This window comes from Taurulus bubalis (assembly GCF_910589615.1).
Source record: "Taurulus bubalis genome assembly, chromosome: 11".
Classification (NCBI taxonomy): Eukaryota; Metazoa; Chordata; class Actinopteri; order Perciformes; family Cottidae; genus Taurulus; species Taurulus bubalis.
This window is the reverse complement of record NC_136599.1, coordinates 7,595,967-7,740,145: the sequence shown is the minus strand read 5'-3', so window position 1 is coordinate 7,740,145 and position 144,179 is coordinate 7,595,967. Positions and strand designations below refer to the sequence as shown.

Sequence of the window (144,179 nt, the reverse complement as noted above, 5' to 3'; positions counted from 1 at the left end):
TTGACTACTGTAACTCCCTCCTGGCAGGTCTACCTGCTAATGCCATTCGACCTTTACAGCTCATCCAGAATGCAGCAGGGTCCAAATGAACAAAACGTACACGGACCCAGCAGCTCAACTGGTCTTTAACCTCCCGAAATTCACCCACGCTACTCCGCTCCTCCGTGACCTTCACTGGTTACCGGTGGTCGCCCGCATCCGCTTCAAAACATTGGTTCTTCTACATCCAGGACATGGTAAAACTGTAGACCCCAGCTCGTTCACTCCGCTTGGCTTCTGTCAATTGGCTTGTAGCTCTGTCACTGCGAGCTCAACACTCAACAAAGTCACAACTATTTGCTATCCTGGCTCCTCAATGGTGGAATGAGCTCCCCATTGAAATCAGGACAGCCTACATCTTCAGTCGCAAACTAAAAACACATCTTTTTCGACTACACCTTGAATAAGGAAAGTAGTAGCACTTTAGTAGCACTTAAATGGCACTTAATGACTTTGTAGTTTAACTTTATTGAAGAAATTGTACTTTCTTGATTCTCGTTGTTCTAAGTTTGTACTCATGATTGAATGCACATAGTGGGTCCATCCCAAGGCCCTAAATTGAATACCCGTTTCCCTCACTTGCGTCCCTTCCTTGCATCTTAATCCCTCCCATCAGGGATGAATAGAGAGACGCAAGGAAACCAAGCGAGGAGAGAAGACGCAAGGAAATATTTTTTAATAGACATGAGACGTCCTTTCCTCTGAAGCGTCACGTGAAGCAACGTTGATTTCTAATGATTGCGGCTGACTGACAGCTGATCACATCTGATCAGCTGTCAGTCGCTTTAACAGCTGATGGAGTTTTGTCCGGAGAGTTTTTAGCGAACATTCCAATAAAAATGCACTTAAAATATTGATATAAGTGATCGTATGTTTTCAGTTGATTTAATGGTGTTAAACTACTATTTATATTAATTAAGACAAAGTTGTCATGAGTGTCAGAGTGGAGATGTTTTCTCTGTCGTCTGTTACCGTTTAATGAACTGCATTGAGTATTTATATACTGTGTTCTGTGTCCTGCTTATACTCGCAGGATCCATTTCTACCGGCAGAATGCATCTTATTTATTTATTATTTACGTCGGTATGTTTTGAAATTCTGATTGTGACATCATTATAAAATAACCCACAATATAAATATGTTTTCTCTTCATTACGTGATGTAAAAAGTGTTTCCTCTTTACAGCTCTCTGATTTGAATTACATACATAATACAAGTTATTGAGGGAAACAACAGATCAAATCTTTGTGAACAGTTGTTTGTGGTCCTTTTGTTGTTCAGACCTACAATGAACATATTTTAACCAGATGGTGAATAAGTAAAGATATAATATATAACTTGAGTTTAACCTGTGATCGTATCTGGTGTGAAATTCCAGCGATCAGTCCGCTCAGCTGCAGCGTCCAATCACATAACAGATCTCGCTCTCGGGGCTCCTCGATCATGACTCCTCCGATTTCCGTCCTCGCTCCTCCGAGCAGAATAAGAGCTTTGGGACGGCCGTCAAGATGGCGGTGCAGAACCACTTCTGATAACTGGGAAATGCAGCCTTTGTAGCCAAGTTGTCTATTTGTACAGGGTGCAGTGTAGTATGTGATGCAGCCTGGATTCTGGGTCACTGCGATGCCTGTTTTGAATACTTTGTTTATTTTGGGGTTTTGGGCCTGTCGTCCTGGCCACAGGCACTGGCCCATACATGTTTCTGTCGGTTCTGACAATCCTGATCTGTGTTGTTTCTTCTGACAATATATCATTTTCAAATATTGTTTTTGGTGTGGGATATAACCCATTTCTTCCATAAGTAGTTTATAAGCCACATGTTTTTGGAGTCGGTACTTGTTAGACTAGATCAGGTGTCGGCAACCTGCGGCCCTGGAGCCGCATGCGGCTCTTTAGCCCGTCTGTTGTAGCTCCCTGAGGCCTTGACAAAAAGAAAGACAACTTTTTTTTTGCCCAGTGGAAAAACTTTTAAAGGGAAGTCCTCTTATCTTGGAGTTATAGGTGATATTGTGTCACTGAAAATAAAAATAAATGTTTAAATATTTCTTTCACTAAAATGTGCGTCACGTCGCTGTCAAGCCTCCGCCCCTGCAACTGGCTCATCGTGAGTCAGAGCCCCGCCCTCGCGCGCAGATGAGTGCAGAAGAGCTATTCCTCAACTGCTGCAGCAAACTGAGTAAAGTAGATATATTGTGACTATTCCAAAATTTCAGGAATTTCACGTCTCCAAACTCCACTACTGCTGCTGGTTCTGTGTCAGCTCATGAAACAGTGAGACGTCCGTTAGTAAAAACGGATCCGTTTGCGGAGCTCTAGTGAGGAGGACGCTCAGTGTAAATGAAGCAAAAGATATGCGTTTAAATTGTAAAACTCACTGAAGAGGACAGGTATTGAACCTGCTACCTCACAGTTACAGGGCAAACACTCTACCACATGAGCCACAAATATAGATAGACCTGAAGGTCTATATAGTTGTGTTGTTAATTAACCTTAATGTAGCCGACACATGACTATTTTTTTTTGATAGTTATAAACAGGTAAAATAGCAATACAATGTAAAAAATAAAGAGTCTTTATTCGTGTTCTATAATTTCATAAATACAACAAACTATAGTTTTTTGTATATATAATATGACTATATATAAAACTTCAGAAGCTGTGATATCAAATATTTTTTGCGGCTCCAGACAATTTTTTTTTGGTGGAAAAAGGTCAAAATGGCTCTTTGGATACGAAAGGTTGCTGATCCCTGGACTAGATGCACAGATAATATAAACTACTTTTCCTGCATATTTTTTTTTGTAATGTCAGAGTCCATTCCAGACAACCAAAATCTGCCATTTCACCTTTGAAAGGCTGGAAGATGATTTGGTTGAGGGGTTGATAAGCAGTTGGTTAGACTAAGCAGGCAGGCAGACATAGGGGTTTTGGACCAGAGGCACAAAGTACAAATGTGGAGCTTTTACTTGGATAAATGCAGTGGCAGCTGGCCAACCTTTAGCCACCAAAAAAAATGATTACAAATTGTCAATATGTGTGTTTTTGAGCTATGGAATTTACCCAGTAATATTTGTAAAATACCCTGCTTGTCCTCTCTGCTAGTGCACCTCTCAGCTGCCCTCGTGCACATCTCTGCTGCGCCGTGCACGTCGTGGGGCCAGACCAATTTGGCCCAAGGAAGACGGGTCTAATACGCAGATTAGCCAATCACTGATTAAAGATAATAATGAGTGACATACAATTTATCCAATCAGCGCCCTAAAAAAGACTTTCGGAGGGGCTATTCTCATCTCACCCCAGGCTGCGCGTTCCCATCTCTCCTTCTCGTTAGGGCAGACGAGGCGCGCGCCACCCATTATAACAACATGACAGCGGCGAGTCCAAGCAGGATTTCGGTGCTTCCTTTCAGTGCCTGAGCCGATTTAAATACATTTTTTACACTACTCTGTAATGTTGCACAGTACTAAAAAGGTACAGTACTAAAAAGGGCTCATATCTGAAATTTAAAAAAGTGCAAGATAAATAAGTGGAATAGGATGGATATGTGTGATGTTCGTTATGAGTTGTGTTTATTGTAATGGGTGTGTCGTTGTTTAGCTGTCTGTTGGCTTCTAAAATGTGGTTATGTCTGTCTCGCAAAACTAATTGTCGCCCTTTGTCAGCTGGTTCAATGACCATGTGTTTGCTGTTACCTAGTGTATTAATAATGTGTTTGTGTTCCTGGTTAATAATGGGTTATTTGTGCGCCAGGGGGCACCATTGTGTAAGTGTTTTCCCAACCGAGGACCCCCGTGCAAAGCATTTTTGATTGAAACAAATATGTAATACACAGCGCTGTGCCATCAGTGTCTGATTTAATATGGAATAAATACAATTCAGTTTATGAACTTACACTCATATTTTGTTTAATAACTATTAAATAATAATATTTAAAGGATTTTTTAATGGATGCTCATTTTAAATATATATATTTAAAAAATCTCAGGTACGTGAAGGAGTACGGCCTTCACAGGTGGTCCCGTCGAGCCCCTGCTGGGGTTTGAGGTGGACATCGAGGTGAACAAATCTGATGTTAGTTTAGTTAGCTTGTTGCTTTTCATTTCTCCCTTCATCATCATGGTTGTATTATCCCTCTCATCGGGCTCAACGGCACACAGCTCTGGCTCCCTCTGTTGTTGGTGTGGGGTATCTGCAGATGGAGAGGACGAAATGGTGTTTCTACATAGGAGAGCATCATTGCTGAGTGAGTGTGACTTTGGGTTAAGTGTTTGATTTTCAGTATGGGTGTAGTATCTGGAAACATGGAGGGGATATATTATTATTGCCCCTAAAATATTTAGCTATTTGAAGGTACAAATGTGGTAATTTTACTGTAGTCACAGATGTCCCCAACAAATTTTTCAGGAGACTTCCCTCACAATTAAGTGGTATTTTCCCTTAAATTGATTAGTGACAGAGTTGAGAACACACACACACACACACACACACACACACACACACACACACACACACACACACACACACACACACACACACACACACAGGTGTGGCCTGGTATGGGTGTGTTCTTGATGAGCAATAGGCTGCTCTGGCATTACGGAGGACCTTCTTATACGTTTTAAGACTATCTCGCCAAACTAACCAAGATTCTTCCAAATTTGTGGAACGCCATAACCTTTCAAGCTTTCACGATCTTTGCTTTAATTTGCGGGTCTGAGGGTTATACCATGGAGCAACCTTCCTTTGTTTTTATCATCTTCTTATTTAGAGGGTAGTGTCATTCTCAGTGAGCCTGTAGCTTGTATCGAAAAGATGATCATTCCGGGACGGACTAAAGTTAGCACAGGAGTCCTCAGTAATATTGAGAAATGGTATTGAATTAAATGCAGATGGAATCGCTTCTTTAAATTTAGCTGCAGCACTGTCAGTGTTGTTTGTGATCAGTGTAAAATGGAAGATGAATTAGCAGACTGACCAAGTAGCCAGCTGTCCACTGGTTGGCTTTACTGGTTCCACCATGCTTTGGTGCTGGTTGCAGAGGATGAGCCCAATAGCGGGTCATCGCTTCATCTCTCTAATACTATAGCCTACTGGCAACATTTATCTCCATCTCTATTAGTTTAGACTTAGTGAGTGGTGCAGCAGCCTTGGCAGCTGAGGGGGTTAGAAGAGGGCTAAACTATTAGCAACACATTATCTCCATCTCTGAAATGCTGTGCTGATACTGTTGCTCGCTAGAGCCAAGAGTCACAGTATATCATCTAAAATGTATGCAATATCAATTTGGTCACTCAAAAACACAGCAAGATGACATATTTGAATGGGTTAGCCCACTACTCTGAGGTGATCTGTGTTTGCCTCCATTTAATATGTTTTACCTCCAGCTAACACCGTGACATAATCATGGCATTGTTTTTCATTTTTACAAACAGCAGAAAGGCAAAGAGCAACCAATAGAGAAAAAACATAGGTAAAAAAAAAAAAAAGGAAAACAAGCCATTACAAGTCTGGTATATTTGTGCTATTTCATCGATTTATTGTTTCATTATTTTTCCCGTAATAATATTTTTGTATTATTTACATTCAGACACATACATATATATGGCAACATCTGTGTCATAATGTAAAACAAATCCATTCACCAAAGGTTAAACATAAACCAAAGAGAACACACCCATATGATTAAATACACCAACAATTACATATACTTATATCTTATACAACAATCATGAAGTTATGTAAAATGTCAGATTAAATGAATATTTAACCACTATCAAACTGTTCCCCTTCGAACAAAAATGAAGAATCATAGGAAATTGTACATTTAATAGAATTTGACAATGTCCCAATATGTTGCTGTGCTTTTTGGAGTTGTAAAAGCTGTAGTGGAGGCGGTTGTTTTTGTGGTAGTGGGAGCTCCGTCTGTGGTATTGAGAGCGGTTAAGGGATAGTCACAGCAATTGCAGTATTGTCTAAAGACAAAATGTTGGTCATCAGAGTTGCGGTATTGCCTATCTCCTCTTCCTTCTTGACTTTTTGGTTTGAGTTGCTGTGGGAGTTTTGGTAGTTATAGTGGGAGCTATTTTGGGATAGTCACAAGACTTGCATGCTTGTCTGTAGACAAAATTTGTGGGGCAGTTTTCGATGTGGGTTCTTCCACCAACACATCTATAAAAAAAAAAGGTTGAGGTATTGCCCATTGCTTCTTCAATTACAGGCGTTTTCAGGATGTGTCATTGTGGTTTGAGCTACTGTGGTTATGAGAGTTGAAATGGGGTTCGTGTGATATTTTCTGGGGTTTCGACAGCAATTTCAGAATCGTTTATACACCAAATGTGATGGGCATTGTTGGATGTAGGTTATTCCATCTACACAGCTGTAAAAAGACTGTCAGTCTTAAGGCTTTTTAGGACAGAGGTTTCCCGTAGGTGGAGCTTGACCAGGATAGTCACAGGCTCTTTTGGATCGTCTAAACACCAAACCTGGTGGGCATGATTCTATTTTGGTTTTTCCATCGACACAGCTGTAATAAGAACGTTTGTCATAGTCGCAAGGGTATTGTCCATTTCTTCTTCTGTGACAGAATCCTTTAGGTTTCCAGGGAGCTTGAGGTTTTCCGGGATTTAAACAGCGATTCTTGGATTGTTTATACACCAAACCTGCTGGGCATGGCATGATGTAGGTTAATGAAGCTACACAGCTGATAAAAGAACGTTTGTCGTTAGGGTTGCGGTAGTTCCCATCCGTTTTTCTTTTACAGAATGGATTAGTTTGAGCAGGACGGACACATACCCTTATCTTTCGGCTATACACCAAACCTGGTGGGCATGGTCGGATGTAGGTTAATTCAGCGACACAGCTGATATAAGTATATTTATCTTTAGGGTTAGGGTAGTCACCATTTTTTCTTCCCCAACAGAAGTTTCCTTTAGGTCGAGTATATTGAACAGGACGTTCACAGGCTTTTTTGTATCGTCTATACACCATACCTGGTGGGCATGATTGCATTTTGGTTTTTTCATCGACACAGCTGTAATACGAATATTGGTCGTAATCGCAAGGGTAGTAACCATTTTTTTTTCCTTTACAGAAGTTTCCAGGAGGTGAACCAAGGGCAGGTAAACCTAAAAGAAGAGTCAGATACGTGTTAATAGCTCTTTAACCGTGAAAGAACACATATTTTCACTCTAAATAACACCAATGTATACATGTAATACAAGGGGATTGCATTAAAGATGATAGCATTGAATCATATAAACACTGAAAACCACTACTACTTCCTGGTTTTCCAACAATTGTTGGACATCATTTATTGAAGACTAAGACTGTTGATTGTGAATTATACATTGCATAAACTTACCCAAGCTGGCGATGATCACACAGATACCTTGAAAGTGACAGACTGGTTAGTATCGGATTTAGGCTGGTTTAACAGGGACCTGTACCCCAAAGCGAGTTCAACATACTCATGGTATATTTTGGTTATCTGGTTTAAACTGAGGTTAACAGGGACCTGTACCCCGAAGCGAGTTCAACATACCCATGGTATATTTTGGTTATCTGATTTAACTAACCCAAACAACCGCGATCCCATGAAGCTGGTTATCAACTCATTAAATCAACCCATGGTTTCTTAATCTGGTTATGAGTGTCCACATAAAAAGGGGCAGTTTTTGCAGCACTGGACCAATCTGCTGTCTGCAGAGTGAAGAGAAAACTATAATATCGGACAAATACGTAGAAGTTAAACAGACAAATGGAAGGACAGCTAACAAGAAATCGCCTACTGTGTTGATGCATAAATTAACAGATTGATAATATCACTGCTTCATATAGGGCATGATAGCTCTGGCTATAATTACATGTGTGTATTCTTTTCAATGAATGTGTTGCTTAGATCAAAAAGTATCATATGATAAGAGAATATATACAGATTATTTTTCGTTGGATGTCAAGTCTGTTTCACACCGCCGGGGTTACAGCTGAAAGAATAAGGCTAAAATATTGTCACACATGCCAGAAAAATATATCTGCAACATAATAATTTACCAGAATACACACATTAATTGATATACAGAGCTATCTTGCTCTTCAGATGAAGCAGTGATATTCTGCGTTTTCTTGCCAGCTGTCACTTTTAGTCAGAATCAAAGCTTTAACTTCTTCCGAATTGTGTTAAATACATTTCCGATATCTTTACCGAGCTTTGATTGGTCAGGGGGCGATGCTTTTATACAAGTTGATTTCTTATCTCCGAACATAACCTGCTGCGGAGCAGGTTAACTGTTCCTCATAATTAACCATGGTGATCTATCCAGGTAAGAAGTGAACCTCCCGTGGAACTGAAAACCCAGACTTAACACTGAAGTTACCTTGCTAACTCTAAATACTGCTTCGTGGTCCAGGCCCCAGGTCAGTGCACCAACAATTTAAAATTTAAACACAGGTATTGTATCCTTCGTCTATTAGTCTGTATCTGTATTTGTCCAGGTTAATGAGATAATACTCTCTAAGATTTCTTACAGATGGTTACATTGGAGTTGAATGGAATTTAGTTTTACCTTCTTAAAATAAAACAGTTGTATGTTTTCTTGATAATCAACACCATGTGTGTTGTGTATATTATGAAAAGTAGTACATTTCATTCAATTTAACAATTAGCTGAGAGGTAAAAGCCTAGGTAAACAAAAAATAAATTAAAAATAATTTCAATACAAATTCATTCATCCACTAAGAATTGTGATTGTGTGAGTGCAAGCGAAGGAGCTGTTTAAGATCATGTTGGGGTGATGATTCAACTGCTTGAGAAGATATCATTGATTTGGTTGACCTGAGCCTTTAAAAAAACATGTACATGATCAGTGTGCCTTACCTGCAGTTAGAGTGAGCTTGCCCATTTTGCCACTATGTGGATAAGCAGAAACAGAAGCATTTGATTAATATGCAGCAGAAGAAATATGAACAGAATTATGAATTAGACAAATCCTCACCCTGAGCTATTATTAATAACGTGGTCCCACAAAAAAAATTCAAGTCAGCCAACCGTACAGCTTAATACACAAACTTGCTGCATTGTCTTTAGAAAGTGGGTCAGTTTCATATTCTGTGGTTGTTCCAGCAGTGCCATGAAGCAAAGGTTTAATTAAAGTATTGGAACAATCATTTTTTACACATTTCACACAGGTGGTGTGTTTTTGAAGATATGATGTAGCCCAGTGTTTTTCAACCTTTTTTGAGCCGCGGCACATTTTCTACAATAAAAAAATCCTGCGGCACATCAACAACCCAAAAAGTTACCAAATGTCACATTGTAGCATAATAACAAGGTACCTGTTCTATATTACTCTACCAGCCACTATATTGCAGCTCAGACGCTCAACAATGGAAAATCATTTGCGGCAACTAAATAGTATTTTTTTGGACCAATTAAGTGAAATTGGACATTTTCCTACGGCACACCTGACGATCTCTCACGGCACACTGGTTGACAATCACTGATGTAGCCAACAGCCACTGATGTTGTCAGCTCCCACCAACATATTAAGGGATATTCTCCAGTCTCAACAAGATAAACAAATTCATCAAATTCAAATTGTCAAATTTAGTGACCAGAATTGAGAGAAAAAAATGTACAATATAGCTATCAAATGATAAAAGTATGGAAGGACATGGTGGTGCTCAGCATCTACCCACACATACAGTATTCCATGTATGTGATAGCAATAAATGTAGCAATAAAATTGAAATCAGTTGTTGTAAGATCAAAGTAAAAGGTATACTTACAAATGGTGAAAGAAGCACACTGTCTCTCTGCTGTGACTGATGACTGACAGATGTATTGCTACGATGCTTTAAATAGGTAGGGAGCTGACAAGGTGTGACGATTATGTAGGGCACAATGTTCCTAATCTGTAATTATGCTGATTGGAACTGGGACAGAAGAAAAGTGGCTGTCGGAATGTTTTGGAAAAAGATCAAACATCCAGCCCTCCCATAGTTGATGGCAGACGCCAGAGGATAATGACCAGACTGGTAACTCACATAACCACTTGTTACAACAAAGATATTTAGAAGAGCTTCCAGAACCCACACCATGTTAAACATTGAAGCAGATGGGTTAAAGAAGCATAAAACCACTCCGGGCGCCACTAATAACACGGAACTGAGGCTACAATTGGAACGGCACTCCAAAATTGGACAATAGAAGATTGGAAAAACATGACCTGCTCTTTGCAGAGCATGTGCTATAAAGCACTTATTATATGACTGTTACATTGCATTTGATTCTACATTTCTGTTTATCTGGCCAGTGAGTTCATTGACATTATTTTGCAGTCCACATTTCCATCAACAAGTCCATCTTGTGTCTCTATCGTGAATACACCTTCACCTCCACAGCACTTCCGCCAATTAAGAATAGCACCATCAGTAGTTGATAAGACAAATTAATTCCTGTGAACATATTATCGTGATATATCATGAAAGTGAACTGGAAATCTCTTTAGAGCAGGTGTCTTCAATGTTTTTCAGGCCAAAGACCTCCAAACTGATAGAGAGTTAGAGCAGGTACCCCCTCCTATGTATATTGTATACAATTGAGTTTTATATTAAATTAGGCTTAGTGAAATGTATAAACATACCTTGTTTGTGGCTTCAATACGAATATTCAAATAATACACAGGTTCATATATTCATGTTTTTTTTAAACATGTGCAAGGTACAGTGAATAGGGTGGCTGTGCCACTGCCATTTATAAACGTACCTTGTCAACTGATACCAATGCCAATATAAACATTCTCTGTCAATTGCATTATAATCATGGATTCAAGCTATTCACATTTTTATTTTAAACATTAATATGGAAACGGAAATGAGTAATGGCCTATTATTCCCACTGCCGTTACCTGTTATCTTGCATACAATACTGAACTTTTAAAACAATGGACAGATTCATGTTTTTTTTTAAACATACATGTTTAAAGGCACACACGCATGGGCCTATGCCGACAAGAGTGAGACGTCTGACACTGATGAGTAGCACACAACTTATCTATCCTTGGATGGATGGAGGTTGCCAGGAAGAGGGTCATATCAACCCCAGGCTCGCGCTGTGAGTGAACTGACACTTAGCTTGATAGAGCTCCTGTGTGTCACTGAATGTGTGTATTTCTGACTGAAAGATAACATATTCTGCTACAATATGTTGGATTAAAAAAAAAGGAAGAAATTGTCTAATCAACCAAAGATTCCACGGACTACCTGTTGAAGAGAGCACTGCATCCAAATACATCTTCACATGAAACAATGCAGAGCCTAATGCTGAGTCAGTGTGACATTAACTGGAGCAAATCCTAGGAACCGTAAAGTTAGAGGTTAGATGATCAAGTCTTGAAGTAAGTTCAGTTTCATAACATTCAATTTAATTCCAATCTTAAGTATTCAGCTCTGGCTACAGCAAATAATAAACATAACCAATAGGTTTACATAAACTGAGAGTTACAGCCATTAATCCAGCCAAGTCTACATCAATGTTTGCTGCATTCAACTAAATGGGGGAAAATCACTCCATTTAATCACACAATCAATAGCGACAGAGTTATCTTTCTGGTATGATCAGTTCAAAGTGTAGTTTTCACCTGTAATTCCTGGCCAGTTGCTAATAGATGCCCTGAGATCAACACATATATTTAGAGTGACATCATGACATGATGATGTACAGTATGTCAAATACAGAAACTATTGAGAAGGAACAATACATGCCCAAAACCAGTCTAGCTTCCTTTCTGAAATGAGGAAATGCATGTAAGGTACATCTAATTACAAAGTGATTATAAAGTCTGAAACAAGAACACACCCAATTTCCTGAGCAGCTGTGGGTGTTGTCTATCTTATTGGCAAAGTTGTATAACATTCTCAGGTCAGCAGTGTTGGCAAAGTGCCAGTCGATCTTTACAAATACAAGTTTTCAGGTTGTTTTGGGGTTGGTTGTGGTAGATGTTGTGGGATAGTCAATGCAATTTCAGTATTTGCAGACCAAATTTGTTGGCAGCGTTGGATGAATGCTCTTTTATCACCACAACTGTAAAATAATGTGTGTCAACAGGGTTGGGGCATCGCCCATTGAGCCGTCCATTACAGAAGTTACCAGCATGTGTCCTGGTAGTTTTAGTAGTCATGGTTGTTGTGGTGGTGGTAGGGGTAAATCTTTTTTGGAAGAATCATAACAATTGCAGTCTTGTCTGAAGAACAAATGTCATGGCAGCGTTCCAATCTGTGTCCTGGTATTGAGTTGTTGTGTTTCTGGTGGTGGTAGTGGAAAGAGTTGTAGGATAGGCACAACAATTGCAGTATTGGCTTCAGATTAATGTTGTTTTACAGTGTTGGATGTAGGCTATTCAAGGTCAATCTCTCTCCTCTTCTATTGAGGCTTCAGCTGCGCTGCTTTAGAGTCATGTCAAGGTGTGTTAGCCGGAGAACAACAGAGCTCCATCTTGACTGCTCACATGTGTCACCTGGTGGTTGTTGATGTGCACTGCAGCTAGAGCAGTACAAGATGTCTGAAAATATAAGTGCCCCCATTCCTCCCTCACACATCGGAGCACCTTCACGGCCACAGCAATTGCGCCAAATATGTGTAGAACCATCAGTAGTTGACATAAATTGATTTTATGAACATTTTATCGTGACTTATGTGAGTTAACTTGAAATCTCTGTAGAGCACTGCATCCAAATACATATTCACATATAACAATGAAAAGCACAATTATCAGTCAGTGTGACATTTACTGTTGTAAGTCAAAGGAACCTTAAGGTTCGAGATTAGAAAAGTAAAGTAAATCTAGCCTCAGAACCCTCAGTATGATTATAATCTTAATTTACAGCACTGGCCATAGAAATTAATAAACATAACCAATAGGTTTACATAAACTGAGAGTTACAGCTATTAATCCAGCGAAGTCCACATCTGTGTTTCCTGCATTCAACTAAATGGGGGGAAATCAAAAACACTCAAACACACAATCAACAACAACAGTTATCTTTCTGGCATGATCAGTTCAAAGTGTGGTTTTCACATATGATCAACACATATATGTAAAATAACATCATGACATGACATACGGTATGTCAAATACACAAATTATTGAGAACTAAAAATACATGCTCAGAACAAGGCTAGTTTCCTTTTTGAAATGAGGAACATCATATCACGCACATCTAATTACACAGTGATTATAAGTTCTGTAACAACAACACACCCAGCTCACCCCCCATTTCCTGATTGGCAAAGATGAAAGTCATCTTTGGGTCAGCAGGGTTGACTAAGTGCTTGTCGTTCTTTCCAATACTGGAGTTCACAGGTTTTTCAGATTAGTGCTGGTTGTTTTAGGGTTGGTTGTGGTAGGTTGGATAGTCGATGCAATTTCAGTATTTGTTGACCAAATGTGTTGGCAGCCTTGGATGTAGGCTCTTTCATCAGCACAACTGTAAAAATATAAAATATGTCATCAGGGTTGGGGCATTGCCCATTGCTCCGTCCATTACAGAAGTTACCAGTGTGTGTCCTGGTAGTTTTAGTAGTCATGGTTGTTGTGGTGATGGTAGTGAAACATATTTTGGGGTAATCACAACAATTGTAGTCTTATCTGAAGACCAAATTGCATAGCCCGTTGGACGTAGCCTATTCCATTGGCACAGCTGTAAAAAGGATGTGGGTCATCAGGGTTGGAGTATTGTCTATCGTTTTGTCCATGACAGCAATTTCCAGTCTGCGTCCTGGTATTGAGTTGTTGTGGTTCTGGTGGTGATAGGCACAACAATTGCAGTATTGGCTTCAGATTAATTTTGTCTTGCAGTGTTGGATGTAGGCTATTCAAGGTCAATCTCTCTCCTCTTCTATTGAGGCTTCATGTCAAGGTGTGTCAACCGGAGAACAACAGAGCTCCATCTTGACTGCTCACATGTGTCACCTGGTGGTTGTTGGTGTGCACTGCAGCTAGAGCAGTACAAGATGTCTGAAAATATAAGTCCCCCCATTCCTCCCTCACACATCGAAGCACCTTCACGGCCACAGCAATTGCGCCAAATATGTGTAAAACCATCAGTAGTTGACAACAGAAATTGATTTTATGAAAAGCCCAATTATCAGTCAGGAGTTAAAATATATACACGAGACAACGTATAAAAAGGTTAAATTATGAATTCATAAACATTGCTCAGATATAGATTTTTAACAAGTGCTTTTCAAAGATAACTACATGGAATAGGATAAAAGGCTATGTGTGATGTTTGTTATGAGTTGTGTTTATTGTAATGGGTGTGTCGTTGTTAAGCTGTCTGTTGGCTTCTAAAATGTGGTTATGTCTATCTTGCAAAACTAATTGTCCCCCTTTATCAGCTGGTTCATTGACCATGTGTTTGCTGTTAGTGTATTAATAATGTGTTTGTGTTCCTGGCTAATGTTGGGTTGTGTATGCGCCAGGGGGCGCCATTGTGTAAGTGTTTGTACGTTTTTATGGATTAATTGTGTGTTATTGTGAGTTCTGGTGAAATAGTGTCTAAATGCAGTTCCCCACCGGACGGACCAGTGAAGGGCACAGGCTTCCACCTCTGTTCTCCATTAATTTAAGCCTCCTGTGAAAGTGTGGAGATCCCCTCTGAGCTCTGGCCGGGTGGGTTGTTTGGTGTGGGGATGAAGGTAAGTCATTTTTCTACTATCTCCAGCTGTGCTCGGGAGAGGGTAGAGCAGAGGTTGGTTATGTTAATGAAAGGGATGGGGAAATAGTTTTGGGTTAATGTTCTGAAAGGTATTTGTTGAGTCCTATTGAAAGAATAATGTGGTTCTTGACAGGGGGGGAGTTTTGAGGATGGCGTTGATGTGATGGACGGTGATACGGGGTAACTTTTTATCTGTATGTGTGGGCTTCTAAATGTTGGGATGTGGGAGAGGTTCGAGTCCCAAATGATTAGGGTTGTCTTCCGTACTTCCAAAGACCAGTCCTGCGTGTCTGAGGTGGAAATTGAGGTGGACAAATCAGATGTTAGGGGTTTAGTCAGCTTGTCGCTTTTCATTTCTCCCTTCATTATCATGGTTTTATTATCCACCTCATCGGGCTCAACGGCACACAGCTCTGGCTCCCTCTGTTGTTGGTGTGGAGTATCTGCAGATGGAGATGATAAAATGGTGTCTTTTTTTTCATTGGTAGTAGGCATCAATCAGTCCCTACTACTACCACTAAACATCTTGTCCCATTCATGAAATTGTTTTTGGTTAATCTCTGTTGGTAGAGTTTAAAATAGATAAAGTAGTTTGGGCAGTATATTAATTTTGCAAGTTTTTTAAGATCTTTTGTAATATTGATGCACAGATATTTGAAGGATGTTTATTGCCATGCAAGGGGATATTTATTTTCAATTTCCCTTAGCGGGCTATAGTTATATGAGAGTAACTGGGTTTTACCCACGTTAATCTGATTCCCCTCTATATTCCCCTTTACCAAAATATATCGGCCCTCCTTGTCTCCCATTTGAAATACTTTTTCAAAATGTAGTTTGTTTGAGATAAGAATAGCAACTCCTTTCCTGTGTCCTGACTTATATGATGAAAAAAAACACATTAGTGAAGCTCATTCTGTTTTTTTTCCCGTGCTGTGTCAGTTCCTTGTAAATATGCCTTACATGTGCTTGTTCTTTCTTAATTTTATATAATATTTAACTGCGCATAGTTGGATTCAAAAGCCCATCTACATTAAAAGAAATACGTTTTACTAACCATATATGTGTGTGTGTTTGTGTCTGCCATTGTATCAACACATGTATCATAACGGAACTTAACTTGTAACAATTCCGCCCTGTGCCTTAAATTGAGGGGGGAAAGCACAACGCTAAATTAAAAAGGTCATGGGCGGATCTGTTGTCAATACTGGTAAATCGGACTACCTAACCCATGAAAACAAAAACACCCAGAAACAAACAGGTGGTTGAGCGTCTCAGTGTTATTAACAAACAAAATTCAATGCCACAAGGCAAGACATATGACAAACAATTAACCCCTCCCCCAAAACACAACTTCCCCCAGCTCCCAACAGTCCCAAAGTCTCCCGGAGGAAGCGTCCAGCGGCGAATGAACCCCCCCCCCCCCCAAAGTCGGTATGCACCGCTCTGCGTCGGGCGGAGACGTGACGAGCGCGCCTCGCTGCGTCCACCTGCCCCGCGCTACCTTATGCCGCGCGTCCGGCAGCTGGGCTTTGTGCTTTGGCTGTCGGCGCAGTCCTCTGCTGTTACCTCCACGCCCGCTGGGTCTGGAAAATCGCGCAGGGCTGCCGCCGTAATCCCATCCAATAGCACCCGAGTGCCGTGTGCGCCGAAATCCACTCGGGAAGACCAAAAAAAACCCTCGCGTCACTTCCCCCCAGTCCCCTTAAATACCCATGTCACAATAAAAGTAGTAATAACAACAACAAATAATAAACGGTCCCGTTTAACCCCGTGTCCTTATTCAGGCCGCCGATAATAACATCGGTACAGCAATAACGTGTAGAAGAAAAAGAACGACCAAGGTGCTTCTTTTAGTAATGCCGTATCCCAGGCGGACCTATGCGATCTTTACAAACTGACCTACTCCCTGAACAAGAAAGAACAAATAAACATACATGAAAGAAAAGGAACCAAAAATAAGATTCCAAGGTTGGGATCTCTAACAGATGCCCCTGGGTTGAGCTAGAAAGAACCTCTAGCTGTGGGGGTAAGCCACTCCTGCCTATGGGCTGAGGGCCCCCACTGCAGCATACAGTGTCCATTGCACGTATACAAAAAAGAAGAAATCCCTTGGTATTCCTCCCATGTATATATTCACATTCAAATGGTAAAAATGACTGTATGTTAATAAAGAACAAATAACGTAATGGAACATGTTCAATATGCATCCCTTAGATTAAGTAGCACCGTCTGTTTTAGATTCTATTCATTTTACCAACATTTTTTAGGTTAGACAGAATGTATGGCCCTTCTGGAGGGGGTGATGGCTGTCTTCTGAAGCCCCTCAGTCTCTCCTGAATACTCTTGCCTCGCTCTTCTCTTGTCCCCTGCTGTGTCGGTCCTCTCACTGCTTACCAGGCCTGGACTGGGACAAAAATTCAGCCCTGGACTTTTTGGTCCAGACTGACCCACCACAATCCACGCGCAGATACTGTGCCAACTCGGTCCGTTGATGTACTGTACAACACAAGCCCTTAATAACACTACTATACTGGAATGGGTCGTTGTCTCCTTGTCTCTTATTTGATGTAATTTAATCTGAAAATTTCCATAAATAAGTGTTAAAAAAAAAGAAAAGCAAGGATAATAAAACATAAACACTGATAGAAACACTTAAAACACTTTAACTCTGGTGACCTGATTTGTAATTATAATTAATCAGGATAGTATATTATTTTCCAACACTTTAGAACTAGATTTACACCACACGCATCTATTATGTCAAGTAAAGTTCATAGACAACGTTTCTGAACATTTAGTGAATGAGTGTTTATCCACAACATGTTAGCTAGCACACTCACCTGCAATCACCACCACTAATCTCCTCCTCCCCCTCCTGTATGTTGTAACTTGTTTTATTACATTATTTACTCTTATTGTGAAGAGCATGGAAACAGGAAGTGCTTTTACTATGAAGGCAGAAAGTACAATGATACGTGCTTGTTGACGCTAACTAATGTTGAATGTTATGGAAAATATGTGGAAAATATATACATGTCGGGTGCAAGAGCGCGTTCTCAATGCTTTAACAGTTGTAATACTGCAGTTCACCAGTAGAGTGAGTCCGTTCATACCAGACTTGTCTTGGTCCTCATTAGAAGCTCCACTTCATAACACTGTGCCACCATGGCAGCGGGAGCCTCACTTTCACTGTCCAACACCTCCTGAGAGGGACCCGCCCGCCCGGTGCAGCCAAAGCCCCAGAGCCGGAGGCTACGCCACCACCGCCGGCCACGGCAGCAGCAAACATGTTTATTATATTTCTGCTCTTAGCAGCATCAGTTGCGAGAGCTTTCTTTCTTCTTTTCCCTCAGTTTTTCTGCACCGCCTTTTCGTTTCTTCTCCATTTTTGCTTTCTCTTCTCTCTCACAGATTGCTAATGTGTCATTAGCCCATCATTAAAGGTGATTGGACGAGGGGGGGTCTGGAAAATGCATGGGCGGGACTACTTGGCCTATCATAGGGCCACTGGGCCTCTTATGCGTCTTTACATACAAAAAAAAAAAAAGATCAACCACTGCCGGCCCATTACTGACCGGCCCACCGGGAAAACTCCCGGTACTCCCTATGGCCAATCCACCACTGCTGCTTACCAAGCAGAGCGGTACAGCTGCTCATTCAGGCTCTCCCTCGGTGTGATCACGCTGACAGGCAATGGGTCTTTCATATCTGTAGTCGCCTCTTCCGCCGACTGGTACAGACGCGTCCCGTCTTCGTAAAACACTCGCAAATTTAGCAGGGTACAAGGTCTGGAAGCGGATCTGCTTCGACACTCGCTTTGCTTCGGAGTATTTCTTACAATTCTGCAGGACCGTTGGGGGATAATCTTGGTCGAAAGATATTTGTCTCTCGTTCAAAATGTAGCAGAAGGGCACTTTTGCTATTTGCTGGGTCGCGGCTCATCCCTTTAATCACGAGCGCCTCGCTGGCCAATCACGGTGGGTGGGCGTCACATAAAGGCTACGGGGATTCCATTGGTTCCCTCCCTGACGTCAAACGCGTGTCCGTCTTCCGCCTTGTTGGACTTCCGCCACGGTCACAGCCAATCCCTGGGGCTCCCCTCTTCCTGCACCGGAGACGCAATGCGGATCTGTGTCGATGAGTTCCGTTTAGCTCCATATTTATAGTCCTATGGCAGGGCCGGAGTGGGGCCACTTTTCAGCCCGGGAATTTCAGGCTCAAGACCGGCCCACTTTTCCCATGGTAGTGGAAATTGGATAAATGAAGCAACAGTTCAGCTCTTACTATCCTGTAGTTTTTTTTTTTATCAATACCATGGTCCAACAAATAATGTAAAGGTTAAATACAACAACAATAATCCACTTAAGATGAAAACTTAACAAAAAATATTCCACTATTCCACAGGGATAGATTGATAAATTAACAAAAGCAGAAATAAATAAATAAAACATTTGAAACGTATCCCACTCTTCAACAAAGAGGCATATTGAACTAATGTTTACAGTTCAACTCACAGTACAGTATACACTTACATTGTGAATAGCAGTGCACTGGTTTCAGCCGCTGTATCTATACCTGTGTCGTTGCTTATAGACATGAGGATTTCCTTCTCTGTGCACATTAACATGAATTAGGCAGTAGGCCAGATTTGTTGGAGTGATACCTCATGGGGGCCGTCATTGTCATGGTCATTATCATTTTTCTGCATGACTATTATATAGTGGTGATTTACTCCTTTACTACACCCACTTCTGAGCAAACAATGCATATTGGTTCATCAAGTACTGTCATATGCTGCTCTTTCTTACAATATAACTTTAATTCATATTGTTTCCTCTGTTCCTCTCTACCTGTCCCTGTAGTCATGGCCTCCTCATTGCAAATGTCGGACTCATCATTTTCAGCAGGAGACTGTCTTATCTGCTGCTCCGAAGCTACAAAGAAAAATTAAGAGTCATATTACTGCATACTTCAATATCAATATTATATATCAATATTTGCATAATATTTGCAAAGTCTATGGATCGCCATATTTTGGGTGATATAAAAAGGCTAATATTTTAATTCAATTTAATATTTTGCTTGGGAATAGGTTGACAACGCTACAACGATATTAATCAAGGCTACAACGTTAGCCGAATAGTTACGTTGCTAATCATTAGGCCTTTGTCTCTCTTTACCAGTTGCCACTTGTGTTTGTCCTCTTGAAAATAAATCGGTAAGCTTGGCACATTTGGCAGCATCCTCCTCCAATGCCTTTCTTTTTTTCAACCTGGCTTTTTCAGCCCCTCCTGCCCTCTTCCTCCCGTCCATCCTCCCTGACGCGTATCGTTGCGGTCGGGCCGGCCCAGCTATAGGTAGCCTGAGAAAACTATTTGGAAAAGACGGGCTACGGACCGAACCAACTCTATTTGGGAGGGGTGAACTTCCTTGCATTGTACAACCCATGAAGAGGCTGCGGTTTCAGAATGCAGAATGTGTGTAGCCCACTTTAAGAGAAGATGGACTAACGTGACAAATGTCAACAAATAAAATTCTCCACCGGCCCAGAAGTGAAGCGGCCCACCGGGAACTCTCCCGATTACCCACCCCGGGCCTGTCCTATGGTGTCATGATAGTAACGTCCTGCTCATATAGCCGCTGGTGGCAGCATGACACGGCCTCCTCCCCCTTCTGGAGCAGACGACTATTGCCTGATCAGTAGGTGGTACACCTTCGTTAGTTTATATAATTTAGTTGATTATTATTCTATTAATTTGCTGTCATCCCTTGCACAGGGGACTTTTGGCTGGCTTCGAGCGGATCGCCGCCACAAAAATGGCAACCGCTAACTGCTCACAGTAAAAGAGCGCTGCTGTTTTGCCTACCGGCTCTGTTTTGCCTACCGGCTCTGCTCTACCAACGGTGTTTTGCCTACATTAGGGGCCGTTCACACCAGACGCGACTTTTAAAAGCGCAGCCGCTTCAAAAACGCCATGGCAAAAACGCGCCGGCCAAAAAACAAAAAACAGCCCGGTGCGGTAGCTCCGCCATCTTGTACCTTTGCCTGAGAGCTGTTGTTTGAGTTTTCTTCATTTACGGGCTTTCCAATCATGTTTTTTTTTTTTTGGGGTCATTTTTTTCCCATTGTTGCCCCGCTTACCCGTCGGCTTGTTCTCGAAAAATTTTATATTTTAATATTTATCAGGGCGTAGCAGTTATTTTCACGGAGGAGCTGTCGCTTTAGGCTGCCATTCAGGGGGGTGACGTTACGGGAACCCCAAAATGGTTAAAAGTTCGGATTAAGTGTTTGATTTTCAGTATGGGTGTAGTCAGAGGGTAGTCATTGTAAGGAAACATGGAGGAATGTATTATTATTGCCCTTAAAATATTTAAGAATTAGCTATTTTAACCCCTTATTGACTGAATTTATTTGCAATTATATAAAAAAAAATATTATTTGTGTTTTTTGCTTTCATGCAGATGCTAAATTAAGTGGAGATTATACATTTTAATATAGCACATAGAATAGATGAAAATGTAGGTATGATGCAAATTAGCGACATTAGGCATATTTGGGCATAATAGTAAATTAACACATTTTCCAATCTCAGGTATGTAGATTATTTATCAAAAGCAGTTTCAAACATTTCATTTTGAACATTGTACTTTTTAATACATTTTGAACATGTGAATACAGTAAATACAATGAGAAGTAACAAGAGAGACTCGACACAGAGGAGACGATGGCTCTGGACGAGCTCCAAAACAAAGACAACAGAAATTTAACAACAGCTTATTCATCAACAGGACTGTACATTGGAGAAGTGCTAACATGTGACTTCAAAGAGAACCCTTAGAGTGGAGAGGATGGATGTGTAGTGCTGCGATCAGTGGCAACTGCTGTTCAAAGATAGCATTTTGATCGGACTCTTTGATAAAGTCCGTCTTTTATGATAAATAATTAAATATAACTGGAAGTATCAGTGGCTCTATGATGACATGAACCGAACGTCAGATTTACAATCGTATAAGTAGAGCTTATACAATTGTAAATCTGATGTTCGGTTCATTGCGTGCAACTCAATACTGGAAAATCACTGACCAGTGCCAAGAACTGGTGTCTCACATGTGGAAATCCTGAAAGCAGTTGTTATGCTTATTGAGACACAGGTGGACATTGCATTTGGAGCATTTGAACACGGTCTGGCCCGTGCAGTTTGGCAGTTTACAGCGTTGCCGCACACTCAACCACTGGCCAGTGAGCCACCACATCTGAGCGGACTTCCAGTGTTGGAATTGCCTTAGCTGGACCTCTGTGTTTCTTCTTTTGGTATTCCCTTTCAACTTCAGCTGAAGGACGCCCCCTCTTCTTCCTTGCCATGTCCTTGCTTTGCATGCAGAGTGCCTGCGCTATAGCTGTTCTAAAAGCAAGCAAATCCTTCTGCTTGTTTCTAGGGACATCCAGGGAGTCACAATCACGTCGATAAAACAGCCAGCTGTTTACAATGGCCATATCGACGAAATGATAAAAGAACCGGTGATAGTACTTTTTTGACCTGATTGTGATCCGATAATAGGCAATAAGTGCATCCAGTGCATCAACGCCGCCCATGAACTTGTTGTACAAGTTGATGACGCGTGGGCATTCCACAGAAACCTCCTGTTTCAATTTTCTGTCCCATCTTTGGACGCTTGAAACAGACTGGGCACTGGCAAACGAGCTGGCAACAATCACCCCTCTATTGTCAAACCATTTGACTGCTCTTAGTTCAACAGAGTTGACAACACTCTGTTTCTCCTCAAATGTCCCTCTTCCCTTCTTTTTCATGTCGGTGTCTGTGCTGAAAGTGCACCCTCGTAGGCGACTTTGCTGCACAGTCCCAAAGGCTGGTATCCCCTTGTTCGCAAGAGCAGCAAACAAATCTAAGGAGGAAAACCAGTTGTCAAAATACAACAGGTGATTGACAGCACCATTAATGACGTGGGCAAGTTTTATGACAATGTTTCCACTCGCGCCAATGTCAGGTGCTCCAGGGACAGGATCAATTTTCCCTCTATATATCTCGAATGAATGGACCAGGCCTTTTGTGTCACAAAGCACACATATTTTGTATCCCCATTTGTGTGGTTTATTGGGGATGTATTGTTTGAGACCAGAACTACCTTTGAACGGGACCATTTGTTCGTCAATGGACAACATTTGGTCTTGAGGGAGAGCCTGAAATTTTTTGAGAAGGGAATCAATAATTGGCCTCACTTTGAAGAGTTTATCACCATTGTTCGCTGCCATGTTGTTGTTGTCGTTGAAATGAAGGAATTTTTTAATTTCTTCCCATCTGTCTCGTGACATCAAATCAGCCACCTGCGCTACTCGACATTCACTGGACCAATACATTCTGGATCTTGGTAAGTGTACAACACTCATGTATACTAAAGTGCCAATAAACTGCTCCAATTCGTTTTTATCTAATTTGAGAGCACTATTTGCATCTTTTTGTGTGTAATACAGATTGCTTTGTAGTACAATTGTTTCCAAAAGATCAGGATCAAAAAAGTCTCGGAAGTAAGTCAATGGGCTCTCTGATTACATCGGCATCGGGAAGAGCACCTTGCCAAATTGGAACCTCTTTTGCAGAGTTTTGTAGTTGCACTGTCTCCCACACTACCTTTTGCCGGCGTCTTCTTACATTAGCAGCTGCTTGCCTTCTTATACCAGTGGCACTGGTGCTGGCAGGTTCATCATGACTGCTGTCAGAGTCTTCATCGCGGTGCCTACTTCGTGCAGTAGCAGCTGCTTGCCTTCTTGCACGGGTGATACTGGTAGGTTCATCAAGACTGCTGTCGGAGTCTTCATCATGATGCCTATTTCTTGCAGCTGCTTGCCTTCTTGCACCAGTGGCCCTGGCATGTGCATAATGATTGCTGTCACTGCTGCTTCCATCACCTAGTATAGGTCTATAGTCTTCATCACTGTCGTCACTGTCATTGAGACAGCTGTCCTCACTTTCGTCTGGTGGAACCCTGGTTTTAAGTCCACCAGCTCGCTTACCGTAGAATGAGTTTGTGTCCATTTAGTTTTGCCAAAAAATAAAGGGCAGACATTGCATTTATATCCCAGCATTACATTTGTAGTTGTACAGTTGTACATACATACTGTTGTACATACATAGTTGTACATAAATACTGTACAAGGTTGTTGTACATACAGTGTACATATGTATGTGTATTCTGTATATACATAGTGTACATACATACTGTACACACATACATTACACATACTGTACACACATACATACAGTACATACATACATTATTGTACATACATATAGTACAGTTGTACATAGTCTATATATTTATTTCTGCAGTTATATTTACTTTTATTTATTTGTTTGTTTGACAGGGATAATTTAGAGCTCCTTAGCAGTACCAGAGTACTATTACCCTATAAGCTAACTTTCATCTGTTAGCTATGTAATATATAGCAATATACACTCACCTCAAGGATTATTAGGAACACCTGTTCAATTTCTCATTAATGCAATTATCTAATCAACCAATCACATGGCAGTTGCTTCAATGCATTTCGAGGCGTGGTCCTGGTCAAGACAATCTCCTGAACTCCAAACTGAATGTCAGAATGGGAAAGAAAGGTGATTTAAGCAATTTGGAGCGTGGCATGGTTGTTGGTGCCAGACGGGCCGGTCTGAGTATTTCACAATCTGCTCAGTTACTGGGATTTTCACGCACAACCATTTCTAGGGTTTACAAAGAATGGTGTGAAAAGGGAAAAACATCCAGTATGCGGCAGTCCTGTGGGCGAAAATGCCTTGTTGATGCTTGAGGCCAGAGGAGAATGGGCCGACTGATTCGAGTTGATAGAAGAGCAACTTTGACTGAAATAACCACTCGTTACAACCGAGGTATGCAGCAAAGCATTTGTGAAGCCACAACACGCACAACCTTGAGGCGGATGGGCTACAACAGCAGAAGACCCCACCGGGTACCACTCATCTCCACTACAAATAGGAACAAGAGGCTACAATTTGCAAGAGCGCACCAAAATTGGACAGTTGAAGACTGGAAAAATGTTGCCTGGTCTGATGAGTCTCGATTTCTGTTGAGACATTCAGATGGTAGAGTCAGAATTTGGCGTAAACAGAATGAGAACATGGATCCATCATGCCTTGTTACCACTGTGCAGGCTGGTGGTGGAGTAATGGTGTGGGGGATGTTTTCTTGGCACACTTTAGGCCCCTTAGTGCCAATTGGGCATCGTTTAAATGCCACGGCCTACCTGAGCATGGTTTCTGACCATGTCCATCCCTTTATGGCCACCATGTACCCATCCTCTGATGGCTACTTCCAGCAGGATAATGCACCATGTCACAAAGCTTGAATCATTTCTAATTGGTTTCTTGAACATGACAATGAGTTCACTGTACTAAAATGGCCCCCACAGTCACCAGATCTCAACCCAATAGAGCATCTTTGAGATGTGGTGGAATGGGAGCTTCGTGCCCTGGATGTGCATCCCACAAATCTCCATCAACTGCAAGAAGCTATCCTATCAATGGGCCAACATTTCTAAAGAATGCTTTCAGCACCTTGTTGAATCAATGCCACGTAGAATTAAGGCAGTTCGGAAGGCGAAAGGGGGTCAAACACAGTATTAGTATGGTGTTCCTAATAATCCTTTAGGTGAGTGTATGTAGCTTAACTTGTCATCTGTAGTCCCCTGAGTATTATATAATACATACTCAATGAACCAAACGTCAATATATGCACAGGGATTCAATTTTCTACAATATTGCACCTACATACAATATTATTCATTTTCAGCCATTTGTGCCTGATGTCGCTAAAACGCTACAAACCGAAATCTGCAAATTACGTCATCAATGTTCGTCACATCTAGTCTATTCAGATATGTTTAGTAGTAGAAGCAACTCATAAACTGGTATGTATTTTTAATCTTTGAAAAACGTACCTTTTATACTGGAGTTGACACCGGATTTAGTCGCGGAAATCCATACAATCTGCGGAGATCGACTTCCGGTTTCGTCCGCCGGGTGTAGTTTCCGGTCCGACCACTAAATGGCGGCAAAATGCATCCAATCCGATCCTTGGTATGTGTAAACAATGCAGCAACAGGCGATAGAGGGATATGCACGTCGCCTCGGCTGCATTAAGACAGGTTTGATGCAAATTCGCAACAACCGTCAACAAGGGGTTAAGGTACAAATGTGGGAATTTGTACAATCTATTAATGTATTTCGGAAAAATACTTGATTTTGTGTCTGTATGTAGTCACAGATGTCCCCAACTCATTTTTCAGGACACTTCCCTCACAATTAAATGGTATTTTCGCTTTAATTGATTGGGGACAGAGGTAACACATTTTATACTTCTGGAGAATATAATCCAATTTTAAGCCTAATTCTTTTCCCAGATATACATTTTTATATACCTGTTGTTAACAGTGGCGGCTGGTGATTTTTTTTTTGGGGGGGGGGCAGTTGGGCGGCGCGGTTTAAATAGCACTCCACAATGAGAAGAAAAGAGGTTTTGAGTAGAATATTCTAAAAAACAAAGCTTTATTTCAAGAAAACAGTGCTCAACACTGTACAAAAACAACTATCAACAAACTGTAACTTTGGGCATGAGAGGTTCAGAGCAGAATGGTTTAAGAAACATTGAGTTGGGTTTCAGAGGTTTACAGAATAAAAGAGGTGCCCACACCCTCACATGAAAGAGGTATAGAGCAGAATAGATTCAGAAAGAGATACATCACATTTTACATTGGGTGTTTGACAGAGTAGGCCCCACTACTTGTAAAGAAATTTAAACTGGGGGCCCTGCAGTAAGGTGGCACTGGTGAGGTGGTCTTTGAAGGCAAAGCGTTCCCTGGTGTGTCCAAGTATGGTGTCACAAACCTACAGATAAATATATAGAGAGAGACAGACAGACAAGTTGTGGGGAAATATCTACTACAAACAGGCTTCATACTACAGAAAAAAACCAACAATCAGAGTTGACAATGTTTTGTGTGTCTTGATGGCTCATCAACATAGACAAAAGGCCAGGAGCCACCTTGATGCTCTAGTCTGACACACACACACACACACACACACACACACACACACACACACACACACACACACACACACACACACACACACAGGGTTGAATTGGTATTTTAGATCAAGTTATAGTCTGATATGATATCCACCCAAATCTAACAATGTCCAACATGTGTTCTGCTGTGGGAAAGATAACACATTCAACTCTAACACAGGCATGTCTGTATGTAGTCACAGATGTCCCCAACTCATTTTTCAGAACACTTCCCTCATATTAAGTGGTATTTTCCCTTTAATTGATTAGGGACAGAGGTAACACATTTTATACTTCTGGAGAATATAATCCAATTTTAAGCCAATTTTTTTTCCCAGATATACATTTGTATATACCCGTTGTTAACCTTATTTTGTAAACCGAACATATAGTGACATGTATATCCTTCCGCTAACTTTGTCGTCACACGCTCCAAAACTTTGCTGCATTTACCATGAATGTTAATATATGGGTACACAACATTTTGAGCTGATTTGAACACAGAGATGAGTGTAATGACCAGCCAACTCAGTAGCAGATCTAGTGGGTTGCTAAGTTAGACACATGAGCAGGTATAGCAATATACAAAGTGACTAAGATTTGAGTGCAGATGTGATCTAATGAAATTAGAATAAAACAGATACTTACAAATATTATGATAAAAGAAGTAAGTAAAGGTCTCTCAACTCTGACTGATGGATGAGTAAACAGGTGAATGTCTGTGCTTATTTGTATTTTTAATAGCAGATGGGGGATGGGGGGGAGGCTTTTCCAATTTTGCAATATTTTAAAAAGTCATCAGTATTCATGTGCACCATAGATTAACTCAGATCACTAAAAAGCTGTTGATTTTGACAGAGTAACATAAGTACAGTATGTAGTTACAATATTAAGAACAACCAAAGGACAAACTGTGTTTTTTATCAGAATATAATTTCAGGCAGACTGGGAAACTAGGAAGATGATCCAAACTGTTTGCACAGGCAGAACAGGGTAAATGCAAAGGGAAAGTACTTGGATAAACTCACAGGAATCAAATCCTAGAAGAAGTTGAATACCACTGAGGTTTAGCAACGATCTAGCGAAGAGTGAAAGAAGAGCAGGGGTAGATATACTGTTGAGTTGACTGGGCAGGTGAGTTGAGTTAAGTTGAGACACACACACACACACACACACAAAATTGGTGGAACGCCATATCCTTTCAAGATTTCACAATCTTTGCTTTAATTTGCGGGTCTGAGGGTTATACCATGGAGCAACCTTCCTTTGTTTTATCATCTTCTTATTTAGAGGGTAGTGTCATAGTGAGCCTGTAGCCTGTATCGACAAGATGATCATTCCGGGACGGACTAAAGTTAGCACAGGAGTCCTCAGTTATATTGAGAAATGGTATTGAATTAAATGCAGATGGGATCGCTTCTTTAAATTTAGCTGCAGCACTGTCAGTGTTGTTTGTGATCAGTGTAAAATGGAAGATGAATTAGCAGACTGACCAAGTAGCCAGCTGTCCACTGGTTGGCTTTACTGGTTCCACCATGCTTTGGTGCTGGTTGCAGAGGATGAGCCCAACAGCGGGTCATCGCTTCATCTCTCTAATACTATAGCCTACTGGCAACATTTATCTCCATCTCTCTTAGTTTAGACTGTGCGAGTGGTGAAGCAGCCTTGGCAGCTGAGGGGGTTTGAAGAGGGCTAAACTATTAGCAACACATTATCTCCATCTCTGAAATGCTGTGCTGATACTGTTGCTCGCTAGAGCCAAGAGTCACAGTATATCATCTAAAATGTATGCAATATCAATTTGGTCACTCAAAAACACAGCAAGATGACATATTTGAATGGGTTAGCCCACTACTCTGAGGTGATCTGTGTTTGCCTCCATTTAATTTGTTTTACCTCCAGCTAACACCGTGACATAATCATGGCATTGTTTTTCATTTTTACAAACAGCAGAAAGGCAAAGAGCAACCAATAGAGAAAAAACATAGGTAAAAAAGGAAAACAAGCCATTACAAGTCTGGTATATTTGTGCTATTTCATTGATTTATTGTTTCATTATTTTTCCCGTAATAATATTTTTGTATTATTTACATTCAGACACATACATATATATGGCAACATCTGTGTCATAATGTAAAACAAATCCATTCACCAAAGGTTAAACATAAACCAAAGAGAACACACCCATATGATTAAATACACCAACAATTACATATACTTATATCTTATACAACAATCATGAAGTTAAGTAAAATGTCAGATTAAATGAACATTTAACCACTATCAAACTGTTCCCCTTCGAACAAAAATGAAGAATCATAGGAAATTGTACATTTAATAGAATTTGACAATGTCCCAATATGTTGCTGTGCTTTTTGGAGTTGTAAAAGCTGTAGTGGAGGCGGTTGTTTTTGTGGTAGTGGGAGCTCCGTCTGTGGTATTGAAAGCGGTTAAGGGATAGTCACAGCAATTGCAGTATTGTCTAAAGACAAAATGTTGGTCATCAGAGTTGGGGTATTGCCTATCTCCTCTTCCTTCTTGTCTTTTTAGTTTGAGTTTCTGTGGGAGCTTTGGTAGTTATAGTGGGAGCTGTTTTGGGATAGTCACAAGACTTCCATGCTTGTCTGTAGACAAACTTTGTGGGGCAGTTTTCGATGTGGGTTCTTCCACCAACACAACTATAAAAAAAAGGTTGAGGTATTGCCCATTGCTTCTTCAATTACAGGCGTTTTCAGGATGTGTCATTGTGGTTTGAGCTGCTGTGGTTATGAGAGTTGAAATGGGGTTGGTGTGATATTTTCTGGGGTTTCGACAGCAATTTCAGAATCGTTTATACACCAAATTTGATGGGCATTGTTGGATGTAGGTTATTCCATCTACACAGCTGTAAAAAGACTGTCAGTCTTAAGGCTTTTTAGGACAGAGGTTTCCCGTAGGTGGAGCTTGACCAGGATAGTCACAGGCTCTTTTGGATCGTCTAAACACCAAACCTGGTGGGCATGATTGGATTTTGGTTTTTCCATCGGCACAGCTGTAATAAGAACGTTCGTCATAATGGCAAGGGTAGTCACCATCTTTTCTTCCCCAACAGAAGTTTCCCTTAGGTGGAATTTGATCATGACGTACACAGTCTTTTTTGGATCGTCTATACACCAAACCTGGTGGGCATGTTTGTATTTTGGTTTTTCCATCGACACAGCTGTAATAAGAATGTTTGTCATAGTCGCAAGGGTATCGTCCATTTCTTCTTCCGTGACAGAATCCTTTAGGTTTCCAGGGAGCTTGAGGTTTTCCGGGATTTAAACAGCGATTCTTGGATTGTTTATACACCAAACCTGCTGGGCATGGCATGATGTAGGTTAATGAAGCTACACAGCTGATAAAAGAATGTTTGTCGTTAGGGTTGCGGTAGTTCCCATCCGTTTTTCTTTTACAGAATGGATTAGTTTGAGCAGGACGGACACATACCCTTATCTTTCGGCTATACACCAAACCTGGTGGGCATGGTCGGACGTAGGTTAATCCAGCGACACAGCTGATATAAGTATATTTATCTTTAGGGTTAGGGAAGTCACCATTTTTTCTTCCCCAACAGAAGTTTCCTTTAGGTGGAATTTGACCATGACGTACACAGTCTTTTTTGGATCGTCTATACACCATACCTGGTGGGCATGTTTGTACTTTGGTTTTTCCATCGACACAGCTGTAATAAGAATGTTTGTCGTAGTCGCAAGGGTATCGTCCATTTCTTCTTCCGTGACAGAATCCTTTAGGTTTCCAGGGAGCTTGAGGTTTTCCGGGATTTAAACAGCGATTCTTGGATTGTTTATACACCAAACCTGCTGGGCATGGCATGATGTAGGTTAATGAAGCTACACAGCTGATAAAAGAATGTTTGTCGTTAGGGTTGCGGTAGTTCCCATCCGTTTTTCTTTTACAGAATGGATTAGTTTGAGCAGGACGGACACATACCCTTATCTTTCGGCTATACACCAAACCTGGTGGGCATGGTCGGACGTAGGTTAATCCAGCGACACAGCTGATATAAGTATATTTATCTTTAGGGTTAGGGTAGTCACCATTTTTTCTTCCCCAACAGAAGTTTCCTTTAGGTGGATTTTGACCATGACGTACACAGGCTTTTTTGGATTGTCTATACACCATACCTGGTGGGCATGATTGCTTTTTGGTTTTTCCATCGACACAGCTGTAATAAGAATGTTTGTCGTAGTCGCAAGGGTATCGTCCATTTCTTCTTCCGTGACAGAATCCTTTAGGTTTCCAGGGAGCTTGAGGTTTTCTGGGATTTAAACAACGATTCTTGGATTGTTTATACACCAAACCTGCTGGGCATTGCATGATGTATGTTAATCTAGCTACACAGCTGATGAAAGAATGTTTGTCGTTAGGGTTGCGGTAGTTCCCATCGCCTTTTCTTTTACAGAATGGATTAGTTTGAGCAGGACGGACACATACCCTTATGTATCGGCTATACACCAAACCTGATGGGCATGGTCGGATGTAGGTTAATCCAGCTACACAGCTGATATAAGTATATTTATCTTTAGGGTTAGGGTAGTCACCATTGTTTCTTCTCTTACAGAAGTTTCCTTTAGGTCGAGTATATTGACCAGGACGTTCACAGGCCTTTTTGTATCGTCTATACACCATACCTGGTGGGCATGATTGCATTTTGGTTTTTTCATCGACACAGCTGTAATACGAATATTGGTCGTAGTCGCAAGGGTAGTAACCATTTTTTTTTCCTTTACAGAAGTTTCCAGGAGGTGAACCAAGGGCAGGTAAACCTAAAAGAAGAGTCAGATACGTGTTAATAGCTCTTTAACCGTGAAAGAACACATATTTTCACTCTAAATAACACCAATGTATACATGTAATACAAGGGGATTGCATTAAAGATGATAGCATTGAATCATATAAACACTGAAAACCACTACTACTTCCTGGTTTTCCAACAATTGTTGGATATCATTTATTGAAGACTAAGACTGTTGATTGTGAATTATACATTGTATAAACTTACCCAAGCTGGCGATGATCACACAGATACCTTGAAAGTGACAGACTGGTTAGTATCGGATTTAGGCTGAGTTTAACAGGGACCTGTACCCCAAAGCGAGTTCAACATACTCATGGTATATTTTGGTTATCTGGTTTAAACTGAGGTTAACAGGGACCTGTACCCCGAAGCGAGTTCAACATACCCATGGTATATTTTGGTTATCTGATTTAACTAACCCAAACAACCGCGATCCCATGAAGCTGGTTATCAACTCATTAAATCAACCCATGGTTTCTTAATCTGGTTATGAGTGTCCACATAAAAAGGGGCAGTTTTTGCAGCACTGGACCAATCTGCTGTCTGCAGAGTGAAGAGAAAACTATAATATCGGACAAATACGTAGAAGTTAAACAGACAAATAAAGGAAGGACAGCTAACAAGAAATCGCCTACTGTGTTGATGCATAAATTAACAGATTGATAATATCACTGCTTCATATAGGGCATGATAGCTCTGGCTATAATTACATGTGTGTATTCTTTTCAATGAATGTGTTGCTTAGATGTATTATTCTAGCGTGTATGACAATACTTTAGCCAAATTCCTTCATCTGCAACTCCGGTGGTGTTAAACGGACTGGGAGCAAATACAAAATAATAATAACAATAATAATTTATCCTTTTAAACCGCTTGGAGAAATTCTTCTCTGCATTTGACCCATCCTTGATTAAGGAGCAGTGGGCTGCCCTGTGAGTAATTAGGGGTTCAGTGTCTTGCTCAAGTACGCTTCAACATGTGAACTATGGGGAGACCAGGGATCAAACCGCCGGCTCCCTTGCGGTTACGGGACGACCACCTGAGCTACAGCCGCCCCTAAAAAGATGTTTCTTTGCAGGAAGAAGTTTTCTTTCCGTGTGTTATAATCACCCAAAGCGTACATAAAAGTCACCGGAGACAGGCAACACATGGTCAAAAGTATCATATGATAAGAGAATATATACAGATTATTTTTCGTTGGATGTCAAGTCTGTTTCACACCGCCGGGGTTACAGCTGAAAGAATAAGGCTAAAATATTGTCACACATGCCAGAAAAATATATCTGCAACATAATAATTTACCAGAATACACACATTAATTGATATACAGAGCTATCTTGCTCTTCAGATGAAGCAGTGATATTCTGCGTTTTCTTGCCAGCTGTCACTTTTAGTCAGAATCAAAGCTTTAACTTCTTCCGAATTGTGTTAAATACATTTCCGATATCTTTACCGAGCTTTGATTGGTCAGGGGGCGATGCTTTTATACAAGTTGATTTCTTATCTCCGAACATAACCTGCTGCGGAGCAGGTTAACTGTTCCTCATAATTAACCATGGTGATCTATCCAGGTAAGAAGTGAACCTCCCGTGGAACTGAAAACCCAGACTTAACACTGAAGTTACCTTGCTAACTCTAAATACTGCTTCGTGGTCCAGGCCCCAGGTCAGTGCACCAACAATTTAAAATTTAAACACAGGTATTGTATCCTTCGTCTATTAGTCTGTATCTGTATTTGTCCAGGTTAATGAGATAATACTCTCTAAGATTTCTTACAGATGGTTACATTGGAGTTGAATGGAATTTAGTTTTACCTTCTTAAAATAAAACAGTTGTATGTTTTCTTGATAATCAACACCATGTGTGTTGTGTATATTATGAAAAGTAGTACATTTCATTCAATTAAACAATTAGCTGAGAGGTAAAAGCCTAGCTAAACAAAAAATAAATTAAAAATAATTTCAATACAAATTCATTCATCCACTAAGAATTGTGATTGTGTGAGTGCAAGCGAAGGAGCTGTTTAAGATCATGTTGGGGTGATGATTCAACTGCTTGAGAAGATATCATTGATTTGGTTGACCTGAGCCTTTAAAAAAACATGTACATGATCAGTGTGCCTTACCTGCAGTTAGAGTGAGCTTGCCCATTTTGCCACTATGTGGATAAGCAGAAACAGAAGCATTTGATTAATATGCAGCAGAAGAAATATGAACAGAATTATGAATTAGACAAATCCTCACCCTGAGCTATTATTAATAACGTGGTCCCACAAAAAAAATTCAAGTCAGCCAACCGTACAGCTTAATACACAAACTTGCTGCATTGTCTTTAGAAAGTGGGTCAGTTTCATATTCTGTGGTTGTTCCAGCAGTGCCATGAAGCAAAGGTTTAATTAAAGTATTGGAACAATCATTTTTTACACATTTCACACAGGTGGTGTGTTTTTGAAGATATGATGTAGCCAACAGCCACTGATGTTGTCAGCCACCACCAACATATTAAGGGATATTCTCCAGTCTCAACAAGATAAACAAATTCATCAAATTCAAATTGTCAAATTTAGTGACCAGAATTGAGAGAAAAGATGTACAATATAGCTATCAAATGATAAAAGTATGGAAGGACATGGTGGTGCTCAGCATCTACCCACACATACAGTATTCCATGTATGTGATAACAATAAATGTAGCAATAAAAATGATATCAGTTGTTGTAAGATCAAAGTAAAAGGTATACTTACAAATGGTGAAAGAAGCACACTGTCTCTCTGCTGTGACTGATGACTGACAGATGTATTGCTACGATGCTTTAAATAGGTAGGGAGCTGACAAGGTGTGACAATTATGTAGGGCACAATGTTCCAATTCTGTAATTATGCTGATTGGAACTGGCACAGAAGAAAAGTGGCTATCGGAATGTTTTTGAAAAAGATCAAACATCCAGCCCTCCCATAGTTGATGGCAGACGTCAGAGGATAATGACCAGACTGGTAACTCACATAACCACTTGTTACAACAAAGATATTTAGAAGAGCTTCCAGAACCCACACCATGTTAAACATTGAAGCAGATGGGTTAAAGAAGCATAAAACCACTCCGGGCGCCACTAATAACACGGAACTGAGGCTACAATTGGAACGGGCGCTCCAAAATTGAACAATAGAAGATTGGAAAAACATGACCTGCTCTTTGCAGAGCATGTGCTATGAAGCACTTATTATATGACTGTTACATTGCATTTGATTCTACATTTCTGTTTATCTGGCCAGTGAGTTCATTGACATGATTTTGCAGTCCACATTTCCATCAACAAGTCCATCTTGTGTCTCTATCGTGAATACACCTTCACCTCCACAGCACTTCCGCCAATTAAGAATAGCACCATCAGTAGTTGATAACACAAATTAATTCCTATGAACATATTATCGTGATATATCATGAAAGTGAACTGGAAATCTCTTTAGAGCAGGTGTCTTCAATGTTTTTCAGGCCAAAGACCTCCAAACTGATAGAGAGTTAGAGCAGGTACCCCCTCCTATGTATATTGTATACAATTGAGTTTTATATTAAATTAGGCTTAGTGAAATGTATAAACATACCTTGTTTGTGGCTTCAATACGAATATTCAAATAATACACAGGTTCATATATTCATGTTTTTTTTAAACATGTGCAAGGTACAGTGAATAGGGTGGCTGTGCCACTGCCATTTATAAACGTACCTTGTCAACTGATACCAATGCCAATATAAACATTCTCTGTCAATTGCATTATAATCATGGATTCAAGCTATTTACATTTTTATTTTAAACATTAATATGGAAACGGAAATGAGTAATGGCCTATTATTCCCACTGCCGTTACCTGTTATCTTGCATATAATACTGAACTTTTAAAACAATGGACAGATTCATGTTTTTTTTTAAACATACATGTTTAAAGGCACACACGCATGGGCCTATGCCGACAAGAGTGAGACGTCTGACACTGATGAGTAGCACACAACTTATCTATCCTTGGATGGATGGAGGTTGCCAGGAAGAGGGTCATATCAACCCCAGGCTCGCGCTGTGAGTGAACTGACACTTAGCTTGAGAGAGCTCCTGTGTGTCACTGAATGTGTGTATTTCTGACTGAAAGATAACATATTCTGCTACAATATGTTGGATTAAAAAAAAAGGAAGAAATTGTCTAATCAACCAAAGATTCCACGGACTACCTGTTGAAGAGAGCACTGCATCCAAATACATCTTCACATGAAACAATGCAGAGCCTAATGCTGAGTCATTGTGACATTTACTGTAGCAAGTCCTAGGAACCGTAAAGTTAGAGGTTAGATCAGGGGTGGGCAAACCTTTGGGCTCAGGGGCCACATTGAATAAAAAAATTTGACAGACGGGCCGGGCCAGTATCAGATGGATGGAGAGTGTTTGTGTGAACCTGTCACGGGAGGACAATGTTGCGGACCCAAATGCAGACCACATGAGAGTATGAGTATCTGGTAAAACAGCTTATTGGAGCCAAAGGGAAGGTGGGGAGCTTGTGGTCCGCCACAAGGGGTGCTGGGCGGTGTGAGACCCGTGGCTCTACACTGGACGACGGCGAGGCCGACAGGGGGCGGAGTGAGACCCGTGGCTCTACACTTGAGGACGGTGTGAGAATATAACGTAAATGACTCAGCTTTTTTGTTCAACTCGCTGGTTAAATCTTCATCAATTTGTTCTACACGCCGAGTCACTGTTCTGCGTTATAAACTAAATTTTTCAAATTTGTTTTTGCTCTCTGGACATAAGAGACCTGCTGTTTCTACCATACATTCTTTCAAAAATGCTCCTTCAGAGAAAGGCTTGCTGGCTTTTGCTAATTTGAATGCTAGCAAAAAACTTGCCTTGGTGCTTGATTCTTGTATAGCAGTTTGGTGGAGAAAACAATTTTGCTGACTCTTTAAATTGGCTGCCAACCTCTTAACAGTAGCCGCCCGTTCTGTCGTTAAATGTTGGCTAGCATAGTTAGCATGCTTGGCGGAAAAGTGGCGGCTAATATTGTATTCTTTGAATACTGCAATGGTTTCTTGGCAAATAAGACATACTGCCTCTGATCGTACTTCGGTGAAAAAATACTTAGCAGTCCACTCATTAAAGACTCTGCACTCACTGTCGACTTGTCTTTTCTTGGGTCCACTCATTGTGACAGAAGGGATCACTGCAGGAGGCTGGCAGGAGGCTGACAGACAGAACCATATATGTCACATGACATGAGCGCGCAGGGTGGCTTGTGGTTAGTTATGTTAGTTATACTGAGAAAAAATACTCTGCATGCAGCTGTCAGTTCATTTTACAACTCTAAAACTGTTGTAGTACAAACCCTGTCTCCAGCGACAGAAAGTGATTCATATTACCATCATTCTTCTAAAGTTAACGCTTTACGACATAATCAAAAAGGATTCTGACCGCTAAGAAGTGGAGCTTTTCAGTGTTTTGCGGTATATTACGGTAATAAAAAAAAGTGTCGCCCTTGTCTGTGGGATCAGTGGGGGAGGGGGTGGAATTGACCAGCGCAGCACAGCAAGTGTTGTGTGTGCGCTCTAGTTCAGCAGAACACGGCAGGCAGCGGTCCGCACGGCGCGTAACAACTGCTGTAACGCCTCTCTGTTCCCAACTAAATTTCCCAAAGCACGATGACCACAACAGACCAGAAGAACACACACACGAAAAGCCTAATGCCGTGTTCACAACGGACGCGACGCAAATTTGCGGCGTCGCGTCCACCGCGTAAGTTTACTCGCGCGAGTAGAAAGAGGGTGTTCACACCAAACGCGAATTCGCGGCGCGACCAAAGGGGCGTGGCTTAGCTGTGTTGCTTGCCTCTGTGAGAGACAAGCGACGAAGCTTTCATTTCCGCTATCGACCATGGAATAAATAACCACTAATTCTGCTTTATACTTGTTGTGGAAGTCCCAAACATGTCGGAACATGAAACGCCCTCGTATTTGGGTTCATAACATCATCCGTAGCCGCACACAGCTCGGTGAATTTCACCGACTCCTCCAGGAACTGCGTCTCGCGTATCTCCGTAAAACGATACCGATTATGCCATCTACCATGGAAATAACCACCAGTTCTGCTTTATACTTTTTGTGTAAACTCCACATATGTCGGAACATCAAACTCCATGGTGTCTGGGTTCATACTATTATCCGTAGTCCCACAACAGCGTCTCAATGAAGCCGCTGTCAGCGCTGGTTCAGGCGGAGCAGCTGCAGTTTCATTCAGAAACGGGGAGACGGCGGTGGTGACGGGCGGAGCTTCTCAACGCTGATTATCAACGCTGATTCTCAACGCTGATTGGCTGCCGCAACTTTGCGTCACGCGATTTCTCCGCCAGAGTTGGGATAATTCAACTCACGCGAATTCGCGTCGCGTCCTTCGCTTTGTTCGCCCCACGTCAAACGTTCTGTTCGCGCCGCCTCCAACGCGTCTATCTCGCCGCAAATTCGCGCCGCAGCGCGTCTGTGGATTGACTTAACATGTAAACTGGTCGCGCCGCAAATTCGCGTCGCGTCTGGTGTGAACACGGCATAAAAGAGCGCTGTGCAATAAATAATCATGAAGAAACATCAACGCTGGTCTGTTGCTGTCTGCTGGTCATCGTGCTTCGGGAAACTGAACTTGGGAACGGAGAAGCGCTACAGCGGTCTTTACTATAACTTTTTCTGTTTAAACGCACAATCAATAGCGACAGAGTTATTTTTCTGGTATGATCAGTTTAAAGTGTAGTTTTCACCTGTAATTCCTGGCCAGTTGCTAATAGATGCCCTGAGATCAACACATATATTTAGAGTGACATCATGACATGATGATGTACAGTATGTCAAATACAGAAACTATTGAGAAGGAACAATACATGCCCAAAACCAGTCTAGCTTCCTTTCTGAAATGAGGAACAGTATGTAAGGTACATCTAATTACAAAGTGATTATAAAGTCCGAAACAAGAACACACCCAATTTCCTGAGCAGCTGTGGGTGTTGTCTATCTTATTGGCAAAGTTGTATAACATTCTCAGGTCAGCAGTGTTGGCAAAGTGCCAGTCGATCTTTACAAATACAAGTTTTCAGGTTGTTTTGGGGTTGGTTGTGGTAGATGTTGTGGGATAGTCAATGCAATTTCAGTATTTGCAGACCAAATTTGTTGGCAGCGTTGGATGAATGCTCTTTTATCACCACAACTGTAAAATAATGTGTGTCAACAGGGTTGGGGCATCGCCCATTGAGCCGTCCATTACAGAAGTTACCAGCATGTGTCCTGGTAGTTTTAGTAGTCATGGTTGTTGTGGTGGTGGTAGGGGTAAATCTTTTTTGGAATAATCATAACAATTGCAGTCTTGTCTGAAGAGCAAATGTCATGGCAGCGTTCCAATCTGTGTCGTGGTATTGAGTTGTTGTGTTTCTGGTGGTGGTAGTGGAAAGAGTTGTAGGATAGGCACAACAATTGCAGTATTGGCTTCAGATTAATGTTGTTTTACAGTGTTGGATGTAGGCTATTCAAGGTCAATCTCTCTCCTCTTCTATTGAGGCTTCAGCTGCGCTGCTTTAGAGTCATGTCAAGGTGTGTTAGCCGGAGAACAACAGAGCTCCATCTTGACTGCTCACATGTGTCACCTGGTGGTTGTTGGTGTGCACTGCAGCTAGAGCAGTACAAGATGTCTGAAAATATAAGTGCCCCCATTCCTCCCTCACACATCGGAGCACCTTCACGGCCACAGCAATTGCGCCAAATATGTGTAGAACCATCAGTAGTTGAAAAGCACAATTATCAGTCAGTGTGACATTTACTGTTGTAAGTCAAAGGAACCTTAAGGTTCGAGATTAGAAAAGTAAAGTAAATCTAGCCTCAGAACCCTCAGTATGATTATAATCTTAATTTACAGCACTGGCCATAACAATTAATAAACATAACCAATAGGTTTACATAAACTGAGAGTTACAGCCATTAATCCAGCCAAGTCCACATCTGTGTTTTCTGCATTCAACTAAATGGGGGGAAATCAAAAACACTCAAACACACAATCAACAACAACAGTTATCTTTCTGGCATGATCAGTTCAAAGTGTGGTTTTCACATATGATCAACACATATATGTAAAATAACATCATGACATGACATACGGTATGTCAAATACACAAATTATTGAGAACTAAAAATACATGCTCAGAACAAGGCTAGTTTCCTTTTTGAAATGAGGAACATCATATCACGCACATCTAATTACACAGTGATTATAAGTTCTGTAACAACAACACACCCAGCTCACACCCCATTTCCTGATTGGCAAAGATGTAAGACATTTTTGGGTCAAGTGCTCATCGTTCTTTCCATTACTGGAGTTCACAGGTTTTTCAGATTAGTGCTGGTTGTTTTGGGGTTGGTTGTGGTAGGTTGGATAGTCGATGCAATTTCAGTATTTGTTGACCAAATGTGTTGGCAGCCTTGGATGTAGGCTCTTTCATCAGCACAACTGTAAAAATATAAAATATGTCATCAGGGTTGGGGCATTGCCCATTGCTCCGTCCATTACAGAAGTTACCAGTGTGTGTCCTGGTAGTTTTAGCAGTCATAGTTGTTGTGGTGGTGGTAGTGATACATATTTTAGGATAATCACAACAATTGCGGTCTTGTCTGAAGAGCAAATTGTATGACAGCGTTGGACATAGGCTTTCCATCAGCACAGTTGTAAAAATAATGCGAGTCATCAGGGTTGGCGTATTACCCATCGTTTTGTTCATGACAGCGATTTCCAGTCTGTGTCCTGGTAATTTGTGTTGTTGTGGTTCTGGTGGTGGTAGTGGAAAGAGTTGTAGGATAGGCACAACAATTGCAGTATTGGCTTCAGATTAATTTTGTTTTACAGTGCTGGATGTAGGCTATTCAAGGTCAATCTCTCTCCTCTTCTATTGAGGCTTCAGCTGCGCTGCTTTAGAGTCATGTCAAGGTGTGTCAACCGGAGAACAACAGAGCTCCATCTTGACTGCTCACATGTGTCACCTGGTGGTTGTTGGTGTGCACTGCAGCTAGAGCAGTACAAGATGTCTGAAAATATAAGTGCCCCCATTCCTCCCTCACACATCGGAGCACCTTCACGGCCGCAGCAATTGCACCAAATATGTGTAGAACCATCAGTAGTTGAGGTCAAACTTAAAGAAATAGAATGAATAGAAACGATATTTCCATCTTTATCAACATAGTAGGATGGTTACAGTGGTGCCATGTCAAACTTGTAGATATGGTTGGAGTGGACTAACTTCCTTATCATCGGACTTGTGGCAAATCAACAGTGTCTAGTATATGTGTTTAGTCCCGCCATGCCGTCTGTCCCTTTTATAAGTAAGTTAGAAGGAAAGTATGAATTGGCCTTAACGAATGGCGATTTGACTACCTCTGCTGCCGGCTTAGCGGCAGAGCAACACACTTCATGGCCCCTCTGACATGTGTTGTTACTCCCCACCCTCGGGCAGCCTTGTGGGGCGAACAACACTCCACTACTGACCCAAATCAATGACAGAAGACACCTTTAAAACAATCAAAACCATGGGATTTATTAACATAAACTACACAAACAAGACAACACAAAATCCTATATTGAAAGGCAGCAAAAGAAGCAGTCCCCACACCAGAGACCTCCCTATTCTGCTGCTGGCACTGGAGCTTTGTCCAGGAGGCATCCTGACTAGATGCCCGAACCACCCCAGTTGACTCCTTTCAACACGAAGGAGCAGCGGCTCGACTCCAAGCTCCCTCCTGATGTCCAAGCTACTTCCACTATCTCTAAGGCTGAGCCCGGCCACCCTACGGAGGAAGCTCATTTCGGCCGCTTGTATCCGAGACCTCGTTCTTTTGGTCACGACCCAGAGTTCGTGACCATAGGTGAGGGTTGGAACATAGACCAGCCAGTAAATGGAGAGCTTCACCTTCCGGCTCAGCTCCCTCTTCACCAAGACGGACCGGTACAGCGCCTGTTTTACTGCTGCAGCCGCACCGATCTGTCGATCTCCCGCTCCACCCTCACTCGTGAACAAGACCCCGAGATACTTTAACTCCTTCGCTTGGGGTAGGCAGTTTGTCCCCACCTGGAGGGAGCAATCCACCGATTTCCGGCAGAGCACCATGGCCTCAGATTTGGAGGTGCTAACTCTCATCCCTGCTGGTTCACACTCGGCTGCAAAATGCCCCATTGAATGCTGGAGGTCACGGTCCGAGGAGGCAAACAGGACCACATCATCCGCGAACAGCAGAGATGCGATCCCCAGACTCCCAAACCGGATCTCCTCCGCCACCTGGCTGCGCCTAGATATCCTGTCCATGAAAGTCATGAACAGGACCGGTGATGAAGGGCAGCCCTGGCGGAGGCCAACACCCACCGGGAACGTGTCTGACTTATTACCGAGGTTACGAACACAGCTCCTACTGCAGGCGTACAGAGACCGGATTGCCATACTCCCGCAGCACCCCCCACAAAAAACCCAGAGGGACCCGGTCGAAAGTCTTCTCCAAGTCTACAAAGCACATGTGGACTGGTTGGGCTAACTCCCAGGACTCCTCCAGTAGTCTTGCAAGGGTAAAGAGCTGGTCCACTGTTCCACGGCCGGGACGGAATCCGCACTGTTCGTCTTAATTCTGAGGTTCGACAAGCGGTCGGAGCCTCCTTTCCAGCTGACCTTCTGATCACAGCTCCTAGCGCCGCGTCCACAATCCACAAGGTCAATACAATGTTGTTTTAAATATTCAACAGTAATGTATATCTGGATAATAAACACTATTTGTTAGGGATACTGATTCTGGAAAGAGTCCTTTGCACCACAAAACAAATTCCATAAAATGGCACTATAATCTGAGAGACAATCCAACTATCTGTTAAATATGAAAAGAGGTAAGTGAGATAATATTGTGTGTGTGTGTGTGATAAGGCGCCATTTACTGAACCTGTAGTTAGAGTGAGCTTGCGCATGTTGTTACTGTGTGAAATAGAAAAATATATTTTAATATGCAGTGTATGCTTTTCAATCCTCACTCTTTTCTTTGAACTGTTGCAATACAAATGCGGTGGCGTCCCTCAGTGTCTTTATGCAGAATGTTGGAGCAATTTTTTGCCAAATCATTTTGATTCTGCAGTGGTAAAAACATATCTGCAACTACTACATATCTGCAACAGACAATTAATCCGATCAATGAAAAACTTGATTTGCTAGGTCCTCCTTCCACACAAAAGTACAATAACTTAAAGCCCTTTAAATCCACGGCGCACCTCAGAACACAGGTCCGAGTGGTTCGCTGGGCGGATGGAAAGAGGCCGAGCGTTCGCGCACCAGTTAGTTTTCAACTCATTCGCGGGACTTAGAGTCCTTCCTATTGGTTTAATGTTTTATTACCTTTATGAATATATCATTGGCCCTGCCGTTTCAGGGGCGGAAATAGAATTCTTCTTCCGTCTTCTTCTTCTTCTTCCCCAAAAAGGGTAGTGTCCATTGTCTCAAAAGTCAATGTTCGGCTCCGCCCCCTCAGGCGAACAAGAGAACTACAACTCCTTAAAGCAGTAGTCAATACATCATGCAGCATGCAGTATTTGTCTAACATTCATTCACACATCAATCATTCTACAGTAATAACAGTGACCTTCATATGCATACAATTACAAATCCCTCATAATAATATCCCTTATTAATTATCATATTTCATGCATTGTAATGTACACACAAACAACTTATTTTACATAGATGTGCAAGTCCAAATGTGACTAACTAAGCTTAAAAAACACTACAATTAAATGTCCTGAAGTGAGCGGAAGGCTACTCCTGAGATGAACTGTGCTGTTTGTATCACAGGCCTTCCTGTACTGGGCAGTGCAGTTTCCATACCATACTGTGTGAGCTAATAAGAATGCTCTCGACCGTAGATTTGGAGCAGTTGCTGATCATTTTGCGTGACATGCCAAATTTCCTCAGCCTTCTTAAGAAATACAGTCGCTGCTGGGCCTTTTTAATGTTCTGCAGTACGTTATGAGACCAGGTGAGGTCCTCACTGATGTGAGTTCCGAGGAATTTAAAGGTTTTTTACCCTTTCCACCTCTGTCCCACCTATGTAAAGTGGTGTGTTCTGCACCCTCTTCCTACTTGGGTCAATAATTGTCTCCGTGGTCTTTTCTGTGTTCAGGAAGACATTATTATCTTGACAGCAGGCCACAAGTTCCTCCACCTCCCTTCTGTACGCCGTCTCAGCCCCACCAGTGATAATTCCAATCACTGTAGTATCATCCGCAAACTTGATGATGCTGGTGCAGTCGTTTGTGAAGAGGGTGTACAGTAGGGGACTCAGTACACAGCCCTGGGGGTCCCTGTGCTCACAGTTCATGTGCTCGATGTACGGTTGCTAATTCTGACTGATTGGGGTCTGCCTGAGAGAAATTTCCGGACCAAGTTGCAGAGAGCAGGTGTCAGACCAAGAGTGACAAGTTTTTCAGAGTTTATGTGGGATGACCGGTCCTGCCAGCTGCGATGGATTGTGGCTGTGACTGGAGCCGGTCCTACCACCTGCCAAGAATCGTGGCTGCCTAGAGCTGGTTCTTCCCCCTGCTATGGCGGCCCTGCTGATGCCCCTCCTCTCTACCTCCTTCTGCTGACATGGAGTGTGGTTATCTGGATCTTGGTCCATGCCTACTACTCATTATTTGAATAATTTCTGTCATATTCATTGAATGTGCTGTAAATCTGTTACGTTATTCATTCTGCTCACATGACATCTATTGCTTCTGTCCATTCGGGGAGAGGGGTCCTCCTCTGTTGCACCCCCTCAGGTTTCTTCCCTTTTTTTCCCCATCATCAAAACACACCTCTTCAAACTCGCCTTCACCTGCTAAACCCCTGCACCCTACCCTCCACTACATGACTTATTCCACACAGCTTCTCCAGTATTCTTTTTGTTACCAAAAATGTTCTATTCGTTTGTTTGCTTTGTCTTTCCATTTATTTATTTTTTATATTTGTCTCGGTCTCTTGTCCCCAGTGCAAAGCGTCTTTGAGAATCTAGAAAAGCGCAATATAAGTTTGAATTATTATTTTTATTATTATTCTATCGAAGAAACACTTGATAAACAGCTACCAAACATAAAAACATAACAAATATTTTCTCATGGTATTTTGAACATTACTGATTTTATTAATTGGGTAGCATTCATTTACCTTTCTACATGCATTACTATATATATATTTATATATATATGCAATCTACAATGTCTGTCATAATGTAATACAATCAGACAATGGCAAAATACGAACAAACAATTCCACACCCATACAATAGGGTTAGATACACCAACAATTACATTTAATTAAGTTAGACTCGTCAGGACACAATGCATGTTTCACTTGCACTCGTGAAAAGATAATACTTTTTTCACACATTATTTAAATATAGGCTCACTTAGAATCAGTGATTTTATCCGGTCTTTCAAATTTAGGTGGGTGTTGTTGTGATGGTGGTAGTTGGAGCAGTTTTGTTTGAAGACCCTTTTTCTGGGACGCGTTTGGATGCATGCTTTCTGATTAGTACATTTGTAAAAAGTTCTTGGGTTAGCAGGTTTAGTGTAGAGCCCTTTTTTTTCCTTCACAGGGGTTTGCAGTATGTGTAGTAGTGGGTGTGATAGTGGGGTGGTTGTGGGAGTTGTGGTGGTGGTAGTGGGAGCTTTACTGGATTAGACACAGCAGTTGTGGTATTGGCTATATAGCATATTTGATGGGCATTTTATGATGTAGGTTCTTCCACCTAGACAGATGTAAAAAGAATGTGGGTCATCAAGATTGGGGTTTAAGCTATAGTCTTTTCCTTCGCAGGGGTTTGCAGTGTGTGTAGAAGGGATGTTGATATTAGTTGTTTTTGTGATAGTGGGGGTGGATGTGCTAGTTGTAGCTTTAGTTCTAGTTGTAGATTTAGTGGTGGTTGTTACAGGAGGTGTGGTGGTGGTAGTGAAAGCTGTATTGGGATAGACACAGGACTTGTGGTATTGGCTATATACCAAATTTGATGCGCATTTTATGATGGAAGTTCTTCCACCTACACAGCTGTAATAAGAATGTGGGTCATAAGGGTTGGGGTTTAAGCCATCATCCTTTCCTTCACAGGAGTTTGCAGTATGTGTCGGAGTGGTTGTGGGAGTGGTTTTGGTATTGATTGTTATTGTGTTAGTGGGAATGGTTGTGGGAGTTGTGGTTGTGCTAGTTGTAGCTTTTGTGGTGGTTGTTGTGGGAGATGTGGTGGTGGTAGTGGGAACTGTATTGGGATAGACGCAGGACTTCTCGTATTGGCTATATACCAAATTTGATGCACATTTCATGATGTAATTTCTTCCACCTACACAGCTGTAATAAGAATGTGGGTCATAAGGGTTGGGGTTTAAGCCATCATTCTTTCCTTCACAGGGGTTTGCAGTATGTGTCGGAGTGGTTGTGGTGTTGGTATTGGTTGTTATTGTGGTAGTAGGAGTGGTTGTGGGAGTTGTGGTTGTGCTAGTTGTAGCTTTAGTGGTGGTTGTTGTGGGAGATGTGGTGGTGGTAGTGGGAGCTGTATTGGGATAGACACAGGACTTGTGATATTGGCTGTATACCAAATTTGATGTGCATTTTATGATGGACGTTGTTCCACCTACACAGCTGTAATAAGAATGTGGGTCATAAGGGTTGGGGTTTAAGCCATCTTCCTTTCCTTCACAGGAGTTTGCAGTATGTGTCGGAGTGGTTGTGGGAGTGGTTTTGGTATTGATTGTTATTGTGTTAGTGGGAATGGTTGTGGGAGTTGTGGTTGTGCTAGTTGTAGCTTTCGTGGCGGTTGTTGTGGGAGATGTGGTGGTGGTAGTGGGAACTGTATTGGGATGGACGCAGGACTTCTCGTATTGGCTATATACCAAATTTGATGCACATTTCATGATGTAATTTCTTCCACCTACACAGCTGTAATAAGAATGTGGGTCATAAGGGTTGGGGTTTAAGCCATCATCCTTTCCTTCACAGGGGTTTGCAGTATGTGTCGGAGTGGTTGTGGGAGTTGTGGTTGTGCTAGTTGTAGCTTTAGTGGTGGTTGTTGTGGGAGATGTGGTGGTGGTAGTGGGAGCTGTATTGGGATAGACACAGGACTTGTGATATTGGCTGTATACCAAATTTGATGTGCATTTTATGATGGACGTTCTTCCACCTACACAGCTGTAATAAGAATGTGGGTCATAAGGGTTGGGGTTTAAGCCATCTTCCTTTCCTTCACAGGAGTCTGCAGTATGTGTCGGAGTGGTTGTGGGAGTGGTTTTGGTATTGGTTGTTATTGTGTTAGTGGGAATGGTTGTGGGAGTTGTGGTTGTGCTAGTTGTAGCTTTCGTGGCGGTTGTTGTGGGAGATGTGGTGGTGGTAGTGGGAACTGTATTGGGATGGACGCAGGACTTCTCGTATTGGCTATATACCAAATTTGATGCACATTTCATGATGTAATTTCTTCCACCTACACAGCTGTAATAAGAATGTGGGTCATAAGGGTTGGGGTTTAAGCCATCATCCTTTCCTTCACAGGGGTTTGCAGTATGTGTCGGAGTGGTTGTGGGAGTTGTGGTTGTGCTAGTTGTAGCTTTAGTGGTGGTTGTTGTGGGAGATGTGGTGGTGGTAGTGGGAGCTGTATTGGGATAGACACAGGATTTGTGATATTGGCTGTATACCAAATTTGATGTGCATTTTATGATGGACGTTCTTCCACCTACACAGCTGTAATAAGAATGTGGGTCATAAGGGTTGGGGTTTAAGCCATCTTCCTTTCCTTCACAGGAGTTTGCAGTATGTGTCGGAGTGGTTGTGGGAGTGGTTTTGGTATTGATTGTTATTGTGTTAGTGGGAATGGTTGTGGGAGTTGTGGTTGTGCTAGTTGTAGCTTTCGTGGCGGTTGTTGTGGGAGATGTGGTGGTGGTAGTGGGAACTGTATTGGGATAGACGCAGGACTTCTCGTATTGGCTATATACCAAATTTGATGCACATTTCATGATGGACGTTCTTCCACCTACACAGCTGTAATAAGAATGTGGGTCATAAGGGTTGGGGTTTAAGCCATCTTCCTTTCCTTCACAGGAGTTTGCAGTATGTGTCGGAGTGGTTGTGGGAGTGGTTTTGGTATTGATTGTTATTGTGTTAGTGGGAATGGTTGTGGGAGTTGTGGTTGTGCTAGTTGTAGCTTTTGTGGCGGTTGTTGTGGGAGATGTGGTGGTGGTAGTGGGAACTGTATTGGGATGGACGCAGGACTTCTCGTATTGGCTATATACCAAATTTGATGCACATTTCATGATGTAATTTCTTCCACCTACACAGCTGTAATAAGAATGTGGGTCATAAGGGTTGGGGTTTAAGCCATCATCCTTTCCTTCACAGGGGTTTGCAGTATGTGTCGGAGTGGTTGTGGGAGTGGTTTTGGTATTGATTGTTATTGTGTTAGTGGGAATGGTTGTGGGAGTTGTGGTTGTGCTAGTTGTAGCTTTCGTGGCGGTTGTTGTGGGAGATGTGGTGGTGGTAGTGGGAACTGTATTGGGATGGATGCAGGACTTCTCGTATTGGCTATATACCAAATTTGATGCACATTTCATGATGTAATTTCTTCCACCTACACAGCTGTAATAAGAATGTGGGTCATAAGGGTTGGGGTTTAAGCCATCATCCTTTCCTTCACAGGGGTTTGCAGTATGTGTCGGAGTGGTTGTGGGAGTTGTGGTTGTGCTAGTTGTAGCTTTAGTGGTGGTTGTTGTGGGAGATGTGGTGGTGGTAGTGGGAGCTGTATTGGGATAGACACAGGATTTGTGATATTGGCTGTATACCAAATTTGATGTGCATTTTATGATGGACGTTCTTCCACCTACACAGCTGTAATAAGAATGTGGGTCATAAGGGTTGGGGTTTAAGCCATCTTCCTTTCCTTCACAGGAGTTTGCAGTATGTGTCGGAGTGGTTGTGGGAGTGGTTTTGGTATTGATTGTTATTGTGTTAGTGGGAATGGTTGTGGGAGTTGTGGTTGTGCTAGTTGTAGCTTTTGTGGCGGTTGTTGTGGGAGATGTGGTGGTGGTAGTGGGAACTGTATTGGGATAGACGCAGGACTTCTCGTATTGGCTATATACCAAATTTGATGCACATTTCATGATGTAATTTCTTCCACCTACACAGCTGTAATAAGAATGTGGGTCATAAGGGTTGGGGTTTAAGCCATCATTCTTTCCTTCACAGGGGTTTGCAGTATGTGTCGGAGTGGTTGTGGTGTTGGTATTGGTTGTTATTGTGGTAGTAGGAGTGGTTGTGGGAGTTGTGGTTGTGCTAGTTGTAGCTTTAGTGGTGGTTGTTGTGGGAGATGTGGTGGTGGTAGTGGGAGCTGTATTGGGATAGACACAGGACTTGTGATATTGGCTGTATACCAAATTTGATGTGCATTTTATGATGGACGTTCTTCCACCTACACAGCTGTAATAAGAATGTGGGTCATAAGGGTTGGGGTTTAAGCCATCTTCCTTTCCTTCACAGGAGTCTGCAGTATGTGTCGGAGTGGTTGTGGGAGTGGTTTTGGTATTGGTTGTTATTGTGTTAGTGGGAATGGTTGTGGGAGTTGTGGTTGTGCTAGTTGTAGCTTTCGTGGCGGTTGTTGTGGGAGATGTGGTGGTGGTAGTGGGAACTGTATTGGGATAGACGCAGGACTTCTCGTATTGGCTATATACCAAATTTGATGCACATTTCATGATGTAATTTCTTCCACCTACACAGCTGTAATAAGAATGTGGGTCATAAGGGTTGGGGTTTAAGCCATCATCCTTTCCTTCACAGGGGTTTGCAGTATGTGTCGGAGTGGTTGTGGGAGTTGTGGTTGTGCTAGTTGTAGCTTTAGTGGTGGTTGTTGTGGGAGATGTGGTGGTGGTAGTGGGAGCTGTATTGGGATAGACACAGGATTTGTGATATTGGCTGTATACCAAATTTGATGTGCATTTTATGATGGACGTTCTTCCACCTACACAGCTGTAATAAGAATGTGGGTCATAAGGGTTGGGGTTTAAGCCATCTTCCTTTCCTTCACAGGAGTTTGCAGTATGTGTCGGAGTGGTTGTGGGAGTGGTTTTGGTATTGATTGTTATTGTGTTAGTGGGAATGGTTGTGGGAGTTGTGGTTGTGCTAGTTGTAGCTTTCGTGGCGGTTGTTGTGGGAGATGTGGTGGTGGTAGTGGGAACTGTATTGGGATAGACGCAGGACTTCTCGTATTGGCTATATACCAAATTTGATGCACATTTCATGATGGACGTTCTTCCACCTACACAGCTGTAATAAGAATGTGGGTCATAAGGGTTGGGGTTTAAGCCATCTTCCTTTCCTTCACAGGAGTTTGCAGTATGTGTCGGAGTGGTTGTGGGAGTGGTTTTGGTATTGATTGTTATTGTGTTAGTGGGAATGGTTGTGGGAGTTGTGGTTGTGCTAGTTGTAGCTTTTGTGGCGGTTGTTGTGGGAGATGTGGTGGTGGTAGTGGGAACTGTATTGGGATGGACGCAGGACTTCTCGTATTGGCTATATACCAAATTTGATGCACATTTCATGATGTAATTTCTTCCACCTACACAGCTGTAATAAGAATGTGGGTCATAAGGGTTGGGGTTTAAGCCATCATCCTTTCCTTCACAGGGGTTTGCAGTATGTGTCGGAGTGGTTGTGGGAGTTGTGGTTGTGCTAGTTGTAGCTTTAGTGGTGGTTGTTGTGGGAGATGTGGTGGTGGTAGTGGGAGCTGTATTGGGATAGACACAGGACTTGTGATATTGGCTGTATACCAAATTTGATGTGCATTTTATGATGGACGTTCTTCCACCTACACAGCTGTAATAAGAATGTGGGTCATAAGGGTTGGGGTTTAAGCCATCTTCCTTTCCTTCACAGGAGTCTGCAGTATGTGTCGGAGTGGTTGTGGGAGTGGTTTTGGTATTGGTTGTTATTGTGTTAGTGGGAATGGTTGTGGGAGTTGTGGTTGTGCTAGTTGTAGCTTTCGTGGCGGTTGTTGTGGGAGATGTGGTGGTGGTAGTGGGAACTGTATTGGGATGGACGCAGGACTTCTCGTATTGGCTATATACCAAATTTGATGCACATTTCATGATGTAATTTCTTCCACCTACACAGCTGTAATAAGAATGTGGGTCATAAGGGTTGGGGTTTAAGCCATCTTCCTTTCCTTCACAGGGGTTTGCAGTATGTGTCGGAGTGGTTGTGGGAGTTGTGGTTGTGCTAGTTGTAGCTTTAGTGGTGGTTGTTGTGGGAGATGTGGTGGTGGTAGTGGGAGCTGTATTGGGATAGACACAGGATTTGTGATATTGGCTGTATACCAAATTTGATGTGCATTTTATGATGGACGTTCTTCCACCTACACAGCTGTAATAAGAATGTGGGTCATAAGGGTTGGGGTTTAAGCCATCTTCCTTTCCTTCACAGGAGTTTGCAGTATGTGTCGGAGTGGTTGTGGGAGTGGTTTTGGTATTGATTGTTATTGTGTTAGTGGGAATGGTTGTGGGAGTTGTGGTTGTGCTAGTTGTAGCTTTCGTGGCGGTTGTTGTGGGAGATGTGGTGGTGGTAGTGGGAACTGTATTGGGATGGACGCAGGACTTCTCGTATTGGCTATATACCAAATTTGATGCACATTTCATGATGTAATTTCTTCCACCTACACAGCTGTAATAAGAATGTGGGTCATAAGGGTTGGGGTTTAAGCCATCATCCTTTCCTTCACAGGGGTTTGCAGTATGTGTCGGAGTGGTTGTGGGAGTTGTGGTTGTGCTAGTTGTAGCTTTCGTGGTGGTTGTTGTAGGAGATGTGGTGGTGGTAGTGGGAACTGTATTGGGATAGACGCAGGACTTCTCATATTGGCTATATACCAAATGTGATGCACATTTCATGATGTAATTTCTTCCACCTACACAGATGTAATAAGAATGTGGGTCATAAGGGTTGGGGTTTAAGCCATCATTCTTTCCTTCACAGGGGTTTGCAGTATGTGTCGGAGTGGTTGTGGTGTTGGTATTGGTTGTTATTGTGGTAGTGGGAGTAGTTGTGGGAGTTGTGGTTGTGCTAGTTGTAGCTTTAGTGGTGGTTGTTGTGGGAGATGTGGTGGTGGTAGTGGGAGCTGTATTGGGATAGACACAGGACTTGTGATATTGGCTGTATACCAAATTTGATGTGCATTTTATGATGGACGTTCTTCCACCTACACAGCTGTAATAAGAATGTGGGTCATAAGGGTTGGGGTTTAAGCCATCTTCCTTTCCTTCACAGGAGTCTGCAGTATGTGTCGGAGTGGTTGTGGGAGTGGTTTTGGTATTGGTTGTTATTGTGTTAGTGGGAATGGTTGTGGGAGTTGTGGTTGTGCTAGTTGTAGCTTTCGTGGCGGTTGTTGTGGGAGATGTGGTGGTGGTAGTGGGAACTGTATTGGGATGGACGCAGGACTTCTCGTATTGGCTATATACCAAATTTGATGCACATTTCATGATGTAATTTCTTCCACCTACACAGCTGTAATAAGAATGCGGGTCATAAGGGTTGGGGTTTAAGCCATCATCCTTTCCTTCACAGGGGTTTGCAGTATGTGTCGGAGTGGTTGTGGGAGTTGTGGTTGTGCTAGTTGTAGCTTTAGTGGTGGTTGTTGTGGGAGATGTGGTGGTGGTAGTGGGAGCTGTATTGGGATAGACACAGGATTTGTGATATTGGCTGTATACCAAATTTGATGTGCATTTTATGATGGACGTTCTTCCACCTACACAGCTGTAATAAGAATGTGGGTCATAAGGGTTGGGGTTTAAGCCATCTTCCTTTCCTTCACAGGAGTTTGCAGTATGTGTCGGAGTGGTTGTGGGAGTGGTTTTGGTATTGATTGTTATTGTGTTAGTGGGAATGGTTGTGGGAGTTGTGGTTGTGCTAGTTGTAGCTTTTGTGGCGGTTGTTGTGGGAGATGTGGTGGTGGTAGTGGGAACTGTATTGGGATAGACGCAGGACTTCTCGTATTGGCTATATACCAAATTTGATGCACATCTCATGATGTAATTTCTTCCACCTACACAGCTGTAATAAGAATGTGGGTCATAAGGGTTGGGGTTTAAGCCATCATTCTTTCCTTCACAGGGGTTTGCAGTATGTGTCGGAGTGGTTGTGGTGTTGGTATTGGTTGTTATTGTGGTAGTGGGAGTAGTTGTGGGAGTTGTGGTTGTGCTAGTTGTAGCTTTAGTGGTGGTTGTTGTGGGAGATGTGGTGGTGGTAGTGGGAGCTGTATTGGGATAGACACAGGACTTGTGATATTGGCTGTATACCAAATTTGATGTGCATTTTATGATGGACGTTCTTCCACCTACACAGCTGTAATAAGAATGTGGGTCATAAGGGTTGGGGTTTAAGCCATCTTCCTTTCCTTCACAGGAGTTTGCAGTATGTGTCGGAGTGGTTGTGGGAGTGGTTTTGGTATTGATTGTTATTGTGTTAGTGGGAATGGTTGTGGGAGTTGTGGTTGTGCTAGTTGTAGCTTTCGTGGCGGTTGTTGTGGGAAATGTGGTGGTGGTAGTGGGAACTGTATTGGGATGGACGCAGGACTTCTCGTATTGGCTATATACCAAATTTGATGCACATTTCATGATGTAATTTCTTCCACCTACACAGCTGTAATAAGAATGTGGGTCATAAGGGTTGGGGTTTAAGCCATCATCCTTTCCTACACAGGGGTTTGCAGTATGTGTCGGAGTGGTTGTGGTGTTGGTATTGGTTGTTATTGTGGTAGTAGGAGTGGTTGTGGGAGTTGTGGTTGTGCTAGTTGTAGCTTTAGTGGTGGTTGTTGTGGGAGATGTGGTGGTGGTAGTGGGAGCTGTATTGGGATAGACACAGGACTTGTGATATTGGCTGTATACCAAATTTGATGTGCATTTTATGATGGACGTTCTTCCACCTACACAGCTGTAATAAGAATGTGGGTCATAAGGGTTGGGGTTTAAGCCATCTTCCTTTCCTTCACAGGAGTCTGCAGTATGTGTCGGAGTGGTTGTGGGAGTGGTTTTGGTATTGGTTGTTATTGTGTTAGTGGGAATGGTTGTGGGAGTTGTGGTTGTGCTAGTTGTAGCTTTAGTGGTGGTTGTTGTGGGAGATGTGGTGGTGGTAGTGGGAACTGTATTGGGATAGACGCAGGACTTCTCGTATTGGCTATATACCAAATTTGATGCACATTTCATGATGTAATTTCTTCCACCTACACAGCTGTAATAAGAATGTGGGTCATAAGGGTTGGGGTTTAAGCCATCATTCTTTCCTTCACAGGGGTTTGCAGTATGTGTCGGAGTGGTTGTGGTGTTGGTATTGGTTGTTATTGTGGTAGTGGGAGTAGTTGTGGGAGTTGTGGTTGTGCTAGTTGTAGCTTTAGTGGTGGTTGTTGTGGGAGATGTGGTGGTGGTAGTGGGAGCTGTATTGGGATAGACACAGGACTTGTGATATTGGCTGTATACCAAATTTGATGTGCATTTTATGATGGACGTTCTTCCACCTACACAGCTGTAATAAGAATGTGGGTCATAAGGGTTGGGGTTTAAGCCATCTTCCTTTCCTTCACAGGAGTTTGCAGTATGTGTCGGAGTGGTTGTGGGAGTGGTTTTGGTATTGATTGTTATTGTGTTAGTGGGAATGGTTGTGGGAGTTGTGGTTGTGCTAGTTGTAGCTTTTGTGGCGGTTGTTGTGGGAGATGTGGTGGTGGTAGTGGGAACTGTATTGGGATAGACGCAGGACTTCTCGTATTGGCTATATACCAAATTTGATGCACATTTCATGATGTAATTTCTTCCACCTACACAGCTGTAATAAGAATGTGGGTCATAAGGGTTGGGGTTTAAGCCATCTTCCTTTCCTTCACAGGAGTTTGCAGTATGTGTCGGAGTGGTTGTGGGAGTGGTTTTGGTATTGATTGTTATTGTGTTAGTGGGAATGGTTGTGGGAGTTGTGGTTGTGCTAGTTGTAGCTTTCGTGGTGGTTGTTGTGGGAGATGTGGTGGTGGTAGTGGGAACTGTATTGGGATAGACGCAGGACTTCTCGTATTGGCTATATACCAAATTTGATGCACATTTCATGATGTAATTTCTTCCACCTACACAGCTGTAATAAGAATGTGGGTCATAAGGGTTGGGGTTTAAGCCATCATTCTTTCCTTCACAGGGGTTTGCAGTATGTGTCGGAGTGGTTGTGGTGTTGGTATTGGTTGTTATTGTGGTAGTGGGAGTGGTTGTGGGAGTTGTGGTTGTGCTAGTTGTAGCTTTAGTGGTGGTTGTTGTGGGAGATGTGGTGGTGGTAGTGGGAACTGTATTGGGATAGACGCAGGACTTCTCGTATTGGCTATATACCAAATTTGATGCACATTTCATGATGTAATTTCTTCCACCTACACAGCTGTAATAAGAATGTGGGTCATAAGGGTTGGGGTTTAAGCCATCATTCTTTCCTTCACAGGGGTTTGCAGTATGTGTCGGAGTGGTTGTGGTTTTGGTATTGGTTGTTATTGTGTTAGTGGGAATGGTTGTGGGAGTTGTGGTTGTGCTAGTTGTAGCTTTAGTGGTGGTTGTTGTGGGAGATGTGGTGGTGGTAGTGGGAACTGTATTGGGATAGACGCAGGACTTCTCGTATTGGCTATATACCAAATTTGATGCACATTTCATGATGGACGTTCTTCCACCTACACAGCTGTAATAAGAATGTGGGTCATAAGGGTTGGGGTTTAAGCCATCTTCCTTTCCTTCACAGGAGTTTGCAGTATGTGTCGGAGTGGTTGTGGGAGTGGTTTTGGTATTGATTGTTATTGTGTTAGTGGGAATGGTTGTGGGAGTTGTGGTTGTGCTAGTTGTAGCTTTTGTGGCGGTTGTTGTGGGAGATGTGGTGGTGGTAGTGGGAACTGTATTGGGATAGACGCAGGACTTCTCGTATTGGCTATATACCAAATTTGATGCACATTTCATGATGTAATTTCTTCCACCTACACAGCTGTAATAAGAATGTGGGTCATAAGGGTTGGGGTTTAAGCCATCATCCTTTCCTTCACAGGGGTTTGCAGTATGTGTCGGAGTGGTTGTGGTGTTGGTATTGGTTGTTATTGTGGTAGTAGGAGTGGTTGTGGGAGTTGTGGTTGTGCTAGTTGTAGCTTTAGTGGTGGTTGTTGTGGGAGATGTGGTGGTGGTAGTGGGAGCTGTATTGGGATAGACACAGGACTTGTGATATTGGCTGTATACCAAATTTGATGTGCATTTTATGATGGACGTTCTTCCACCTACACAACTGTAATAAGAATGTGGGTCATAAGGGTTGGGGTTTAAGCCATCTTCCTTTCCTTCACAGGAGTTTGCAGTATGTGTCGGAGTGGTTGTGGGAGTGGTTTTGGTATTGATTGTTATTGTGTTAGTGGGAATGGTTGTGGGAGTTGTGGTTGTGCTAGTTGTAGCTTTTGTGGCGGTTGTTGTGGGAGATGTGGTGGTGGTAGTGGGAACTGTATTGGGATAGACGCAGGACTTCTCGTATTGGCTATATACCAAATGTGATGCACATTTCATGATGTAATTTCTTCCACCTACACAGCTGTAATAAGAATGTGGGTCATAAGGGTTGGGGTTTAAGCCATCTTCCTTTCCTTCACAGGAGTTTGCAGTATGTGTCGGAGTGGTTGTGGGAGTGGTTTTGGTATTGATTGTTATTGTGTTAGTGGGAATGGTTGTGGGAGTTGTGGTTGTGCTAGTTGTAGCTTTCGTGGTGGTTGTTGTGGGAGATGTGGTGGTGGTAGTGGGAACTGTATTGGGATAGACGCAGGACTTCTCGTATTGGCTATATACCAAATTTGATGCACATTTCATGATGTAATTTCTTCCACCTACACAGCTGTAATAAGAATGTGGGTCATAAGGGTTGGGGTTTAAGCCATCATTCTTTCCTTCACAGGGGTTTGCAGTATGTGTCGGAGTGGTTGTGGTTTTGGTATTGGTTGTTATTGTGTTAGTGGGAATGGTTGTGGGAGTTGTGGTTGTGCTAGTTGTAGCTTTAGTGGTGGTTGTTGTGGGAGATGTGGTGGTGGTAGTGGGAACTGTATTGGGATAGACGCAGGACTTCTCGTATTGGCTATATACCAAATTTGATGCACATTTCATGATGGACGTTCTTCCACCTACACAGCTGTAATAAGAATGTGGGTCATAAGGGTTGGGGTTTAAGCCATCTTCCTTTCCTTCACAGGAGTTTGCAGTATGTGTCGGAGTGGTTGTGGGAGTGGTTTTGGTATTGATTGTTATTGTGTTAGTGGGAATGGTTGTGGGAGTTGTGGTTGTGCTAGTTGTAGCTTTTGTGGCGGTTGTTGTGGGAGATGTGGTGGTGGTAGTGGGAACTGTATTGGGATAGACGCAGGACTTCTCGTATTGGCTATATACCAAATTTGATGCACATTTCATGATGTAATTTCTTCCACCTACACAGCTGTAATAAGAATGTGGGTCATAAGGGTTGGGGTTTAAGCCATCATCCTTTCCTTCACAGGGGTTTGCAGTATGTGTCGGAGTGGTTGTGGTGTTGGTATTGGTTGTTATTGTGGTAGTGGGAGTAGTTGTGGGAGTTGTGGTTGTGCTAGTTGTAGCTTTAGTGGTGGTTGTTGTGGGAGATGTGGTGGTGGTAGTGGGAACTGTATTGGGATAGACGCAGGACTTCTCGTATTGGCTATACACCAAATTTGATGCACATTTCATGATGTAATTTCTTCCACCTACACAGCTGTAATAAGAATGTGGGTCAAAAGGGTTAGGGTTCAAGCCATCATCCTTTCCTTCACAGGGGTTTGCAGTACGTGTCGGAGTGGTTGTGGTGTTGGTATTGGTTGTTATTGTGGTAGTGGGAGTGGTTGTGGGAGTTGTGGTTGTGCTAGTTGTAGCTTTAGTGGTGGTTGTTGTGGGAGATGTGGTGGTGGTAGTGGGAGCTGTATTGGGATAGACACAGGACTTGTGATATTGGCTGTATACCAAATTTGATGTGCATTTTATGATGGACGTTCTTCCACCTACACAGCTGCAATAAGAATGTGGGTCATAAGGGTTGGGGTTTAAGCCATCTTCCTTTCCTTCACAGGAGTTTGCAGTATGTGTCGGAGTGGTTGTGGGAGTGGTTTTGGTATTGATTGTTATTGTGTTAGTGGGAATGGTTGTGGGAGTTGTGGTTGTGCTAGTTGTAGCTTTCGTGGCGGTTGTTGTGGGAGATGTGGTGGTGGTAGTGGGAACTGAATTGGGATAGACGCAGGACTTCTCGTATTGGCTATATACCAAATTTGATGCACATTTCATGATGTAATTTCTTCCACCTACACAGCTGTAATAAGAATGTGGGTCATAAGGGTTCGGGGTTAAGCCATCATCCTTTCCTTCACAGGAGTTTGCAGTATGTGTTGGAGTGGTTGTGGTGTTGGTATTGGTTGTTATTGTGGTAGTGGTTGTGGGAGTTGTGGTTGTGCTAGTTGTAGCTTTAGTGGTGGTTGTTGTGGGAGATGTGGTGGTGGTAGTGGGAGCTGTATTGGGATAGACGCAGGACTTCTCGTATTGGCTATATACTAAATTTGATGCACATTTCATTATGTAAGTTCTTCCACTTACACAGTTGTAAAAAGAATGTGGGTTATCAGGGTTGGGGTTTAAGCCATCATCCTTTCCTTCACAGGGGTTTGCAGTATGTGTCGGAGAGGTTGTGGGAGTGGTGTTGGTTGTTATTGTGGTTTTGGGAGTTGTGGTTGTGCTAGTTGTAGCTCTAGTACTAGTTTTAGCTTTTGTGGTGGTTGTTGTGGGAGATGTCGTGGTGGTGGTAGTGGGAGCTGTATTGGGATAGACACAGGACTTGTGGTATTGGCTATATACCAAATTCGATGTGCATTTTATGATGGAAGTTCTTCCACCTACACAGCTGTAATAAGAATGTGGGTCATACTGGTTTGGGTTTAACCCATCATCCTTTCCTTTACAGGGGTTTGCAATATCTTTCTTGGTAGCTTCAGTTTTTATGGTTTTGGCAGTTGGAGTTGTTGGAAAAAGGCCTGGAAAACCTAAAAGAAAGATTCAGATGTTGTGTTAGTTGCTCTTTTGCACTGTTTAACCTTCAACATCCACACATTTTCACTATTATAATGCAATAGAAAGGATTCACAACAAATATGAAGGTATTCAATCACGTAGATAAAACACTTCCTCATCTGGACATGACAGAATATACAATTTTTGCATTTCGTTTACCTGGGACCAGGATATTATGCAGGTGGCTGATGAAGGGGTAGTTGCCTTCATTACAGAACTGTCCATCAAAGTCATCCAGGTCCAAAGACCAGACAAAGGCTCCTCCAAAGTTTTTAGTTTTTAGGTAACTAGCCTGAGAGGAACAGGGACAAACCAAAACACCTGAAGTCATGCTAACAAAATATCTGTTTAGCCAGGTCTGTGTACAACCAGTCAATTACAAGCGAATTACAGAATATAATGAAACAGATCATTACCTTAATATCAAGGCTGTATCTGTTGTCAAATCCAATCCACTGATTTCCTATGGTTGTATATGGAACTTCCTGATCATTAATCAGCTGGGTTTCAACTTTTTCAAAATAAGGGCAAATCTGAAAAACAAGTAAAACGTCACATTTAGATTCCATGTGTGACCATGAACAGAATTATTTTCAATCAAATATAGTACAACTGTTTTTCACATAAAAAGGCCTTTTGTGTAAATTAACAGCAATCTAACCTCATAGTTTTACCTCATAAAAGGCCCAGAATCCTTCATCCCCAGTGAAGCGTCTTTCTTCACTAGGACCATTGGCTGGTGCGCCAACACCACTGAATACTGTGGTAAGATTGAAAGCTCGCCCGTACGCCCCAAATCCCATGAGTAGCTTTTGGGTAGGTGCTCCCTGATCACGCCAGTACTGCATGGCATAGTCCTAAAATGTGAAGGGAAAACCCCAATGAGAAGACCCCTCTAGATAGAAAGTTGTTTCAGCAGTGAAAATCCAAATTTTTATACTCACAATGTTAGAGTAGATTTTGTCTCCTGTGTCTTGATATCCCTGGTATAAGGGGCTGTGATGTCCTGTGACACTTTCCCTGGGGCCGTGAAAGTCCATTGTCCACACATTAATAAATTCTAGGAACCTGATAAAATGCAGAAGAAGATCACTCACCAAAACATGACAAAAGCATATATTTGGATATAATGTAAAGAATCACATCAAAACAGTTTTACCTGGCAATCTGTTCAACTTCATAACTGGCATCAATGATTGCTTTCTCAGCAGAGACACTAGCAGTGACGATTAATCTGTCACGGTTAGTTGCTGTTCCTTCAGCCACAAAGGCCTCATTGAGCTCCTATACAACACAGAAACATGATTCACACTGTGTAATATAAAATGTAATATTTCCATACCTGGTATGGTATATTTCTGAATATGATTTGATATGTCTGTCTGTCTCAGATGATGAATTCAGGATCTGACCTTGCACAACTGTGTGAATCTTTGCTTGTCCTGTGGTTGGCTTCCAGCTCCTCCAGGGTACCTCCAGTCAAGGTTAAGTCCATCAAACCCATTTGCTCTCAGTAGTTTGATAGCAGAATGGATGAACTTTGCTCTCTTTCTTTGCTTTGAAACCATTTTGCTGAATCTGGTAAACATTTGAACAAAAACTGCTCTCAAGAAGGCACTCTGCAGACTGAGGGTTCAAGGGTTCTATTTTAATTGCACAAACTCAAAGTCAAACAGAAAGCACAACATCTGGTGTTCAACAAAAAATATACAGCCCTACACAATGGTCTGGTTACCATGCTTTTTGCATGTTAAGTATTTTTGAATGAGCCTTAATTGAATAATTAATTTGGTTGCAATCTGTTTAAATTGGATTTACTGCAAAGACCTGATGATTTGCAACATTAAAGGAACACTGTGTACATTGTATTGCCATCTAGTGGTTTGTGGCAGGTTGCAAACAACTAAATACCCCTCAGCTCAACCCCTCCCTTTCTAAATATGTCGGAGAATTAAGGTGACCTGGAGATAGGTATCTTTAGGATTTTAGTAGAACTAGGTTTTGGGTTTTGGAATGCATCCTTACCTCCCGAAAACGTAAACCGCGAAAGAGACAGTGTCCGCTCTCGGCTGATGTAGAAACATGGTGGTGCAAGATGGTGGACTGCGTGGATATAACGTAGATATAATGGCTTTTTCTAGGCTAAGCAAATCATGAATATTCTTAGTTTTGGCCGATTGTACGCTGATTAAAACATAGTTATGAATATTATACCTAGGTTGATAATGGTAACCCAGCATACGCAAAATAGAATACAGTACAGTGGAAACAGCTTAGAGTGATCACGTCTATCCAGGTGAAATTTATAAATATAGGTTGTTGAATATTATAACCAACTCTTGGCAATTACACTGCATTTACTCCTGCGGGCTTAATAATCATAGTCCCACAAAACTTTGGCGAGTATCTCCTCCCGCGGCGCTGCCAGCACATGCGTCAAAATACATCAAAACGTGCGGCTTGCATTGGGAATCGTGTGCTATGCTATGACTTTTCATAGAGATTCGAACGGCTGTTTCCCCAAAAAACGGTGAGAAATTGTCCCAAACACTCATCTTTGTGCCCATACTGACATAGAGAAATTATTTAAAGTTTAAAACGTTAACAACAGACTGGAGTTTATTTGCCCAATTGGGTATTTTTTGATAGCTAGCACAGTTTTCATGTAATCATTGTTTAAATTTAGGAACATTTTCGGACCTTTTCAGTCTATAATGGGTGTGTATGACACGGAACGTTCAGAGCTAGAGTGGAGAGCCAACTGCCAGAGTGAGAGGGAGCAACAGAAACTTGTAAAACAAAAACAATTTATTTTGCCTTTAGTTCCACAATTGTCACCATTGTTTGATAAAACGTAGGAAATATTGTACTGGTGGTACACATGTGTCGATGGAATCCAACGAACTTATACTTTTTTGTCAACAAAGCCTGAAAGCGACATGAAGTCCAGCCAACTGCTCCATTGGACTCCATGTTTAATCTGACCACAATTTTCTCTCATGAATCAAACAGGAGGACTTTCTGAACTGTTCTGAAGCTCTCATTTCTACACCTAAACGTGCACAAAAGTCTTATCTCTCATGATTCATATAGCTTTCAAATTCAGTAGTTTGACAGGTTTATTTCCTTAAATCCACAGTCCAGTCTGCCTCTAATCAGTCTGCTGGCTGGCTGACTGTGTGTCTATGTGCGCGCTGTGTGAATTACAGTAGCGTGCGCACACGTGTAATTACAGTTGCGTGCACGGTTGCGTGCACGTTCGCGCATGTGTGTATGTCACTTTAAATACAGAGATGAGGAGCAACAGTTCCACTGACGTTCACGGTCACATTTTAAATTCCACAAAAAGAACAAGCATACCCGCAGCATATCAGTTCGGCTGCTTCTTTCCTCTCTGTTTATTACTATTACTATTTGGATGATTTGACCATGTTTTTGCCTCTGAAGCTGGTGTTTAAGATGGTTTGTAGCCAATCCAGTCCCAGTCTTAAGATCTCGTCTGCCCTTCACCCTGGCGCCCTAATCACCATGGTAACCAGTGACTTGTGTCTGAAGCAATAGCTGCACTCAAGTCCATCACAAATACAGAAATGACTCCTTGATAACCTCAATAACACATCTTACTACCGGTAATATATATATATTGCGACGTCTTATGGCAGTAGTCGCCACACCATAGAAATTTCTTGCGAAATTTTCTAGTTTGCATATGTTGCTGCAAAAGAAGCGCTGATTGAATAATGAAATTAATTTATGATGTATTCAAATACCAGCATCTCACCTTGTAGTACACATTTGGAAAGGGAGGGTGAGGGGGGTATTTAGTTGGTTGCAACCTGCCACAAACCACCCGATGGCACTAAAACTTACACAGTGTCCCTTAAATGTTACACATCGCCAAGTCTTAAAATCCAAAATAAACAGATTGCAACCAAATTAATTAATAACTTAAGGCCCTTTAAAAAAATATTTACCATTCAATTTTCTTCTTTTTTAAGTAGTACTGGTCTGGAAAATACCAACATGTGAAAGCCCTGCTTATACTTGACTTTGTACTGACACGAAAAGGCCTATATTTTCTTGTAATAACTTACTTGTGTGTGTCAAAGGTCAAGCCACCAACAGCCAACAGAGTTTTGAGCAGTGGATTTCTGTGAGAGCAAATAAAATGTTCAGTAAAGCTCAACATCATTCGCAAAATTCATACAGTATTTAGACCCCTTCACTTTTTTTCACTTTGTATAGGTTTGCACTGACCTGATTTTGAGTCCATTAAAGGACTGATAACGTTGTATGTCAGTTGCACAACTAGGGACCAGCTTGTGTTGGTGGCTAATGTCAGAAAAGGCATAGATCACGTGGGTACACTGTTTCGGGTGGATGTCTGAAACTGTACATTTTCCTTCCTCCTCTCTATTTTCAGCCTCGCTGTCATAGTAACACACCAGCCTGGTGGAAGAAGCTGAGAAATGGAAAAAATCATCAAGGTATGAATTAGTTTTTGAAGACACCAATGATATCAAGATCTTTCTTTACCAACAGCTGTTGAGTTAGGTACCTTATTTATCTGATATTAATATTTTGGAATATAATTAATGCATGTTTTGTACTTACCCAAGCTGACAATGATCAAACAGAGACCTTCAAATAGAGAGACTGGTTAGAATTCGGCCAAAAACAAAGCTCAACAGTTTAGTCCACCCAAATTACAAATTTAAAACTAAATACTAATCTGTCACAGTAGAGATAGGTTTACTTTTATTTTTCCAAGTTAAATATATTGCTACCCCAATACATTGGAGGTGAATTAAATTGTGTTTTACATTTAAAAAAATTCAACAGTAATATAAAATCTGGAAAATCAACAGTGTGTCTTGTGATGATTATTCAAAGTAATGGGGACAACAATGGTTGTCAGTGAATATTCTAAATGCAATATTGAACTAGTAAGCACCACAAACCACATTCCATTTAATTGTAATTTGAGGGATAGAAAACATGGGTAAACAAAACAAAAACTAGATGTGCATGGCTAGATACCACTGAGACAGTGAAGGTTTTTGGGCTGAGGGTGAACTGACCCTGTAAGAAAACATTTACTTGACCAGCATGCCTTACCTGCAGTTAGAGTGAGCTTGCACATGTTGTCTCTATGTGATTAGGCAGAAAGAAAAGAACAAGAAAAAGGTTTTCAATATGTCGCGGAAAATCACATTTTTCTAAATACATCCTCACTCTGTTGTTGTTGTTAATAAAGGGATAGTAAAGTTGATGAGGAGCTTATCCATAGTCAGTGTATTAGTTGGCGGTCCGCATGCCCAAAGTTAAGACAAAAGGGCAGGAGCACCAACACAAGATCAAACGATATAAACTGCTGTGGACAGGGCTCAATATTCGTTTAAGTGTGTGCCATTTTTAGAATATCTGACATGGAACTCTACTGAAAGTGAAACTTATCTATAACGTTTCTGTCAATGTGGTCTTGTGTCTATGAAGTTTCAGTTCGGTCCCCCATTGGAAAGAGCTGTCTGACGGCAAAAGTGATGAAAACATTTTTAATATAGCATACACTAAAACGGATATTGAATTTTATAAATTTCTTTGAGTTGGCTAATATTTAGCTGCTGGCCCTGTCCACAGCAGTACATTGCTTTACTCGTGTATCTGTAATTCGGCTCGATTCTCCAAACTGGGGGTATGCATACCACAATCTACTGTAGTAGTAATACACTGACTATAACAATACTTTATACAACCCCACTTAAAACTCGAGAACAATCCCTTTAAAGTTTTGCGTCAAAACCGATCATCTTCAATTAATTGTAGCCTAGTGCCCAAATTATTTATTTAGTCACGGTCAAGTCCTTTCTTCAATACAGTAAAATGTAGTTCTGCATTTTGTGTCAAAATTGAAAAGTTAGTCAGCAATTTACTGTCTTAAAAATTAGACAGACCGTAAAGGACTTATCATTCATTCTTTATTTAAATAGTTTTTTTGTGCACGCTTTGAATGTATCTTTGAAATATAACTGACAAAACTGGCTCTCAATACTGCACGCTCCACCTACTACTCTGACATTATCCACTCCGGTTCTCAACAATAAATAAACTCAATAAACTCAAACCTACGGACATGCGCTCCCACTGCCCCACAGCTGAGAAATGTAACTCCTTCATGTCATTCTACAAAGACGAAATTGAGACCATCTACAACCAACTTCCAGGCCCCCAACTCAAAACCTACCTGGACTCCAACCAACTGTACAAACCATTTCAATCCGGATTCAGATTTCATCACAGCACAGAAACCGCCCTAATCAAAGTCACCAAAGACCTCCTCCTCTTCTCTGATGACCACTCCCTCAACATCCTCATCGACCTCAGTGCAGCCTGACACCATCAATGACCAGCCTCCTCCACATCATATGCCTTCACAGTCTTCATTTCCACTGCTATACCGACGACACACAGCTCTACATCTCCACCAAATCCATCACACCCACTACCTACTCCACCGTCACCAACTGCCTCACAGATATAGAGACTTGGATGCAAGCCAACTTCCTCAAACTCAACAGCGACAAATCTGAAATCCTCATCATCGGCCCCAAACCACGAAACAACTTCTCCCTCCGCATCGATGGCACCACAATTCCACACTCACATCTGTAACCTCGGTGTCATCATCAATCAAACCCCTTCCTTGAACATCACGTCAATCACATTACAAAAAAACGCCTTGTTTCATCTTAAAAACATATTTTTGACCCTTCCTCTGCTCCTTCATACATTTCTACCCTCAAGATAGGGCCTCCTCCATTGCTGCCCCATCCCTCTGGAACTCTCTCCCTCAGCACCTCAGACATTATCTGTCACTTGCCACTTTCAAAACTGCACTTAAAACTCTATTTAAATTTGCTTTTAACCTGTGATGTGTATTATATATATTTTGGTTTTGTTTCTTACTGTTATGTCCTCTCTATTGTTTGTATTATTTTTTGCTTTTATTGTTTCTGTTCTTACCATGTAAAGTGACTTTGAGTACCTTTTAAAGAGCTATACAAATAAAATGTATTTTTATTATTAACATTTTACAGGTACGGTTTATGTTTACTAACTGTCAACAAATGGTGCAAAACAAATACTATCTGTATAATACATAATATTTAAACAGAAAAAATGAAAGACGAAATGAGGAATTTGGAGAAAATGTAACAATGTAGCTGTCAAATATCAAAAGACTAAGGAGAAGGAAAGACGTACTCAGCAGCAACATGACATATCACTCTAACCACAGATATATCCCCGAAGGTATGAAATGGAAGAATGATGAATTGTAAGATTTTAAGTTTCTGAGCAAGATAGTTACAGAGGGAGCAGGTACAGCAATATTCATAACAACTAAGAACATGATGAAAATTGAGTTTGAAATAAAATGGTTACTTACAAAGAAAATGTTGAAGGGCGCATAAATTCTCTCTCTACTTTGAGTGATGACTGAAGGATGTCTCGCTGCAGTGCTTTAAATAGGCAATAGACCGCTAACATTGCGGCTAACTAGGGTGGAGCAAGAAGGTTGCCAAAGCAGTTGACTGTTGGCAGTTGATAGTTAACTTAATAACCTCCTTGAAGGTGATTAACCTATTTGACAGTACGCCTTATTTACATTATGATTCATGATCTTGAAATCAAATTGTATTCAATGACGTAGCATCAAACCAAGTCTGTCTGTTAAGGAGGTTCTTTCACTCTTACAGGGGGACTAAGAACCATGCGGCCATCAGTATTAATGTGTACCAGAGATTGATTCAGACTACTTACCTATTGATTTTGGATAGATTAAGCAATGTGTCCAGTTAAAGAACAACAAGAAGGAGAGCACCAAACAACACAGCTAGCCAAAATTATTACAAAGTTGCTTGTCAGTTGCTTGCAATTATCTTGTAAAACTCAATAGTTATACTAAGTGACCAGAGAAATAGAAATACTTGTCAAATATATTACAATAGCTCTGTAACAATGTTGTGGTATTTCTGGAAATTAGTGCAGAATTAATATGCAAGAAAGGTCACCTTCGAGACTCAAACCGGGGACTTTTTGATTTTATGGTCAGCATCTTAAAAGCCTATCAAACCCCAACTTTACTTCAATATTAATAAACTCTGAAACAAGTGATAGCGCTCCGTACAGTAGCATTGGCGGGGCTTCAGGTCTTTGCAAACTGAGTTGAACAGGCTGCGGCTCATTGACCTGTAGTTACATGTTTCTGCTGGCGGGGCAAGGGCAGCCAAACAATTAACCTGATCCAAACTGGCACTGCACTTGTACTATCAAAAACAACCGTTACTTTTATGGCATGATACTTGTAAAAGAAAACCAACAATACATGCACAGAATAAGACTATAATTTGTAAGAATGACCAACAACAGCAGTGTAATGGAAAAGCACATCTAATTACACAGGGTTTAAAAATGTACCAACAAGAACATAGCCACACCAATGGTTAGCTTTGATGAAAATAAGGCAATTGTTGAAATAATTACCCCAGATTTCTTAAAATAAGGCGTGTCCTTAAATAATGACACACACACACACACACACACACACACACACACACACATACACACACGCAAATAGCACACTTTAATGGGTGAGAAACACTTTGTTGTTATTACCCTGCATTGACACTGCATTGGCTGCAATAAATATGACACAGTACACAAACTCACTCTCAATTCATCAAAAGCCGACGCTTGGTCAGTGGCCCAAAGCTTAAAACTGAGTGTTATTTTTGGATGTGACAGTATTTGTTACGTGCATAAAGTCCCTTGCCAAAATATGCTTTCAATGTAGGTTTGCTACAAAACTACTTGGTTAGGCTTAGGAAAATATTGTTTGTTGGGTTTAATATGTTTGTTACATAAAATAGGTACACGTGTTACTTACCTAGTGCTAATTAAGCATGTAAGTTACATAACAAAAGTAGAATAAAACATCATTGGCTTTTTACACAGGACACAAATAACGGCCTCATGCATGAGTCATGTGTTTGTTTGTTCAGTTATTGTTTCAGTTATTTCCAGCTTCAGAAGTGCATGTTTTCATCTGTCTTTAATATTGTGATACTTGGGTAAGGTTACTGAGTAATTGTTATTCAAATACATTTTTAAATTAAGAAACCCTGCATGTATCGCAGTTGCTGATAAAGATAAGGCGACAGTAATATAATTAGTATTATATTATTTGTAGGATTAGAAACCAGTGTTGGTTGCCCAGCAATGTGCCCAAATAATATTATTTCATATTCATTAAAGGAAGTTGTTTTAATTAAAAAAGACTAACTCATTTAACGTGAGGAAGAAGTGATGCAATCACTTTATTCAATTTGAGGATTTTGTTCAAGAACATTTTTTAGGAGGTTTTTCACTGAGGTTGTCAGTAAATATAAGGACGGACATTAATTTGAAAACCTTAATAGAAACTGTGAATGTTTCAAAGCGTGACCTAGGCATAGCTACGTCAAATGTGAATCCCTGGTATACACAATTAATTACTGTACTAAATTTGCGCCTTTTACTCTGAGAGGATTTTGTAGCAGTCAATGTGGTTCTTCAAATTTAAAGGGAATTTTCTTACTTGCGACTTGCAAATGTTGACTTATTCGAGAAAAGAGCGGGTCGTAAAGCTCATCCTTCTCTTCCTCTGAAGAATGTGGCCGTCGTCCAATGAGACCCCAGCGTTGGGTTTGGACCAAAAATTACACCTGCTTACTGGGCCCACACATTCGCAAAGAATGTGTATTTTTCAAGACGATGTATACTTTTCATAGTAAGCTAAGATCTTATTTAGGGAATTTGGCTTTTCCTCTTTTCCATAAAAGGTGGAAACAATATCAGTGGAAGGCTGGCTCACAGTGAAATGCATGCTTTTGGTGGTGGCCAGTATGCTTTTTAAGATAGTGTGTGTATAGAATGGTTTGAGGTCTATTTAATAGAGACACTGTTGGTCTGTTATGGGTGTAGCTGAGTTGCTATGCTACGGCTTGTTTTTCAGTTGAGGGTTTGTCACAACACAAGTTTACACACACTACTTATTACAAAGTAAACTATTTTACAGAAGTGATCCTGATACTCTCAGGTATCTCCCTTGAGTGATATATTGTATACATACTGTATATACATAGCATAAATCTCTGAAGTTAGCAGAAAATAGCATTGCTTTCTCTCATCTGCCTTTGGCATGCAAAGTACAATGCATGCATGCGTCATTTGTGCTTTTGGCACACCTACTACTAATTTTGCTTTTATGAGGCAGATATAGCCACAGACCATAAGCATTTAGAGCAGACTTTACAAGTTAGAAGGTGTTGCTAAAAATTGCTCATGGAGGACAATGACATGTCGTTATTGAGAATAATATGATATGCCTCTATAATTGGCACATAAAAGGACACTGAATGTTTGGCGTGTGTGGCTTTACAGGGCGGCACATCTAAGGTGCAGCAGGGGTGATACAGACAAACATGCTGTTCTTAGGAGTCATATGTCAGTCACTCTGTGCCCTGGGTCTGGTTTATGACATGCATGTCTTTGTTTCGGGGCGACCGTGGCGCAGTGGTGAGCAGGGTCGTCCTCAAACTAGAGGATCAGCAGTTCGATCGCCAGCTCCGTTAGCCTGTGTCCTTGAGCAAGACACTTAACCCTAAATTGCTCCCGTAGTTGCGCCTACGGTGTTTGAATATTAGATAGTCCTGATGTGGCTCCTCTCATCAGTGGATGAATGATTCCTATGTAGAGCGTCTTTGAGTATTCAGAAAAGCGCTATATAAAATCAAAGAATTATTGTTGAGATGTCAGTTTGGGATTTACATTGTCGAATTAAGAAGCCATTTGTGTATGTTGCTGCACCCCTGGCTCGTAATTAAATCATATGGGCATCAAGAACATCAACAAATATTACATTATCAATTGCATGCGCTCAAATAAAAGTATTTTGGGCTAAATTAATATTTGCTTCTCTCTATGGCTCCAACTAGACTATTCTCAGAAATAACTGTTCAACAATATTCAATTTGCACAATATTTACAGAGCAATCTGAAAGTTTTCAGACCCTTTCACTTTTTTCCCATTTATGTTGCATCCTCTTTCTAGAGCTGGCTGCCCACCTAAACTGAGCAAGCAGAGAAGAAGGGCCTTGGTAAGAGAGGTGACCAGCTTATAATTGCCTGCGTAAAGGGACCAGACAAATAGAAATACTTGCTCAATATAATACAGTAGTACCGCATGATGCTGTTGTATTTTTTAAGTTTGTTAATATCAGATTCTCCATTTAACTGTGCACATACAGGAGATTGAAAATATCTCCACACTAACTAGGAATCTAACTAGGAAGTGTGAATATGCCTGAAGCTTTTGCTGCTAAATACAACGGTGTGGTGGCATCAATCATTATGCCATATATATCACTCATTGACTCGTTAGAACATATTTGTTTCTGACACCTAACTTCAACAGAAGTGGTTTTGGGTCATTTCCAGCTCTTCAATTTTCTGTCTACAAGGTGCAGTCACGGAACTTTACTGATGTTGAGTTAAAATCCAAATGAAGGCCACTTTAGTGATTTAGTATATTTTATACTTAATTGGCTTCCAGTTGAAAAAGACTTGTTCAATTAAGGTGAGACTTGTAATTGTTAATAATGAGGTCGTCTCAATAATAGCGTCTGGGACATTTCCAGACAATTAAAAAATGTGATATGTTTAAATGATAAATAGAATAATTCAACTATAGCAAGTATAAGTATATTGAGTTATTTATTGCAACAAGGGTCCAGAATAGTGTAAAATTTGAGGATTTTTGGGGTATGACCCACAAACCCAATATCTTCTAGTATCTTTTATTCAGTGTGGAAAATCAGAATGTGTCGTTCTGACTGGAACACGGCTCCCAAAACCTGAATGAAAAGCCTGGTGTTGAACTCCGGCCGTATGCATTCTATTATAGAGCAATACAATAGGTGTTAAACAGGAAAGCACTGCAAGTATTACCACTGTTGGTAATATACAAATACACCTCCTTAACCCTATAATATTTCACTAGAAATATTTTAGGCATGCTATAGAAGCCATCCTGTACACAAGCCAACATGTGAATAAGGAGAATACTGGCACTTATCTTTTTCAATTACAAGCCCCAAGCATGTTAGGCAGGTTAGATGTTAATGTAAAAGTGATGTGATTGATTACATTTTCAGATGCTAACATTTGGTGTTTTACAGATGCAAACTAATTTGCATTACTGTTTGAGTTTCATATCCACTCAAGGCATGCAACTAATTGTATGCAGTTCCATGTGGTGCTTTGCATCAAAAAGACACATGTATGGTGTTTTAATGGAGGGCATTGTTTCAATGTGTGAGATCAGGTCTCAGAGTATGTGAGACATGACAGTTCAGGCTACTGATAAAGTTCCTAAAGTGTAACTCAAGGAAACACAGAATCCAATGATTTTGTAAAGATAAGTATTGTGTTTAGCGCTTTAATTGTTGAAGAAAAAAGGTTCACAAGATGTTAAAATAATGAATTTCACTTAAAGAAAGTCTGGTCTCTGAAGTACTTTATTCCCATTGTTGAATTATCTGAACAAAACAATTCCTACTTCGATCAGAGCTCGTCAGTTACAGCATTTGCAGCTATGGTCATAGACCAAATTAGCTGGGCAGTCCTTGATCCAGGGGTTGCCATTGCCACAATGGTAAAAGGAACCCGGGGCATCAGGTTTGACATGAAGCCCATCAGCCTTTGTAGCACAGAAATTGTCTACGATGGTGGGTGAAGTAGGGATTGTTGGTCTGGGACGAGGTGCGGTGTTTATCGACGGAGTCACTTGAGTTGGGGTGGTTTCCATAGTGGGAAGGGGAGGAAGATCTGTAGAAATAATAGTACATTTTCTTTAGTCTGTCCAGTCATAAATGTCAATACAAAATTACTGGTTGGATCCTTGAAAAAAATACACTAATATATATCTATCTCTACTCACCCTGGGATACAAGAGAGCGAAGGTGGCTGATGAGGGGGTAGTTTCCCTGTCCACAGAACTGTCCCTTGAAGTCATCCAGATCCAGAGTCCAGACAAAAGCTCCTCCAAAACGGTTGTCCTTCAGGTAACGGGCCTGAATGAATAACGACACAAACACTTCAACAACAATGTATGCACTTAGACTTTGTATTTAACTTCTGGTATGACAAAGGAAATCAGCAATGTTTTGTAGAAACACAGGATTACCTTGGTCTCAAAACTGTCTTTGCCATCATAGCCAACCCACTCATTTTGTTTGCACGCATATGGAACTTTCTGATCCTCAATCAGCTGGACACTGGCCCCTTGAAGAAAAGTGCAAATCTGAAAAGAGGGTTGAATTTAAAATTTTAAACTAATATATTACAATGTCTGTATTCAATGTTCAGAGTACTAATTTAGCAGCGAACAACTACTCACTTTGAAAATATATAGTGGAGTAATGTTTACCCGAGCAGAGAATTAAGTCACTCTATTTCTGTGCGTGTTATAATTTTGCGCCGTTCACATGGCCAGGCCGACACATGTGAACTTTAGCATGTTAGTGCGTGTGCCTCACTGGCTAGCTCACACTGCACTGATACAGAGTTTACAGCCAATAAAGCAGTCTCCTCCGACAGCATGAATTAGGTCAAGTAACGCCCTCCCCATAGACTGTACATGAGAAGTGGGCGTAGTTACTTCAACTTCACCAACTTCCATAAAGTGAAAACACATTGTGAAAGGGTTTAAAGTATATGACAGGGACGAGAGAAGAAAGTTTATTGCATTGACTTCACTTTTCAGATATGGAGGTTGACGCCTGGCTCATTATTCCCCCCTAGGTAAACATTGTTGCCGTTGTTTGCACGGTTAGTGTTGTTATCAGTGTGAGCTGCAAGACGCAGGCTCAGCCATTGCCATTTTGAGAGCCGTAGTGAGGCAATAGCTATGCTCTGAATTGTGCGTCCTTTCGCGCACCTTTGAAGTTCTGTGTGACGACTTCATAAAACATTTATTAATTTAGAGTTAAATCCAGTGAGTAGTTGCCAGTTTCACCTCAAAAGGCCAAGAAGCCGGCATCCTTTGTAAAAACACCAGCAGCAGCAGGACTACTGGTTGGTGCGCCAACCTGACAGGATGGAGTAGACAGTCGAAATGCCCTCCCATATGTTGCAAAGCCCATATTTAACTTTTCTACGGGTGTCCCCTTGTCCCGCCAATATCTCATGGCAAAGTCCTGAAATGTAAACACAGAGATAAACAGAAGCCAAGTATACAATCAAATATATTGAACATTTAAAGAAATCTGCTATAGAAACTGCAAACTTAATGATGTTTCTATCTTCTACTTTTATGCGAATGTTGGCAGTTTTGCTCATTGGGCTAAACAGTTTGTGGCACTTCTCTAGTTGCCATTACAAAATACGGAGCGATTAAGTAATGAATAGAGAACAAGGCAATCGTCAAAGCAAGGAAAACCTGAGGGAACTTTGGTGTCCTTGTGTAATGTATTAATTTTAGGCATGTTACAGTCTCCTTATAACACCTCACAGATCTGATGTTTTTATGTACATCTAAAAGCTACTTCAAGGAACTTTCATTTTGTATTTTTTTGGCATTTCCTGTGAGTTTTTTTAATGTGCAGATTTAGAAACTGGATACACATGGTGGATGTTAAGTAAAGTATGCCATTACATTCATAATGATGCCAAACAATGAATCCTGTACTCACAGTATTTAAGAAAACATTGTCCCCGGTGTCATGGGATCCCTTGTACAAAGGACTGTGATGTCCTGTCACTCTCTGCCAGGTGCCATGAAAGTCATACGTCATCACATTGATGAAGTCCAGGTACCTGATGAAATGGACGCAAGATCAAAATCACCAGAAGATGACATCTAATCATTCACTGCTAACAACACTAACCATACTGTGGAGTGTAACATGTTGGTTTACTTTGCCAGCTCTGCGATTTCATAACCAGCATCAATAGTTCCTTTCCCAGCCGCCACAGCAGCAGAGACCATTAATCTAGGCCGACCAGTTGCTGTTCCCTCAGTCAGATAGGCCTCTAGTAGTTCCTGTACACCATAGCAACATGGTGGTCAATTTGTGGTTCATGTTTTACATAATTTAAACACCAGAACAGTTATTTTGCATCTGATCTTGCATAACAATGTGAATCTCTGCTTGTCCTCCGGAGGACTTCCTCTTGCAGCGGGGTATTCCCAGTCCAAATCAAGTCCATCAAAACCATATTTTCTCAGTAATTGGACAGAAGATTGGATAAATGTACTTCGGTTGGCTTGTGTTGCCACCATTGTTGTGAATCTGTGTAGAATTTGGGAGGAAATGTTGCCTTCAATAAGACATCAGAATACATTAATCTTTAATGATTGTTTTGGGCTAAATATCTCACTTTGATGTTCCAAAGTTCCAGCCTCCGACTGCCAACAGTGTTTTAAGATTTGGATTCCTATGGGAATATATAAATGTAGTTGCTCCAAAGCACTATTTTGCTCAACAATTTGAAAAAGATAATGCAAAACATTTTGGACTGACCTCTGTTTGAGTCATTAAAGGATTTATACAGTGCATCATCATTCCATTGTGACCAACTCATTCGCCTCATTCATTCCAGAAAAGGCATATATCAGGTGGGTACACAGGTTTGGATCAATGTCCAGAGGCATAAACTTCCCATTGGCAGGTCGGTATTGGGACCAGTTAGTAAAATAACACACCAGTCTGGAGGACGACACTATTCATGGAGTAGCAGAAATTAGAGGATAAATCACTTACTTTCTTTAGTTGCTTTATGCTTGTTCAATATTAATTGTTCTGTCAACTCAAACTCACCCAAATCACCAAAGACCTTCAAAAATACATATGTAGTTAGTAAATATTAGGTTAAACTGGTTTAGTAAAAACAATTACATTTGCATTGTGCCTTACCTGCAATTAGAATGAACTTGCACATGGTGGTTGTGGTTGGATGAGCTCTTTTCGTGTCAAGAAAAGAGCACTGAATAATCTTCTCTGGTGATGAAAAAAAAAAAAAAAAAAAAAACACAAACCATGATGATGATTAACTGGGAACAAATTGACAAATTATCCATGCGGAAATTTTGGACTCTGAACCGTCGCGCCATCAACGCTTAAATAAACACATTTGGTCAACATGGATAGAATAAACAGGGTGCGAATGACCCTTTGAAACCTATAGTCGAACATATTGTCACAGATTATTTCTCAATGTTTGGACTGTCAGGTTGTGATTTAAGTAGGACCCAAATGCCACAGTTCCAAGTAAATTTATTCGACAAAAGAAAACTCAGGTCAGGCTTCCAAAACAGGCCGAGGAACAAACAAACAAAAAAACAGGGGCCTCACAGGACAGCTCACGGTGATGACAGACAGGGGAAAAACCAGTACAATCCGACAAGGGGACAGGAGACAAACAGGGTTTAAATACAAGAGGAAGGTAACGAGGCACAGGTGGAAAACAATGAGGGCAACACAGGTGAAGGGAATACACAATCAGGGAACAAGGCAGACAGACAATCACAGAGGCAGGAAGTGCAGGAACACAGAGGACACACAAGACAAGGACTTCACAATAAAACAGGACACCAAACAAACCAACATCATAACATGGACTGTCTGACATTTGTATTAATAGGCTCGTAGCAGCAGGAGGCGTTGACAAAAAACTGCAATCAAGTCGGACAGTTGTCAGCTGCCTTCAAAGTATACACAGGAAGTCACAGAAAAAAGTACTTCCTGTTAGTACCAAACTTTTGTTTACTTGTAGTTTACAGATCACGTTTGGATTTATTATATGTGTTTATAAATATATATATATATTTATGTAGAAATGACTGTGTAGCTGCATCCTTTGGTATTTTTAGGTCTGCCTGTGAAATACATTACTACTGGTTTAGATATGTGTTATGAAAATACGATTTTGTATTATCAACGACACAAGATGTGTTTTTAGATTAAACACGAGACGAATAGTCAATAATCGAGAGTTAAGTATTACAACTACAAATAAAATAAGGATTTTCTACAACACGTGGTGTTTGCTGTCAGATCTAAGAGCCAATCAGCTCTCTCATGTGGCGACAGCCAGGCGTTTCCCATCATGCACTGGGCCAAGCAGTCGTTTGAGAGCAACTGCGGCGACTGACTCTGAAATCGACAGCCGGCTTAGTCTCGTGAGAGTATCGTTGACCACGTGTGCATGACGTCAGAGCAAGTCGGGACCAAGTCGGACACAAATCTAACCGGCATGCATTGCGCGCCGATCGCCGCCGATCGATTCTGCGCAGAATTGGCTCATCTCAAACGAGCCTAATCATGCAACTCACCCTTTGATTGGTGTCAATTCACCCATTTCTTCAAAAGCTAAAAAAACATCTTCACAATAAATGTTAAAATAATAAAATTCACTCCAAGAACGTCTGGTCTCTGAAGTACTTTATTCCCATTGTTGAATTATCTGAACAAAACAATTCCTACTTCATATACTACATTGCAGAGCTCGTCAATTGTTTACGGCCAGTTACAGCATTTGCAGCTATCTTGAAAGACCAAATTAGCTGGGCAGTCCTTGATCCACGTGTTGCCATTGCCACAATGGTAAAAGGAACCCGGGGCATCAGGTTTGACATAAAGCCCATCAGCCTTTGTAGCACAGAAATTGTCTACGATGGTGGATGAATTAGGGATTGTTGGTCTGGGACGAGGTGCGGTGTTTATCGACGGAGTCAATTGAGTTGGGGTAGTTTCCATAGTGGGAAGGGGAGGAAGATCTGTAGAAATAATAGTACATTTTCTTTAGTCTGTCCAGTCATAAATGTCAATACAAAATTACTGGTTGGATCCTGAACAAAATACACTAATATATATATATATATATATATATATATATATATATATATATATATATATATATATATATATATATATATATATATATATATATATATATATATATATATATATCTACTCACCCTGGGATACAAGAGAGCGAAGGTGGCTGATGAGGGGGTAGTTTCCCTGTCCACAGAACTGTCCCTTGAAGTCATCCAGATCCAGAGTCCAGACAAAAGCTCCTCCAAAACGGTTGTCCTTCAGGTAACGGGCCTGAATGAATAACGACACAAACACTTCAACAACAATGTATGCACTTAGACTTTGTATTTAACTTCTGGTATGACAAAGGAAATCAGCAATGTTTTGTAGAAACACAGGATTACCTTGGTCTCAAAACTGTCTTTGCTGTCATAGCCAACCCACTCATTTTGTTTGCACGCATATGGAACTTTCTGATCCTCAATCAGCTGGACACTGGCCCCTTGAAGAAAAGTGCAAATCTGAAAAGAGGGTTGAATTTAAAATTTGAAACTAATGTATTACAATGCCTGTATTCAATGTTCAGAGTACTAATTTAGCAGCGAACAACTACTCACTTTGAAAATATATAGTGGAGTAATGTTTACCCGAGCAGAGAAGTAAGTCACTCTATTTCTGTGCGTGTTATAATTTTGCGCCGTTCACATGGCCAGGCCGACACATGTGAACTTTAGCATGTTAGTGCGTGTGCCTCACTGGCTAGCTCACACTGCACTGATACAGCGTTTACAGTCAATAAAGCCGTCTCCACCGACAGCATCAGTTGTTATTATCTCATAGACCTCTATACAATCAGACTTTTTTTTGCAACGAGAGAAGAAAAGATGCAAGTTTATGGCATTGACTTCACTTTTCAGATATGGAGGTTGACGCCTGGCCCATTATCCCCCCCTAGGTAAACATTGTTGCCGTTGTTTGCACGGTTAGTGTTGTTATCAGTGTGAGCTGCAAGACGCAGGCTCAGCCATTGCCATGTTGAGAGCCGTAGTGAGGCAATAGATATGCTCTGAATTGTGCGTCCTTTCGCGCACCTTTGAAGTTCTGTGTGACGACTTCATAATAAAACAACATTTATTCATTTAGAGTTAAATAGATTTACAAATTTAATAGACAGAGTTAAATCCAGTGAATTGTTGCCAGTTTTACCTCATGAAAGGCCCAGAAACCGGCTTCCCTTGTAAAAACACCAGCAGCAGCAGGACTACTGGTTGGTGCTCCAACCTGACAGGATGGAGTAGACAGTCGAAATGCCCTCCCATATGTTGCAAAGCCCATATTTAACTTTTCTACGGGTGTCCCCTTGTCCCGCCAATATCTCATGGCAAAGTCCTGAAATGTGAACACAAAGAGACAAACAGAATACAAGTATACAATCAAATGTATTGAACATTTAAATACATTTAAAGAAATCTGCTAGAGAAAATGCAAACTTAATTATGTTTCTATCTTCTACTTTTAATGCGAATGTTGGCAGCTTTGCTCATTGAGCTAAACAGTTTGTGGCACTTCTCTAGTTGCCATTACACCATTACAAAAGATGAGATTAAGTAATGAATAGAGAACAAGGCAATCTTCAAAGCAAGGAAAACCTGAGGGAAATATGGTGTCTTTGTGTCATGTATTAATTTTAGGCATGTTACAGTCTCCTTATAACACCCCACATAACTGATGTTCTTAAGTACATTTTATTTTATTATTAATTTTTTTATTTTGCAGGGACAATGCACACTTATCAACAGTAAAGCTGTAAGTGAGCCAGTGAGTTAGCCAGAGAGGCTAATTTTCATCTGCTGTCCCTGGACAGATTTCTTTTGATGGCAGCCTGAAAATACATTTTCAATAACACAATGAAACTAAGATAGACAGACAGTAATGTATAGACAAAACTAATTCACATCAAAGAAAAGTGTATCCAGAGTAGATGCATGTATAAAACACTGGAGGCACATACAATACATTAACTCTAAACAAGACAAGATAAATGCACACACCAAATAAGCAGGCAGGACAGACAGTAATGCTTGCACACCTGATTGGCAACAAGACATTCTTTAAGGCTATGTTTGAAAGACTTGTACGTTTCTTTTGTGCGTATGTGTGATGGAAGAGCATTCCATGAGTTTGCTGAATTCACCGAAAATGCAGATTTGCTAAAAGAGCTTGACCTATGTGAAATGACACAATCACCTCTTAAAGCAGATCTAGTGTGTCTGCCACTTTGAGTGTGTTGTTTAATAAAATCACTAAGCGGAGGCGGAGCCATACTATGTCAAATTTGAAAAACCAGAAACACATCAGTGAATTTAATGAGATGCTCCCAACTCAAGATATGGTGTTTGATGTGAATATTGCAGTGATGGTGACTTTTAGTTTTTTTATCCAGTGTCTTTATAGCTTGTTTATGGAGATTATGGATAGGTTTTAATGTTGTGCTGCTGGCTTGTGACCAGCTGGTTAAGCAGTAGGTGAGATGGGGGATAATCATTGCATTCAAATACAGTTTCGCAGCCTCTACATCTAAAGCTACTTCAACAAACTTTCATTTTGTGGCAGTTTTTGGCATTTCCTGTGAGGTTTTTTAATGCGCAGATTTAGAAAGAGCATACAAATGGATGGATGTTGACTAAGGTATGCCATTACATTCATAATGATGCAAAAAATGAATCCTGTACTCACAGTATTTAAGAAAACATTGTCCCCGGTGTCATGGGATCCCTTGTACAAAGGACTGTTATGTCCTGTCACGCTCTCCCAGGTGCCATGAAAGTCATACGTCATCACATTGATGAAGTCCAGGTACCTGATGAAATGAATGTGAGATCAAATTCACCAGAACATGATATCTAATCATTGGGATGCTGTGGAGTGTAACATGTTGGTTTACTTTGCCATCTCTGCAATTTCATAACCAGCATCAATAGTTCCTTTCCCAGCTGCCACAGCAGCAGAGACCATTAATCTAGGCCGACCAGTTGCTGTTCCCTCAGTCAGATAGGCCTCTAGTAGTTCCTGTACACCATAGCAGCATGGTAGTCAATTTGTATTTCATGTTTTACATAATCACCAGAACAGTTATCTTGCATCTGACCTTGCATAACAACGTGAATCTCTGCTTGTCCTCCGGCGGACTTCCTCTTGCAGCGGGGTATTCCCAGTCCAAATCAAGTCCATCAAAACCATATTTTCTCAGTAACAGAACAGAAGACTGGATAAATGTATTTCGGTTGGCTTGTGTTGCCACCATTGTTGTGAATCTGTGTAGAATTTGGGAGGAAATGTTGCTTTCAATAAGACATCACAATACATTGATCTTTAATGATTGTTTTGGGCTAAATATCTCACTTTGATGTTCCAAAGTTCCAGCCTCCGACTGCCAACAGTGTTTTAAGATTTGGATTCCTATGGGAATATATACATTTAGTTGCTCCAATTACTATTTTGCTCAACAATTTGAAAAAGATAATGCGAAACATTTTGGACTGACCTCTGTTTGAGTCCATTAAAGGATTTATACAGTGCATCATCATTCCATTCTATTGTGACCAACTCATTCGCCTCATTCATTCCAGAAAAGGCATATATCAGGTGGGTACACAGGTTTGGATCAATGTCCAGAGGCATAAACTTCCCATTGGCAGGTCGGTATTGGGACCAGTTAGTAAAATAACACACCAGTCTGGAGGACGACACTATTCATGGAGTAGCAGAAATTAGAGGATAAATCACTTACTTTCTTTAGTTGCTGTATGCTTGTTCAATATTGATTGTTCTGTCAACTCAAACTCACCCAAATCACCAAAGAAAAGACAAAGACCTTCAAAGATACATATGTAGTTAGTAAATATTAGGTCAAACTGGTTTAGTAAAAACAATTACATTTGCATTGTGCCTTACCTGCAATTAGAATGAACTTGCACATGGTGGTTGTGGTTGGATGAGCTCTTTTCGTGTCAAGAAAAGAGCACTGAATAATCTTCTCTGGTGAGAAAATATATGCAAACCATGATAATGATTAACTAGGAACAAATTGACAAATTATCCATCCCAAAGTTTTGGACTCTGAGCCGTTGCGCCATCAAGGCTTAAATAAACAAATTTGGTCAACATGGATAAAATAAACAGGGTGTGAGTGACCCTTTGAAAACTATAGTCCAACATATTACTGTCACAGATTATTTCTCAATGTTTGGACTGTCTGACATTTGTATTAATCATTCCCATTGTTGAAATATCTGAACACAAAATTCCTACTTCATATACTACATATCAGAGTTTGTCAATTGTGCGTCCTTTCGCGCACCTTTGGAGTTCTGTGTGACAACTTCATAATAAAATAACTTTTATTTATTTAGAGTTAAATAGATTTACAAATATAACATATTATGTTGTGGCAAAATGATGAGGAGAGACGTTGATTTGGAGTTGCAGCCTAGTGGGAAGTGTTTTAATGACACATTCAACAAGACCAGAGTTCAGAATTTTTAACATAAGCTTTATAGTTTAATGCAGCCTCCCAGATCACCTTCCATCAATCAGACCAATCAGTTGAAACACAAACAAAGCCCATCCGGCTTTCCAAATATGGTACGTTCTCTATGCTCTTTTGGTGTAACCTTCGGTTGGTAGATAATCTTTTGCAGAACACACAATTCATGTGTTTAAATGTGTTTACTTGACCCAAGTTTCATGACAGAAAGTGTCATTGCCCACTTCATAATTTCTAGAGACTATTTGTTATAAAACCTAATGTGTTCAACATAACAAGTTACATATTACGTTTTCCTTAGGATCCCAATTGTAAGGTGTTCAAACTATGTTATATAATGATTTTCTCCAACGAGACAGAGTTAAATCCAGTGAGTAGTTGCCAGTTTCACTTCATAAAAGGCCCAGAAGTCGGCTTCCCTTTTAAAAACACCAGCAGCAGCAGGACTACTGGTTGGTGCTCCAACCTGACAGGATGGAGTAGACAGTCAAAATGCCCTCCCATATGTTGCAAAGCCCATATTTAACTTTTCTACGGGTGTCCCCATGTCCCGCCAATATCTCATGGCAAAGTCCTGAAATGTGAATACAAAGAGACAAACAGAATCCAAGTATACAATCAAATATATTGAACATTTAAAGAAATCTGCTAGACAAAATGCAAACTTAATGATGTTTCTATCTTCTACTTTTATGCGAATGTTGGCAGTTTTGCTCATTGGGCTAAACAGTTTGTGGCACTTCTCTAGTTGCCATTACACCATTACAAAAGAATACGGAGCGATGAGATTAAGTAATGAATAGAGAACAAGGAACTCTTCAAAGTAAGGAAAACCTGACAGAAATATGGTATCTTTGTGTCATGTATTTATTTTAGGCATGTTACAGTCTCCTTATAACACCCTACAGAACTGATGTTCTTAAGTACATTCTTTAAAAAAAATTGTATTAGGTTATTTTGCAGGGACAATGCACACTAATGAACAGTAAAACTGTAAGCAAGCCAGAGTTAGCCAGAGAGGCTAATTTTCATCTGCTGTCCCTGGACAGATTTATTTTTATGGCAGCCTGAAAATACATTTTCAATTTACCTTTCTTAAACTAGAGACATACTGATATTTCAGTCTCCTGTTTCTATCAGATGACCGGCCAAGGATGTGTTTGTAAGCATGTACCAGATGTGAGTTTTCAAGACGAAGTCACTGCATTAGTCAATAGTACAAATATTTGTCTTCTAACAGTTTCAGAGTTACAGAATTAAAAGAGCTTGACCTATGTGAAACGACACAATCACCTCTTGAAGCAGATCTAGTGTGTCTGCCACTTTGAGTGTGTTGTTTAATAAAATCTCTAAGCGAAGGCGGAGCCATACTATGTCAAATTTTAAAAACCAGAAACACATCAGTGAATTTACATGAGATTCTCCCGCCTCAAGATATGGTTCCTGTTTTTTTGTGAAGTCACCATGTAATCATGTTTTATTTATTTGAAAGTCTATGAAATGTAATCAAAATCAACATTTTAGAAATAAAAGACAGTTTTGTTTCATGAAGAAGACATTTATTTAAGGCCAGTCGCAGCAGTTGCATCTTTTGCTGAAAACAAGATTAACTGAACACAGCTGGATGTGTGTGTATCCGTGAGAACACTGATAAAAGGAGTTGCGGTTATTGTCGTTTACGTAGAGGCCGTCAGCCTTCCCAGAACAGAAACCACTTCCAGAGGCAGCCGTGGTTGTTGTTTTGGCAATGGTAGTTGTTGGAGCAGTCGTAGTTGTCGGAGCAGTAGTACTTGTGCTGTTGGCTGAGCCAGGGTGATTTGTCGTAACCACTGGTGGATGTGTGGTTACAGGCAGTGGAGGTGGAACATCTAGTAAAATAAAAAACAATTTAAATTCAATAGATTATGAAAGGTTTTATTTGTTCAGTGAAGATGGTGAAATATTTACGTGTCAGATTTTACCTGAATCCAGCAGAGAGCGCAGATAACTAATGAGGGGGTATTTTCCCTGGCCACAGAACTGTCCATTAAAATCATCCAGGTCCAGAGACCATATGAAGGCCCCTCCAAATTTGTTATCTTTCATATACTGTGCCTATATGGAATATAAATTAGAGAAAGTGCTTTAGTTAGAAATTAAAGTTTAGTTTTGTAATATATATAATGCATTGTTTTGATCACATATAAGAATCCCCAAACATAAATAGGAAATAAACAGGTTAGCAAATGGGTCCAAGCCCAATTGGGAGAAGCTTTATTGTAAAGTATATATTTGCTCATCTTTGTGGTGTTTATATGAACAATGTGGACATGGCAAAAATGCTAAAGAAGTAAAAAATGCTAAAGAAAACAACTTTAATTACCCAGAAAAAGATATTCCATACCTGAGGTTGTGTTAAGCCTAAGGTTTCTGCTCAATCTAAGGTATTGAACATTGTTTGAGCTGCCTGCACAGCTTCTTTGTGGTCAGCTATACCTAGCGCATGTACTAATTTAGGAGGCAAAGAAACCGATAGCTGGCAAGTAGTGATACTGATATGGTACTTTTACTATGTTCATATTATTTCCATAAACATATATGTGGAGGGTGATATGTTACTAATTACCTTGATTTCATAGCTTTGCCTGTTATCAAAACCAACCCACTCATTTCCTTTCATGGCATAGGGCACCATTTGTTCATCAATCCAATGGAGACTGGCTCCTTGGAGGAAAGTACAAATCTGTAAAAATGGAAGAAAGTGATATTCAAACATCATTAACATTTTTGATGTCTTAGCTTGAAACTATTTATGTTGCTGTATTAATTTAATTTGCACTGAGTTAATTTAAGTTATGTATTATATCATGTCTTATGGTTGTTCTTGTATTGAACCTTCACTGACCTCATAGTAAGACCAAAACCCAGCTTCACGGGTGTATGGCCCAGCAGAGGCTGGTCCGCTGGTTGATGCCCCAACGCCGTTAGCTGCTGATGATGTGCGAAATGTGCGTCCATACGTAGTAAATCCAAGTATAAGCTTTTCAAGAGGAGCACCTTGGTCTCTCCAATATTTTATAGCAAAGTCCTGTGAGAAGAAAAAGAAAAGAAAAGAATGTAAGCGTTTGCAGGGTTTGTTAACATTCAAAGTTGGCCCCATTAATGAGGGTTAAGGTGCTCACCAGCGGGTGAAAGACAATTACAGAGTCACTTATTTTGGAACAAGCATTGTCCGCTTGACTTTTTGCCTCACCATTTTCGACATTTTCATAGCTTCATTTTGAAAGCATGCTTACGATCTGACCGCTGGTCGCTATAATTTTATAGAGGTGGTGTGCAGAAACAGCCCAAACACAGCAACATTTAAATGAAAGAGATAATACAGGCAGAGGGCAGGGTCCCTACAAACCACTCCACACATTTCTAGCGGGTCATACAGGATTACGGGATTATTTTTGGAAGAGGCTATGCATTCATACACTCCTTGTGTTTTTAGAAACAAGACATCTTGTTGGGTGCTGAGGATGATGACAGAATTGTGTTAAGAATTTTACTCACCACATTGTAGAAGATGTTGTCGCCCTGATCGTAAGAGCTGCGGTACAGAGGGCTGTTGTGACCAGTGAACGGGTCCCATGCTCCGTGGAAGTCATAGGTCATGACATTGATAAAGTCTAGGATTCTGTTAGACAAGCATAATATCACAAAATAGAAAGGAACTCATTTATTTTAACCAACTTTAAAGCTAAATGACTACGTCACAGGAACTCACTTTGAGACCTCAGCAATCTCATAACCACTGTCGATGTTTCCCTTTCCTGCAGCCACTGCAGCTGTGAGCAGCAATCGTGGTTTGTTGGTCTCAGCTGCTTCTTTTTCGAAGGCAGCGAGTAGTTCCTAAATGCAAGAGGAAATAGTTGAGGCTAATCATGTTTACGATGTGAGAATATTTATAATCAGAGCGCTTCATTATCTCAAACAAGGATGCTGTGTTGGTGCAGCATCCTGCAGGATTGTCAATGGTGATCGGGACTACTGGAGGGCTATATTTTACGAACTGACCTGGCAGAGCACTGTGTACCTCTTCTTGTCCTCTGGTGGGCTTCCTCGTGTACCAGGATACTCCCAGTCCAGGTCCAGCCCGTCAAAGCCATGCAGTCTCAAGAAACGGATTGAAGACTGGATGAATCTCTCACGGTTGGAAGGTGATGTAACCATGACGGTAAATCTGTCATCATGTGAGAAAAGTTATAGCGACACTGTTGATGATGTTCTCATTGTTATATGAGATACTGTAATTAACAGCCTTGCTGTTGAAACCTTGTGGACTCACTGTGATGTTCCAAAGTTCCACCCTCCAACAGCCAGCAGAGTCTTTAGCTGAGGGTTTCTGTGCAGGATAAACATAGATTAACAATTAATTAGTGAAGGAAGAAGTTAGACTCTTTACTGCTACTGTAAAAGTAAGCAGTCCCTCAATGTAAAAATAATACATTACAAGTAAAAGACCTGAATGCAAAATGTCACAAAAAAAATCTTCTGTAAGAGTATTGTATTTTTTCCCCATATCAGTGATAAAACGGCATAGTATTTTTCATTTTTTACTCATGCTCGGTTTCTCCTCAAAACCCTTTTTCTTTAATATGATGTATATATTTGCCTTTTTTCTTCAGTTTTTTTTGCTGCCTTTTACTCTTGTGTGCATTGGTTTGTCGTTTTCTTGTAACCTCTTGCTTTATCTACTTGGTTAAAATAGGCTCGTTCGAGATAAACCAGTTCTGCGCAGAATCGATCGGCGGCGATCGGCGGCGATCGGCGCGCAATGCATGCCGGTTAGATTTGTGTCCGACTTGCTCCCGACTTGCTCTGACGTCATGCACATGTGGTCAACGATACTCTCACGAGATCAAGTCGCCGTCGATTTCAGAGTCAGCCGTCGCAGTTGCTTTCCAACGACTGCGTGGCCCAGTGCATGATGGGAAACGCCTGGCTGTCGCCACATCAGAGCTGATTGGCTCTTAGATCTGACAGCAAACACCACGTGTTGTAGAAAATCCTTTTTTTATGTGTAGTTGGAATACTTAACGCTGGATTATTGACTATTAGTCTCATGTTTGATCTACACACATTTCTTGTGTGGTTGTTAATACAAAATCGTATTTATACAACACACATCAAATCTACTAGTAATGTATTTCACAGGCAGACATAAAAAGACCAAAGGATGCAGCTACACACACATTTCTACATAAATATATATTTACAAACACATATGAATAAATCTGTGATCTGTAAACTACAAGTAGACAAAAGTTCGGAACTAACAGGAAGTCATTTTTTCTGTGACTTCCTGTGCCTACTTTGAAGGCAGCTGAAAACTGTCCGACTTGATCGCAGGTTATTGACAACGCCTCCTGCTGCGGCCGCCTGCTCTCGTCTGGATTCCAGGTGAGGCGCAGCTCTAAAGAACGAGCCTATTGTCACCACTGCTATCTGATAACAGTGGCAGTTTTTTTTTTTCACAATCTCCTTATAAGGAAAATGAAATAGGCTCGTTTGAGATGAACTGTGCCTCAGCTGGAAAGTAGACGAGAGCAGGCGGTAGCAGCAGGGGCCGTTGACAAAAAACTGCAGTCAAGTCGGACAGTTTTCAGCCTCCTTCCAATAATACACAGGAAGTCAAAGAAACAGTTCCTTCCTGTTAGATCCGATTTGTAGGCTACTTGTAGTTTACAGACCTCGTTCGGATTAATTCATTTGTGTATGTAAATATATGTTTATGTAGAAATGTGTGTGTAGCTGCATCCTTTGTTCTTTTTATGTGAACACTTTGCTGCTCGTTTTGACATGTGTTATATAAATAAGCTTTATTGTTAAAAATCACACAAGATATGTCTTTAGATTAAACCTGAGACTAACATCCAACAATCGAGCGTTAAGTATTACAAGTACACAGGAGAATAGGATTTTCTACAAAACATGACGTTTGTTGTCAAATCTAAGAGCCAATCAGCTCTCTGATGTGCCAACAGCCAGGTGTTTCCCATCATGCATTGGGCCACGCAGTCGGTGGGGAGCAACTGAGGCGCCTGGCTCTAAAGACTGTGGCGGCCTCACTCTTGTGTGGTTGTTGTTGACTGCGTCTGCATGACATCAGAGCAAGTCGGGATCAATTCAGACACAAATCTAACCGATATGCATTGTGCACTGATCACCGGTGATCGATTCTGCGCAGGACTGGTTCATCTCGAACGAGCCTATTGATACCACTTAACCAGACACAGTAAAACATGCAACTTCCTCTCTACTGCAGATGAGATTAGTCGTTGTCCAGTAACAGTGGATATGACTGCAGACAGACTGATGCTGCAGGCAAGAACAACTCACCTATTCTTCAGTTCATTGAAGGATTTGTAGAGAACATCATCATTCCACTCATAGGGCGCCAGCTCGTTAAAATTGTTGATTATTGAAAAGGCGTAGATCAGGTGTGTGCAGAGGTTGGGATCTACATTGGCAGGCAGATATCTGCCAACACCTGGCCTATACTGGGACCAGTTTGTGAAGTAGCACACCAGTTTGGTAGAAGACACTTTTAGAGGGGGAAACAATTATTAGAGTTGAGTTTCTATTTTAGGTCATAGGGATTAAAAAGCAAATCACAATTTATAATAGAAAGAAGTTAAATAATGAATGCATACCCATCTGGAGACACATCAACAGAGACAGTCCTTTAAAAAAAAGATATAATTTAATTATTTTTTTAATTTGCACAAGATAATTGCATGTGAAGGAATGAACAACTGAAATAATGTAACTTACCAGCCAAGATTGTTAGTCGAGCCATGTTGTTCTTTTCTTGAGAACTGCAACAATAAATAAAAAAAAGAATTGTGAATCTTTATGAGATTGCGCTATATGTTTTGTAGACTGGAACCAGTTTACCATCTAGAGGCTGTACTATAGGTAATGCTGCGCAAAATACAACATAGGCTCCTGCAACCTGTGTGCTGCTGGCTTACCTGTTCCCAGTGATTGGCTGAATGTGCCAATGATGCACCTGGGAGTCCTTTTTATAGGCATGATAAGACAGGGACAAAGGGCATGACAGCGAGGTGAATGGATCCTTCAGGAGAGAATATTTGTCGCTGTGAAATTGGTCACAATATACTCTAATGAGCTGCTGAAGATGACATGAAGATGATATCTGTTTTTATTGCAAGATAACACATTTAGATAAAAAGCTGGCCAATTCATGCAGATAAGACGACCTTGATAAACACATGGTCTGAAGCATTGTATTTTATTTAACTTATTATAATGATAACCACAACTGATGTAGCCTTTAGTTGTTACTGATAACTTGTACAACTCTCTTAACCCAACTTTTCATTTTCAGGACAATGATTGATGTGTATCTACAGTCAGGGTACACATTACAGTCCCCCACATTTTCAGAGATTCAGAAGTAATTGGACAAACTAACATAACAGTAAATATAATGATCATTTTTAATACCTGGAAGAAAATCATTTGTAGTCAATGATTGCTTGAAGTTGTTCACCCATAGTCATCACCAAACACTGAGTTTCCTCCCTTGAGATGCTTTGCAAGGCCTTTACTGCAGGCTCCTTCAGTTGCTGCTTGTTTGTGGGTCTTTCTGCCTTCCCTTTTATCTGAAGTAAATGAAAAGCATGCTCACTTGGGTTGAGATCAGGTGGCTGACTTGTTTTTACAATATGTTATTATCCATCTGTCCCGAGAAGCGCCGTCCAATCAGTTTTGCAGGATTTGGTTGAATCTGAACAGATAAACACCTCAAAACTCATCCCGCTACTTCTATCAGCTGTGACATCATCAATGAACACCAGTGACCCAGTTCCATTGGCAGCCATACAAGTCCATGCCATAGCACTCCACCATGTTAACCAGATGATGTGGTTATTATATTAAATTTCTTTTGAGATAAATGTGGGGGACTGTGTAAAAATGTTTGTAATTCCTAAATCGTCAATGTGATTTTGTTTGTTACGTCCATTGAATTCAAGCTGAAAGTCTACACTTCAACCACATATTGACTGTGTCATTTCAAATCTGTGTAAAGTCGTGAAAAGAGGAAAATAAGAACAATTGTGTCACAGTCCAAATACTTAGGCTCTGACCGTAGGCTGATCCTTGAAAAACCAGACATTTGGAAAGACATGGTTTCTTGCGTGTTTTCATCTCAGTCTTGAAAAGCTTGTATGCTCCCTCACTCATATCACATGCACTGGTTTTCATGTGCACAGGTTTTGAGACAAATTTGACTTCAGATTAAAGCAACTCCAATCATTATGTATGGAACAATTATTTTACATACTAAAAATCACCCAGTCTGCTACATTCAGCATAATCTCTGAAAGGTTCTATTTTGTCCAGGTCACTGGATTTCTTGAGGCTTTATTAATTTGGAACTGATTGGTGATATTGATCTGATTATTATTATTATTTTAAAATCATGACATTATGCTCAGTTATTACATTACGCAGTTAATACATTTTGAGTTGCTACTGTTTTGTTTGCCCTGGGCTTGTCATGACCACCTTGACATTACATTGACTATGAACTTAACAAAGGAAAAGTCTTGTATATTAATCTATACTTTATGATTTAGTTATTCACTCCTATGGGTGCCATAATAAAAACGTAATATCAGGGATCACAGTATCATATCAGAGGCTTGATAAATGTTGAAAGGAGAACGTCACAGATAAGATGTCCTTTTCCATTAGGCTGTATGATCCTTTGATGATGTAACAGTTATCTTGAATGCCAGCAAAAAGGCCAGAGTTCAATATGATAGAAATATATTTTCAGGTTTCGCTTGAAGCTGTTTGAAAGACCAAGTGATGCCGCAACAGTTAAAGGAACACAGGGCGATAAGCCTATTCATTTTCTTGCAAGAATAAGAGTACGGTAAGGTGTTTGATTCCACTGTCATTGTATGGTAAATATGAAGCTACAGCCAGCTAACTTAGCTTAGCACAAAGACCGGAAAAAGGGACCAGCAACCCTCTGTAAAACAGCGTTTCTGTTAGCTTTGAACAGAGTTAAGCTCTGTGTTTCCCTGTTTCTAGTCTTTCTGCTGAACTAGCTTCATAAGAAGCGTACAGAAATGAAGGGGATCTTACATTCACAGGTGTTCCATGATTGAAACACATTGGATAATGTGTACTGATGATGTAAACACAGATACCTGCAGGGGTTCAAAACCAATTATACTCAAAGACTAATGAAATTAGGAAACAGAGCAGCTGAATTAAACATTTATAATCACAACAAACATGCTATAAATACATATTACCACTTTATTTACATTAAGGGCATAACTGTGGTAATACACAGATAATGTTAGGGGTCAAATAAACTAACGCTGTTACATCAAGATTAATGACCCATCTCCATCGTGAAGGGAAATGGGTATACAGTAAAGGCAAGTTCAGAGAGAAACTTAAGCAACTTCTCATTTTACAGTTTATTTATGGCAGCTTTCTGATTCCCTAATAAACGGGTTGACCTCTTGCCTCCCAGCAGAGCACAATTTGCAAACTGACCGTGCAGATTAGTCCCTGGAGATATTTTATAATCCTTCAGCTATCATCAGCAATACTTTTATACTTTCACATAGCACCATAAACTCTAGTGTATAAAACAAAGAGTACACTATCTAAGTTCAGGGAGTACATTCTATCTCCCTTGATGTGTGCAGCCCTTATTTTAAACAGCCAACACATAAAAAAACACAAATCTCATTATTGAAATTAGCTGAAAGAAAAATATGTAAAAACAGTAGTAAAGTTGATCCTTGCAACTGCTTTTATCAACATGATAAACTGATCCACTTCTGTCTCCTCTGATGTGCAGCCAGTGTCTCTCCATTGACAGGATAACTGAACCTGTACTCATGCATAAGCACAAACACACAGCATTTTTATTTACAAGAAATGCAATACAAAACACAAAAGGTAAAGCTTGCTTTTCATCAGATGAACAAGCATCTCATCTCTAGTATTGTCCCAACTATTTTGCCATTTTCTTCTTTAAATGCATGAAAGTCGCTTTATCTGCATACATGTAGACACCAAGGGTTACAGCACCTCAGGCTCCAGCTGTTCCCTTCTGCAAACAAACCACAAGCACCACAAGTTCTTAATTCAAGGTGAGGGTACAAGCACGGTAAAGTCACATGACAAATAGGGAGCCAGTTTGAATTTGGAGTTTTACGCCAGGGAGTAGATGGTATTCTTTGGAGAGTGAAGCTCCAGGCTTCCACCAAAATCCAACTCCCTGACGTCTCTCCTGGTTCCGGTGTACTGGCCGATGAACGAGCCGTCCTCGTTGAACGGTATCTCGCCTCCTTCACCATAGTCCACCAGACTGTCGTCGCTGTCTGATCGCTTCATTATTGCCTCCATGGACAGCTGGCCTCTTTGAAGCCCCCTTTCCTCCTCTCTGCAAAATAGTGCAAACAAATACAATTGTCATGTCGTGTTATGTCAGCACTAGAAGACAGAAACGGATAAAGGGCACAACTAAACCTGATGTATCAATGCATTTAAGATGTTCATGTACATACCGCCGGGGGTAAGGCAGAGTGGAGATACGTGCTATCCTAGAATATGAAGAGAGCTTGTATGAGATCATCATTTGTATGACAGGATAGATCATTTGATCTCATTTCATTCATCATCCACTCATGAAATGTTTGTTACAGTTCCAATATTATGTTATGAATATACGATGTATAGCTCCAAACATGTTACATACTGAAGAAATAAATAAATAACGACCCATGCAGGGTTGTACAGTTTTAATGTCAATAGTGTCAATGTGTCAATAATTAGTCTGTCCATACCTTTCAAGAGACCTTGAGTGGTTCAGTGGGGAAGGAACAGGGTTGAGGTTTCGGGAGAATAAAGGTTTAGATAGAAAAGGTAGAGTAAATAAAAACAGAAAATAATTAAAGTGTGATCAACAAGTTATCATAAAGACGACGATACATACTTTAACCAGATTTGATTTGCATCTGTGCAGCTCATGGTCAGATTTGATCAACATTAAAGACACCCTGTGTCATTTTTGACAACCAGCAAGGCTATGGAGCAATGTTTTGAGAGGGTCAAAACATCCATGCAAGCATGTGAGGTAATAAACATTCCTGCCTCCATTTTCCTGTTCGATGGTTGGTGACGAAAGGCAATGAACAAAGCAATGCGCCAGAAAGGCAGTCAGGAAGACTGCCAGTTAGCAAACGTGGATATAAACAATGCACAATTTAAAATATTTAAAGTATTGACATTGCAAATTACAAAGTGATGTGCAATTAATGCAATTAACCGTGCAATTTATTCATTGTGAATTTGGCCATCAGTGCGTTGTGGCCATCAGTTCGTCTGTTTACAAAATTATTTCACAGGACAAACATAAAGCTAATGCACAGCTACAGAGCAAAGGATGTACATACAGGTTTACTGTTGTTATGCATGTAGTTCTCAATAATAATAGTGCTGTACAGTGTTATGGGAAACAAAATGATCTATTCAGTGATGGGTATTATTAGCACAGTATGTTGTTGCATACCTTGGAAACAGGACAAGTTTGGTAGATAAGACAGTAAAGACCGATAACAATAAGATGCAATAAAATCTACATTTTCTTTGGGGCATTGTTGCAGTCAGTATCTTTTTCTGTCCACTGTAATGCTCACCTGTAGTCAAATGATCCCTCCTGGTCCTTGTCATCCACTGGCTCCAATGAAATATCTTTTTTTTCCCGTACTGAAATTACAACAAGCTACACTGAAATAAGAGATACAGTGTGGTGCTATAGTGCATTGCGTAATAAGAGGAGTCACCAATGTACCTGGGTATTTCCCTCCTCGGCTCCTCTTGATGAAGCAGACTATGAGTAGGATGAGCACGATGAGGGCCACGGCACACATAATGCCGATGAACCAGCCCTGGGTGGAGATGTCCACCTGGTCCTGAGCATACGCTGAAACACACACAAGCATGTGCACACATGTCAGGACACACATCAGAGTCGGCATCCACTCAGCAACTCAAAGCGTTTATTTGGGAGACCACTAAATGTGTTGCACGAAGCAAGCAGTAACGCACTTTCAGTGGTGTAGTGTGGAGACTCCTCCGTATGCCATTCTCCGATCCCGATCCGAGTTTGTGCCGCCACGGAGAATCTGTAACGAGTGTAGCGGTCGTACCGCCTGACTGAGAAACTTGTTACATTTGGAGTGAACTCCTCAACTTGCAACTCCTCTCCCCTGGTGGCATTCACTGTGGAGAGAGTGGACATTCCAGTGTGTTAGGAGCACCCTTGATGCCGGTAGAGTGCACACAACTGGGCATTTGAGTAGCTTACCTGCACAGAGAGTGCCTACACAAGGGTTCATTATCCTCTCAAGAACCTACTTCAGTGGCATTTTGGTTTGTATGTGCATATTTAAGGGTGCTATTATGTGCTACAGGGATTTGGACTTCAGTGGCATGTGGAAATCTTTGTAGAATGAGTAAAATCATTAAAGCCTTGCTGTTTCGCCTAGTAGGTTTGGGTACCTGTCTGGTACTTGAGGGAATATCCAATAATGACACCGTTGGGTTCTGCTGGAAGGTCCCAGTCGACATAAATACTGTCTAGATGTCGCTGTTGGATCCTGAAAGATCTGGGAGCAGATGGTACTAAAGACAAAAACACAGCAGGAGACGACACACATGAGCTTTGTTCTCTTGTTCCCTGGTTGTTAAATGTGGGACTTTTTCTTACCTCCCTCAGGCGTTGAGAAGTGGATATTGTTACTGGGCGGCCCTTCATATCGATTGTTTGCCACGACTATATACAACTTGTAGTTGCTATAGGGGATGAGGCCGGTGAGGAGCCCAGAGGGCTCTGGATCATTGTCTGGAAACGCTTTAGACTTCATCCCTCTATTGATCCTCAGCCACCTCAGCTGGCTGCTGTCCCTCCAATAGTAGGCCTGAGAGATGAGAAGTATTTTGATTATGCTGTGTTGTTATATTTGGTTGCAAAAAAAAAGATTCCAGTTCTTCATGTATAATTCATTGAGTTCTGTTCAGTTACATCAACATCTCTATACTAAAGTCACGGGCTGTAAGAACCAGTCAAAGGATGAGTCTTGTCTCAAATACCTGAGCCAATTATCACATAAATTATTGCTAAAAAAAACAACATCTTTGAAACAAGACACAATATACTTGTTGTTAAAGTCAGTTGAAACAAATCAACGTAGGAAAAAAGAAACAAAACGGCTTTTATAAAGGATTTGATTGGCTCTACAAAATAAGGTGAGGCAGATCGATGACCAGTCTAACTAGGTATCTTTCTTATTCTCAAGAAAAACAAATTAGACAGAAGTCTAATACGAAGAAATAATCAATAACTGACTAAAAAGGAAATATTAAGAGAAAAGTTTAGTATTCCACAAAATATCAATTTAATATTGCAAATGATAACTTACGGACAATATTTTTAATTTACTTAGACAGAACAATATAAGGTCAACCATACCTTGTTTTCTCTTTTGATTTGGACAGGTTACTTTCTGCCCCTCCAATTTAAAGACTTGTCATTTTTGTTTTTACTTTCAGTTGTAGTTCTCACTACGACTACTACTCACATAGTCTGTCCTCAATTTCTATTGTTGTCTATCAACATAAATGTAAGATGTATTCAAAGTCCATTATCCGGTAATAAATTCCCTATAGACCCACCTTGTATTCTTTCAGATCGCCCATCATTGAGCCGCGTGTGACTGAATCCCAGTGCAAAGTCACCTCGGTGCTCTCGATGTCAGACACTCTCAGGTTCAGTGGTGCGGTTAAGGGACCTGAGGAAAACAGAGATGGCTTGGTCTTTGGTCATCAGTGAACACAAAGATGATTCCCTGTAGATGAGGATTCAGAGAGGAGTAACAAAAGAAAAAAAAAAACCTGACTAAATTAGCAGACAATCATAACAACGGAGGCTTCCATAATGGTCAGAACTGGTCATTGAATGGTTTGATGCATGTACAAAATTATGTGAATACTCATTTGCTTTGTCCTTTGCAGTCACTAGATCTTAACCGAATTGCCAAATAGAAGACTGAACACCTAAACCTAAGGGTAGCATACTTTAAGAAATTTTGTATCTAAACATGAAGAGATGTACATGACCAGGGTTTGTATGAGCTATGAGCTATGAGAGTATTTATCTTTATAAACGGCACTAAATTGTATCTGTTTGCAGTTCGAGTAGTATTGAGCAGATATGTTCGAGCAGGCTTTGGTTGAATGAAGGTAAACAGTCCGTGTGGAGAGCAAAAGAGGTGGAAAACTGTAAGTCAATCTCAGAACCAACCGGCTGACATTTGATGATGATTTCGCTTTTAATTGGATTAAAATTTGCACAAAGAAAAAGGAAGTTTTGGCCCGGATATCTGCTGTCCACACCGAAATCCCCAAAAGACACAAGAAGTTCGTTTTTTTCTGCCTTTGGTACTCATTTATATACAGTAATACAGGTGATCACTTACGGTCCTCCCCAGAGTAACCAATGATGACAGGAGACTCTGGACCCAGCCCAAAGTCATTGACAGCCTGGACTTTGATGTCATACGGAGTGAAGGTATCTGCATCGTAGATGTAGTATTTCAGCCATTTAGTGGTTGCATTCTTCCACTCCTCTCGGGAATCTCTCCTTCTCCACCACACCAGGTACTTCAGGTGGGGCCCGTTCCACTCTCTGTAGGTCAGAGGCTGAAAGCAAGGTTAACAGGGACCAGCATAGTTTGAGTTCATTGTGATAGAAATTAAAATATTCAACAGTCAATATAAATAGTGTTTTACCTCCCAGCTGATCTCCATGTTATTCCTCCATGTACCCACACCTTTTACGTTCTTTGGGATAATATCTGGGGCTGTGAAGGAGAACCAATACAGTGGTAAGATCATTAGCTTTAAAGAAAGAGTTCAGCACTACGGGAAACACACTGATTCCTTTTTTTTGCAAGTTTTTTGCAAGTAAAAGATTGATGCCACTATGTAGTCAAATACATGTAAAGCTCTGGCCAGGAGATGTTAGCATGACAAATTCTGTGTGCAGACATGAGAGTATCGATCTTCTTAACTAACTCTGTGCAAGAAAACAAATTGTTGTATTTCCCCCATCTATTGTCTAACTGTTCATTGGCAATGGGCTACACAAATGCCTGTTTGCTATCTTAGAATCAACAAGTGTGTAATAAAGGAACATCAAACCCACGAGCACCGCTGCTCTGGAAGCGCGTGGATGGACGACTCGGGCGACTCATTCCGATTTCATTAATTGCGATTACCCGGAACTCGTAGTAGGTGAAAGGTGTAAGATGCAGGATGACAGAGTTGAGGTTCCCTGGATACGTTGAAAGGTTTCTCCACTTACCAGGCAACCAGTCATCATCATCATACTGCACTAAGTACTCTGTAACACAGCAATAAATGGAGAAATGTTGCTAAAAATGTACGATAAATACAACAAGAATTTCCTACAAAACGTTTATATTTCTGTTAGTTCCAGTTGAACAGCTCTTACCTGTTATAGGGATGTGGTTGCTGTCTCCAGCTACCCAACTGAGTCTTACACTACGTTCATATGGATCGGACAACTCCAACTTGGTGGGAGGATCTGGACGATCTACACACAAACATGCACAAACAATTAAAAAGCCAAATGTGTCGTATGCTTGATGAAATGTCATTTATTTTAAAGGTGTCATCATACCCATCACCATTAGGCGTGCTGAGGCAGACTTCTGGTCCAGCTCACTCTTGATGACACAAGTGTAATTCCCCTCATCACCTCTGTTTACATTAGTGAGAATCAGATTTGATACATCCAGAGAAATCCTGAGGATACAAACGAGTACCGACTGGTGAGCTTAAGATACTGATTGGTTCACAGTAAAACAAAAATGAAAATAATGATAATAATATCTCAGGAGAACTCATTCATAAAATGACGTACCTCCAGCCTAGAGTGACATGCTTTTTGTCTTTCATCCAGGTGGTTGTGACAGGAGTAGTTACATCTGCTTTTACACCACACTCAAAGCGCACATCACTTCCACGGATGACTTTCATACTCTGTGGTCTTGTGACAATTAAAGTGGGCTCTGAGAAGAGTGGATGCAAAAACACACGATAGATCACGCAATCAAAGAAATGAAAGTAAAATATGTTGCGTATAAAACGGTGTGACCCTCACCTTTAACCTCTATTCGGACTTGGCTCTCATCTCTTCCTGCGACGTTGCTGACTATACAAAGGTAAGTTCCCTGGTCCTCTATCCGTATGTTTTTGATCTCCAGAGTCCCGTTACCTTGGGTCTTGAAACGATTTCCTTCAAGAGTACCCTGTCCATATTTGGACCTGTTTGAGCAGACCCATAAACACACACGCACGCAGTGAGCGGATGTCTGAACACACTCTTTGCATTAAAATGTCTCACAGCGTCTTCTCACCATCGCAATTCAGGTACTGGAGAACCAAAGTAGCGGCAGTCAAGGAGGGTACGACTGCCCTCTATCACCTTGATGAGTTCATTCCTGGGCCCAATAATACGTGGCGTTGCATCTACAGAAACATTAAGAATTTATGATCATTATTATTAATAATTATACTTTATACTGTGAATTGTTGCACATCCCCTGGTCAATATTTTGCACATTCATGCACAAAACCAGTGGTTTTTAAGCTTTTTTTAAATGCATGTACAGTAAAGGATTCCCAATATTTAATTTAAAACTGAATTTCAAAACATTGTCATAACTTAATTGTTAAGAGCAGCGTTTGTTATTGTATATCATAACATATTGTATTATATTTTATATTATCATATATAATTATTTTGAATACTAGTAATTTGTTATCCCATGGCAAACCATTAAACATATTTTACACTGCACATGGCATGGAAAACAGAGTGGTGACTTACGTAACACGTTGACAAAAGCGTTGGCCATCAAGTAGCCAAACTGATTGGAAACATTGCACTGATAGACTGCAGTGTTTTCAGCGGTCACACTGTGTAAAGTCAGCGTGTCTCCTGACACCTGTCTGTTGGGCTGAGGTGTAGCAGCTGGAAGAAAAACACAGACAAAAGTTATTTAGATTCACTTTTGACAGCCAGTAGGCATGAACTCTAAAATCTTACTTTCAATAGGTTCCCCATTGATGAACCAGCTGACTGTGGGACGTGGATCCCCATCAGAATGACACAACAGGCGTCCATTTTCCTCCGGGGCCAAGACCAGATCAGTGGGTTTCTCCAGCCAGAAGGGAGCCGCTGTCAAATACAAGTAATTTAGTTCTTGCAACACTATGGTGAAGTAAGAAACGACTAATTGTTTCTGAAAGAGACCCTCACCTTTGACCCTGACGGTTATTGTGTGCTCAATGTATCCAATTTTATTGGTAGCGGTGCAAGTGTATTCACCCACATCATCGAAAGATGCTTTGGAGATTTGAATCATCTTGTTGAAGTTCTTTATTTTCATGCGAGGCGATACCACCAGGTCATCGCCATTCTTGGTCCATTTAATACGGGGAGTTGGCCTTGATGATGACAAACAAGGCTTTACAAAATTATACCAAAGAGAAAATATAGACACAGGGGCTTTTTGAAACTGTAACTGATATTCTATAAAAAAAGAAAAAGACCTTCAGTTACCGAATATGTTGTGATTTGGAGTTGACACTTACACTCCTGCAGCGATACACTCCAGGAGAAGTTCTTCCCCTTGCAGGACCAGTATGGAGCTGGATGAGCCTGTGGGAGACAGCCAGGTGGGGGCAGCCTCGGACACTGTGCGAGCTGCAGAGCAAACAACCCAAAACAAACCAGAATGCGTCAGTTACACACATTGACAAACCCTGTCTGACCATGAAACAAGTTAACTAAAACTCTCCCCACAATAAGTACATTTAGTTTGAGCGAACAAGGACTATTTTTAAGGTACAGTCTGACATGAAACAAAATGGACCAGTTTATAGGTACAATAATCACAAAAATAGAAGGATTGATGGGGAAAAAATATTGTTATGAGTCAAGGAAAAATAAATTGTATTATAGATAAACCTAAACAAATTTAAGTTTCAAAATAAATACATAATAATAAATCAGTTCCAGATTAATGTGTGTTGGGAGAAAACAGATGCAGTATGACGATGGAAACAGGACACATTTTACATAAGAAAATAAGAAATCAAACTAATCAAATATCTTCCAAAGTGAGTACATGTGATTTTTGCCTTTTCATTGGTCTTTTGCAACTACCACAGGGTAAGAATTCTCCTGATCCATCACAGGCCAAAGAACCCTGCCATGAATTAGGCCAAACCTTCAGGCCCAGATCTCTAAATCTAACCTGTGTCATTTGTTTCCTTTAAATCCTTTGCATTTAGAAATGTACTGTGCTTTCAGTTTAGGCCCATATCTAAAGTTTACACACAGCTTTCAGGTGACCAGTAGTACAATGTATTTAAGTTAAGGCAGCAATACTGCAGTGTGGAAATTATATGTTATATGTAAATATCCTGCATTCAAAATGTTACTTCAATGAGTTGCAAATATTCCTAAAACACAAAAAGTACTCACTACGCAGAATGGCCCGTTTCAGAACAATGTCTATTATAAAATTGAATTATACTTTTTGATGCATGTATGTGTACATTACTTTAATGTTGCAGCAGGTAAAGATGGGTCTTATGTTTAACTACTGCTGGATAGCTTGTGAGTAGGATGATAAAATAAAGTTATCTCAAAATTGTACTTACAGTATAAGAAAATGTACTTACTTTCCACCACTGCACGTTACAACTATAAAGGAATATGTTTTTAACCAACATGAAAATGGACACTGTGAACACCCGTTCATACTCACTTGTCAGCACTTTAACGACCACAGGCATCTTCTGCTGGATGACATTCTTGTAGGGGAAGCGGGCATTACAGCAGTAGTCAGAGGCAGAGTCGTTGAACAGGACGTTAGAGAAGTACAGATCTCCGTTCACTCCCATAGACACCCTGACGTCCGGCCGCACCGGCTGCATGGTCGGGAAAGCGGTCTGAACGGGCCAGTTGAAAGGTCTCGCATATGAGCCTGAGATGGCGTAAAAAATAAAGTCAGTTCACAGGATATTCGAGAATTCTTGAAAGCTTGTTTGATCGGCAGATCAGTACAATGAGTCCTTGTTCAGCCTTATTCATTCAAACATTTTAAACTCTAGAGAGACTCTTACAGCTGGACATCCAGTAGGTTTCAGGTTTCGGCGGACCTGATGGCGGGTCGCAGGACAGGACCAGAGGCAAGCCAGCGCTGACCACCACAGGCTCCAGAATCTCCCGTGGCCAAACAGGAGCTCCTTCACAAACACACAGGTATACAAGTCTCCATTGAGCAGCAAAGTTGTGTTTTCTTATTTTTACAACAGCACGCATCACAAATCTGAACAGCAACATACTAATAACTCAGCTGATCAACTGTCAGAAATTATTATATTATCTTGTAGGACTTGAAACTTGTGAAAGGATCAAAACAGGCAATGAATTCATCCTACCATCATGTATTGTTTCTAGCTTAAGCTTGATTTTTTTTTCTCTGCCAGAGAGCTCCATTGTTGTCCAAACACTATGAATAAGCCTCACTGGAATATATTTTGAGCTAATCCCAACTAAACTGTCCTCCTGCTGCTGTTCTGCTGAAAAATACTGTTTATCAAATACAGTGTATACTCCTGTTTGAGCAATGTTTGCTATAAAAAAAAACTACACTATGCAGCTGTTTTAATTGTGAAAAAGTATATATTTGTGACTTTGAAATGAGCTTGTGCTACAGACAGGGTCGGGATGTCAGAAAGCAGAAAGTACTGCAGGACAGACTAACACATTGTTAGTTTGGGTCGACTAATACCACAATACAGAATATAGCCTGACTTCTCCTTTCATTTTCAAGGTATTTGGGTTTTTGTTTTTTGATATAATTATACTTGCATTTTAAGAAAATACTCACTGAACAGTAACGAGTAATGCAGCTCTTAAAGAAAACCAAATTAAAGTGTGTAGGTCGGAAGTAAAATATCACCACAAATCACATAAATTGACATTTATGCTTCACATGTCTGCTCACAACATATTATAGAAATGTTGCTGCCTAGATCTTGAGTGTTTAATTAAAAAGGTTTGCTCGGTGCATTTCATTCCAAAGTAATGCCAATGTGTGTCACTGCACACAATGAGGTCACTGTGCATCGCTGTCAGTGGTGTATACAAATAAATAGTTGGGTCTCTAACACTCCTTACTGTAAAGCCGTAGTCTGATCTTGTTGGAATATGCAGATCCATAGTGATTGGAGGCAATGCACTGATACTCTGCCTCATACTGTTCTGGGTTGTTCCAGGCATAGATGTCCAGAGTCCCTGAACGCCTTCGCATGGAAGCTTGAGTGTCACGTGCCACGTTGAAATACTTCCCGTTACGTCTCCATGAGAAACTTCATTATTGAGCAAAAAGTGTAAAAGACAGAAAACAGTCAGGTGATTTGAAGATAATTATAAACAAAACTCTTCAGCGGTCTACATGAGCTCTTACATGGGATGAGGGTTTCCTTTGGCTTCACACTCTATGACCATGGTGTCTTTGGGGTCAACAATATGCTCTTTCATCGACTGCTTTATGATGACCGGGGGCTGCCTGACTGCAGGCAGAGAATCAGCTTAGTATTCAAGACGTATATCTGAACTCATATACATATTATAAATGACATGCACGTTAAAGTTACTAACTTACTTTCCAGAGGAATGTCCAAAGCCCAAACACTCTGCCATAACATCAGGAGCAGCGCTGGTTTGACCAGTATCCCCATCTTTACAGTACATGGAACCAAGCAACGTATTCCTTCACCAGTTCTCCTGTTCTCAAATAAAAACATAATAATAATCAAAAAAAGAATCATACAGGATATTGACTGTACAACAGTCATGTCATGGAGATGAAATCCAGCACAAATGATTGTAAATTAAACTTCTTACAACATATTTAATGTATTAATCTCCATGCATGCAAATGTTGTTTTATTATACAAAAATTACAATTAGATTATTATAACACATGCACTAATGTTTAGGCAGCTGTTTACTATTGTACGTTGAGGTGAAATTGTAGTTTAATCCAGCGGTTCTCAACCTAGGGCTCAAGCCCCTGGCAAAGAGTCACACATTTAATCTGAGGGGTTCTGAGTGGATAAATGGGAGAGAATAGAAAGCTCTGCTATATAAATTGGTATACATTTTGGGGAGTTCATTTTAATCATTTAATATTCTTGTAAAATATATTGAATAATTCAATAACTTGTTAAATGTCAAATATGGATAGTCATTCAGATATTTTTAATTTAATTTAAACGTTTAGAGGGGATAATCCCTCCTTGGGGAACCTGCAAACAACTGGTTTAATATCAAACAATGTATTGTAGCTTCCCCAGCGTTTTAAATATAAACTCTTAATCTGAAAAGTAATAGCTGTCAGGTAGTCAAAAGTATTTAAAAAAGTCCCTCTGAAATGTAGTGGAGTATATGCATTAATTAAGTAGCATCAAATGAAAATACGTGAGTACAAATACCTCAAAATGGTATTTGAGTACAACGCTTGAGTATAAATAGCTAGTTATTCCCACCACTAACATCTCCACTACACAGACACACAGTCATTACATTAGATGACTTTTTAAATATTTCACCACATTATTAATGTAAATATGCATTGAACCACAAGTCATGTTAGTATGACCAGAACAAAAAGTTGTCAGTACCTACCGCTCGTCAAATCAGCGCTCCATCCTCCCCATTGCTATGGCTTCCCCAATGCTTCAATAATTCCAAAGATTTTTCTCAACAAAACTATTCTTGTTTGTGCAGAATACCAATTAAAGCCTCTGTCCTTCAATTATCAGGTCAAGAACCCTCGAAGAGTTGATACACTTCAGTAATAAAGTTTCTTTCTGTCACTGCCACTTACACTCTGCCCACCCATCTCATGAATAATGAATGAGCGCCATACGCCACCTACTCCTCACCCACACAAGTCTCTCACGATGCTGAACAATCCATCTCAATCAAACATGGTCTCAAAGTTTGTTCACACAATAAACAAATGGATATTCTCAAGAAATGAAAGGAAAGTTTGGATTTATTGCAACAGTAGTTGGAACATTTTATAAGATTTTGACTGGGACATGTTTTTCTTGAGCCTGGTTTTTATTTCTCAAAGCAACAAGCTTTTGCATTCTTGTTGGTTTTGATGACATCAAAATGTGGGCTTTATTGTTGACTGGAGAGAACTTGGGAAACAAGAGAATGAAAGCAATGTTTGTTTCTCTCATATGAATTTTATATGTGGCAAATCACAAGTCACATGACTCCTGCGCAATTGCTTTGACAAAGGATGGAAATAGGCAATCACATATTTTTATCACTAACAATTTGACTATTACTTTCTACTGTTTACCTTCTGCTATATGAAACACTTTAACTCCCTTCTTACACCATCTGTATTTTCAGATTGTTCCCATTTTCCATAATACCAATTAGAACATATCCTCTGTTTTCTAAGACTTTTTTTTTTTTTTTTTTCTACACTCAACTGTTCACATGCATATCCCCAGAGAAGGAAAGGTCTTTACCATTCAGCTGAGCAAATCCTATGGGGGGAAGCAGCAGTTTTCTTTTCTAGAAAAAGTGCCAAAGTCGCAGGAGAAGCTGTATTTGTGTAAAAACAAAAGACGTCTCAAGGCTGTCGACAGTCCTGATCTGTGTAGGCTTATAGGCATCCACACAGGGCTGCATAAACAAACCAGCTCTGAATGAACTCAACAATAGCTTGGTGCTGAGGAAGGAGGGGGGATAAAATGAGGTGGCTCTACCTACAGATGAAAATAAACTTGTGATGAAGATTTGTATCTGGAAGTCTACTAATAAAGCCAACTTAAAAGTGCCATGTTTGTACAAACATATTCCTTATCATTAAGAATTTTATATATTTTCATTCATATTTGGAAAGAGTGTCAGACCACTTGTGACGTAGACCGCGAGGACTCCCACTGCCCTGTAGCTGATGCTCTGCATCTTTAGGCCCTGATCCCCTCCTCTGTGTTCACCAGTGAAACACAACCTGACGTGCGTCACACAGAAAAGAAAGCAGAAGTGGTATGTCACCCATACATTGGACTAAAGCAGGCCTGGCAGTGAGCAATGATCAGTGCCATGCACCAGATTGCACAGTGAAGAGGCAGAGGGGCGGACAGAGCCAGCTCAGTGGCGACAAGAAGGTCTCTATGCTCGCGGATCTCCTTTGGCCCGTGTGCCCAGGGCTCGGGTAAAAGCAGATGGCATGTGGGAGGGAATGTTCGACCGCACAAGCCGCCTTTTCAGGCTCGGAGCACCTTTCATTTGCACGTTGACGTCACTACGTCAGCGGGCATACAAGGAAAAGGCCAGCAAGAGACTCCAGGACACTGAGCTGCATTGAGTCATCACCACTGTGCTTATCAAAACATTGTTGTCTCACAAACTTGAGCTGTCTGCGATTCTGACTATATAGTGAGGTAACGGGAATCTCCACCTCATGGTGGAAAGTCAGTGGATCACCAAAGTCGGTCATCGTCTGAGGACCATGGATGTCTGGACAAATTATCATGGCAAACCATTAAATTGCTGTTGGTATTCAGAGAGCCACGCTCTCTGAAATATGAACCAATTGATATTTAGTGCTATGGGCAACATAAGGGAAACTTAAAGTTAATTTCCAGACATTATACAGTAAGATAAATAATTCATAAAGTCAAATGCACATCACATTTGTCACTGAAACATTGCCACAGAAAAAGTGATGCAGATTCATGCAAGTCATCTCACATGGAGGAGTGAAAGCTGAACAATCTTGTGTTCACTCTGATACAAATCTGCTGATGCAGCTGTAGACCCATCCCACTCTCGACTCAGACTATGACATCATTAAAACCTTGACTTCCATTGAGAGCCGTCTTGAGCAACAAGGACTTAAGTACTCCCTTACATGGCGATACACTCAATGCTACGCTAAAGTGTGCTCCAATTCTTTAAACTTTATATCCAAAAGCTAATATAAAACATTATCTAAATGAAATACAAAATGGTGATTGTTGGGGGTCCTACCTTTAGTGTAGTTTAAATTGTTTTCTCTGCTCCTTGTTGCAGTGAGGGCGGACTCCTTCTTCTTCCTCTCACAGTAGATTCACATCATCTTATTCGTCTTATTTGTCACTCTTAAAGCAGGTACAAAAGCAAGATAACAGGGGCTCATGTGGCCCCGTCAGATTGGCTGTCCCGAGTCTGGGTCACACGCCTGGCAAACAGGGCCGGAGAGCCTATAATAATAAATTCATTGTGAAATCCTCACATAAGTATGACGTCATCGCCACAGTGATGAGAGAATAAATAGTTTAATAAAGTGATGGCATACACTAGTTGGAGTTTTAGGTGTAGGTGAGATGGTATTTGTTCACGTGTGCTGTTGATTTGCAGTGCGTTAGATGGGGAGTGGGTTACTGACCTTGTATCTTCACTCTGGCTGGCACGAACACACGCTCTCTCACACAAAGCGTTTCTGTTCGGAACAAAGTCAGTCTATTGTGGTCAGGGAGGACACAGCTTCCACACACGTGGGGGGGATTTAACCCGTCACATTCAAGTGAGTGGAGGATTTTTCCCTCATTGATAAAGTCTGACACAATCAGGGAGATTTATTTATTGGGTTGCCAAAAAAAATGCTGTTGGTTTTATGTGTTCATTACAGGAACAAAACAAACCTTCAATGACAAGAACAAAAGTCTTCATGAATATGAATTTATTCAAAAAGATACAATGAATAATTTATAGCTTATATCACATTCAACAACACTGAGAAGTGCAACATTAATAGTAATACTCAGATAGGGCATTATGTCACATGTGCATATTAAACAAAGCTTTATTTAAATAAAGTGCATGAACGTGCTATAAGTGAGGCTTGTTGACAACATCATATTGATTTGGCTTAAAGTAGCCTGCATGTATAACAGGAAGTGGACAAAACAGAATCGTCTTATCACATAATAACCTTGATGAATAAGATGAATTTTGCAGCAACTATCTGCCTTCTTTGTTTCTCTATAAGTTGTCTTATACTGACTTGAAACATCTCTTGGTGATTGTTCAACCCCTCTGAAGGGTGATAGCTTGCTTTGTAATTATGAATTCAGTTGCAAGCTCTACACATCACATATTTTTGGCAATGGGCCAAGGTTCACAACAACAGACAGACGCCAAAGACAGAAAACTGCAATAAGAAAAGAGAACTGGGATCACATGTAGACCCTCAACAAGTCATAGCCCAACACACAACCTCTGTAGCACACAAAACAGAAGAAAAGAGACTTGAGGCATAACTATACCATGGGGTCTCATTTATGCATATGAAATGTGTCGACATGACATACAATTCACACTAGTGGCTCTGTTATACTGTACTTTAGTTTAAGCGAAATGCTAACCAGCAGCATGCTAACCTGCTCACAGTAACATGCTTATGTTTGGCAGGTACAATGTTCACCATCTTAGTTTAGTAATTATCAAAATACAATTGTCTATCTAGTGCTAAACATAAAATGCAACAGAGGCTGGTGGGAATGTTTTTAGTTTTGAAACTAGTATTGAAAAAAATAAAAATGTTGACCTGATAATTCATTCAGAGGCGGACATGAATGTCTGCACCGAGTTTTAGGGCAATTCATTTTAGATTTCTTGATTTGGTTGGGCTAGTGGCGATCACGAAATTCAATGAGACCATGAATGTTTGTAGAAAATTGAATGGCAAGCAATCCAATAGTTGATAATATAAATCAGCCTGGTCAAAATGGTGGACAAACTGACAGATTGACATCACCATCCATAGAGCCACGACGTTAGAGTTGCTAAAAATAACCACCTAGTTGAAGCAAACCACATCGCATCAGTACATCACAGTTGTTATTTTGTCCACTGGGTATCAGTGTGTCCTGGGTATGCATTTTAGTGTACACATACCTCCTTCTGTACCTACTCACACCCATCTCTGCTTCATCTCCCAGGCCCTCTCACTCATCCAGTCCTTGGTTCTGCTCGCAGCTGAGCGCTCCGCCCCAAGCACCAAGCAGAGCCTTGCCAGTTTGGACCGGTTTCTCTCGAGGTAGTTCTGGGTGTCTCTCTGCAGTTGGTCCAGGACCTGCGGCCGACTCTCATCCAGGGACACCAGAGCGCTCGACATGGGGTTGAAGCGGAAGTACACATCTGGAGCCAACAACTCGTCCAAAAGGGTGTGGACCCCTTCAGTGTCAGTAGCACTGCTGATCAGGTTGCTGATTTTGGCCCTCAGGCTGGTGGAGGTGGCAGGTCCTCTCTTAGCATTGTCATAGCGACCTGTGCCCAGGGACAGCACACACTGGAAGGGCTGGTTGGGCCACAATAGACGGCTCTCATGGACAGCCAAGGCACAGGGATTGTTCAAGATGATTCCTCCATCCTATGAAGACATACAGATATTCATAAAAAATGTACAGCACAAGTATTTTGTTCCTTTCTAACCTCTATACTCCAGATAGTATGAACCATGTGTGTGTGTGTGTGTGTGTGTGTGTGTGTGTGTGTGTGTGTGTGTGTGTGTGTGTTTATCATGCTAATCAAAGCTGATTAAAGCTTGAAATAGATGATGGAACTCAACAGCTTTAGCAATAACAGCAATTTTGTAATACTATTGATTAGGAGTGGGGAGGGGGCAGAAATATTTTAAATGCAGAACAGGCAAAGGTCTTCAACGTTTCCCCATCCCTGATCTTACCTTTTTCAGCTCAGTTGCATAACAACATGGCTTTTGTGTGCACCATAAGTCATAAAGGTGTGTTTAGCCATATGCAGAGGACAACACCCCTGCTATTATTTTAGAAATAAGTGGTTATTACGATCATTATAGCAATAAAACATAATTGGGTTATGTCAAATAAAATCCTGTATGCTTAATGGTAAACCAGTCATCCCTCTTAGTCAAGAGAAAGGACAAAACGCTAGGGAGGGGCTTTTTTTTAATGAAGTGACACAGAAGGTTCAGCCTCCCTCCCCATCTAAATTATTTCCACGCAGTCCCTTATTACTCATTAATCAAATTTCTTCCCTGTCTTTAGCAGCATTATTTTGAGTCTGTCACTGAAAACTCACTGAAAATGCGGAAACAATTGCAGTTTCCTACCTGGTGAATGTCACTCTGTAAGGGGAACTCCTGGAAGTATCCTGGGGCGGCTGATGATGCTCGCACTGCCTGCCACATCTGGCAAGCTGAGCCTCCTGCGTAGCGGCTGAGAGAGCCTGGTTTGTGGTTGTAGTTGCGGAAGACGAAGGCCTTTGGACTGGTCCCCCAGTTTACCACAGCACTGACTGCTGAAACCTGAGCAGTTAACAACAATACCCTCTGTGAGATGTTTACAAAACTATGTTCAAACTGTAATTTAAATGCTGAAAATTAAAGAATGGAGCTAATTATATTGTGTTACACAGTAGTGGACTCTAGTTTAGAAGCTGCAACCTCATCAATCTAACATTATTTTATCATTAATGTGAGCTTGATGGGGATTTGACACCAAAAAAATTGTGAAATCAACCACCACAGCAAATGCATTATTCTTACCTTGGGACTCAACTCATCTCCAGCTGTTTTAATAAGTACTCTATTTCCCAGCTTTTCTCTAAACAGGATGAAAATAGAAAATTTCATTAAACCAGATTGTGCTGTCTTATTGTCATGTTAAGAATATACCACATACACTGGAGGACATTTATAGTGTCTGACTCTATTATTATCTACTATTCTGTGAATACCGTAGTATTGTCTCCCAGGTCTCGGTGTTATAGTAAGAGTGGCTCCAGCCCATCTTCACAGTGCCGACCAGTGGGTTCTGCCGAAACACTTCAGAGCCAAAACGACGATACATTTCAGCACACTCCTCGATAGAAAAATGGGAAAGACCCAGCATGAAGGCCAGAACGGCACCTTTAATGAACGCATGCAAAGAAAGACGGATAGATTCAGACTCAGAAGCATCGAGAGGTTGTTTGGCATAAATTATATTGTTAATATTAGCTGAGTAACTTTCAGTTATGTTGTTTGTCACCTGTGCTCACTCCACAGATGTAGTCAAACAGCTGATGGATCTTCTTGCCTGTTTCAGCTTCCAGTAGCTTTAATACCTGCAAAGGCACCACACCTCTGGAAAAGGCAAGGTTGAAAATCATAAATATGTAATGTAGAATAAAGATATTAAGATGAGTTGGTGAAGTAAATTAATGATATACAAAGCACAGTAAAGAGACTATCTTAAACAGGGTTGAGCTGAAACAATTAGTTGATAAATCAATTAGTCAAAAGATAAAAATCAACAACAACAACTATTTCGATGATCGATTAATACTTTGAGTTATTTTTCAAGCACAAAATGTTACTTTCCTTTGTCCTGTTATATGCTAGTACATTTTATGTGTGTTTTGAACTGTTGATTGGATTAAACAATTTGAAGTCTTGATACCGTTATTCACTATCTTCCGACATTTTACTGACAAAACAATGAATAGATTATTGGGGAAATAAATGTGAGATTAATGGATAATTAAATCATAATAATAAATAATAATACATAAATATTCATGCACACTGATTTTTTTATATGAAATGAATTATCTGATTGATAAGAATTTAGGATAGGAATATATAAGCATTATGCTTCTACCTATAACCTTTTTATAACTATAGCTTTACTTATTGTACTGTATGTAATGATTGACTGAATAAAACACACACCCAAAACTGTTACCTTGTGCCACCACCGCCAATTGAGAGCACTCTTATGCCCCAACCTTTGACTGGGTCCACATAGCCGATCAGGGCCAAGCTTTCTCTTAAGGCGCTCTGAAGCACCTGGTTATCTCTGTAGGTCCGTCTCTTTTTCAACAATGTGACTGCAGTTCTTTCCTGGAAACAGAAACTTATTTGAGAATTCGCTGAGGTCAAATCAGGTAGTTAACCGTTTGTATATGTTTTTTGTTTCACTTCCAACAGACCTGCCACATTAAAGCTTTGCATGATGGGTAACGGATGAGGTGTTCATTGAGTGCCTCCACGCAGGCAGCCAGAGCTTCTGGAGATAAAGTCTGTGATAGAGTGCCAATCATCCCCCGTGTCATTTCCTTTGCCTGCCTCTGACTCAATACCAGCTGAGAACACACAACCAGAGATTACTAATAAACATTTGCATAAAACTTTGTATGCGGTTTAGCTTCTGCAACGATACCAGCAATGTTTTATTTTGTATAGCAATGCTGAACACACTTAAAGATTGAGATGAGATATAAATTAGCTCATGTTATAAGGGAAACACATCGAAGCTTACAAGACTATCAATCAATGTATTTGTATATTTTCAGTTTCTCACATTCTTTGTCACTGAACATGTAACCTCAACTCACCTTTGTATTCAGCATTGTCTCTGGTGATGTCATAGCAGGCTTACGAGTCTGAGTCAAGGGGCCCAGTTTCAGAAAAGCACCCAGCAAGTCAGGGATGGCACTTGTGGGGTTGTACAGGCAGTCCATAAAGGACACAGTCTTTATTCTCTCAGAGGTAGCAGATCCAGGACCCATCTCTGTTATAAAGATATTTCCATCAGTCTCTTCATCCAATCCACTTTGACCCTTGAAATACTGATTGATGTGACTGGCCGTTTGGAAAAAGTTCTCTCCGAAGTTAGTGGTATTAGAGCTGCTGTGGAAAAGGCCTCCTGTTTTATGGATGATAGGTTTGTCTTGCTTCAATTGTGACATGACACCTTGGGTTTGTGAGGTAGATTGTGCTAAAAAGTGCTTTTTGTAAGTGCTATTTGTTTCTACAGGAAGTTGTTTCTTCCTATTCTGATCTTGATCTACTTCTTTGGTAACGTTGGCACCAAAGTATTTATTGATGTGTCTTGCAAAATGGAGGTAGCCCTCCTCCCAGCTGCTGGATATATTGTTAGTTTCCACTGTTGGCTGATCGGCACCTGATTTGACTTGAGACATTTCAGCTTCTTTAGACTTCATGATGTAAGTGTTTGGTATTTGTCTCCTCCTTCTGTTTTTCCCTCTTGTGGAAGACACGGTGTCCAAATTCTCCTGCATTTGAACTTTTGTCAGATCGCGAGAGAAGGCCGAGTTAATGTGACCAGCAACGTAACTGTAGCTCTCTCCAAATGCTGTCGCCAAAGAGCTGATGTGAAATAGTTGTGGTCCAAAGTTGTTTTGTGTTGAAGGACTTATTCCTGAGCTATTCTGTTTGTCTTTGCTTTTCACGGTCTGTGTTGTGTCTTTAACTGGATTATTTTGCTCTCTGGCCGCTGTTTGACTTTGACTACGCCTCTGTGACCTTTCTGGAGTTGTGACAACAAGGCTGGGATTTTCAGCTAGAGAAACATCCTTTCTCATGAAATAAATGTTAATGTGTCTGGACATTCTTTTAAAAGATTGACCGAGACGTCCTCCCAGTGAACTCGAAAGTAAACCATTCTGAGCCTCCTCGAAGATCCCAATTGGAGCGTCAGGTTTGAATGTATTCCTATTGGAGGATGAGTAAAAACGCACCACCTGGAGATGATTCAGTTCTTTGGTATAAGCTTGAAGGAAGTGGTTGGAAGCAGAGCCTGCAGCACTGTTGTTTAAATGGTTGAATATACCTTTTCTTGTAAATCTGGAGAGATGAGGTGATAGCAGGTAATATCCGTGGAGGTCCAGGTCGAGTGTTGCTTTGGCCAGACGAGGGTACTTTCTAAGAAGGCTCATTAGGTACCTAACTTTGCAGTAGGATCTCAATGTCTTGTTCACCGAACTTGAACACAAGTTGGTGCTGAGGTAGCGACCCATGTTTGACCTGGAGTGGTGAGCAGCAATCAAAGTCCAAAGGTCACTCTTGAGCTTGCATTGATGTTGGCTGTAGCAGCATTTTCAACAGGAATCTAGGGCAATAGAAGCAGCTCTTTGAGACTGTATTAGCACAGTGATGCTAAATGCTAACATTAGCGTGCCAACAAGGTCAGGAGGACAGTGTAGTTTGTTGATGTTTGGCAGTATATCATTTATCATGTTCAGAGTCTTAGTTTAGTGTTTAAGCATGTTAACATGTACTAATTACATAAAACAAAGTACAAGCTGATGGGAATGGAATTTTTGACGGTTTGGTCATAAACAAAAGTGTTGGACAATTTGAAATGTTGACCTGGTGCCAGATGAAAAATCAATCCTTCAATCCAGTCATTTATCCAACACATACTATTTCAACAAAAAATAAAGAGCACAAACTTCAGCCTCAATCAATATCAATGTATTCTGTTTAGAGAGACTGTTAACAGAGAGTGTGCGCTGTCAGGGTGAGCTGATTGTGTACAAACACTATGTTCCACAACAACCTTGCACATCCACCTTTTCAAGAAATCTCGGAGCATGACCTGTAAATAACTCTTAATGCCTCAGACAGCTTTACGAGCATTCAAGCTTTCTCCTACTATTCTAGTGTGTAAAATAAAATGCATTCATGAACACTTTCTGTGGTGCCTTCACAAAGAGAAAGGCAAGCTGCTTGTAGCCACACATCTACAATGTTGTTTCCCACTTAAGTGGGGGAAGGTCATGAACCAAAGTAGCTTATAGCTACTGTAACCTTGACAGGCAATGTCAGATAAAAACATACACTAAGGATTTACCTCAAACACAATACCTAGTTCTTCTGTCTTCACAATTCCTCTTCAACCAAGTCTCTGTATTTTGAAATCCAGTACACCACTTTATACAAACGGTCAGTAGCACTATTTCTTCAGTGTTTTGATACTTAATTCAACCTTTCTCTCATGCGGTACTCAACTGGTATTGGTTGAGCTGGGATGAGGGTCGGACAAGCATAAGCCAATGCTCTGTAGGACCACACATGCTTAGTGTCAAGTGTTGACACTGCTTACGGCCAGACTGGAAGCTAAAATTAGAGAGGGGGTGGCAACTCAAGGGTCTCACTGAGCTGAAGTTAGCTGCTCTTACGTCACAAACACACACACAAACACACCTTCCTCTAAAACAAACCGGCTTCCTAGAAACTGTGCACAGGTCAGAACATGTGATACAAAACAATTATGTGGTCAATAAATACAAGCCTCAAGTTACAGTGTAACTATTTTGTATATATACTGAAGGGTATTTCTATTTACCAGTATAAACTGAGTAAAAACTAAGTACAAACGGGTCGTTTCACAACAGCTAAGTTATGAAAAAAGCATTTGATAATAGACATTGAATACTGTGACTGCACTGTTACAGTAGTGGAAAAAAGTGTGAACAATCAAACCCAGTATTTAATCATAAAAAGACCTTGAACTATTAAACTATAAAGTATATAGTTAAATATATCATAATTTTCAACATGAATAATTCCACTCCTGAACCTTGCCATTTTAGTTGATTAGTTGACTAATTGGTCATCTGTGTCTTAGACAACTGAGATTTATTTAGTTGATTAGATGTTTTCATACTGAAAGACTTATTTCCAAAAAGACATTTTTGGCAAACACAAGATTAAAAGTGTTTTTTTTGTGCGATTACGATTCTGTGGATAGATCTGTTGATTAAATTGTTTCATAGATCTGTCGATTAAATCAATTAATTAATTAATAGTATGAGTGTTAGTTGACTAGAACTTTCTTTGGTCGAGGACAGCCCTTCTTGTTATTTAAAAAAACACAATGTACCCTGCAATTATTAAAAAGTACACTGGGTACACATAGTGATATATGTATACGTCAGTCTTAAACACAAAGGGTAAATAGACTCCCTTATTCGTTCACTTTTTGTCCTAGACAAAAAACAATTATCCAGTATTACCGGCTGTAATATTCTAAAGCATTACCTGAAGTACATTTCATTCATTTAGATTGCTATTGTGTAAATCAAAAATATGCATGCCTTATATCACAGAGTGTGTTTAGTGTCCCAACTCATATAACCTTAGTAAAGCACACACTGTTTTGTATTGCTCTGTAATGTTGTTGAAACAGGAGAGGCTCCTGTGAGATGGAAAACGTTTTGCCAGCGGCACAGAAATTACTTACAAAGTGTCATTCAAATGACAAATATTATGCCAGTTCGGTCAGTTGATTTGTTTTATATTTCAGTTTCATAGAAACGCTGGATAATGACTTCACCCATCACTTCTGCTTTTATCTGTTAAAAGGCACCTTCAAATGAACAGCTGAATCACGATCTGGCAAATAATCATGACTGCCACACAATATAGTTTATGGGGAACAATTTCACTCAAGGGTGATTATTTTAGATTTACAATGACATCTAGTGGCAGCTTCCTGACAGTTTGGTTCTTTATCTGCTTTTGAGTGAACCTACATCTGTGATGAAGTGCAACAGGATATTTGACTGCATTTAGCTTCCTCCATTTCCTATATTCTGTATATTTGTCATAGCATGACAGTAATGTGCTGTAAAGTACACCATTACTTTGTGTTTTGCAGAAAGACTTTCTCTGCACTGTCATTTTTATTATGGTGAGGCACAATATTTTCCTCAATATCCAAAGTTTTTTGTTGCCTGCTTTTTCATCTACTACCAATGTTCATGTTAGAAGAAAATCATCAGACTGACCTACACAGAGTTCTAGATGATGAGAATAAACGTTTGAATTATTGATCACAAAACGCCTGAGAAAATTACAATTTTAAACCTGTTTTTTAAATAACTTTTGCTTTTTAGTTATATTTCTTTGGATGCTAATATGATGCTGAATAATATACATACATGTTGTTTATTCTGGCCATTTCCAGTTGCCTGAAGAATATTGTCTTTGTCTTCCAACATCAAAATCTCTATCAAACACACACACAAATGTATTGACACATCTTATGTATTTCAAAATGTTTGAGAGGGGAGGGGGGTATTTCTAAGAAAGGAAAAATTTTGTACAAGCCAAAATGTTCAATTGCCTTGACTCCAAGGCTTCTTTATATTACACAGTGAGTATTTCATAATGGCCATGGAGTCTCTTTGTGGGCGGAGTCTCATTGTTTCCTCATTGCAGTGTGAAGCTGCACCTAGCAGGGAGGAAACATGGATACCTGACCACGTTTCCTGGTAATCCATTTAAAAAAGAATGTCACCCTGCTAGTGGTGCAAGAGGAAAGGTTAAGAGGTCACCAGTCAGCAGGATTCATCCTCTACAGGAAACTACATGCAACTTATATTAACTTTTATCCAATAATGTATATAAAACATACAATTTAAACAAATGATTTAGCTTGCAAAACAAAAATCACAAATGCCAGATAAAAACAAAAGTGTCAAGTAAGTTGGAGTATATCAATATCTCCTCTGTTGGGAGGGACACATCCTCACTCTTAATAGAAACCGTGTACGTTCAGGGTTAGCTGATTAAGATGAACAATTACAGTCGTTCTTCTGTCTTCACAATGCCTTTTCAACTAAATCTTTTTTTTTTTTTAAATCCACCACACCACTTCCTACAAACAGTCAGAAGCTCCATTTCTTCAGTGTTTTGATACTTAATTCAACCTTTCTCTCATGCAGTACTGAACCGTTATTGGTGGAGCTGAGCTGAGGGGCGGACAAGCATAAGCCAATGCTTTGTAAGACTACACATGTTTAACGTCATCATGACTGCCAGACTGGAAGCTAAAATTAGAGGGGTGTAACAATGCAAGGGTCTCAGTGAGCTGAAGTTAGCTGCTGCTTACGTCACAGCAATACACAAACACACCTTCCTCCAAAACAAACAGGCTTCTTAGAAACTGTGCACTGGTGTCGCGCTTCGAAAATGTAGTTATAGCAATCATGAAAAAGGCAACCTTTCATTCAAACTGTAATTAACACTGGCAGGTTAAAAGGGTGTAAATAATGTCTAAGTGGAACAATATTATACACTGAGTATTTAATCTTTTTTTTATTTTTTTAAATGTAACCTTTTATATGGCATACTATATAATATTGTAATTGTATGACTTTCTGATAAACGGTACTTGTTGATGACTTTACTCTGACTCTTTTAGAACTTTTGAGACTCACTATACTGTGACTTTGTTAGTCATACTATACTATGAGTTTTATAGGACTTATTTCACCAAACTGATGACTTTCATATTACTTTTTCAGCATAGTTTACTATGACATTTACGACTTTCTTAGACATACTATACTGTTACTTTTTTCGACATATTATACTTTTTTACACATGCTTCATGACTTTTTTCAAGATCCTAAACCATGACTTTTATATTACGTTTTTGATATACTATGACTTTTTTCAACATTACTATGTCATATTTTATGACATTAAGACATTTTTGGACGTACTATACTAAGACTTTTTATATTACTTTTTTCAGCATACTATACTAGGACTTTTCAATATACTGTACTAAGACTTATATTGTAAAAAATAAAGTTAACCTAGAAAACGTATAAAAAGTATGTTACTGTTATAGCTTTTCGTTTTTTGGAAATATATCAAAATATTCAAACAATTTATTTTCTAAACCAAAACTGTTGCCCCATTGTTCCCGCCTCATTCCTCAGTAAAAACATAACTACCCTGCAATTATCACAAATAATTAGACAATAAAACTCAATTATTTCTGCGTCAGTCAAACACTCCCTTACTCGCTCACCTGGCTTTTGACGCAGGCAATAAATTATTTAGTAACTTGCAAACTGCAACCTAAATAATTACCTGAAATGCATGTATCATTTGGATCACTATTGTGGAAAAGGAAAGCAAAATACAATAAATGTAAATCTAAAATAGGTTTGCCTTATATCACAGAATATGTTTTCTCAATATTGCCGTCCTACAATCACAACTCATATAACCTTTAGCAAGCACAGGCTGTCCGGCGTTGCAGTCTATTGTTGATGAAATAAGAGGCTCTGTCCACCAGCACACACACATCTTACAAAGAGTGGTTTAAGTTAAAAATAGCATCCAAATTTAGTCCGTTTTTTTTATTTCCTTTACTTGTAGGAGGGTTCGATAAAGATTTCCCCCATTATTTCTGCTTGTATCTGTTAAAAGGCACCTTCAAATGAACAGCCCAATCATGGTCTGGCAAATAAACATGACTGCCATACAGCACAGTACAAGAGGAACAACTTCCTTCAAGGGTTTTTATTTTAGACTTACAATGACATCTAGTGGCAGCTTCTTGACAGTTTTGTTCCATATCTGGTTTTGAATGAACCTCAATCTGAGATACTGTACAACAGGATATATATGCCTAAACTTTTCTACCACTTCCTGTATATTTCTCATAGTACAACAGTGTTGGACATCGTACACCATCTGTCATTTGCATTACAGCTTTTTCTCAGCACCGTAATGTTTGTTAGGGTTAACCTCAATTAAAAAAACGTATTTTGTCTGCTCCTCAGTCATCTTACCAGTGTTCATGGAACATCAGATTGAGTTCCACAGCTCAGTTTTAAAATGATGAGAATAAAAGATTACATTATTGAGCGCAGAACTCGAAAAACTCCAGATGATTGTTATTAAACCGTTCCTTATATTTAGCATCTCTATCCCAAAATTAAAGTGACAGTAATCATTTTCAAGTAATGTTTTCTTCACTTTAACTAAAATATGTTTAACCAAACTTAAAGTTTTACAAGTCAAAACATTCTGCATCAAATGATGGCTTTGAAGTATAGATTAGATATTCCTTTATTAGTCCCACAGTGGGGAAATGTGCAGGAGCAAACAGGGTGAAGTGCACACAGTCAAACTATCAAAATAAAGCTAAGAACAACTTTTAAACCTTTCCATAAATAATAATGAATTGAGGGTTAACCGGACAGACCACATGGTGTTTATCTAGTTCTTCTCAACTGTCAGTTAACTTAAACATACTACATAATTAGCCCTGCGATGGTCTGGCTACCTGTCCAGGGTGAACCCTGCCTTCGCCCAATGTCAGCTGGGATCGGCTCCAGCGCCCCCGAGACCCTGAACAGGATAAACGGTTAAAGATAATGAGCGGATATGACACAATTTAAACAAAATATTTTTTTCTTCAGCCTAGAATCATGGTGTTTTCTTTTCACAGCGTCCTTTAGGGCACTCTCCCCCACGGCCGGTCCACTTTAAGCGATTCCTGGCAAAGATGGCATAGGACTTGTCCATGAATGGTCTCACAGGTGACCACATCATGAGGCCACCCAACCAGCCAAGGCCAACTGCACTGTACATGACTGCAAAAGCTGGAATCCCACGATGAACCTGCCAATAAACCTCACGTTAGACGATACTACTACATGATAAAAAACAGGTCGGCAAATCGGCAAAGATCAACCGGACACGCAGAATATTTTAGTCCTAGTAAAGCCGGCGGAGCGCAAGTTCACCTCGTCTTTCTCATCAATCACATGCATTTCCTCCATGGCCATCTCGTAGCTGACGTCCTTGTATTTCTCTCCATCGTAGCCTGACAAGGAAATATCGACAAAATCTACTTTCCCAGACCGGTTCCTCTGCAGAAACTGGAGGAACTGGATCTCCGTCACACATATGGGACAAAGCCCATCATACAGCACCTGCAACAGAGCAGGAAATGCTCTTTAGTAACATGCATATGCATGAGTGTGGGATACTGAGTGTTTGAAGCAGGTTTGTTTAAAAAGGGGGTCTCACTACCATGTTTCTAGAAAACCAATGCTCTACAGCAGGGGTGTCAAACTCATTTTAGTTAAGGGGCCGCATGCTGCCCATTTTGATCTCAAGTGGGCCGAACCAGTAAAATCATAGCATATTAACGCATACATAATGACAATATGTCTCTATGTTTAAATCATTGGTGAAGGTTTTTGAATGATAAACCCTATTTTAAAAAAAGGTATTTCTACAATAAACTAGAAACATAAAGACATCAGCCCACTGTTTACCTGCCTGGGCTCTCCTCTGGAGATTCCCTCGCAGGTGAGCAATATGTCTAATAATGTCAGTCTTCTAATCAATTGCATCTCTGGGTCAATGATTAGCATGCCTGTTTTTCAATCAGTGGATGAGAGGTTTGAGCCCTGACTCAGCTTCTTTTTTTTGTTGCAATTTTAACAACTATCCCGCGGGCCGGACTGGACCCCCCCTGGCCGTATGTTTGACACCCCTGCTCTATATAATACTGTGTAAACTGGACACCCATGGAGTTCAACAAAATATTAAATTTGACAAAGAACTTATGTTAGATATTAGACACAAGTTATTTTGTATTACACTAATCAAATGTATTAATTTTATCAATCAAATAAAATCAATACAAATGTATGAATACAAAAAGATATTTCATAAAGAGTTACCTGCAACAGCATAATTGATTAATCGGTACAAGAAAAACAATAAACTGAACCACATCCACCAGGGGAAAAAAAAAAGGATAACAATAAAAACTAACCTCGAGTTAAAATGATATCACATTCAGTCAAAATGTAATTAGATGGTAATCTAAAGCATCATTTGGATTGAGTATTTGAGGGTGCACATCTCAAGCTACATTCGTTTGCATTGTTGAATACTGTAACATGTTTTCTGACTCACGTCACCTGACATTTAAAGCTAGGTTGAGGACATCTGACGACCCCTAACGTAGCCCACAAGATATTTCCAGTCCCAACTTTTGCAGCTGAGCGAAAGTTACCATTATAGCATCACGGGGCAGGACACGCGGCTGGCTGCTCGGACCCACGCACCCCGGGGTGAAGATTCAGAGACCGGTGACATCAAGCTTCAGAGACTGAGGTGATGTTTTTGTTAAAGGTTAAGTTAACTGGGACAACTTGTAGTTTATCCTCCGGCATCCGCTGCTGACCAGTACTCGACAGCGATCCAGCTAAAAGTTAGCAGCTAACTTTCTGAAAAGGTTGACACAGAGAACTTTTACAAAATATCCCTTTATAATAAACTACGCGGTGATTTTGGAGCGTTTCCTTGGAGACAGACGTACCACTCCGTTGACCTTTTGCTGCATCAAAAATGCTAATACATTCACTTAAAATTCTTATCTTCTACCACTACAACAGCAGAGTGGTGGTCTTTCTTTCGCGAGCATCTTTGACCGAAAGTGGTACTAAACTTCGATCAAAAAAGGTACAAACGCCGACATGGCATCGCGTTTACTATTCGGTCTGTTTGGGTTAAATTGCTTCACTCACAGCGCCTGATTTAATACCCAAAAAGGAAACAACACATGTTGCAATCCTGCTGCAGCTTACAGAGGAACATATCCCGACAAAGCATTTTAGACGGACACGAAACAAAGCCCCCAAAATAGCAACATTAATGGCTGAAGCTATTGTAAACCGCTGTATGTCGGTGTACATTAATAATTCACCTGCTGTAATAACCATACAAATGCCTTGGGCTTATTTCATGTTGCTCAACACATGGAACAGGTCCGTGTGTGTGTGCACACTGGAGGCTACAGTACAATAGTAACACGCAGGCACCTTTACCTTCACCCCCACAGACTCCGAGCTGAAGGTCCGATGCAGATGACGCGTGTAGAGGGAAGGGGTCGCTCTATTAGCCGCCTTTGAGTTGAACGTCCACGTTACGCAACCGGGCAATCTGGTCAAACCCGAGAACAAACACACTCTCATTTGGGATAACATCTCCCGAAAAAAAAAATGCACTGAACTGAACTTTGCTACTCAAACAGGCGACGAAGTAGCGACACAGAGGGTTACTGCTACTGACTTTGGGGGAGCAGCCAACAATGCACGTGTTACACAAGCGGTGTTAAGTAACGTGGACTGACGTCACCGGTGTTCAAAGTAAGCGCTCCGCAGAAAACCTCTAAAGGTTGTGTCGCGCGCTCACAATCGCTTATTTTGCAAAAGAAAGGGAAATCCATACAAACTGTATCAATGGATATTAGCAGCAGTTGATGGGAGAGAGTGATAGAAAGGGGGCGTGGCAATTGTGACGCTGCAGCGTTAGTGATATTTCTGACGAGAGGTCCCACTCTGCTGCTTCTCAAACAAGCCAAATGTCAGCGGAATAAAGGTGAACACTATTTTTTTTTTTAAAGATAACTAATTTCTCATCGGGGATTTCTTGTATTGGTCGTTTGGAGATAGATGAGATGAATCTTCTGTAAGTGTAATGGTTTATAGTATATTTTATATTTATATTTTAGTGTTATTTGAGAATGTACTCCCATTTTTCTCAATTTCTCACAGTGCTTTTTTTTAAAATTATTTCTGAATAGCTGAAACACATTACCGGGTTTTTTCCTGGTTATATTCAAAGCTACATAGCTATCTGGTGCAAAGTATGATTACATTTGAACACCTTATCATTTTAATTCAGATAAAAGACAGCTGGGTGACTGTGACTCAGTGTAATCTGCGTTCATGTCGATGTGTCCTTGGGCAAGAAACTTCACCCCAAATTGCTCCCGTAGCTGTGCCTGCGGTGTGTGAACGTTGTATGAATGTTAATTAGTCTAGCCCCTGCTGTCAGCGTATGAATTTGTGAATTATACCATGTAGTGTTAAAGCGCTTTGAGTGGTCTGAAGACAAGAACAGCTATACCGTTGCAGTCCATTCACCATTTAGCTTATTTTGTTGGCATTCAACAACCAAAAGTCCCACAAGGCCTTGACGGAACATCTGTGGCTGAGACTCAAGGGGCACATGTTGTTGAATGCTAACAAAATACTTTTGTTTTTCCCGTGAGGATTGTTTCTTTTCTGTGTAAGGTCACTTGTATTTGGCCTGCAAGCACACGTGATGAGATCAAAGGCCTCACAGCAGCAGGGTCTTCCTGTTGTGAGGCAGCCACAGCCTCTTACAACAACAGGGTCCATAGCTTGACCATTAAGGTTTCAAGGATTGTGCAGAGGTGAGCTCCTGTGATATATAGAATGCATGTTTGACGGTCTGCGCCATGGAAACATGACCACAGCGTTGAAAATGTGCAGTTGTTTTTACTTCTTTTAACTGTTCTATACTTTCAGCCGGTGGATCGAACATGCCGCCTGCAGCAGCAACCAAAGGAGGCCAAGCACCACCAGATGGAGGCTGGGGCTGGGCTGTTGTCTTTGGCGCTTTCATCTCCATAGGATTCTCCTATGCCTTTCCCAAGTCCCTCACCATCTTCTTTAAGGAGATTCAGGAATATTTTTCAGTCTCCTACAGCGAGATTGCCTGGCTGTCCTCAGTCATGCTCGCTTCAATGTATGCAGGAGGTCAGTGGCAATCGTACCTTTTTAAAATAATGTTTTTCATGTTTCCCATCAACATTTTGGATGAGCAAAGTTATTCTATCATACATGTGCTGTCCTTTTATTCAACCAAGACAGATACAGCCTCAGTACTGTGAACCTTCAGTAAAAGAAGGGACCAAGAAAATGACATACTTCTCTTCTCCGTACAGGACCTGTGAGCAGCATACTGGTCAACCGCTACGGCAGCAGACCCGTGGTTATGGTCGGTGGGCTCATGGTTAGCGCTGGCATGGTGCTTGCTTCTTTTGGCAGGACTATCATGCATCTGTATCTTTGCGTTGGAGTTATTGGTGGTAAATAATATTTTGAGTTTTTTTCAACAATAATCATATTAGATGAGCAAGAGTTCATTTACAATTTGAGGAATTTTCATTTGCTTACGCTTTGTTAAAGTTTGCTGCTGTTCTGTGTAATGTTTGCTTCATGTTGCCTGCTTGTGACCAGCTGACAAAGGGAGGATGAAGGAGTTTTTTTTTGATCATCAGAGTCAGGCCACTAGTGAGGTTTCTGCCACTGTGGTGGGTTAACTTCCACCTGCTGTGCAATGTGTAAATATTTTGCTATTAAAACAATACGCGGACTCGCGTTAGAGACCCTATTTTTTTTTTGATTGTCCGACTAAATCAGATGATTTAGAAAATCCCCACATGCTTGCATGTACGCCAAAATATATACGATCATACTAATACCGGCAAGTAAACAAACACTAGAAAACACAATCTCGTCTCCACGCTCCACCTACTGTGAGCAGCGTACGGGTCAACCGCTCATGGTTAGCGCTGGCATGGTGCTTGTTTCTTTTGGCAGGACTATCATGCATCTGTATCTTTGCGTTGAAGTTATTGGTAGTAAATTATATTTGATTTTTTTCAACAATTATCATATTCGATGTGCAAGAGTTCATTTAGATTTTGAGAAATTTGACCACAAAGTTTGCTGCTGTTCTGTGTAATGTTTGCTTTATGTTGCCTGCTTGTGACCAGCTGACAAAGGGATGATGAAAGTGTTTTTTGATCATCAGAGTCAAGCCACTAGTGATGTTATTTGCCGCTGTGGGGGGTTAACATCCGCCTTCTGTGCAATGTGTAAATATTTTACTATTGGAACAATACGCAGACTCGTGTTCGAGATCGCATTCTTTTGAAAATGTCCGACTAAATCAGATGATTAAGAAAATCCCCACATTCTTGCACGGGCACCAGAACACATGATCATACTAATACCACCAAGTAAACAAAGACTTTAAACTTAAATCTCATCTAGCAGCTCCACCTCCTGAGGCACACAAAATAACTGTAGTGGCTGTAGTGTCAACACCTCATTGTTGTATACTTTCATTCTAATTTTCATGGTGTAGTTTTACAAGTTTCTATTTCAAATCAAAATCAGAATTAATCCCATGGCAACGTGTGAAGTTGAATATTAACATTTGAATAGACTTAAGACGTTGTGTCCACATGCCTCAATGTTTCTCTCTCGCCTTTAAATTTAAAAGACATCAGTATCACAAGTTATATTCATATGAACACATTTTGAATTGATTATGGTAAATCAATGAATCATTCTGTTATTTCAACAGGTTTAGGACTCGCCCTCAACCTCCAGCCGGCCCTGACGATCATAGGTACCTACTTCCAGGTCAAAAGGCCCATGGCGAACGGGATCGCCATGGCAGGAAGTCCAGTTATCCTCTTCACTCTGGCTCCTCTCAATCAGTTTCTGTTCGATTCTTTCGGCTGGAGAGGGAGCTTCCTCATCCTGGGAGCCATTGTTTTGAACTGCTGCGTAGCTGGCGCTTTGATGAGACCAGTCAATAAAAATAGGAAACCAAAACCAAAGACTGAACCACCCGAGCGTAACAGGGCAGTCGCTGAGGAAGCTGCTCCTTCAGACACCAGGGAGCAGTCTGCCGACCTCCTGACTGGAGAGAACCAGGACGAGAGCAAGAGTCAGGGCTGTCTGCACACATTCATAGATCTCTCCCTTTTCAAACACCGGGGCTTCCTCATTTATCTCATCGGTAATGTGGTCATGTTTTTTGGATTTTTTGCGCCTGTGGTTTTTATGGCTCCGTATGCAAAACATCAAGGGGTTGATGAATATTCAGCAGCTTTCTTGCTCTCTATTTTCGCTCTGGTGGACATGTTTACGAGACCGGTAACTGGCTTCATTGGCAACAGCAAGTGGATTCGGCCAAGGATCCAATACTTTTTCAGTTTTGCAGTTTCATTCAATGGCGTGTGTCACCTGTTATGCCCACTGTTACCTGGATATGCGGGTCTGGTTGTGTATGCTATCATCTTTGGTTTGGCGTTTGGGATGGTTTGTGCACTGCTTTTTGAAGTTCTGATGGACCTTGTTGGAGCTCATCGCTTCTCCAGTGCAGTTGGACTGGTCACCATTATCGAGTGTGGACCAGTGCTTCTTGGACCTCCACTTTCAGGTTTGTGTTCTTATGAGACTGTTTATTTATTTTTTCAGATTCTAAGTGCATAAACAAAATGTGGGAATTTATAAAATGGTGACCAAGGAAGTGTGCATCTTCTCTTTCAGGAGCTCTGGTTGACATTTTCGGAGAATACAAATCCATGTATTATGCGTGCGGAGTGTTTATGCTGGTGCCTGGCATATATTTCTTCATCATGCATTACTTCAACTACAAGAAACTGGACGAGGAGAAGAAACAGAGTGTGCCTGTGGATATGAGGACTTGTGAGGAGGCAGTAAAACTTAAAATGAGCCCGGATGGTAATACAGCACAGGAAACGGATGGATGAACACGCCGAGTATGATTATATTTTAATCGATAGACACTGCATGCACAGGCTGTAATTCAATTAAATTACATATATTTGTAAAGCCCAACATCACAAATTTGCCTCAGAGGGCTTTACCACATCCCCTCTCCCAGGACCCTCACATTGGGACAGCCACCCCAACCCCCCCCCCCCAAAAAAGGAAGAAACCTTAGGGAGAGCAACTTCTGTCCGTCCTCTAGTCAGTCCTAGAGACTGAGAATAGATGTTATGTGTATTAACATAGAATTAACAACATAATATACTTACAACAGTCAATGCATATGAAATAAATTAGTCATATAATAAGAGTAGTAAGCAGAATAATGATGTAAGAATCATGACTAATAATAATGACAGCAGCAGTAATAGAAGCATTAGAATAACAGTCATAATAAAAGCATTAATGGTAGCAGTAATAATAGAAATAAGACTAACAGTTATTTTTTTACGTTTTATGAGGTTGTTGGAGTCTTCGGGCCTGTTCAACATTTTGTATTTTGTTGGTTATTGTATGTTATTATCAAAGCCAAAGTCAGCTTTAATATCAATTCTTCCACATGCGCAAACATACAGAAGATTTTAAAATAGGTTCCTCTCCTGTCCAACGTAAAGTGAATACAGATAATAATAATAAAGTGCAAATAGGTAAAAAAGAACATTTAGACAACATATATATTAAGAAAACTATCAGTCTGTATTTGAGCAGGAGTTGGACATGGAGTGTTTAGCAGCAGTCAGACATTATTACATCATGGGTGAACTGTAACTCTACTCTTCCTTCATAAATCATCCAGAAATGCTACAGTTCCTTCCAGTTTCCAAAGCATTTATCAGAATGAATGAGTTTCTCGAGTGGCTGACTAAAAAGTAATTTCCCTGAGGGACTGATAAAATAAATGGCATTACTAATCAAGTTCATTTTTAATTTAATATTTTTAAATAATGTATTGTAGTATTGCACTGTTTTTATTGTTATGCACCATTCACCTGGCCAAATGCCTTGTATGTGTAACGTTCTTGGCAATACACAGTTCTGATTCTGAAAATCACAACAGAGCCATTCTTCTCCTGTTTACTGCCACCTTCTTACCACTAGATGGCACTGGACTCTACCATGTGAGACCTCAAGGTGCAACACATCTCTCCTATTAAACTGCAATTAAACTACCGGCATCTTCATTGCTGGGTTGGTTCTTTACAGCATTGCTTTCCAAAGTCTGGGTTGTGACAGACATTATGAATGTGAAGCAATTAGACTATGATGAAATGACATGTCTGTCATTATACCTCTTAAAATACCTTTCATGAAACCCCCTCTTGCTGTCTATAAGTTCAACCCCCACTCTTAGAGAAACATTCTCTATTCACTCTAAAAGTTTTAGTCTGCAGTAAAATACATTTTCTATGCCATGGGGATCTGTACAAGTTGTTTCACTGCGGCATCACTTTAGTACAGTCATAAAAATTCAGTATGAGGTTATGGAAATGTTTCAGCATAAAACTTTTAAATAAGTCTTTGGAAACCTGTGTGCATTTAATAAAAAGCCTGCATTTGCATGTGTAGGTGAAGAACTGAAATGTTTTACTTAGCCTCGGTGACATTAAAAGTATCGCGCATGCAACACCCGCACATTTATCATAATGTAGCTACAGGCCAGGCCTTCAGATGTTTTAGTATTTCACAGTGCGATGTTCAGTTGTTTCTCAGCTGATGCATATTTATCTTATATGTTGTGAATAACCTAATAATAAAGATTCTGCCTTATCCAACAAACCACAGATAAAGTATTTGATAGACAAAATGTGCGTCATTTTCCAGCTCCCATCCACACATTACAGGTCTTTATATAACGTTATATTCTATATTGCCTGAGCCTCTTCATGTCACACCGTGACCACCTGCAGAACAAATATACACAGTGGAACCACTCAGGGAAAGAACAATGCCATTATTACAGATGTATGCTTAAATGATCCATTCTCATCATGTCCCTGCAAGGTGCATATTGACTTCCTCTTTCAGATGGATGGAAATTGTGGAAAAGTGAGGGAATCGATACATTTATTTATAACCTAAGTTAACATTATCTGAAAATCCGATAAGCAGTGAGCGTCTATGTCTTATAAGGCAAGTCTTCTCTTTAGATGCTGACTTATTTTCAAAAAGTATTTGCCACAACCCTGTGACAAATGTATTTGTACAAAATGTGAATGTACAAATGTTCTGCATTAAATTTTTTTACTGTGGTTAAAGTACACGCGTACTATCAGTATTCCTTGCATTGTAGTGAATTGCAGAGAAATGCAATTATTTATTATTTTCCTTATTATTAATCTGCTGGTCATTGTCTTGATCAGTCAATGTATTGTGTGGTTTGCAAAATATTAGACAATGGTGGTAAATGCCCATCACAATTACCAAGACCACAGAGTGACGTCTAGACTCGTCTTCTCTTCAAACTTCAAAATATGTACGTTTACTCCAAGGCACATAAGGCAGCAAACTGTTTCATTTGGGAAGCGGAAATCATGACATTTTTGCCATTTTCCAGAAAAATTTTCAGTCAATTTTTAAAAAGGTACTGTTTCGTTAGCTGATTCATCAATTAATCGACGAAAAAAATAGTCGACTAATCGTTTCAGCTAAAAGATAATTGTTGATTAAATGTAAAATCTTAATTTATAAAGTAAATAGTAACTATAGCTGTGAGTCGAAAGTACATTATTTCCCTCTGAAAAGTACTCGTGCACAATTCAATTTTAAATGGGAATGCTTTATTACAGATACTCCTGATTTGTACTTAAGTACAGCGGTTGAATAGATGTACATAGTAAATTCCCACCACTGTGCATATTATATTAAAAACTGCAAAGTATATAGTACATATTTTAACGAGAAACAAAAAATGTCACATCAGTTTAAAAAGAGCGTGAATACAATACAATTCACAACCAAACAACATTTTAGTTTAGTGACGTATGATGACATTATTTAAATCTGTCTTTAAAAAAAAAAACATAGGTATAAACGTGATTATGCGGATGTGACAAATTTGTCATCTATTCCAATGGGAGAAAAAAATGATGAATGGCCATAAAGTGAGATCTCCAATTAGTGGCAGTTCCCATAAACTCTGTATCATCTCCTTACTGAACAGCTGGAGCATAATCACGGGGATGAACTGTGACTGATGTCACTAAATCTGACTTTAATTGGGACCAAGACGATTAAATCCAGGCAGCTCTGCGTCCAATCCCTGAGATGACTGCTGCCATGCTGAGACACAATGCTGCTGGTTCCTACAGCTGAACGCAAACTTCTGTTTCAACCACAGAAAGAGGGGAGCGATACTGTCATTTTAATCCAGCATGTTTGTTAATAATCTCTGCTAATCTTCTTTACCCACAGCAGCATAACTAATCTGTCTTCACAATGTTTGCACTCGGAGGGAAGGCAACGTCAGGAAAATACCAGAGACTTAAGAGTTTATTCATCAGCCATGTGGACGGAGCCGTTAATGACACATCGCCGGTCTGAAATAAACGTGGATAGCCGGGGCAGCTAACGCGGATTCACAAGGCATGTCGACAGAGGAGCGATTACCATGTCAGTCTATCCAAGGAGCTCTCAAGGACTCAATCTCACCTTCCAGAGACTGGAGACAGCATGGCCTGCAGTGTGCCGCCTTAACTGACTGTCGCCTCTGATGAAATAGAAGATTTACTGAGATCATTTGGTGAAAACAAGCCACAGAGTAGCTTACGCTCAGAATCAATCATCTTTGCAAACAGCTACCGTCACATTGATCATGGTCACCTTGATATTTATGTGGCGTAAAATCATCCGTATTTTTTAGATTCTTTTTTTTTTAGAAAAATTGATTTTCTCGAGCACACGCGGTCAACACCTGAATGTGTAGAGGGGAAACCAGAGGAAGTCTAGATTGTGTTTCAGTGTCTTGAATCCCTAGAAGGAAATCTGAATCAGAGGAGAGATTTATGTTCACCCAGACAGCTGATTATACCTGTTGATGTTCATCTTGAAGGGACATTTGTAAACAATGGCTTTGTTCTAGTGGCGGTTACTAACTATGTACATATACTCAAGGAACTGTTCTCAGGTACAGTTTTGAGGTACAGTATATCATTTGATACTTCTACTCGATTCAATTTCAGACATGTCATTTTTTTACTTCATTTATCTAGCAGCTGTAAGTACGTGATCAGATTTATTTGCATAAGTTTATGAAATACAATCCACTATTAAAGACTAAATTAGAGAAAATCCTTACATTAGAGAAGCTGAAAGTTTTGGGATATTTTTTTAGTAAAGTTGATTATTTTTCTGTCAATTAATTAGTAGGTCAACCAATTTATAGGCTCCGCCCCAAAATGAAATTGCCCAACATTATATTTATTATGATATTATACAACCAGCTACAATAATTAAATGCTACTTACATGTTAATGGTTTTATAAAAAATAATAAATGACACAATAATATACCATTTTTAAAGTGGTCATGTCTGCATTATGAATTATTTTGCTTTTGATACTTTTTGAATATATTTCCCTAACGATTTGAATGCAGGACTATTTAAGCTGTGTCTTTGGTCTCTACCAACTAATTATGGAATTATTTGTCTCTTCGGCTGCTAAACGCTCCACTATATTCACCACCTCCTCCCTAAACCTGCGGCTGTCTGCTGTTTAATGCGTAGGCAGTGGACAGTTTTTATAACTTTTTTTGTTGCTGAAAAAAAGCTTCCTGCTTGAGTTAAAACAATGAGAGTCGACCAAAACAGTCAAGTTCTGCTCCTTAAAAGGTACAGTGTGTAATATTGTAAGGGGATCTATTTGATTAAGCATGTTTTCTTTAGTATATGATCACATAGAACGAAGAATCATTGTGTTTTGGTGACATTAGTATGAGCCTCTCTTAAAGGAACAGTGTGTAGGATTTAGGAGGATATACTGGCACAAGGGAGAAGTTTTCAGACGGAGGTTCAACACCGAGTGACCTCATTTCACTTAATACATTTGTATTCTAAAATATCAATTATAGCTTTAAGTAAAGGATCTAAACACTTCTTACACCACTTGTATATTGTACTGATAATGTATATGATGTTTAAAACATGCCAAAACCACAATGGAGAAGTAATAATAATATTATTTGAATGTTTATGTCTTTACCAGACGAAGACAGTTTGATATTTCAGACACTCAAACCGGCAAGCTGTGCTGTTCCTGCTGCTGGACATTGGGCATCCTTGTGGAATACAAATTGGACAAAAACAAGCCCTTATGAAGACGGCCATTTTTTTAACTCAAACAAAAGAGGAACTTAAACCTCTAAACTACTCAATCATGACTAATGCTTGTAAAAGAAATTGAGTCGCAAAGCAAAAGGACTTAATGAGATTATGTTACCCATAATTAACAATCTGTGAAACACATTTCCCAAAACCGAGAACACTACGTCTCCTTTGTCTGCCGTTGAGCCTAAGAATGTGTGAATTATCATCCCAACACACATTTACCCCACTTTTCAGAGTTGACAATGCAGAACCCCTGACCAATATCCTTAATCTGCCACTCAAAATACATTTAGCCTTTGTGAGAACAAATGTGCGCCGCAGAAACAACGGTTGTGGAGACTCCCTGCTACTTATTAGAACCATTCTTCCTCTTTATCTGGTGAACACAGACAACCACTAAAGCTTGCATGTCTGGGGACGCTGGTGCTGTTGTATGCATATTACAGGAAGAATATGAGGATTGTCCTGCATATTATAATATATCCTTTGAATACCACACTGCATTGCATTGCATACATGCTACATAATTTTGATTGAAGAGCTATACTGGATGACATAAACTACTCACAGGCACTGTACTATTTACACATTGTGCACACACGCAGTCTGTAATGCAAACGGTGGCATGTGGATGATGAAAAAGCAAGTGACTTGTGTTTTCAGTCTATCAGGGCAGCACACTTGAGTGACCAATTCGACCCGAGATAACATTGTATGATTTCGTTTAATTCCTCAGGCTTGATTTGGAAAAGCAGCGTATTGAATCTGAGATTGTCCCCAATCCCCGCATGCAGACGCCTGCGATAGGCGTTCGGCGTCATGTCCTCGGGGATCGACACCCAGGCCTCGGCTGAGACTGAGAGCATGACAGAGAGACTGGGCACAGAAAAGAGAGAGGAGCAGAAATAATTATAACAGCAACTGAGGCGTATCGGCTTGTCCTTGCCTCGGAATGAAAAGCAGGATGAAACATGATGGCGCAAATCAACCGCAAGCCTTTATACAGTACCTGATTTACTGATAACATCTGAGTAATTACACATCAGGAACCTTGTAATACTGAGATTCTGTTACCAAATTGTGTCGTCTGCCCATTTATTTTCCAGGACCTGCAATAATTAAATGTATCATTGCTCTGAAACTAAATTGTTGATGAGCAAGGAGCAGTGATGGCGGTAGCTCGACCCGGGAATGTGGTTATGCGTTAATGAAAAGCTTATTTTGATACCCAGAGCGTCATTTTAGTGTCGCTTGTCGTATTTGAAAAGGGTCTGAACACACTGGCCTTTGTAACTGTGAACGAGTGCTACAGTATAGAAGTAAATCAATGCCATCAGGGGTTCTTTGTGTTTCAAGGACAGTCTCTCCTGAGTCTGAGGCTGACATGACGAGGTTGTTGACTGTCACAGCTGCCTCGCTAAACCCCCCAAAGGTGTGTGATTAAATTCCCATTCTTTTCCTAAAGAGAAGTGAAGCCATTTAGAAAACCTATAAACCATATGGACAAGCCAATAAAGTGTCTTTAAAGCAGAGCCTATTGGTTCTCTCAGAAGAAAATGACAAAAGAAAGTGGATGTATTTGTGTGCAGCACAAATTACTGAACACACATTTTCTTTCCTTCAGATTTCATATGGTTGAGCAACAGTTTTTAAAAGGAGTTGTCAATAGCTGCACAGGTGGAAAAAAAAGTCATTTAAAAGCTAATTTTCCTCTTTGTAAGTGTCAAAAGTATTCTTTAGTCATTTTGAAAAACTGTTTCAAGGACTAGTGAAATTAAACTAAAATGAAACCACTCTTATGGGATAAAGCCGTGGATGTCGTTATTGCTAACGGGCCCAATGACAAGACTAAAGCACCACAACTTCCTGTCCTTCAAGCAGGAACTAATTTACAGTTTGATATAATAGTTCCTGTTAACAAGGCAGACCAGGGCCCTATTCCTTGTACCTGGCTTACTGAGTTGCTGGATAATTTTCAGGATAAGATGACGCAGATCAGACTTTTCGGTTCCACGAAGCAAGTTTCCCTGATTGTGTATTCCTTTCACCTGTGCTGCCCTCATTGTTTCCACCTGTTCCTCATTACCTTCCTCTTGTATTTATGCTCTGTTTGTCTGCTGTCCCCTTGTCGGATTGTACTGTTTCTCCCCCTGTCTGTTACCCCTGTAAGCTGTCTCGTGAGTAGTCCTGTCTTGTTCCTGTCTTTTGGATTCCTGGTTTTGTTTTTGTTCATTCCTCGTCCCGTTTTGAAGCCTGTCCTGAGTTTTGTTTTCTGTTGCAACGGCATTTGAGTCCTCTCTTTCATACCAGAACCCGACACACAGTGTATCACAGACTTGATCACAGCCTTGAGCCTTTTTGCAAGTTGTACATGTTTGTACAGTGTCGGTGATGTGGAGAATAGCATTTATATTGAAATGTTGAAAGCACTCATATTATTATATGACAGTGTTATTAGTGCACCATACATATCATTATTGTAGAAAATGATTAAGGTGAAGAACACAGAGAATCACACACAATTTATTTTCACTGTGTCAATTCATTGCATTTCTGATTGTGAATAATACATACATACTGATCCGTCCATACACATATTCAAACTCCTAGTTATATGGTCATCTATACATACATGTATACACATGTATAGTACATGATACATACACGCACACAGTACATATATCCTCATAAGTATATATTCATTTGTATACTACTGCCAGCAGGCACATTTAAATAAATATAATCCGATTGATTTGGGTGATGAGGCACTTAAAATTAGCCGATACACTTACGCATTTAAATCCTCCAATGAATCGCCACCTTAACGTGGTGGAGGAGTTTGAGTGGCTCAGTGATCCTGGGAGCTATGTTGAGCTATGAGCTATGTTGTCCGGGGCATCAGCCCCTGGTAGGGTCTCCCAAGGTAAACAGGTCTCGGGGGAGAGCCCACGGTCTGAAGCTACCTCGCAACCTCCCTGCGCCTACGGGTTGCGGGGAGTAAGACTCTGACTGTTGTTTGTGCTTATGCACCGAACAGCAGTTCGGAGTATCCGGCCTTCTTGGAGTCCGTGGGAGGGGTCCTGGAAAGGGCGCCGCCTGCCGACTGCATAGTTCTCCTGGGAGACTTCAACGCTCACGTGGGCAATGACAGAGAAACCTGGCGGGGCGTGATTGGGAGGAACGGCTTGCCCGATCTGAACCCGAATGGTATTTTGTTGTTGGACTTCTGTGCTAGCCACAGTTTGTCCATAACGAACACCATGTTCGAACATAAGGTGGCTCATAAGTGTACCTGGTACAAGAACACCTTAGGCCGGAGATAAATTATCAACTTTGTAGTCGTATCAGCTGATCTGCGGCTGTATGTCTTGGACACTCGGGTGAAGAGAGGAGCAGAGCTGTCAACTGATCACCACCTGGTGGTGAGTTGGATCAGATGGCGGGGGAGTCGGCTAGAAAGACCTGGCAAGCCCAAACGTGTAGTGAGGGTGAACTGGGAATGTCTGGCGGAGGATCCTGTCCGGGAGGTTTTCAACTCCCACCTCCGGAAGAACTTCTCACAAATCCCGAGGGAGACTGGGGACATGGAACCCGAGTGGACCATGTTCAAAGCCTCTATTGTGGACGCGGCTGCTCGGAGCTGTGGCCGGAAGGTCATCATTGCCTGTCGTGGCGGCAACCCGAGAACCCGGTGGTGGACACGGGGGGTGAGGGAAGCCGTCAAACTGAAGGAGGCCTTTCGGGCCTGGCTGGCCCAGGGGTCTCCTGAAGCAGCTGACGGGTACCGGCAGGCCAGAAGAGCTGCAGCTGCGATGGTCGCGGATGCTAAAACTCGGGCATGGGAGGAGTTCGGGGAGGCCATGGAGAAGGACTTTCGGTTGGCCTCAAGGAGGTTCTGGCAAACCATCCGACGGCTCAGGAAGGGAAAGCAGGGGCTACCCCAGGCTGTTCTCAGCAGGAGGGGTGGGGGGGGGGGGGAACTGCTGACCCGGACTGGGGACATCGTCGGGCGGTGGAAAGAGCACTTTGAGGAACTCCTAAACCCGGCCAACATGTCCCCCGGAGAGGGGGCAGCGCCGGAAGACTTTGGGGTGGTTTCACCCATATCCCTGGCAGAGGTTGCTAAGGTAGTCAAAAAGCTCCTTGGTGGCAAGGCGCCAGGGGTGGATGAGATCCGCCCTGAGATGCTGAAAGCGCTGGACATTGTTGGGCTGTCTTGGTTGACACGCCTTTTCAGTGTCGCATGGGGGTCGGGAACAGTGCCCATGGACTGGCAGACTGGGGTGGTGGTTCCCATCTTCAAGAAGGGGGACCGGAGAGTGTGCTCAAACTATCATGGCATCACACTGCTCAGCCTCCCGGGAAAAGCTTATGCCAGGGTGCTGGAAAGGAGGCTCCGACCACTTGTCGAACCTCAGATTCAAGACGACCAGTGCGGATTCCGTCCCGGTCGTGGAACAGTGGACTAGCTCTTTACCCTTGCAAGACTACTGGAGGGGTCCTGGGAGTTTGCCCAACCAGTCTACATGTGCTTTGTGGACTTGGAGAAGGCTTTCGACCGGGTCCCTCGGGGTTTTTTGTGGGGGGTGCTGCGGGAGTATGGGGTGCCGGACCCGTTGGCACGGCCATCCGGTCTCTGTACGCCTGCAGTAGGAGCTGTGTTTGTGTCCTCGGTAATAAGTCAGACACGTTCCCGGTGGGTGTTGGCCTCCGCCAGGGCTGCCCTTTATCACCGGTCCTGTTCATGACCTTCATGGACAGGATATCTAGGCGCAGCCAGGGGGCAGAGAGGATCCGGTTCGGGAGTCTGGGGATCGCCTCTCTGCTGTTCGCGGATGATGTGGTCCTGATTGCCTCCTCGGATCGTGACCTCCAGCATTCACTGGGGCGTTTTGCAGCCGAGTGTAAAGCGGCAGGGATGAGAGTTAGCGCCTCCAAATCTGAGGCCATGGTGCTCTGCTGGAAACCGGTGGATTGCTCCCTCCAGGTGGGGACAAACTGCCTACCCCAAGCGAAGGAGTTCAAGTATCTCGGGGTCTTGTTCACGAGTGAGGGTAAGGTGGAGCAGGAGTTTGCCAGACGGATCGGTGCGGCTGCAGCAGTAAAACAGGCGCTGTACCGGTCCATCTTGGTGAAGAGGGAGCTGAGCCGGAAGGCGAAGCTCTCCATTTACTGGTCGGTCTACGTCCCAACCCTCACCTATGGTCACAAACTCTGGGTCGTGACCGAAAGAACAAGATCTCGGATACAAGCGGCCGAAATGAGCTTCCTCCGTAGGGTGTCCGGGCTCAGCCTTAGAGATAGGGTAAGGAGCTCGGACATCAGGAGGGAGCTTGGAGTCGAGTCGCTGCTCCTTCGTGTCGAAAGGAGTCAGCTGAGGTGGTTCGGGCATCTAGTCAGGATGCCTCCTGGACGCCTCCCATTATAGGTTTTCCAGGCACGTCCAACTGGTAGGAGACCCCGGGGAAGACCGAGGACACGCTGGAGGGATTATATCTCCCGGCTGGCCTTGGAACGCCTCGGGATCCCCAAGAATGAGCTGGAAAGTGTTGCGGGTAAGAGGGAAGCCTGGGTCGGCCTGCTGAACCTGCTGCCACCGCAACCCGACCCCGGATAAGCGGCTGATAATGGATGGATGGATGGACTTACGCATTTAACTTCTCTGATATTTTGTGATGCGTATGTCTAGCCGTCGCAGCGGAGGCTGCATGCTTTGGATGTGAACGCACCATTAGACTTCACCATGATTATGGACTTAAATTCCTCATATGCGTTCATGATCATCTCCTGCTCGTCAGTGAAGAAAAGAGACGCTCTTTCTCTGATCTTATTTGCCATTGTAGCGTTTGAAGATCATGGAATCTGTGTTCGACTCCTCCTCCTCATGAAGAGGAGCGTGCGCGTGCTATTATCCAGATGACTGACGTCTTGTTTGAATTAACGAGACTGTTTGAGGGTGGATCCGCCTTTAAGGAACCGACATAGCCTGACGTCAATCATCTCGGTAATTTAAGATGGATAATAGGACATTTGATTGACTTTGTTGAACCATGTACAAGGAATAGGGCCCTGGTGCTATGTGAAGGGCATTGTTTACAAAACATATATTATAACCTGAATTCTTCCAACAGAGACTCATGCAGTCATACATGACTGGCATCATGAAAAAAACATGTCAATTCTGCTGTGACATCCAGTGGTCGATTTCCAACATCCCTGTGTCAGTCATAGTTTCTTACTGCAGCTGTATTTTAGGAAAGTTTCATTGAACTTCATTATCTTGCTTTGTCCATGGGTTATTTTGAAAAATCCACATTACTGTGCTGGATTAATGAAACATATTCCTGCTGTTTTATTGAGGCTTTCTGTTTTGGTGATAAATAAAGCAGAGAGAGGAAAATTAAATAAATAAATAACCAACTCAAAATTATGTTAAAATTGGCTCTTATTAAGACTCAAGGCAGGTGTTATTCTTGTGATATCGTTATTACCTTCCAAAATCACTATTGGAAAGAAAAATGAATTTACTGATGGGACAACGTTATGGTGAAGGTTTGGTTTGGACAGACACATCTTGGTTAAAGCTTCATGGGAAAGGTTTGGGGAATAAACACTTACATGTTGTTAACCTATCCATCGTCTCCAATCTCCTCCCTAAGCACACTTTGTCACACTATAATATCATCAACTGACTTCCTCCTTTGCTCACACCATAATCACCAATGCAGCTAAAGGGTTTTGACATTCTAATATATGTGTGTATATCATTGGGAGAACAGTCTCAATTGAGAGGATGAGGCTGGTAGTATATGCTTTTCTTATAGTCCGATAGAAATTAAGTCAGGAGTGAAGAAGTAAAATGTTTCACGTTGTTAACAAAAGAAAATGTTGAAGTCATTTATTTTACTTAAACACCAACCAAGCTGTTTTTGTTTGCAAACGTGAACCATCGCAGTGAGATGAGAACAGTTTTGATATTTATGTCGTCCTGCTGATGCTCATGTGTATTGTTGTAGATGCTTTAGCTCGAAATGTGGAAGTCAACTTGAGAAAATGGCTTGAAAACATTAAAATCCTAATATATTTTTACTGCATGCGCCAGTGTAATGTATCTGTAATGCTTCATTGATGCTGTCCAAAATAAGAAAATAAAAGAGAAAAACAAAGATTTGTCATAATGGCAGTGTATTCTACACAGCCAGTAGCTCGGCTTCAGAAACCTCTTTCTGAGTCAAGGTCAAGGTGATGATGATTAGAAAACAGAGTAAAAATTAGATGGTTTACCTTTGAAAACTAATACACATTAATGTATTTTTCTTTTGCAAACATTTCCCTGTTTAATTTGTTTTTTAATGAATACTTATTCCTAAAACACAGTCTTTGGCTGCAATTCAGTTGTTCTGTTATCTGAGGTTTATTAGACCCTGTAACTGATAACAAAATGTTGAAACATTCCAGTTTGTGTGGATGCATCTAAGGCTTTAGCGTTCCTGAATATTTTCTTGATGCTGGATCTTCTTTACAAGGAAAAAGAGACTTATTTTGTAACAGAACTGCATTGAGTGGCAGCTCAAATGCAGCAGTTTGGGTTTCTAAATGTCTCTGAAGTAATGGTTAGAGATTATTGCTGCTTTAGGCGCAGCGGTTCATTTACAGTATATATACATCATTTAAACAGTTGTAGTTTGTTTTCTCCCCCTAGAATTAGTCTGATAATTCCTGTTCCTGCCAGGCAACTCAAATAAATGATCAAGCTGTAAGTCAAAGTATTTGTTAGTTCTGCAATACAAGTATAGGCTCCATTGAAGCCGAAAGTAAGAATTAGAATTCATTTCCTTTATTTCTCTCATGTGGAAAATTACACCACAAATACTTATTTGACATGATTTTCAGAGATTTTAGCAAGCAGTTGCAGCCATATCTATCTTTTTAATGGAGAAGAGTTAAGAGCTAACGCAACAGAATGACAAACCACATAACTCACAAACTGACTCCTGTGCAGCCAATCAGCTTTAATGTATTGAAATGTATTCATAAGGTCGTTCAGTGGTGATGGATTGGCTGAGCTTCAGAAAGTGGGAAGCTAATAAACAAATTTGTTAAGTCTTTATCCTCCTGTACTGTTGCAGCTCCATATGCACAGCCACACGGCTTCAAATATGTTACACATCATTTTACTATCAAATCAAGAAAAAAAGCAAATGACATATCCAATATGGTGTATACGATATGCAAGAATGATTCTTACTGCAAAAACGCATATAATTTAAAAACGAGGTCAATATGATCTTGTCATAATCTGACATGAGAAAACATGTTGAAAGCTGAAAACTACCTAGTTGAATTAAACTGCTTATATAAAGCAACCAAATAAGCAAAATATACACAAAAGACCGGAATTAACCTCATCATCGCAGTGTGAAGTGCATGATTGCAAGCACAGGCCGCATTATACAATACCATACTTCCAAAAGCTCTCTCAGCTGTCTAAATAGGATGATTGCTGCTGGTCTGAAGGGTCCTTCAGTGAGAGGAGCTTTGTCGGAAAGAGAAGGAGAGAAAGAGGTAGCACATGTGGGAGGTGCCAAATAAAACATGCCTGATTAACTTAGTACTGTGCAGTGATTTGTATGTATTTGTGTGTGTGTGGTTGTTGTAGCCTGCACATACAGCTCAATTTTCTGTGTTTCCACATGAAAGATGGCAGATTTACTGGCGGTTTTGATAAAGGAAAATGAAAGATGTCTGAGCCTGGATGCTCTTTTCTTTTTTTGCCTTCTCTTTGAGCAGCGTTCACGGCCAGGTGAAGGACAGAGTCAAAAGAGGGCATCCTTTGTGCAAGAGTCTGATCCTTATTATCTTTTAACAGCATGATGATCTAATTATCTCCCCATGTAACTGCTGAGTATATAGCTAATAGCAACCTTTTATCAGGACTTATTAATTGAAGCAGACATCAACGATGAATCAGTTGTTCTTGCTATTGTCATGCGACGCATTACTTTTGCACAGAACAGTAATGCACATCGTAGTCAGTGGTAATCATATATAAATATCTAATTTCTGTTTGTATAACTCAAAAGAAGTGCTTTAATTTAATTTTCAGTTTTTTCGAGACGAGTTCACCTGCATTATGAAAACAAGAGACCACTCGTGTCTGATCCAAAGCTTCTGGTTGTGGATTAGCATGCTCATTACAGCCCACGTCTATTCTGTTTTAAGCCATCGTCTGTGTCTCGTCAACCTTCATCTGAACCCAAGCGTCAAACCATGTAAACTGGTTCATGACACTGACTTCAATTTGATGATCCAATATTTATTATTATTCTTTCTATTTTTTGCACATGACAATTATGTAAGGGAATTGTTATTTAATTTAGCCACGACCCATAGAAGATTTCCCAAAAATGCCTTTTCGAGCCGGCCCCGAGTTTTTCCAACTCCATGGTTCAAGCCCTAAAAAACAACCTACAAAGTTGTAAGACCCCTCTTTGTAAAGATAATGACCTAAAGAATCACAATAAAAAACAACATAGTTTGGTTGAAAAATGGAAAGGTTATAACCTTTATTCCTATAATTGCTCGGATTGGGGCATGCTGGGTATTTTTCCTTGCATAAATTACTTCTTAAAACGTGGGACGCGTTCGAAGATACCTCCCACGATCACGGAAGCCTGCAGCGTCGAAAATGTCTTAGGGAGTAGGAAAAAAGTAGGGGAAAAAAACAGTCCGGCCGCAATTTTCAGGTACTAATATACTACCTTTACTCTACTTTGTTAGATTCATACAAGCTTGCAGAGTTACGAAGAGGTGTCTTTTATTGAAATCCGACTTTGTAAAGTGTACTTATTAACGATCTAGTAAACGTTACGTCCGCCGCCTGGAAATGACGCCGATGTTACAGGCTTTATGTAATTACATAAACTTAACAGTAAGTTTATGTTTTTCCTTTCGGCTATATCTCTTCCCACAAGGCTTTACTGTATTTCAGCAATTTAAATGAAGTTAATCAACGTTGTAGTTCCGGAGATACTGTAGGAAACGTCAGTTGATTTATTTTTCATTTCCTTGTCCGATAACGGACGCCGCGGGGCTAAATTGGTATGTCGCACATCATGAATGCAAAAAAATTATATATTTTTATTATAAAACAGGAGTCGGTATTTTCATTAAACGTGCAAGATCCGAGATTGGGAACAGTTTTGATTGCCTCCCAACGGCTCTCAACATGGTGACGGTTACCCAGCAGCTCACAGCTAACAGTGCTAAAAACACTAAATTTGCAATCTATGATAAAAAAAATAACTATGTTAGCCGACAGGTGGGTCCCAGGGTTTGTCAGACAATGCTGTCGGTCTGGGCGTTGTTATCAGCTGTATCGCCGTGAGCTAACATGTGCTCACATGCACTAAAAGCACTCACAGCCGGCCAACATGTCAACAAAGCAAGGTGAAGGTTTGATAACATACACAAACACAGGTAGACCTTACTCTTTATCTTTACATAGCAAATTGTGGTTTGCTGCAATATTAATGTTTACAATGTTAAATGCAGCTCTTTTAAGAGGGGTCAACGTGGTTGATACCATGCTTAGTTTCATCATAACTTCTGTTTAACAGGTGCAATACCTCATAAAAAAGTGGTGTAAAATACAGTAGATGGAACAAAAGAGAGATTCCCTCTATACATCTACAGTATACTGTATATGTTGTTTTCTGCTGTTGAGTTATGGCAATAGCACACAATAGATGATAGGACCATAGACTTATCAATAATGCATAAGATAGTAAGAGAAATGACAGGCACTCTGCTGGTAGGCTCTCTCCAGAAGCAAGCCATAAATTTGCAGGGCAATAACAATGACTCTTCTCAGGGAAATAAAGGCCACCCTCTGCTCCCCATAGTCATAAACCTGACTTACTCTTCCATTGGTTAGAAGAAAAATGCCTCCTCTCCCACCACACAGGAGTCATACACAGTAGGTACTTCAACCAGCCAACTTGATATGCAATCATCTGTCTTTACAGAGGAAAGAATACAATTCCAGTTTTTATATTAGCTATTTTCTTATTATGCCTGTGGTGAGGGGGGCGGGGGGGGGATTTGAACAGCTGGTGAAAATATTCAAAAAAAGAGTCCAGTAATTCTTTCACTTTAACTATCTTCTGATCCTGTTGCACAGGATCTTTCTATACAACCATGTATTTCAGATATATTATTTAATCTTTCCTTGTGCAAGAAAGTGTAGATTTGTGTTTACTTTTATATAAAATCAGGATGTTTCTTTCACTTTTAGCCAAGTCATATCATAGAAATATAAATGTTCTTGTCAAGAATTACGAGAGTAGATTGACAGCACTCTCTATGTGGTATTAATATATATATATATATATATATATTGACTAGAAGCAGAGAGACAGCTATCTTGTCTGATTAACAATACATAGTAACCTATGTGTTGTCAGGAGGACTCACAAAGTGTAAACAAGCCACACACTGGTTCACGGCTGGCAAAAATTACTATTTTGCTCGCAATATTGCTATAAAAAACAGTATTCCATTTTTTTTTACCATCCTTATCTAGAAAAATGTAGCACAGGCTGCTCTTTGATTTTCATGGGAAAGAAAATGATATCGTCTTCAGTCATAAAACACAGGTTGCCCTTCTCATCTGTAGCAGAATTGCCTAATACCATTTTGACCACCCAACCATCAGATAACAGAAATAACATTATCACTTATAGAAATGTTCACATCTGCCAGTGAGGTTCCTCCAGCTGTTCAAGTCATATTCAGCCAGCAGTGGCCCAGAACAGAGACTCTACTGGGATGGAGAGCGTCGGGGTGGATGCCCACAGCCAACCCAAGTGAGCCGTCTTTAGAGTGCGAACTGCAGGGTTCAAACCGTTTGGGGTCCATTTGTTGTGCCGAGTGCTTTCCCGCAAAATGTTGCATGAAACACTCTGACCTTGTCGGGTTAGACTGAGATTTCTGCTGAATCCGTTTAAGTCTGCAGAGGAGACCGGCAGAGATTTGGCATGTCTCTCACTGGTTTCATTCGGAATTAAGACTCTTTAACTTCCTGCAACAGCCACCTCATACCCCAAATATAAGACATAACACTGTTATGTCCCTGTATTACACCTGTTTTCTGTCTAGGTTTTTGGTATTTGGCATGTATTTATGCACTCCAGCATCAACTACAGCATAAAAAGACACAACGGATTTGCACAAATGGTTTGGTGTGTGCATTCCTGACGTACAACATACGGTTGTTACAGGAACAAGACCAAATTATTATGTCCATGCCATTCAGGTGCTAATGTAAACATCCGGAGGGCAAACACGGTTTCATCTCAAGAGATGAATAAAGGCCTCAGAGGAAGACTGGCAAGTTCAATTACATGAGCAACCACAATTTCGGGGATGTCATGTGATGTGATGGAGCCAACAGGACTTCAATGTACCATGTCGACCGTGTGAGATGAGGACACTAAAGGCGATGACGATGATTGATTGTACCACTTGTATGAGAAAAATATTCCCCTCCCACCCTCCTTTTTATTTTAAATCCAAAGATATAATCTCTCTGTTTAATGTTTGTATCTGATTCTTCAATCTTAAAAATATGCGAACGCACACACCATTATCTATTATTAACACAATCTCAGGCCGTGCACTTAACCCAGATAACCGCTGACGGCCGATGACTTTTTAAAAAGGCAGGAATAAAAGCCACCTATTGTATCAGTGTTCTTTCGTCACCTAAATGCCGGAGAGACAGCCGGTTCTACAGTAGAAAGTCTCAAGGGGGCACAGAGGCAGTTTACTGGAATGGAACGGTGAAGCCCAGAGCCAGAAGGCAACAACATCTGCTCTCTCTGGAGACTGTCATCAGCAGTTTGGACTAAAAGAATGGCTACTTATGTTAAAATGCTCTATTTTCGTCTTCCTGACACTGCAATACTGTAGCCCTCTTTCTTAATTTGAAATGTTCATAATGTGAGTGCGGTGACATTTGGCTTTATGGTATGATCAAATAGTGTAGCTTTCAGTAAATGTCAATCAAACTCAGGAAATAAATCGAGAAGAAAAGGCATTTCCAGTTTTAAATGATATGCTTTAAAATAAAAAAGCAGAACTTGGCATGCAATTACGTTGGGTTACCTGCGTTTTCTCATATGACTCCTCGGTTGTAGAAACGTTTGTCTGTGAAATTAATGAGTTGTTTGGCCTGAGAGAAATACGCTTCA

General features: G+C 40.8%; 9 protein-coding genes across 9 annotated transcripts; 1 reads left to right on the top strand and 8 right to left on the bottom strand.

The window, feature by feature from the left end:
• Positions 1–28,873: 28,873 nt before the first annotated feature.
• LOC306743567 (uncharacterized protein) lies at positions 28,874–34,464 on the bottom strand. Its single transcript, XM_079226093.1, has 4 exons — positions 34,434–34,464; positions 33,816–33,847; positions 31,895–31,921; positions 28,874–31,658 (listed from the first exon to the last, which is right to left on the bottom strand). The coding sequence occupies exons 2-4, from the start codon at positions 33,838–33,840 to the stop codon at positions 29,755–29,757; spliced, it is 1,956 nt and encodes a 651-aa protein (XP_079082219.1). The 5' UTR covers positions 33,841–33,847; positions 34,434–34,464; the 3' UTR covers positions 28,874–29,754.
• A 24,095-nt stretch (positions 34,465–58,559) lies between these two features.
• On the bottom strand, positions 58,560–60,435 carry LOC306743930 (acidic mammalian chitinase-like; the record flags this gene model as incomplete). Its single annotated transcript, XM_079226493.1, has 8 exons — positions 58,560–58,611; positions 58,725–58,839; positions 59,027–59,159; positions 59,284–59,400; positions 59,542–59,724; positions 59,812–59,935; positions 60,027–60,151; positions 60,280–60,435. The coding sequence occupies 8 exons, from the start codon at positions 60,433–60,435 to the stop codon at positions 58,560–58,562; spliced, it is 1,005 nt and encodes a 334-aa protein (XP_079082619.1).
• An 11,105-nt stretch (positions 60,436–71,540) lies between these two features.
• On the bottom strand, positions 71,541–74,908 carry LOC306743929 (acidic mammalian chitinase-like; the record flags this gene model as incomplete). The annotated part of the gene is given in 13 exon segments (XM_079226492.1): positions 71,541–71,794; positions 71,907–72,039; positions 72,153–72,269; positions 72,984–72,990; positions 72,992–73,164; positions 73,660–73,783; positions 73,885–74,009; positions 74,094–74,259; positions 74,348–74,404; positions 74,491–74,503; positions 74,506–74,537; positions 74,539–74,689; positions 74,884–74,908. Coding segments are annotated over 13 exon segments (1,377 nt in total).
• A 1,577-nt stretch (positions 74,909–76,485) lies between these two features.
• Positions 76,486–80,767, bottom strand: LOC306743928 (acidic mammalian chitinase-like; the record flags this gene model as incomplete). Its single annotated transcript, XM_079226491.1, has 10 exons — positions 76,486–76,745; positions 76,947–77,079; positions 77,193–77,309; positions 77,995–78,177; positions 79,525–79,648; positions 79,733–79,857; positions 79,937–80,102; positions 80,191–80,247; positions 80,333–80,537; positions 80,743–80,767. 10 exons carry the CDS (start codon positions 80,765–80,767, stop codon positions 76,486–76,488), a joined length of 1,395 nt encoding a protein of 464 aa, XP_079082617.1.
• Positions 80,768–82,897: 2,130 nt separating this feature from the next.
• On the bottom strand, positions 82,898–88,160 carry LOC306743927 (acidic mammalian chitinase-like; the record flags this gene model as incomplete). The annotated part of the gene is made up of 11 exons (XM_079226490.1): positions 82,898–83,202; positions 83,296–83,428; positions 83,940–84,056; positions 84,219–84,401; positions 84,872–84,995; positions 85,086–85,210; positions 85,376–85,541; positions 85,647–85,703; positions 87,701–87,905; positions 88,015–88,044; positions 88,136–88,160. 11 exons carry the CDS (start codon positions 88,158–88,160, stop codon positions 82,898–82,900), a joined length of 1,470 nt encoding a protein of 489 aa, XP_079082616.1.
• A 2,504-nt stretch (positions 88,161–90,664) lies between these two features.
• nfascb (neurofascin homolog (chicken) b) lies at positions 90,665–102,268 on the bottom strand (the record flags this gene model as incomplete). The annotated part of the gene is made up of 25 exons (XM_079226673.1): positions 90,665–91,805; positions 91,930–91,965; positions 93,061–93,130; positions 93,216–93,347; positions 93,473–93,646; positions 93,926–94,048; positions 94,134–94,344; positions 95,099–95,214; positions 95,902–96,124; positions 96,215–96,285; positions 96,630–96,827; positions 96,939–97,040; positions 97,128–97,252; positions 97,371–97,518; positions 97,611–97,774; positions 97,867–97,978; positions 98,340–98,483; positions 98,559–98,690; positions 98,772–98,959; positions 99,107–99,218; positions 100,288–100,506; positions 100,646–100,768; positions 101,706–101,896; positions 101,995–102,100; positions 102,193–102,268. The coding sequence occupies 25 exons, from the start codon at positions 102,266–102,268 to the stop codon at positions 91,574–91,576; spliced, it is 3,528 nt and encodes a 1,175-aa protein (XP_079082799.1). The 3' UTR covers positions 90,665–91,573.
• Positions 102,269–107,517: 5,249 nt separating this feature from the next.
• LOC306743173 (calcium-independent phospholipase A2-gamma-like) lies at positions 107,518–112,388 on the bottom strand (the record flags this gene model as incomplete). Its single annotated transcript, XM_079225664.1, has 8 exons — positions 107,518–107,976; positions 108,697–108,891; positions 109,132–109,189; positions 109,323–109,494; positions 109,616–109,710; positions 110,312–110,469; positions 110,559–110,711; positions 110,964–112,388. 8 exons carry the CDS (start codon positions 112,386–112,388, stop codon positions 107,518–107,520), a joined length of 2,715 nt encoding a protein of 904 aa, XP_079081790.1.
• Positions 112,389–118,608: 6,220 nt separating this feature from the next.
• On the bottom strand, positions 118,609–119,220 carry LOC306743926 (uncharacterized protein; the record flags this gene model as incomplete). Its single annotated transcript, XM_079226489.1, has 3 exons — positions 118,609–118,803; positions 118,929–119,117; positions 119,215–119,220. 3 exons carry the CDS (start codon positions 119,218–119,220, stop codon positions 118,609–118,611), a joined length of 390 nt encoding a protein of 129 aa, XP_079082615.1.
• A 3,331-nt stretch (positions 119,221–122,551) lies between these two features.
• Positions 122,552–125,584, top strand: LOC306743925 (monocarboxylate transporter 2-like; the record flags this gene model as incomplete). Its single annotated transcript, XM_079226488.1, has 4 exons — positions 122,552–122,768; positions 122,957–123,100; positions 124,387–125,250; positions 125,361–125,584. 4 exons carry the CDS (start codon positions 122,552–122,554, stop codon positions 125,582–125,584), a joined length of 1,449 nt encoding a protein of 482 aa, XP_079082614.1.
• Positions 125,585–144,179: the final 18,595 nt, after the last annotated feature.

Coding starts and splice junctions, on each gene's coding strand:
- LOC306743567 (XM_079226093.1), bottom strand. CDS start 33,840: ATGGGCAAGCTCACTCTAACTGCAG. Junction 31,922..33,815: donor CAAGCTCACTCTAACTGCAG/GTAAGGCACACT, acceptor GTCACTTTCAAG/GTATCTGTGTGATCATCGCC. Junction 31,659..31,894: donor TGTGATCATCGCCAGCTTGG/GTAAGTTTATAC, acceptor CTCTTCTTTTAG/GTTTACCTGCCCTTGGTTCA.